The sequence below is a fragment of the Coregonus lavaretus genome, assembly GCF_964263955.1.
Source record: "Coregonus lavaretus genome assembly, chromosome: 6".
NCBI lineage: Eukaryota > Metazoa > Chordata > Actinopteri > Salmoniformes > Salmonidae > Coregonus > Coregonus lavaretus.
Genome location: NC_139993.1, coordinates 10,155,011 through 10,299,189, shown reverse-complemented (window position 1 = coordinate 10,299,189; position 144,179 = coordinate 10,155,011). Strand labels below are relative to the sequence as shown.

At 43.3% G+C, this 144,179-nt stretch overlaps 1 protein-coding gene across 6 annotated transcripts; it reads left to right on the top strand.

The window, feature by feature from the left end:
- Positions 1 to 29,421: 29,421 nt before the first annotated feature.
- LOC311131157 (signal-induced proliferation-associated 1-like protein 2) lies at positions 29,422 to 138,797 on the top strand. 6 transcript variants are annotated; one of them, XM_084163995.1, is made up of 23 exons: positions 29,422 to 29,585; positions 68,570 to 70,300; positions 72,812 to 72,939; positions 74,723 to 74,911; positions 87,737 to 87,911; positions 90,357 to 90,460; positions 97,780 to 97,937; positions 100,472 to 101,051; positions 102,131 to 102,405; positions 105,827 to 106,042; positions 111,189 to 111,338; positions 113,314 to 113,411; positions 113,984 to 114,081; positions 118,802 to 119,187; positions 123,065 to 123,289; positions 124,633 to 124,686; positions 125,774 to 125,894; positions 126,762 to 126,996; positions 129,226 to 129,357; positions 134,025 to 134,087; positions 136,086 to 136,203; positions 136,714 to 136,795; positions 137,385 to 138,797. In XM_084163995.1, the coding sequence occupies exons 2-23, from the start codon at positions 68,836 to 68,838 to the stop codon at positions 137,532 to 137,534; spliced, it is 5,202 nt and encodes a 1,733-aa protein (XP_084020121.1). In that variant the 5' UTR covers positions 29,422 to 29,585; positions 68,570 to 68,835; the 3' UTR covers positions 137,535 to 138,797. The 6 variants fall into 6 exon arrangements, with proteins under 6 accessions (XP_084020121.1, XP_084020120.1, XP_084020123.1 ...); XM_084163994.1 differs by having other exon boundaries at positions 136,083 to 136,203; XM_084163997.1 differs by lacking the exon at positions 124,633 to 124,686.
- Positions 138,798 to 144,179: the final 5,382 nt, after the last annotated feature.

Here is a 144,179-nt window from a genome sequence, read left to right as displayed (position 1 = left end):
GTTAAGCAGGAACCTGGAATACAATTAACATAAAAAAGAACACTCACAAATACAATTTAAATAAGGGGCAACGTTCAAATGTTCAAGTGAGGATGTGTCCGCATCACTCAACCCTATTTGTTTATTGAAGACTGTGCATATTTCCCTCCTGAAACCACAGTCTGAGAACCAGGTTGCTTACCTGTAGCCTATTTTTCAGTGGTGGAAAAAGTATTCATACTTGAGTAAAAGTAAATAGCTTAATGGAAAATGATACAAGTAAAAGTGAAAGTCACCCAGTAAAATACTACTTGAGTAAAAGTCTTAAAGTATTTGGTTTTAAATATCAAAAGTAAATGTAATTGCTAAAATATACTTAAGTATCAAAAGTAAAAGTAAAAAAATAAATAATTTCAAATTCCTTATATTAAGCAAACCAGACGGAACAATTTACGGATAGCCAGGGACACACTCCAACACTTACAAACGAAGCATTTGTGTTTAGTGAGTCTGCCAGATCAGAGGCAGTAGAGATTACCAGGGATGTTCTCTTGATAAGTGTATGAATTGGACCATTTTCCTGTCCTGTTAAGCATTCAAAATATAATGAGTACTTTTGGGTGTCAGGGAAAATGTATGGAGTAAAAAGTACATTATTTTCTTTAGGAATGTAGTGAAGTAAAAGTAAAAGTTACACCCCAAAAATACTTTTCATTTTTACTTAAGTACTTTGCACCATTGCTATTTTTCCCTCCATAAAATCGCTTACAAATGGTAGTGCTGAATAAAGTCATCAATGGAGGTCACCAATAACTGAATTAGCGAGCCGTTGCTACAGTATAATGATACAAAATGGGCAGCCCTTTTGACCCAACACACACACGTTGACTCTAAACTTTCCAACATGTTGATAAACATTACTTAATTTTTCACGCACAAGTCCAACAGTTTACGTTTGTGGGGGGGGTGGGGATGTTGGGGGGGGGGGGGTATGGGATGGGCCGCGGGAATTATTTGCTAGGATAATAATTGCTTGTCAATGAATTAAATGTAATACAATGGCAATCCTGGTTATATGTTAGAATCCTATGCGTGAACTGCCGACATTATTACGCATATTAATTGATAATGATGGAAAATAGGATATGCATAATAAAAATAAAAAATAGTTATATAGATATATATATATAGAGGTGAAAGCATTGGAAATGCTTTTGGCGGTTAACCTGCTTCTGTTTTGTGGGTGGCACTGTGTGCTGTTTTCGATGGATGGGTCCTGGCCTCTCGGGGCCTTAGGGATACGGAGGGACGTGGGGGGGATGCTGATCACTGGGATGACGGCTCAACTTGGGATGGGGAGGGGCTTTAGCGGGGGAATTAGTGGAGAACAATTGAAGGGTTACTCCATAGCAATGCAAATATCACGGTACAGCTATATGGACACTCAATCATTACGCTATTTTTTATTGGTAAATTTACAAACATATATAATGATAAATAGACTTGAAACTTGTATCTCATTATGGTGTATGGTGAAATAAGTATAGCCAGTTATAATTGTAATGGCTTAGCTGATAATAACAAAAGAAGAACAATATTTACATGGCTCAAAGAGAAGGAATATAATATCTATTGTATACAGGAAACTCATTCAACAATTCGAGATGAAGTAGCGTGGAAAAAAGAATGGGGGGGGGGGGAATATACTTCTCCCATGGGCAAAGAAATTCAAAAGGGGTGATGATATTAATTAATAGTAATTTCGATCCGAATGTGCAAATTGTCCAAATAGATACGCAAGGTAGATGGATTATTTTAAATATGGCTCATTAACCTTTACGGACCAAATAATGATGATCCACAATTCTTTGACAATATATATAATAAATTATCAAGCCTGCAAGCAACTCAAGACAATATTATTATGGTGGGGGATTATAATACTGTTTTAAATAGCTCAATGGACCGAAAAGGAAATCACACCACAAACAATCACCCACATGCTCTTAAGGAAATTGTGAATGTCATGGATACATTAGAACTAGTAGATATATGGAGGCTTAAATATGCTGATCTAGTGAGATATACATGGCGGAGACTGAATCAAGCTAGTCGTCTTGACTTCCTTCTTATCTCATTCTCGTTGGCACCAAAAGTAAAAAAAGTGTTGATAGGGGACAGAATGCGGTCGGACCATCATATAATAGGCATATACATTACTCTGACTGAATTTCCACGTGGGCGAGGATATTGGAAATTTAATCAAAGCCTATTAGATGATAATTTATTTATAATTAGAACAAAGGAATTATAACGGACTTTTTCCAACATAACATAGGTACAGCGAATCCCCTTATTGTATGGGACACCTTTAAATGTGCCTTTAGAGGCCATGCAATTCAGTACTCATCTCGAAAACAAAAGCAATTTAGGTCAAAAGAGTTTATACTAAGAAAGGAAATAGAAAGTCTAACAGAACAGATGGCAATAAAAACTGTAACATAGAGGCTCAGAATAAATTAGAGGAAAAACAAAAATAAATGGAAAAACTTATTCAAGAAAGATCAAGTGTAATATATTATAAAAATAAAGCAAACTGGATGGAATATGGGGAAAAATGCACAAAATTCTTTTTTAATCTTCAACATAGGAATGCTACCAAAAAGAACTTAATGAAACTGGTTACAATTGACGGAGTCACCCATAATTCACCTAATGATATTTTGAAGGAAGAAACAAAGTATTTTAAGCATATGTTTTCTTTTCAGTCGCCTCCATCTCCTCTAACTGAAGCTAATTGTAGAGATTTTTTTTCTATTGATAATGTCAAATTAACAGCCACACAGAAAGACTCATGTGAAGGTGAAATTACAGAGGAGGAACTTCTGGATGCAATTAAAGACTTTAAGTCCGGGAAAACTCCAGGGTTGGATGGCATACCAATCGAGGTATACCAAACCTTTTTTGATATACTAAGAGGACCGTTATTAGCATGTTTTAACCACTCCTATGCAAATGGTAGATTATCTGACACTCAAGAAGAAGGTCTGATCTCATTATTACTGAAACAGGATACAAGTGGAAAATATAAAGATCCAGTCCATTTACAAAATTGGAGGCCCCTTACACTTCAGTGTTGTGATGCAAAAATCCTAGCAAAATGTATAGCGCATAGAATTAAAAAGGTATTGTCGGATATTATTAATTCTAATCAGACAGGTTTTTTACATGGAAGATACATTGGAGATAATATAAGGCAAGTATTGGAAACAATAGAACACTATGGAAAATATGGGAAACCAGGCCTGCTATTCATAGCAGACTTCGAAAAGGCATTTGATAAAGTTCGACTGGAATTTATATATAAATGCCTGGAGCATTTCAATTTTGGAGAATCTCTTATAAAATGGGTCAAAATCATGTATAGTAACCCTAGGTGTAAAATAGTAAATAATGGCTATTTCTCAGAAAGTTTCAAACTGTCAAGAGGAGTGAAACAAGGTTGTCCACTATCGGCATATCTATTTATTGTGGCCATCGAGATGTTAGCTATTAAAATCAGATCCAATAATAATATCAGAGGATTAGAAATACAGGGCTTAAAAACAAAGGTGTCATTGTACGCAGATGATTCATGTTTTCTTTTAGATCCACAACTAGAATCCCTCCACAGCCTCATAGAGGATCTAGATACATTTTCTAACCTCTCTGGATTAAAACCAAATTATGACAAATGTACTATATTACGTATTGGATCACTAAAAAATACAATTTTTACATTACCATGTAGTTTACCAATAAAATGGTCTGATGGTGATGTGGATATACTCGGAATACATATCCCAAAGGAAATAAATGATCTCACTTCAATAAATTTTAATAGAAAGTTAGCAAAAATAGATAAGATCTTACTACCATGGAAAGGAAAATACCTGTCAATTTGTGGAAAAATCACCCTGATTAACTCTTTAGTATTATCCCAGTTTACCTATTTGCTTATGGTCTTGCCTACGCCTAGCAAACAGTTTTTTAAATTATATGAGAAAAAAATATTCAATTTTATTTGGAACGGCAAGCCAGACAAAATTAAAAGAGCATATTTATATAATGAATATGAATTCGGAGGACAGAAATTATTAAATATTAAAGCATTAGACCTATCACTAAAATCTTCAGTCATCCAAAAGTTATACTTAAATCCGAACTGGTTCTCAAGCAAATTAGTAAGATTGTCTCACCCACTGTTCAAGAAAGGCCTTTTTCCCTTTATTCAGATTACAACCTCTCACTTTCAGTTATTTGAAAAGGAAATAATCTCCCAAATGTCACTATTTCTAAAACAAGCCATAGAAAGTTGGTTGCAATTTCAATTTAATCCTCCAGAAACGACAGAACAAATAATGCAACAAATATTGTGGTTAAATTCAAATATACTAATTGACAAAAAACCTTAATTTTTTGACAGAATGTTTAAAAAAGGTATAATCTTCGTAAATGATATCATCGGTAGGAATGGTGGAGTTATGTCGCACATGCAGCTAACAAAAACATATGGAAATGTCTGCTCTACCCAAAATTACAACCAAATAATTGCAGCCTTACCGCAAAAGTGGAAGAGGATAGTTGAAGGGGGAGAAAGTAAGGAACTTGTCTGTCGGCCTTGCATTAAAGAACATAATTGGTTAAGGAAAACTGTGATAAATAAAAAAGTATATCAGTTTCACTTAAGGACCAAAGGATTGACAGCCGTCCCATATAGATTGCAAAATAGTTGGGAAGAGATCTTTGACGTACCGATCCCATGGCATAGTGTTTATGAACTGACACGCAAAACGACACCGGATTCAAAAATTAGAATCTTTCAATTTAAATTATTATATAAAATTCTTGCTACCAATAGAATGTTATTTATATGGGGGATACAATCTTCCCAGCTCTGCAGATTTTGCTGTGAAGAGATAGAATCATTAGATCATTTGTTTTGGTTCTGTCCATTTGTAGCTTGTTTTTGGACACAGGTCCAGGAATGGCTAAAGGATTGCAATATTTACCTGGAACTAACCTTGCAGATAGCATTACTGGGTGATCTGAAAAGTCATAGTCAATCAATCAATAATATAATAATACTTTTAGCAAAAATGTTTATTTTTAATTCACAATCTGTAGAAGCAATGAGAATAGAAAGGTTCAGAACTTTTGTAAAACATCACAGTACGGTTGAAATATATATGGCAAATAGAAATCCTATATGGATGGTGTTAAGAGATAGATGGGAGGTATTGAATAGAGTTGAAGGGTGGGACTAATAACAAATAACAACAAATAATAACAAAGATAGCTAATAATGTAAGCATACTGTGTCCATAATAAGTATATAGGTTGTATGTTGGGAGCTTTTGGGAAAGAGCACAGTTCATGGACATCATGAAAATGATCGGAGAGGTTGAGAGTAGAAGAAGTTCAGGAGCAAAGAAATAAATAAATATATATATATATATATATATATATATATATATATATATATACAGTGGGGAAAAAAAGTATTTAGTCAGCCACCAATTGTGCAAGTTCTCCCACTTAAAAAGGAGAGAGAGGCCTGTAATTTTCATCATAGGTTCATGTCAACTATGACAGACAAAATGAGAAAAAAAAATCCAGAAAATCACATTGTAGGATTTTTTATGAATTTATTTGCAAATTATGGTCTAAAATAAGTATTTGGTCAATAACAAAAGTTTCTCAATACTTTGTTATATACCTTTTGTTGGCAATGACACAGGTCAAACGTTTACTGTAAGTCTTCACAAGGTTTTCACACACTGTTGCTGGTATTTTGGCCCATTCCTCCATGCAGATCTCCTCTAGAGCAGTGATGTTTTGGGGCTGTCGCTGGGCAACACGGACTTTCAACTCCCTCCAAAGATTTTCTATGGGGTTGAGATCTGGAGACTGGCTAGGCCACTCCAGGACCTTGAAATGCTTCTTACGAAGCCACTCCTTCGTTGCCTGGGCGGTGTGTTTGGGATCATTGTCATGCTGAAAGACCCAGCCACGTTTCATCTTCAATGCCCTTGCTGATGGAAGGAGGTTTTCACTCAAAATCTCACGATACATGGCCCCATTAATTCTTTCCTTTACACGGATCAGTCGTCCTGGTCCCTTGGCAGAAAAACAGCCCCAAAGCATGATGTTTCCACCCCCATTCTTCACAGTAGGTATGGTGTTCTTTGGATGCAACTCAGCATTCTTTGTCCTCCAAACACGACGAGTTGAGTTTTTACCAAAAAGTTATATTTTGGTTTCATCTGACCATATGACATTCTCCCAATCCTCTTCTGGATCATCCAAATGCACTCTAGCAAACTTCAGACGGGCCTGGACATGTACTGGCTTAAGCAGGGGGACACGTCTGGCACTGCAGGATTTGAGTCCCTGGCGGCATAGTGTGTTACTGATTGTAGGCTTTGTTACTTTGGTCCCAGCTCTCTGCAGGTCATTCACTAGGTCCCCCCGTGTGGTTCTGGGATTTTTGCTCACCGTTCTTGTGATCATTTTGACCCCACTGGGTGAGATCTTGCGTGGAGCCCCAGATCGAGGGAGATTATCAGTGGTCTTGTATGTCTTCCATTTCCTAATAATTGCTCCCACAGTTGATTTCTTCAAACCAAGCTGCTTACCTATTGCAGATTCAGTCTTCCCAGCCTGGTGCAGGTCTACAATTTTGTTTCTGGTGTCCTTTGACAGCTCTTTGGTCTTGGCCATAGTGGAGTTTGGAGTGTGACTGTTTGAGGTTGTGGACATGTGTCTTTTATACTGATAACAAGTTCAAACAGGTGCCATTAATACAGGTAACGAGTGGAGGACAGAGGAGCCTCTTAAAGAAGAAGTTACAGGTCTGTGAGAGCCAGAAATCTTGCTTGTTTGTAGATGACCAAATACTTATTTTCCACCATAATTTGCAAATAAATAAATAAAAAATCCTACAATGTGATTTTCTGGAAAAAAAATGCTCAATTTGTCTGTCATAGTTGACGTGTAGCAATGATGAAAATTACAGGCCTCTCTCATCTTTTTAAGTGGGAGAACTTGCACAATTGGTGGCTGACTAAATACTTTTTTCCCCCACTGTATATATATATATATATATATATATATATATATATATATATATAGATATAGAATTATTGTAAAATTAACTCTGTCCATAAGGTGTAGATAGTAAGTATAGACCGGAAGTAGAGGCCTGGGCGTTGTTGTTCACTAATTTACTCCAAGTAGGGAAAGGATGGTGGGGTTGAAAAGTAATAAAGGGGAATATATATATAAAAAATAAAAATAAACATGGGGGATTGGAAGTGATGCAGACAATTACATTGATAGAAGATACAATCTATCTGCAATATTAAGCTGATCCATCCCCCCCCAAAAAAAAAATATAAAAAAAAAATAACATTTTACGTCAGGATGAACTCATGGAAAATGTATTCAAGATGAAAGGGTTTGATGTTTACAATTGGATGAATGGAAAACATACTTGGTGAATAAGATTATGTATTGTTTTTCTATTAACACTCCTGTTGCGTAACTAACAAGACATTCTGGCATTAGAACCAATGCCCTAATGGCAACTGAAGCCGACATTGAAATTATTCTTGCCATAGTCTGAGTTTCACTCATAACAAATGCGGTCCAGATAATTGCCATGGAATCAATTCGGGGGAATTCATTCCTGACATTCTCTTTGTATTATCCAATGCTCCAGCTTTTAGCATGACACGGATTTCGCAAGCCCCTGTGTCTCAGTAAAAGTGTTCTGTGTCGGAGTTGGAGCGACAAGTGTATGCCAAAAGCATATATAGATGAATATAGGGAAAGACATTTTGGGGGAGATTATACTATATGATAAACCTGCTCCTAATTTCTTCAGCAGATGTGTGCAGAGTGCCTCATAAGTATGGTATGGCCTAGTGACCAGGGACACAGACGGATGTAGCTTATAAAGCTTATTGAACAGAAGTATACTGGTCAGTTACCATGTTAGTCATTCGACTGTGGGTTAACTGCACTTGTGTATTTAAAGTTACATTTTGGAAGTTTAATTACAAATGTTCCGATTTTGGATTTAAATTGTATGGCTTACAGAGGCAGTAACACATGTCTTAACCCATTGAACCATAAAATCCAAAGTTTTAGGGTATCAAACTTTTGAAATATAAACAAATGACCCACATTCCAAGCATCTGTGTGGAGAGGTGTGCCCATTTCTGTCCAGTGAGTATCAGTATCACAAACTTTGTATTTTAGTTGTAAGGGCGGCAATGGGCTCTCTTCTGTCAAAACCAGAAATAGGTTTCCTTAACGGTCGCCAGAAAGCACGTTCGAATTAAAGACAACCGACAAGACACGACATACACAAAGTGTTCCTTTTTGATTCCGAGATTTCCGACTCCTCCCAGCTGTTCCCTCGCTGTTTAATAGTTTCTTTAAAAAACAAAAGCACTTTCCTGAAACCATGACCTCACCCCTTCAGAGGGGGGTGACATCATTACTTTGTACCCCTGCCAGCCCCAGTCACTCACTCCAAGGACAAAGCCCTCTGTCTGTTCAGATTGTCATGGTTGTCATGGTTGCATAACATTTTGTTAGCTAGTTCAGCATATCTGGTGGATCCAAACAGTGTTGTTCATCCTGGTATTTCTGAGTCATGTGACACATCTCCAAGCAGAAGCGCTCTAGACATGTTGAGGAGTGCTCAAACTTGTGGGTATGACTCGAAAACCCTAAAGAATATACAGTCAAACTGATTAAGAGGCATCCGCAGCTGCTACAAATGATCCACTTTGGACATATTGTCTCTAATGCATGACAATAGGTGCTAAGCCGTGGTTAAGTGGTATCACTCCCATCGCTATGTACTACGGCCCTGGAGACCAGAGTTCAAGCCTCGTGTCCACCCTTCTGACCTCTCCCCCACATCTATCTTCCCCTTGGTTTCCAATCTGCCTACACCTGAAGTCGGAAGTTTACATACACTTAGGTTTGAGTAATTAAAACTCGTTTTTCAACCACTCCACAAATTTCTTGTTAACAAACTATAGTTTTGGCAAGTCGGTTAGGACATCTACTTTGTGCATGACACAAGTAATTTTTCCAACAATTGTTTACAGACAGATTATTTCACTAATAATTGTCACGATCGTCTGAAGAAGCGGACCAATACGCAGCGCGTGGAGTGAACATGATGACTTTATTTAATAAAGCAACCACGAAAAACAACAAATGACGATAGTGAAGTCCTCTGTAACACTGACAGAAACATGGAACAAAAACCCACAAACCAAGGAGAAACCACACAGTTTAAATATGGCTCCCAATCAGAGATAACGAGCCGACAGCTGACACTCGTTACCGCCGATTGGGAGTCATATGACTAATCAAGAACAATACCCAAACATAGAAATGAACAACTAGAATACCCAACATAGAAATACACCCAAACAATGAAAATGAACAACCCTGGCTCAAATAATCAAAGTCCATGGAGCCAGAGTATCACAGTACCCCCCCCTAAAGGTGCGCACTCCGGGCGCACCAGCATACAGTCTAGGGGAGGGTCTGGGTGGGCGTCTGTCCATGGTGGCGGCTCTGGCCCAGGTCGTGGTCCCCACCCCACCTTAGTCACTATCCGCTTCCGTAGCCCCCTCCACCTGACCACCCCCCAATTAAACCCCACTGGATTAAGGGGCGGCACCGGACTAAGGGGCAGCACCGGACTAAGGGGCAGCACCGGACTAAGGGACAGTACCTGACTAAGGGGCAGCACCGGACTGAATGGCGGATCCTGGCTGGCTGGCTCTGGCGGATCCTGGCTGGACGGCTCTGGCGGATCCTGGCTGGACGGCTCTGGCGGATCCTGGCTGGACGGCTCTGGCGGATCCTGGCTGGACGGCTCTGGCGGATCCTGGCTGGCGGAAGGCTCTGGCTGATCCTGTCTGGCGGAAGGCTCTGGCTGATCCTGTCTGGCGGAAGGCTCTGGCTGATCCTGTCTGGCGGAAGGCTCTGGCTGATCCTGTCTGGCGGAAGGCTCTGGCTGATCCTGTCTGGCGGAAGGCTCTGGCTGATCCTGTCTGGCGGAAGGCTCTGGCTGCTCCTGTCTGGCGGAAGGCTCCGGCTGCTCCTGTCTGGCGGAGAGCTCTAGCGGCTCCGGTCTGGCGGACGGCTCTGAAGGCTCATGGCAGACGGGCGGCTTTGCAGGCTCAGTACAGACGGGCAGTTCCTGCGGCGCTTGGCAGACGGACAGTTCAGACGGCGTTGGGCAGACGGGCAGTTCAGACGGCGTTGGGCAGACGGACAGTTCAGGCCCCGTTGGGCAGACGGCAGACTCTGGCCGTCTGAGGCGCATCGTAGGCCTGGTGCGTGGTGCCGGAACAGGAGGTACCTGGCTGAGGACACGCATCTCAGGGCTAGTGCGGGGAGAAGCAACAGGGCATGCTGGACCCTGGGGACGCACCGTAGGCCTGATGCGTGGTGCCGGAACTGGAGGTACCGGGCTGAGGACACGCATCTCAGGGCTAGTGCGGGAAGCAGCAACAGGGCATGCTTGGCCCTGGGGACGCACCGTAGGCCTGATGCGTGGTGCCGGAACTGGAGGTACCGGGCTGAGGACACGCATCTCAGGGCTAGTGCGGGGAGAAGCAACAGGGCATGCTGGACCCTGGGAACGCACATAAGGGCTAGTGCGGAGAGCCGGAACAGGGCATGCTGGACCCTGGGGACTCACATTAAGCCTAGTGCGGAGAGCAGCAACAGGACGCACAGGACTCGGGAGACACACAGGAGGCTTGGGGCGTGGTGTAGGCACTGGTGGGAAAGGGCTGGCGACGCGCACCGTATCCCTGGTGCGAGTGGCCGGAACAGGCCGGGCTGGGCTGGCGAAGCGCACCGTATCCCTGGTGCGAGTGGCCGGAACAGGCCGGGCTGGGCTGGCGAAGCGCACCGTATCCCTGGTGAGAGTGGCCGGAACAGGCCGGGCTGGGCTGGCGAAGCGCACCGTATCCCTGGTGCGAGTGGCCGGAACAGGCCGGGCCGGGCTGGCGAAGCGCACCGTATCCTTGGTGCGAGGGGTCGTAACAGGCCGGACCGTACTGGAGGCACACACCACTGGCTCTACCCCGGGAACTGGAACGGGCCGGACCGGACTGGTAATACACCCCAGTACCACTCGCCGTGCCCCTACATCTCCTTTCCCTACTTTGGCCAGTGACCCCCGTAACCTGGTTGCCTCTTGAATTCGCCCCTTCTCTGCCTCCGTCAGCCCTGTGGCAGCCTCCTGCTGCCCAGCCGCCCAAGCCATGTGCCCCCCCCAAAAAACTTTTTGGGGTTGCCTCTCGTCCTTCCGACGATGGCCCTGCTGACGCCGTTGCTCCTCTCGCCGTCGCCTCTCCACCGTCTCGCTCCATGGACGGCGATCCATCCCATCCAGGATCTCCTCCCATGTCCAGGAAGCCTTTGGAGCTGGGTCCTGTTGCCGCTTGACACGCTGCTTGGTCCTTTGATGGTGGGTTTTTCTGTCACGATCGTCTGAAGAAGCGGACCAATACGCAGCGCGTGGAGTGAACATGATGACTTTATTTAATAAAGCAACCACGAAAAACAACAAATGACGATAGTGAAGTCCTCTGTAACACTGACAGAAACATGGAACAAAAACCCACAAACCAAGGAGAAACCACACAGTTTAAATATGGCTCCCAATCAGAGATAACGAGCCGACAGCTGACACTCGTTACCGCCGATTGGGAGTCATATGACTAATCAAGAACAATACCCAAACATAGAAATGAACAACTAGAATACCCAACATAGAAATACACCCAAACAATGAAAATGAACAACCCTGGCTCAAATAATCAAAGTCCATGGAGCCAGAGTATCACAATAATTGTCACGGTTTCGGCCGAGGCTGCCTCTCTTCCTTGTTCGGGCAGGCTTCGGCGTTCGTTGTCTCCGGAATACTAGCTGCCACCGTTGTATGTTTCTATGTTCGTTTGCTTTTGTCTGTTTGTTGTGACACCTGTTCTCGTTTAGTGTAATTAGTGTCCTATAAGTTTCTCGTTGTGTTTGTCTAGTGTTGTGTGTGATTGATTTATTTCTGTCGTGTGTTGTGCTTGTATATTGCTTATTCGTTCGGTTGAGCTTTACTCCACTGTGTTGGAGCGTTTACGCACATGTTTAGTGCGCCTTTTGTTTTGTCGCCTTCGTGCGTAGTTTCGCCGTCGGGCAAGTTTGTTCGATTTTCCTTGTTGGGAATTGCACTAAAGTCTTTTGGACCAAACTTCGGTGTCCTGCGCTTGATTCCACCACTACACCCACCTACAGCATTCTGACAATAATTCACTGTATCACAATTTCAGTGGGTCAGAAGTTTACATACACTAACTTGACTGTGCCTTTAAACAGCTTAGAAAATTAGAAAATTCCAGAAAATTATGTCATGGCTATAGAGGCTTCTGATAGGCTAATTGACATAATTTGAGTCAATTGTAGGTGTACCTGTGGATGTATTTCAAGGCCCACCTTCAAACTCAGTGCCTCTTTGCTTGACATCATGGGAAAATCAAAAGAAATCAGCCAAGACCTCAGAAAACAACTGTAGACCTCCACAAGTCTGGTTCATCCATGGGAGCAATTTCCAAACGCCTGAAGGTACCACGTTCATCTGTACAACAATAGTAAGCAAGTATAAACACCATGGGACCACACAGCCGTCATACCGCTCAGGAAGGAGACGCGTTCCGTCTCCTAGAGATGAACGTACTTTGATGCGAAAAGTGCAAATCAATCCCTGAACAACAGCAAAGGACCTTGTGAAGATGCTGGAGGAAACAGGTACAAAAGTATCTATATCCACAGTGAAACGAGTCCTATATCGACATAACCTAAAAGGCCGCTCAGCAAGGAAGAAGCCACTGCTCCAAAACTGCCATAAAAAAACCAGACTACAGTTTGCAACTGCACATGGGGACAAAGATCATACTTTTTGGAGAAATGTCCTCTGGTCTGATGAAACAAAAATATAACTGTTTGGTCATAATGACCATCGTTATGTTTGGAGGAAAAAGGGGTGTGTCTTGCAAGCCGAAGAACACCATCACAACCGTGAAGCACGGGAGTGGCATCATCATGATGTGGGGGTGCTTTGCTGCAGGAGGGACTGGTGCACTTCACAAAACAGATGGCATCATGAGGAAGGAAAATGATGTGGATATATTGAAGCAACATCTCAAGACATCAGTCAGGAAGTTAAAGCTTGGTCGCAAATGGGTCTTCCAAATGGACAATGACCCCAAGCATACTTCCAAAGTTGTGGCAAAATGGCTTAAGGACAACAAAGTCAAGGTGTTGGAGTGGCCATCACAAAGCCCTGACCTCAATCCTATAGAATATTTGTGGAAAGAACTGAAAAAGCGTGTGCGAGCAAGTAGGCCTACAAACCTGACTCAGTTACACCAGCTCTGTCAGGAGGAATGGGCCAAAATTCACCCAATTTATTGTGGGAAGCTTGTGGAAGGCTACCCGAAACGTTTGACCCAAGTTAAACAATTTAAAGGCAATGCTACCAAATACTAATCCCACTGGGGATGTGATGAAATAAATAAATAAAACATTCACATTCTTAAAATAAGGTGGTGATCCTAACTGACCTAAGACAGGGAATTTTTACTAGGATTAAATGTCAGGAATTGTGAACAACTGAGTTTAAATGTATTTGGCTAAGGTGTATGTAAACTTCCTACTTCAACTGTACATAAAAAGCACTAAAATACAATATGTGTTTATATTAACACTCCACACCACAATGCTTTTCTCTCATCTTGTTTGTGGTACTGGAAATAAAAGCCTCAGGAAACACAGTTTCCCTAGTATATCACCAGGGTGTATACACCAGTGTTTGCTGTGGAGAATAAGCATAATATCGTTCATTGTAAAAGACTACTCCCGGACACACGATTACCTCTGCATGTTTATTGTTGTCAACATTTTGGACGGTGACAATTTTGAGTGAGGTCTCTAACCGAAACCACAACCACAACAACAGCAACAACAACGTGCAGAGGTAATCAAATGTGCAGGAATAGTATTTTACAGTGATTTATCATGATTATGGCCCATTTACTCACATTAACCGTTCTATTTCATTACCAATTAACCTAGCACTGAGAGTGTCAACTGGCCTTCCGGATGAGGTAGGGTAGGGTCACTATCATTGATAGAACCAGGGTTACAAGAAGTAACACACAATGTTTTGCCATGCAGGAGCGAGTGGCCAGATTTGCCCACCACCCCTGCCATAGACTCCTGTGATGAACCTGACCCACTGAGTCAAACCAGAGATACGGAACATGAGGCCCAGAGGATCATGGGAAAGGATATCAAAGAGGAACAGAACCGTCTCAAAGGGTTCGAGGTCAGCAGATCCATTTTTCAAATATCTCTGATATTCTCGTAAAAAATTTAAAGTTGTTAAAGGGAAAGTTCACACAAATTACACAATTAAGATAGTTCACCCAAATTACAACATTACATGTAGGTTTCCTTACCTTTTAAGCAGTCGATTAAAAACAAATATGTCATTTTGTAATTTGGGGTGTAATTTGGGTGAACTATTATGAAAAGGGTAACTCATCAGTATAGGTGGTACTTGATACCTCTGTAAAATAGTATTTTCACTCTAATTATATGACCTACTAATGACCTGTGTAATTTCCTTTTGTTTTTAGAACATGAAAGACTGTGGGGTCCCCAGGAAGCTGACTGTTAGTCAAGTTGAAGAACAGCCTTCCAAAAGCTATGCCCGAGTCTCCTGTCACACCACCAGCCAGCTGGATGACTTGACTGGAAGACGGCGCATGGAGAGGCAAAGGTATAGACTTTCATCAACTTCTTGTTTTCTGAAACCAGATGAAATTGTTGATGACACTTCAAGCAGAACATTAAGTTAAACATATGTGCTTGCTTTGCAGAAAGGACCAGACAACCTATTTGAACACTTGTTCTCCATGTTGCCAATCAGAACTTGGTGTTCAGTTGCAAAGTTCTACCACATCTGCTGATAAGGTAGCTATGGATTGATTTCTGGTGTTTCTTGTGGTCTGCTACTATAGTACTAATCCTTTAGTGTAAATATCCAATGACAATGTCCGCGAGAGGAAAAGGGTGTTGATTTTAATGGGGTTTACAACTTTGATACGGTGTAAACATCGAGAGTGAACCCCCAGTGTACTGTAGTTTTCCTTGATCTGCAATTGATTAAATTTGGGCCTGGATGCATCCCACTGGGTTAACCAAACATCACTTCCTCCTCTTGTTTTCTCTCTTCCTCTCCCTGTTTCCTCACTTCCTCTTCCTTTCCTGTTTCTTGATGGTTGAAGACTCTGTCATGGCTGAAAGACAACCTTGCTATGGCAACCGCCAGCCACCACACAGCCAGTCTGAGTGGTCCAGAGGTGACTAAAAACCTGCCAGCTGATATGCACCAGGATAATGTTGTTTCAAACACCATCTGCTTAGACCTGTCCAAGACGGTAAGTCTGGTAGCTTTTCTTTGCATAATATGCAGTCCTTGCAATAGTACTTATCGGATTCAGAAAGTTTTACATTGGGCAATGTATACTGAACAAAAATATAAACGCAACATGTAAAGTGTTGGACCAATGTTTCATGAGCTGAAATAAAAGATCCCAGAAATGTTCCATATGCACATAAAGCTTATTTCTCGCAGATTTTGTTTATATCCTTGTTAGTGAGCATTTCTCCTTTGCCAAGATAATCCATCCACCTGACAGGTGTGGCATATCAAGAAGCTGATTAAACAACATGATCATTACACAGGTGCACCTTGTGCTGGGGACAATAAAAGGCCACTCTAAAATGTACAGTTTTGCCACACAACACAATGCCACAGATGTTTCAAGTTTTGAGGGAGCGTGCAATTGGCATGCTGACTGCAGGAATGACCACCAGAGCTGTTGCCAGAGAAAGTAATGTTCATTTCTCTACTATAAGCCGCCTCCAACGTCGTTTTAGAGAATTTGGCAGTACGTCCAATCGGCCTCACAACCGCAGACCATGTGTAACCACGCCAGCCCAGGACATCCACATCTGTCTTCTTCACCTGCGGGGTCGTCTGAGACCAGCCATCCGGACAACTGATGAAACTGTGGGTTTGCACAACCGAAGATATTTCTGTACAAACTGTCAGAAACCGTCTCAGGGAAGCTCATCTGTGTGCTCGTCATCCTCACCAGGGTCTTAATTTGACTGAAGTTTGTCATAACCGACTTCAGTGGGCAAATGCTCACCTTCGATGGCCACTGGCACATTGGAGAAGTGTGCTCTTCACGGATGAATCAACTGTACCGGGCAGATGGCAAACAGCGTGTATGGCGTTGTTCGGGTGAGTGGTTTGCTGATGTCAACGTTGTGAACAGAGTGCCCTATGGTGGCGGTGGGGTATGCTGTTATGCATTGTATGCATTATGCACATTGTTAACATCAGCAAACCGCTCACCCGCAGGCATAAGCTACGGATAACCAACACAGTTGCATGAATGCCATGACGAAATCCTGAGGCCCATTGTCGTGCCGTTCATCCGCCGCCATCACCTCATGTTTTAGCATGATAAAGCACGGCCCCATGTCACAAGGATCTGTACACAATTCCTGGAAGCTGAAAATGTCCCAGTTCTTCCATGGCCTGCATACTCACAAGACATGTCACCCATTGAGCATGTTTGGGATGCTCTGGATTGACGTACACGACAGATTGTTCCAGTTCCCACCAAAATATCCAGCAACTTCGCATAGGCATTGAAGACGAGTGGGACAACATTCCACAGGCCATGATCAACAGCCTGATCAACTATGCGAAGATGTGTTGCACTGTATGAGGCAAATGGTGGTCACACCAGATACTGACTGGTTTTCCGATCCACGCCCCTGGCTTTTTTTGAAGGTATCTGTGACCAACAGATGCATATCTGTATTCCCAGTTATGTGAAATCCATAGTTTAGGGCCTAATTTATTTATTTGAATTGAATGACTTCCTTATATGAACTGTAACTCAGTAAAATCTTTGAGATTGTTGCATGTTGCATTAAAATGTTTGTTCAGTATATGTATGATGGGGTTTACAGAGGCTATCAGAGTTGGGGTCATTAATTCTGGCAAAGGGTTTAAAGGGTTTAAATTGATCTGATAAATCAAGGACGCCACTTTCATTATCAGGATTATCCAATTCTCTAATAGAATTGCCAATTCAGAAATGAATTAATGTGACTGTTAGTGGCGCAGTGGTCTAAGGCACTGCATCGCAGTGCTAGCTGTGCCACTAGAGATCCTGGTTCGAATCCAGGCTCTGTCGTAGCCGGAGACCCATGGGGCGGCGCACAATTGGCCCAGCGTCGTCCAGGGTAGGGGAGGGAATGGCCGGCAGGGGATGTAGCTCAGTTGGTAGAGCATGGCGTTTGCAACGCCAGGGTTGTGGGTTCGATAAAATAATGTATGTGCTAACTGTAAGTCGCTCTGGATAAGAGCGTCTGCTAAATGACTAAAATGTAAATGTTAAAATGGAATAGATTTTATTTTATCCTACAAAATGACATAATAGACTAGAGCAAACATTCATGTTCCATGCTTTGGGACAGGAAAAGCCAGTGTCAACCCAAGGCCAGCACCAAGGAGGTGTGAAGATGGAGGACCTCCTTGGCCAAGTGGAGACGTTATGGGACGTTCTGAGGAGAAGACACCATAGAAGAATGACTGATGCAAACTGCTCTGAGATGCTCAACTTGGAGGTATTGATTATTGGTGTCTATATACTGGTCTGGGCCTGTATTCATAGTGTCTCAGAGTAGGAGTGCTGATGTAGGATCAGTTATGTATTTTAGATCATAATGAATACAATTATATGGATAGAGGGACCTGATCCTAGATCAGCACTCCTATTCTGAGACGCTCTTTGGTCCCCAGAGGGCAATTTATGCAGCATTGAAGACAAATCCATGCTATCCTTTGTAGAGGGATGACAATCATGAGACGGACAAGGATTGGCTCGAAGGACGCCTGTCGGAATACAGGGCAACCACGGAAAATGTGGAATTCTGGAGCGCCCCAGATGTCAAGGATCTCTCTGAGACCTTGGAGGAAAACGACAGAGGAATGCTGACAGAGCTGATGAGGTGTCTTGACCAGGATGAAAATGTTTATCATTGTGAGGTAGAGGAACAGGTAAGGTTTCCGCTTTATCAGTACACGTGGTTTTCCAATACCACTTTATTCATGTCCTTCTTTCAACTCTGTGTCCTCAAACCTCCGTAAAAGGAAGGTGGGGTGTGTTTTTTTTCTAGATACATACACTCCCACTAAAACTCCCATTAGACCTCAACAAGACATGTCACTGGCCGTGCAGGCAAAGCTAACCACAAAGCAAACCACACTCGAATTCTATCATCAGATAATTTATTAGATTAATACAACCACAATCTACCAAAATACTGAGTAATTTATTTGAGTATCATGGCAGACCCTTACTGGACAAATGGATGACCAGGGGTGCATGGACGACCCTATGGAGGAATTGGTGGGGGTCCAGGAGGACTTCAGTGAAGCAGTGGAGAAAAGAGGACATTCCTTCTATCAAAGTCAAGACACCCAAGAACTTATGAGTCAGGTAGGAGATGTCTGAACAGTTTTTTATTTGGATATGGTCCTCTGTAGCTCAGTTGGTAGACCATGGTGCTTGCAACGCCAGGATAGTGGATTTGATTCTCGGTACCACCAGTAAGTAAAATATATGCACGCATGACTGTGTCGCTTTGGTTAAAAGCGTCTGCTAAATGCCATGTATTATTTTCTATTGATTTTAACATCAAAAACACCACAAATTAGCACACTAAAGAGGATGGCTGAAGTAGTGTAACCAGTCAATGCTAGTAAAATCAGGCTATGTTTCTGTTACTATTGTTCAGTTTGCGAAACTCTACAAGCACAAACATACATTTTTTACCACCCTTACCCTCCCCTCTCCTCTACTAGCACTCAACACTGACGCTGCGCATTAACCAGCTCCTGTCCAGGTGTGCAGAGTTCAGCATGGACATTCTGGACACTGAGACAGACATGGCTGTCAGATGTGAGCCCTATAGTTCTGAACACGAGGGACTACAGGAGCAACAGGATGAGCTAGAGGTATATACAGTGGGGAGAACAAGTATTTGATACACTGCCGATTTTGCAGGTTTTCCTACTTACAAAGCATGTAGAGGTCTGTAATTTTTATCATAGGTACACTTCAACTGTGAGAGACGGAATCTAAAACGAAAATCCAGAAAATCACATTGTATGATTTTTAAGTAATTAATTTGCATTTTATTGCATGACATAAGTATTTGATACATCAGAAAAGCAGAACTTAATATTTGGTGCAGAAACCTTTGTTTGCAATTACAGAGATCATACGCAAAATCGGCAGTGTATCAAATACTTGTTCTCCCCACTGTATATAGTGTTGTATATATAGTCCACTGTCTTCAGATATATTATGTATGCTTCTGTTTGCTTTATCTCTCTATAGCATTGTACACTGCTCAAAAAAATTAAGGGAACACTTAAACAACACAATGTAACTCCAAGTCAATCACACTTCTGTGAAATCAAACTGTCCACTTAGGAAGCAACACTGATTGACAATACATTTCACATGCTGTTGTGCAAATGGAATAGACAACAGGTGGAAATTATAGGCAATTAGCAAGACACCCCCAATAAAGGACTGGTTTTGCAGGTGGTGACCACAGACCACTTCTCAGTTCCTATGCTTCCTGGCTGATGTTTTGGTCACTTTTGAATGCTGGCGGTGCTTTCACTCTAGTGGTAGCATGAGACGGAGTCTACAACCCACACAAGTGGCTCAGGTAGTGCAGCTCTTCCAGGATGGCACATCAATGCGAGCTGTGGCAAGAAGGTTTGCTGTGTCTGTCAGCGTAGTGTCCAGAGCATGGAGGCGCTACCAGGAGACAGGCCAGTACATCAGGAGACGTGGAGGAGGCCGTAGGAGGGCAACAACCCAGCAGCAGGACTGCTACCTCCGCCTTTGTGCAAGGAGGAGCAGGAGGAGCACTGCCAGAGCCCTGCAAAATGACCTCCAGCATGCCACAAATGTGCATGTGTCTGCTCAAACGGTCAGAAACAGACTCCATGAGGGTGGTATGAGGGCCCGACATCCACAGGTGGGGGTTGTGCTTACAGCCCAACACCGTGCAGGACGTTTGGCATTTGCCAGAGAACACCAAGATTGGCAAATTCGCCACTGGCGCCCTGTGCTCTTCACAGATGAAAGCAGGTACACTGAGCACGTGACAGACGTGACAGAGTCTGGAGACGCCGTGGAGAACCATCTGCTGCCTGCAACATCCTCCAGCATGACCGGTTTGGCGGTGGGTCAGTCATGGTGTGGGGTGGCATTTCTTTGGGGGGCCTCCATGTGCTCGCCAGAGGTAGCCTGACTGCCATTAGGTACCGAGATGAGATCCTCAGACCCCTTGTGAGACCATATGCTGGTGCGGTTGGCCCTGGGTTCCTCCTAATGGAAGACAATGCTAGACCTCATGTGGCTGGAGTGTGTCAGCAGTTCCTGCAAGAGGAAGGCATTGATGCTATGGACTGGCCCGCCCGTTCCCCAGACCTGAATCCAATTGAGCGCATCTGGGACATCATGTCTCGCTCCATCCACCAACGCCACGTTGCACCACAGACTGTCCAGGAGTTGGCGGATGCTTTAGTCCAGGTCTGGGAGGAGATCCCTCAGGAGACCATCCACCACCTCATCAGGAGCATGCCCAGGCGTTGTAGGGAGGTCATACAGGCACGTGGAGGCCACACACACTACTGAGCCTCATTTTGACTTGTTTTAAGGACATTACATCAAAGTTGGATCAGCCTGTAGTGTGGTTTTCCACTTTAATTTTGAGGGTGACTCCAAATCCAGACCTCCATGGGTTGATACATTTGATTTCCATTGATAATTTTTGTGTGATTTTGCTGTCAGCACATTCAACTATGTAAAGAAAAAAGTATTTAATAAGATTATTTCATTCATTCAGATCTAGGATGTGTTATTTTAGTGTTCCCTTTATTTTTTTGAGCAGTGTATTAATCCTTTTTCTAGAATTGTCAGATCTCATCTCAGATATATAGACATTATTATTAAAGGGATAGTTATCTCAAACTATCCAGCAGATAGCTGTCAATAGTGTAAGGTGCTTAGCTATCCAGTCATGATGAGTTCAATCATACTAGCCATGGTAGCCCTCTGTAGAATGAAAGACCAGAAAAAATATAGATTTTGTTTTCATAGCAAACCCTATGTCCAATATATATCATAAGATTATGACAGGCGTTATTAGTTCAGAACTCACTAAATTTGATTGGTTTTGAGCCTCTGTCAGGCTTAAACTCAGATGCAAACATATTCATGCCACTTGAAAAAGTGTAATTGTTCCACATATAAAACATACAGTATGATCTTCTTTCAGATGGACTATCAGGTCATAAAAGAGGAAGTGGAGGAGATGGAGGGACTGGCTTCGCGACTACAGGTCCTCCTACCTGAGAAGGCAGGGGCTTTGGGGGAGGATGCCCATGCGACCCAACAAGCTTGGGAGGAGTTTGGCTGGAGCATGACGGAGAACCAATGCCGCCTCCAACAATTTCGGCAACTGCAAGACTTTCTTAGGGCCTACCTGGCCATGATGTGAGTGATTACACATGATGTCAAATATTGTTCTTGGTACAACTGGTTCTTGGTGCAATTGGTAATTGGTACAACTGGAAGGTTGTGCCTGTTTTGTCCTGAGTAATGTACTGTATTACAGTTGCATGTATATTTTTGTGCTCATGAATGCTTATTAGGTTTATTGTAATAACCAATGTACCTACTGAGCTCTCTCTCTCCCCCCTCCCTCTCTCTCTCTCACTCTCTCTCTCTCTCTCTCTTTCTTTCTCTCTCACTCTCTCTCCGATGTCTCCCCTACAGCTCATGGACAGAGGACACGCGGACTTGCATTTTCTCAGAGGCTTCAGCCCAGCAGTGGTTATTGGCAGAATCGAGTGTTCCATCGGAGCTAGATCTGAGGATAGAGCAGAAGTTTGACGAGTTTGACAAGCTCGCTGCTGCTGGGCAGAAGCTTATCAAGGAGCGACATCACTTGGCAGATATTGTGAGTTATTTTACAACAGGGGTCACAAACATATTTTGCCCTGGGGACTACAGCCTTTGAAAAGACTGTGTTTAATTAAATTATTTATACTTTCACGTGTTTTAAAAATGGAACTAGTCTAGTTGGACAAACCCCAATGACCCAACCATTAGAAGAGACTGAAAATATCTGGCAACTGTTTCTACAGATAAAGGAGAGGACTGAGGAACTTCAAAGCATGCTGGGATGGATCCTGGTGTACTGGAGAGCACAGAAAGACCAGCTGGGTCAGGAGAAGTCAAGGGATTCAAGAACAAGTGATGCTCCTCAGGCAGACGCAACCAGATTTTCACAAGGTCAACCCCAGGTAGGATAACCCCCTAAAAAAAATAGAATAATAATAAATACATTTTTAAAAGGATATCCCTGCTTTCACGCCAATACGATTGATTCGTTATAACAAATTGTTTAAGAACAACACCACTGTTCTCTATTATAATTAGACACATTTAAAGCACTGAACTACATTTTTGTGGTGAAGCTACTGTAATGATGTGTATAGAAGACCAAGTGCTCTCTGACGATATTCTACCTGCCCAAATATTGGCAAAATTGGCTCCTAAGGATCAAGGCTTATTGCAAAAAAACGAAAAACAATGCAAAAATACTAGAAATAGGAGTTATTGAACAAAATCTTTGGTTTCCTTTGCAGAATCTCTGCTCTCTGGCAGAACACAACAAGTCCTCGGAAAGCCTGTCCACAAAGCACAGGCTGATGGTGGCGAGCAGGTTTGAAGGACCACAAAAATCCCAACCGGGGATAGGTCACCATGGAGAAAACTTTGCCAAGCCGGTAAACGTCACACCACATGTCCCCTTGGCTGTGGCAGTCAACTCGCCCAGCATTATCCTTGAAGAGCCCTGTGCTACTGTCACCCCACTGGGCAGCAGCATCAACCTCATCCTCAGTTTTGACCAACAGCCACCAGGGGGCAGTCTGCAGCAGCGGCCAGTAGAGCCAAGGGAGGCAGTTGAACCTGTGCATAGGGTGAGTACAGATCACCACATATTAATATCTACATACCACAAGACAACATCAACCAAATTAAAGGGAGGACGCAAATTCGACAGTCAGATTTGAATTCTGTTGCTGTTGATGTCTGTAAGCAGGAAGTTGACCCAACGTGTATGATGATGTCATACTGCCAAGTCTACCTATAAGGCACAAATACACTACATGACCAAATGTATGTGGACACCCCTTCAAATTAGTGTATACAATCGAGCACACAGCCATGCGATCTCCATAGACAAACATTGGCAGTAGAATGACCCGTACTGAAGAACTCAGTGACTTTCAATGTGGCACCGTCATAGGATGCCACCTTTCCAACAAGTCAGTTCATAAAATGTCTGCTCTGCTAGAGCTGCCCCGGTCAACTGTAAGTGGAAACGTCTAAGAGCAACAACGTCTCAGCTGCGAAGTGGTAGGCCACACAAGCTAAAGCGCGTGCTGAAGCGCGTATCGCATAAAAATCGTCTGTCCTCGATTGCAACACTCACTACCGAGTTCCAAACTGCCTCTGGAAGCAACATCAGAACAAGAACTGTTAGCCGAGCAGCCGCACACAAGCCTAAGATCACCATGTGCATGTCAGTGTAAAGCTCGCCACCATTGGACTCTGGAACAGTGGAAATGCATTCTCTGGAGGGATGAATCACGTTTCACCATCAGGTAGTCTGACAAACTAATCTGGGTTTGGCAGATGCCAGGAGAACGCTACCTGCCCAAATGCATAGTGCCAACTGTAAAGTTTGGTGGAGGAGGAATGATGGTCTGGGGCTGTTTATCATTGTTCGGGCTAGACGCCCGAGTGAAGGGAAATCTTAACGCTACAGCATACAATGACATTCTACACGATTCTGTGCTTCCAACTTTGTGGCAACAGTTTGGGGAAGGCCCTTTCCAGTTTTAGCATGACAATGTCCCCGTGCACAAAGTCCATACAGAAATGGTTTGTCGAGATCGGTGTGGAAGAACTTGACTGGCCTGCACAGAGCCCTGAACTCAACCTCATCGAACACCTTAGGGATGAATTGGAACGCCGACTGCGAGCTAGGCCTAATCGCCCAACGTCAGTGCCCGCCCTCACTAATGCTCTTGTGGCTGAATGGAAGCAAGTCCCTGCAGAATTGTTCCAACATCTAGTGGGAAGCCTTCCCAGAAGAGTGGAGGCTGTTATAGCAGCAAAAGGGGGACCAACTCCATATTAATGCCCATGCTTTTGGAAGGAGAAGTTTGACGAGCAGGTGTCCACATACTTTTGGCCATCAAGGCTGAAAAACCCATCCCCAGAGCTAATAACACAAAACATCTAGTAGAACCTCAAGACATTCATGCACATTTCTATTGTGTTTATCTTAAAAAGGTTTAGATTGGGACTGGGATAGGGAGAGCTGATCCTAATGGCTTAGAGCAGCTATTAGTAAAGGAATGTGCTGTAAGATTTCTGTAAGGTCCCACATGCCAGAAGTGGTGTTTCATCAACTTGGCTCACACTCAGTGGATTAGTCATGGTCAAGCCATTGCCACTGCAGCTGGGTATGAGACCACCTCATACCCATGTGATTTTGATAAGGTTTGCAGAATGTGTGATCCCATTTTGAAGGCTTGCAGCTGAAGTGATGTCTTAAAATAACGTAGTATTTTCCTACAGAATCAACTGCATATTTCATAAAGTTTGCACGAGTATCAGAAATTGGTTCTTCGTAAATGTATCCAAGATGTCTTTGATCATGGTTGCATAAGCATTTAACTTCAATGATCATGAAAGTCACATTTTGCTGAGTTTTGTATTTGATTTCTAATTCTCTTCATCTTTTCCAGGTGAGCACCTATCTGCAAGTCACAGACGGAAGTCCTGTTTTTGAAGACGTGGCATCGCCTCATATCACAGACATGAGCCACGTGTCAACCACCTTTTCCACAAGCTCAACCAACGCTGCTTTCATACCCCAAGTCAGCACTGTCTTGCTCCCCACCTTACCCAGAACCAGTTCCACCTCTACCTTAAAGCTGAAGGGACCGATAAAGAGGAGGAAGAATATGACACACAGGCACACTGTGACTGGCATTGTCGGAATGCCCAAGCCGGAGGGGGTTCCTACCGTGCCCACCGGTGCCACACGCAGAGCCTACACCTGGCCACTGGAGGATAAGAAGGAATGCCATGCCACACAAGGGAGTCCAGTTAATACAGAACTCCAACTGTATATCAAAAATAATTCTGTGGTGAGTGTCATGGATGGCAACTCTTCAGGCACGTCAAGCGTTCCTACCGTTCCTACCATGCAGGGGCATTTCTTGCATGGACTCAATGAGATGACCATTGGGCAACACAAGAGCCACTATGGCGTTATCCCTCTCGGGTCGATGTTGAGTTTTGACCTGCCCAAGGATTGGGGGCAAATCTCACAGATAAGTGCAAAAGACCTCACAACAGAGAAAGTGCCTTTTGAAGCCAATGGGGACCATGCCAGTCCACCTTTGAATCTGTACAGACCATCAGGCTCAAACGCACTCGGTCAGACTCTTGCATCGTCCAAAGTAATTGGACAGACTTTCGCCCTCAGTCCAGAGAAGGAAAGGCATCTTGAAACTGATGGGGAACATGACAGTCTGAATGGTTCACCTTCGAATCTGTGTAGACCGTCAGGCTCAAATACACTCAGTCTAACTCAGAAAGTGATTGGGCAGAATTTCACCCTCAGTCCAGAGGAGGAAAGTATCTGCGAAACAGGGGACTTTGCTGGTCAAAATGGTTCACCTTTGAATCTATACAAATTGGTAGACTCAAATAGACTCAGTCAGATTCACAAAGTGATTGGACATACTTTCGCCCTCAGTCCGAAAGAGGAAAGGAGCTGCGAAACAGCTAGGCAGGACTCACAGAAGGTCAGTTCAGAGTCTGTTTCTCTTTTGGTTCAGTGTATCTCGCTACCTGAGAAAGACGACGTCTATTATGACCTAAGAAGCGCCACAAGGAGTCCTGCTCTTGCTGCAGGACATGATAACATTTTCTCCAGCACTGTTGGCATCCACGATGAGGATAAGGTCGAGATTTCCATTCCAGTGGCCATTTTGGACTCTAACAAGCAACGCACTGAACCAAACTGCAGCAGCTCGATGATGTATGACCACACCCGCACTGAACTGTCACAGAACCACAAGCACAACTGTTTAAGTGTTCACACCAAGATTCAAGACCTCAATAACCACATATACTTCCCTTCTGCAAAGAGGCAATTCGCTTTCCAAAGTGAACTTCGAGCCGTAGAGATCAAGGGCTTGTCTACTGTGTCTGAAGACTCCACATGGATGGGTGTGCGCAGGTCTGGACGAGTCATTGTGTGCTCTGAGGACAACTGTTGCGTTTGCTCCGACAGCCCTGCACCAATGATGGTATTGGGAAAAGAAACTTCACCCAAACGAGAACCAGATCATATTCATCCTGATCATTGGCAGTTTGAGGAGGAGGAAGAGGAACTGGAGGATATTTGGAATAGCACAGACCAGGAAAGAGCGCCTTGAATTACTGTGGTCCAAAAATATGAGGTACGTAGATCAACTAAAGTGTCCATCTTATATTTGTATATATCTGCACTCAAAACACCCACACGGACACACACACACACACACACACACAATGCATCTGCAAAAGTGTAATATACATACATTCCTGCATCAATATTTCTACACACCAACCAACTGTGATTTCTGAGGTGGCCCTTTTCCACATATGCAAGTTTGAGGTGTGAGTTGGGTATATACAATGGCTTATGAATCAATAGCACCATCTGATGGATACTCAAAGAAGCAACAAAAATGAAATTGACAAGCATTTGCACCCAGAAATATTAGGGATTGGGTAGGTCTGATGCATGCATTGATCAGCTAAAAGCATGCAGTTGAACAGTTCTGTTATGAAATAACAAATCAGTTTCTCTTGATGAGTTTCATGATCACTAATTCTCATGAAATATGCATACATTTGTACATCACAAAACCATTTTGACCATATGCTGATAGTCAATTGGTTTCATTTTGATGATCAAGAATTCTCATGAAATACACACACACACACACACACACACACACACACACACACACACACACACTGCAAAGTGTAGCCTAAGTAAATGAGTAAAAGTTATTTAGATTTCAGACTTTTAGATTTCTATTCTAAATCAAGTTCTACATGGACACCGCATTAGGAAAAGCTTGAAGTGTATGTCTGTTTAACACAGAGAACACCTTTGATACAGCCTGAACATTCTGAGTGAACCATTGTGTGAAATAGATTGAACTGGTTTTGCCTTGAACAACTCAATTTTAATCTTCAACGTATTCTCATGATGTTCCTTCTCCTCCCACCAGGTGGTGCCCATGCCACACTGCAGCACAGACCAGTGACCAACCAGCCAGAGATTAAAGTGGCCCTAAACATAAAGAGTAGGAGTGCTGATCTAGGATCAGTTTGCCTTTTAGATCATAATGAATACGATTATATGGACTGATCCTAGATCAGCACTCCTGCTCTGAGATGCTTTGTGGGATACGGACACAGATCTAGGATCAGCTTATTCTCCCCCTTTTCCAACCTTGACTCCAAATTTACTTTTACTTCACACGTCCTCAGTGACATTAGAGGACTATCGTGTGCAAGCAGTCTGCAAGAATCTCACTACAGGAGACTGAAAACATCTATACAAGACCAAAGGAGTCATGAATGTATTGTGATGCCACATTTTACATAAGGATTCATGTCTTCTTCTTTTTGTTCTGTGTAATGCTTTGATGGGAATATATCTTCAATAAGGGGAATTAGCTAGAATTCCCCATATGAAACTCTTACCTGTGATTTTGACTAGGTATACTCATCCCTTTTAATTTTTTAATTTCATTTTACCCTTATTTTACCAGGTAAGTTGACTGAGAGCACATTCTCATTTACAGCAACGACCTGGGGAATAGTTACAGGGGAGAGGAGGGGGGATGAATGAGCCAATTGGAAGCTGTGGATGATTAGGTGGCAATGATGGTATGAGGGCCAGATTGGGAATTTAGTCAGGACAACACTACTCTCACGATAAGTGCCATGGGATCTTTAGTGACCACAGAGAGTCAGGAAACCCGTTTAACGTCCCATCCCAAAGACTGATTTGCACTCAATTATTGATGGAGGGCCGAAGAACTACAGTCTTCTCTGTGACTTTTTCATTGGTTACTGGCTGTTACCATGACTTGACTGTCTGATACAACATAAAACAATATAACATTACTGTATGAAGCAGACACATGATGTAGGGTCACAAATAGTGCAATACACTGAACTGAATGGACTTACCCCATTGAATACCATACAAGATTATCTAAATGTATTTGTGTTGTCTCTTTAATGCCACTTGGTGTCTTATTTCTTTCAACTGTGTATGAATTGCATGCAGGGCACATAAAGAAAGAACTGCCATTGCTACCTATTTTCATCTGCTGTACAGTAGACTATCATTTATCATTTTCATCACTTACTTAAAGAAAAAATAAATAAAGCAAAGATAATTTGCAGTCTCTGTTCATTTTGAATTGAAGTGGTTTGTCAGTTCATTAGTTGTAATAGAGAAGACCTCTTTTAGGTTATCATGAAGAAGTTCAACCTCTCATACTCTTTCAATGAATTTGAAGGCTTAACATCCTAGTCTTAACATCCTAGTCTTAACATCCTAGTCTTAGATGGCAAGGCTTCAGATATATTGAAGTACAATTCGTGGCTCTGCAAACTTTCAGTTGGGGCCAGTAATGGACCATTTAAGTGCATTCATTTAGATAGGCTACTCTATGTAGACACAATGTGGGCCATTACGCAATTAATTGTCGATGGATAGATCATGTGTCACTACTATTATTTATGCTCATGTTTTCATTACTGTATGCTCATTCTTCCTGCATTATTTGTGTCTATGTTTCAGTAATTGCAAGTGATGATTGACATCTCAGAGAACAAACGAGCAATAACGTCACGGTAGTTCAGCCTATCCCTAAACAAATTACCGCATGGGAGAGGCGGGACTTCTACCGATGCTGCCAGAGCAACTCAACAGAAAGTAGTTGGATCAGACAGACACGGCTAGGCCTATTGATGCAGTTCATGAATTGTAGGGACGGGGCTTTGTCTAGTTGCAATTGCAAAAAGTCACTGATAAACACAGTTTATTCTTCAACTAGGATGTTAAGCCTTCAAATTAATCGTTTTGGATAAAATGGGATTGGCGTTATCTAGATCTTGCCGGAGGTAAGAGATTTTTCATTGAGAGGTGTTGCTTTTTTGTTGTTGAAGTAATTCGATTAAAGTATACAAATTTATAAGAATTACACGTTGGCATGAGTTGATTTGAAAGCTGTTCAAATTGTATCATAACCGAATGCAACTTTAAAATTCGGCCTGACCATCTAAATCTGGTGTCGAATGGTAAAAACAACAGCGAGATCTGAAAAGGTTCTGCGATTCTATTGTGCTGCGAGTTCGCTCTCAACAGCGGGCTCTCTAGCCTAAGTTACGTTGTAACTTTTAATTAGAAACAAAAGCACCGTTAATAAATTGTAAACTGGACTGATATTTTGTAGCCAGAATTGATTCGATACGGCTTCGTGGTTATTCTTTGAATAACAGGGATCGCGCAACTTCAACTTCTTCACTTTGAGTCAAATTGTGATTGTTTGCAAAACTCAATGCACGTTCTGTTGAATCTCAAAGGAAAGAAGTAAAAACAACAGTGGTGCCTGGAGAAGTGGGTATACAAAAATGTTGTCAAAATTATGAAAACAATTTTTGTGAAAAATTATATGAAAACCGTGACATGCACTCTAAATGACCTAAAATGATAAATCACATATTGGTCTTTCACTCTGGACAACCCAAGCTGTAGTCTACTGTGCATGTAGTCTCCCGAGTGGCGCAGTGGTCTAAGGCTGGTTCGAATCCAGGCTCTGTCGTAGCCGGCCGCGACCGGGAGACCCATGGGGCGGCGCACAATTGGCCCAGCGTCATCAAGGGTAGGGGAGAGAATGGCCGGGAGGGATGTAGCTCAGTTGGTAGAGCATGGTGTTTGCAACGCCAGGGTTGTGGGTTCGATTCCCACGAGGGGGCCAGTATGAAAAAAATAATAATGTATGCACTCACTAATTGTAAGTCGCTCTGGATAAGAGCGTCTGCTAAATGACAAAAATGTAAATGTAAATGTAGGCTTAAGGCGTTCGCATACTTCCCATTTGGAACAGTTCATGCATATATTATGACGATATTTTGTGACGTTTTGGTCTTAGGCAAGTTTTTTTTCTCCAGCTGTTCGTGCGCACACATTTTTTCTCTCGAGGCAAACCGAAGTCGGTAGCCGAAGATAACGCCCCTTCGTTGGTGATTGGTCAACAGTAGGGATTCTTCATTGAAGGGTTTGTCATTCAAGGAGAGACAAATCGTTTTCATGCACATTTTTTGACTGCACCAAACATCTTAGTTAGATGTAAAATTGCCCCACTATGATCTCCTCGACAAAAAAGTCAAGATTAATTACAGTTTTCTTGAGTTATTTTAGATTAATTCAGACTATTTTGAGGAAGTAAATCTGGCTACGGCGTCTCAAGATGGACAAACAGTACTATTGCAGCTTTTTTCAAAAAAATGTTTAAGGTCTTATAAGGGAGTATGCAAGCACGCTCGTTTGGTTCGCCTAGCCGAAGCATGCAGAAGGCTTAAAGGCGTCTGCATGCTTCCCATCCAAAATATTCGGAACAGTTCGTGCAAGGGTTGGTCTTCGGCAAGGGTTTCTTAGGTTTTTGGTGCACACACAAAAATCTAGATGCATGCTGAATTTCGGTAGCCGAAGTCTACGCCCCTTTGTTGGTCAACAGTAGGGATTCTTAAATGAAGTGTTGGTTGTCATTCAATGATAGACGACTCATTTTCATGCACAATTTTTCACTTGAGAAATACTGGGGCTAAGATCTCCTCAGCAAAAAAGGTCAAAATGGATGACAGATTTCTTGAGTTATGTAATTAATTCTGACTATTTGTGGAAGTGTATGGCTACTGGCTATGTCGCCTCAAGATGGACAAACGGTACTATTGCCGCTTTATTCTCGTTTTTCAAGCGAAGGTCTTTTTAAGGGAGTATGCGAGCGCACTCGTTCGGCTATGTGCCAGCCGAACTGAAGCATACGGAAGCCTTAATAGTTAGCCCTTGATCATGACTCTCAGTTCCATTACATTACACAAGTCATTGTACAATGGCATCTTCTGTACAGGGGAGTTTTTTTAAGAGCTCCAACCCTCTTTCTGAATATTAACACGCATTGCTTGTGGTACGGTTTTGGAAGCATAACGACCTTATCTTTCATATCAGCGAGAAACGTAAAATTGATACACACCTTTTTATAGGGTTAGGGTTAGTGTTCCCATACGGCCATATCTCCATGTTACAGCATGTTTACGGAAGACAGAGGGACCACTGTGCTATTTAGCTATCTAGCATGCTCCGAACACCTGTGTATAACGGAAGACCGCCAGAAACATCACAGAAAAATCCTGCAACGGTGATAAAGCTGATTAAAACAGAGCGTATTTTGCATTTGTGAAATTATTTTGTTGGGATATGAAAGAAAAGCTGTTTATGTTTCTAGAACCGCATTGCAATTGAGAATCAATTCATGTTTAGATGGAGCATTTGGCTGTTTTGGCTGCCAGAGCCATTCTACCTCTGAAAATAACATAAGGTCATTTGACCTTTAGGAGTAATGGTAACGTTAGGATCCTTAAGAGTACCTCTTGGGCTAGATAATAGTAGGCCTACTATTGAAACAGATAAATGAGTCTGTGAACTGAGTCAAAATTTCACAGGTGTTCACATTTTTCAGGTTTTTGCTGTCACACTTTTTGAAATAGAAGATCAAATTTTGTTGTTTTTCTAAGTTCACAACAATGCGTAAACCACATCAGTAGACCACTTTTGAGATCTGGGAAAAATCTAAGACATTTTTATTTTTGAGTGTAGTTACCCTTTAATTCAAGGTCTCAGGCACCTAGCACTGTGGTTAGTGGTGTTTCTGTAGCACATGAGATGGAGTTTGCAACACAAATGGCCACTGGATTGATAATAATAATCATGATATCATTCTGCCAGGTAGGCATAGGCTACTTTGTAGCTAGTTAACATTTAATTGAGAAGGTTTTTGTTAGTTAATATTTAATTAAGAAGGTTTTTGGGAAAGTATTTCCATCTATCGGATGACGGTTAGGCCTATTGTTAGCACTCCTATATTTTTCCTGTTCCTTAATTATTTGAAACCTGGACATTTTATTTCATATTATGAGGCATTTCTTACCTTGCTTCAAAGTAGCCTATAGCTAAAATTCCATCTTAGAAATGTGGAGGCTATTTATTTTATAAAGCCTTCCTCATTTGCGTTCTCCTGTTCTATTGGTTTTCTTTCCACTTTCTTTCATTGTCTAGCAGCTAAAGGCATTATCCTAATCATATTAGCAACCCATGGTGGTTGTTTCATCTTTAGATCCCTCTCTACATTTGTAATGGATATTTCAATCTCTGTTCATGAAATCGCTCGCATGTGCGGTGCACATTTTAGAATGGTGTTTTCCCACAAATTGCATTTTGGAACATTCACATCATTCTAGGCCTACCGCCGTGTGCACATAACTGTGTAGAAAATGTGAAGAATAAATAGTTTATCAACATTTTAAGCTAAACATTCTGATCTGTTCCATTAGCCTTATACGGCGAATACCTACACTACTTTGATATGCATCCTGGGGATTAAGAAGTGAGTATATGCAATGACCACTGAAAAATACATGGGTATACGCCGTATACATGCGTATACCCTCCACTACACCACTGCGTATGCCTTCTCAAATTGGCAAAGTTTGCTCTGCAAGACATTTTGTATAGTTTCTAATGAAACTATCCTAAGTATGTAGGCTGTTGCTAAAAATATTATTTTGATAGCATAATAATGATATCATCACTATGCTATCAAATAAGTCTCATATACATCAAGCATACATGAGGACAATTTGTAAACTACATTACATTGACATTTTAGTCATTTAGCAGACGCTCTTATCCAGAGCGACTTACAGGAGCAATTAGGGTTAAGTGCCTTGCTCAAGGGCACATTTACGTCATTTAGCAGACGCTCTTATCCAGAGCGACTTACAAATTGGTGCATTCACCCTATAGCCAGTGGGATAACCACTTTCCCCCAAAAGAAATTACATTTTTTTTTTGGGGGGGGGGGGGGGGGGGGGGTAGAAGGATTACTTTATCCTATCCCAGGTATTCCTTAAAGAGGTGGGGTTTCAAATGTCTCCGGAAGGTGGTGAGTGACTCCGCTGTCCTGGCGTCGTGAGGGAGCTTGTTCCACCATTGGGGTGCCAGAGCAGCGAACAGTTTTGACTGGGCTGAGCGGGAACTATGCTTCCGCAGAGGAAGGGGAGCCAGCAGGCCAGAGGTGGATGAACGCAATGCCCTCGTTTGGGTGTAGGGACTGATCAGAGCCTGAAGGTACGGAGGTGCCGTTCCCCTCACTGCTCCATAGGCAAGCACCATGATCTTGTAACGGATGCGAGCTTCAACTGGAAGCCAGTGGAGTGTGCGGAGGAGGGGGGTGACGTGAGAGAACTTGGGAAGGTTGAACACCAGACGGGCTGCGGCATTCTGGATGAGTTGTAGGGGTTTAATGGCGCAGGGAGCCCAGCCAACAGCGATTTGCAGTAATCCAGACGGGAGATGACAAGTGCCTGGATTAGGACCTGTGCCGCTTCCTGTGTAAGGCAGGGTCGTACTCTCCGAATGTTGTAGAGCATGAACCTGCAGGATCGGGTCACCGCCTTGATGTTAGCGGAGAACGACAGGGTGTTGTCCAGGGTCACGCCAAGGCTCTTCGCACTCTGGGAGGAGGACACAACGGAGTTGTCAACCGTGATGGCGAGATCATGGAACGGGCAGTCCTTCCCCGGGAGGAAGAGCAGCTCCGTCTTGCCAGGGTTCAGCTTGAGGTGGTGATCCGTCATCCATACTGATATGTCTGCCAGACATGCAGAGATGCGATTCGCCACCTGGTTATCAGAAGGGGGAAAGGAGAAGATTAGTTGTGTATCGTCAGCGTAGCAATGATAGGAGAGGCCATGTGAGGATATGACAGAGCCAAGTGACTTGGTGTATAGGGAGAAAAGGAGAGGGCCTAGAACTGAGCCCTGGGGGACACCAGTGGTGAGAGCACGTGGTGCGGAGACAGCTTCTCGCCACGCCACTTGGTAGGAGTGACCGGTCAGGTAGGACGCAATCCAGGAGTGAGCCGCGCCGGAGATGCCCAGCTCGGAGAGGGTGGAGAGGAGGATCTGATGGTTCACAGTATCAAAGGCAGCAGACAGGTCTAGAAGGACAAGAGCAGAGGAGAGAGAGTTAGCTTTAGCAGTGCGGAGAGCCTCCGTGACACAGAGAAGAGCAGTCTCAGTTGAATGACCAGTCCTGAAACCTGACTGGTTTGGATCAAGAAGGTCATTCTGAGAGAGATAGCAAGAGAGTTGGCTAAAGATGGCACGCTCAATAGTTTTGGAAAGAAAAGAAAGAAGGGATACTGGTCTGTAGTTGTTGACATCAGTGGGATCGAGTGTTGGTTTTTTGAGAAGGGGTGCAACTCTCGCTCTCTTGAAGACGGAAGGGACATAGCCAGCGGTCAAGGATGAGTTGATCAGCGAGGTGAGGTAGGGGAGAAGGTCACCGGAGATGGTCTGGAGAAGAGAGGAGGGGATGGGGTCAAGCGGGCAGGTTGTTGGGCGGCCTGCAGTCACTAGTCGCAAGATTTTATCTGGAGAGAGAGGGGAGAAAGAAGTCAAAGCATAGGGTAGGGCAGTGTGAGCAGGACCAGCAGTGTCATTAGACTTAACAAACGAGGATCGGATGTCGTCAACCTTCTTTTCAACTATTCTAGTTGGTACATGTGTAAGGGTTTGGGTTATATTGAAATCAAGTCTGTTTCTTCTACCTAGTGTGGCAGTGCTAACCTTGACAGTCCAGCTGTTGTCTTCATCAGCCTAGTTGGCTGCCTTGCTAATCCTTGGTTATTTTTGCAATACAAAGCGGTACTTTGGATTTCAGACTTTTAGAGAAACGCCTGCAAAGTACATCTGCTTATAGCTCCCTGGTGTTTGAGATGTCAAACAAAATGATGACTTGTGAAGTGGTTTATCGGCCATGACAAAACTAATCTGACAGAAATGCTCAACTTTGGCAAAAAAATTGAGTAGTTTTCTCCAGGATAGACCTTGGTAGATCAAGAGGCAGCCAAGAATACAGTAGCCTAGATTATCATTCAAACCAAATTTAGAATACTAAATTATCTCCTTATGCTTGGTCAAGTAGAGATCCCCTTGTGCTTTGGGGACTTTAATATTTAGGGGAAACCTATGAGGATCCTTAAAAAATGGCTATGGGAACAAGGGAAGTGCTGTGGTCCTTTGGCTCCCAAAATCCTTCCACTCATGAACATGCCTAAAATGCTCAAAACTGGCAACCAATTCTAGCCTGCATACCCTCCTCATATGGCTAAAATCAATAGCATTTGTATTGCCAAGCGCCTGAGAGGACAAGCTTAAGGGTGATTTGTTTGGCCAGATTAGCTCCTTTTATCTGAATTTGCAAAAGTGCCTGTCAGCACTCAAGCCCACTCAATGGGGATCCAAGTTTCTTTACTGGAGGCAGCTAATTAAAAGGCATAGCTTTTGTTTCCACTCAGTTTTCTAATCCTGTTCCTGGAATGCTGGACAGCTGAGACGAGCCAAGCCCGTCTATAGATGCAGTCCACACTCCAGAGCAGTGTATTCAGTGTATTTTCTGTCTGCCTTAAGGTCCCCCTGAGCAGGCCAGGGAAAGTCCTCCCTCTGCAAGGTGTTCACTGTAGATGAAAGTAATCCACAAATCCCTATCTGCGTTCCCTTTTTCCTCCTCCCCACACTTGATGTTTGAAAACCCAGAGTACTTCTTACTGTATTGCATAGTGCTTTGGAGTGTAATGTTAGCTGAATCTGTCGTTTGCAGGTCAGAGTTCTCTACTAATCTCCATATTCCCCACCTCCTTGTACGCTGCTTCTTTGGTTCCCCCGTGGAGGTTAAATAATTGGAGTGTGGTGTCATTGCCAGTATCCTACATGGCAGGGAAGATCATGTGCATAGTTTGCATGTTCATAGATAATGGAGTGAGAGAGAATCAATCCTGATGTGTTTCGTATTCCCCCAAGGAAGGACAGAGCCTAAGTGCCGTACTGCTGTAGACTAAACAAGTTCTCCTCTTGTCCTTCATTTGACCTTTTTCTTACCCTGCCCAGTACTCTACTGCACATATTTCAATTCCTAACCGGGTGTCTGCAACTTTGTGCCTCATACTTTTCTTTCTCTATACCAAATCCTGTGTGGTGCAGAACAGGAAAATGGCCACCGGCAATAGGAGACTCTGCACACCGAATCATCCATACGTGTAACCTGAGCACAGGCCAGCTTGTAGACCTATTTCAATGTGCGTGACTAGAAAGGCTGCATGATAGTGTTACAGACAAGGGGTTTTAGGACTGGGGTAACCACATGTTTAAAAGGGCCTTCATCAGCTCTCTTATGACCCGGTATCTGGTAACAAGGGAATGCATAGACGCAGACTGGGATTAGCTAGCCAGGGCCATCTGTGCGAAGGACAGCGGTAGCCAAGCCTTTTCTTGGTGTCCCTGCATGCAGTCCGGAAGTCTGCTGTAACCCCCATTGATGTCCTTATGCATCTGGGCCATCCTGGGGTCTTTAATGATTTGATTTCACCATGAAGCTGGAGGGAGGAGCTGCCTCCACAGTCACCTCCCTTCATTCCCAATTCTCCATACCACAAGAGAAAGGAGACTGTGGCCAGGCAGGCGCCACACCGCCGTAAACCCCACAGAGAGTTAGGTTGCAGGTTGATGAAGAAACGACTCCTTCCCCATGATAGCAGCAGAGAGCCCTAAAGAGGCGATGCCAGATCGGGGAAAGGCCTCTCACTTCCGCTCTACTGATCGTGGTGACATTCAAATGTGAATCACCTGGTCTTAGCACCCTGCTTTTCCAGCCAGCCAGCCCAGCTAGCCAGTCACGGGGGCCATAGCCCTTGCAGGGTGAAACATGGGATTAACAGGTTTACCAGTGCATACGGCTTTATTCACTCTACTCGTTTGTGTGTTTAATCTATTATTAGCTGTAAGTACTATACGGCGACTGTGGGCCTACGCCGTGTCTGGGCTGGCGCCATAAACTGGTCAGATGATTGACTTAGGTCACGGACCATGGTCAAGGTTTAAGGTCACTGAAGTGGATTGACTTAATTTAAGTGGAAGGAGTTAAACCAATTAAATATTTAAATACTGAAGCAACTTTTTGATGAACTTTCTAGATGGCACAACTCTACTTTTAGAGTTTCTAAGAATGCAAAATAATTTCTGGTGTGTAATATGTCAGCATTTCTTCATAGCTATGGCTCTGTGGGTACTTGGAAAAAGAACAATGACTTGAATCAACACTACTGCTATTCTCATATACTCCTGATAACATTTGGCCTACTCTTGTGTTGTAGCCCCATTTCCACTCTCTCTAACAGTTTGGAACCTCTATGCTATCATCTGAAATTCTCTAGCCAGCACCACAGACTCCTAAGGGAGTGGATCAAGCTGCTGGCAAGGCCTTTCCCAAACATGCAGCCATCTGCCTCGACACCTGACACCATAGCCCACACTGCGATCCAATTTGACTTCTCTTCAGAGACACGTTTGTTCCTATTAAAGACTGTTTAAAAACTGACGACCAAGCATTATCACAACCAATGGAATAGATAGCCCATCTCCATTCAAAGGAATCGTCCTCCTTCCTTTTCTGGGTGAAAACAATCTGTTGACAACATGTTTAATATTTGAAAATGACTGTGGACTGCTGTGAATGTGGACCACTCAAGTGTGCCTGAATGCTTGTGTGCTTTGGCTGAGGCAGCGTTGAATCGACCTCCCGTTGCAGTACGTACTGGATGTGTTGCAAATTAATGTGACAAATGGATGCTGTGTGCATTTTTGCTGACAAGTATAATTGAGGACTTTGGGCCTTTGTAAATGTATTAGTTTCATTGGTTTGTGCAAAGGATGTTTTTGACTGATGTGCTGAGAGTTAATTTTGTAAAATTTTAATTTGGCTGAATTTATGATTTATTGAATCTGAGGTAGTAGTAATAATAGGCCATGGCTGATACAGTTACTAAGTGTACACGCTTTGTTTCCCGAGTGCTCAGTGAAGGTAATTTTAAGATCTTAGACGTTTTGAACTTTACATCAAACTACTAACAAAGACAAGTGCAACGTTGCTCAAATCTGTGTTTAAATTAGACAGCCGCCTTTAATTTCCTCAAGGTATGACAGCAAACGCCTCTAGGTGAAAATGTGAAGAATTTCACCTCTTAATAAACCTAGTTGACAGGCACTTCCTCGGTCGGTTTCCACCTGAGGAACCACAAAACATCTAATCGAGCTTGATGGGTCTATGAAAAGAAAGAGCAGCCTTACGCTGTTGTAGAAACACCTACCAAAAGGTTGGTAAAGCAACACCAGATGTTGTCATGGAGGTGTATGCTGTAGAAAATCAATCAAAAGACAGACTGCGGTTTATTTACAGTGTTTTGACAAACTATTGAGTAGCGATGAGCTACAAGGCGGTAGTGTGGGTGTCCACAGAGATGAGCGTCTGGGGCTTGTCTTAACTGGTCAAAGCAAAAAAGGTTATCATATTTGGTCACCTTCTCGTTTAAGTTATCTATTGGATCTTGACAGCTGTGCTGACAAGTTTCTTGTGTTTTTCATCTTTAACACTTTAGTAATGCATTTGAGGATTGAGCAAGGCTTTTTTCGAATGACAGTTTCAGTGACAATGGTTCTGCAATTATTAGTGAATGACAAGCAACTTTGTTGTATTAATGCATATATTAGCCCTTGGGGTACATTACTCTCCATTTCTGTGCTTTGCGTCATATTTGTTTGCTCAATTTACTAATCATAGTTTATTAGTGTAGCTCAGTTGGTAGAGCATGGCGCTTGCAATGCCAGGGTTGTGGGTTCGATTCCCACGGGGGACCAGTATGAAAATGTATGCACACACTAACTGTAAGTCGCTCTGGATAAGAGCGTCTGCTAAATGACTAAAATGTAAATGTAAATTACAGAGCTATCAACTCCAAATGGGAATCCCACAGTTTGTGTTATTTCAGCGACGACATGGGAATCAGTTTAGAATTTCCATTTTTCATTGCCAGAGGAGACAATAAATTTCGAGCCATTTGTCTTAGAATTAATGAGGATGTAGACTAAATAAATAAACAAAATGTCCTCGGCGTTGACAATAGAGTACAAATTATGTTGTTTGTGGCCTACAATTCCCTCCATATAACACTGATGTGATTTCCCATGACATTTCTATTTTTCTTTGTGGGTTCGTTTGTGTGGGTGGATGATGAGCCGTATATGCTTGATTCATTTATGTAATCCTACTTAACCTTTTTCTTGTGCTGTAAAGGAGGATATGTTTGCTCTGACTGCTTTCATAAGAAATCTGTCATGTTCAAGTATAGTTATTCTTCGTAATTTACAGTGGATGGTGATAAATATTAGTGCAAGAATGTCCTTTTTCTGGAATACACTATCAGAATGACACTGGGTGGGTTATGGTATTGTTACACCCATTTGTAGACAGCACCCAATTGCAATCGTGGGGTGATTTTGGGGGTCAATGCACCAAAGTGGATGTGGCTGACCCACGTCTGTCAATCACAGTTTTAACTCAATCAGAAGGCTGCGATAAAGCCTTTTCTGTTTGTTTGGCTCACAGAGAGATGTTCTCACTTAATCCCTAAAGGTTGCTGACGTCAAACTATGATAGGTCACTCGCGTAACCCTTGTATAACTCCGGAATCCACAGATTCTCTGAGGATTTGCATGTCAAAAGTAAAAGTCCTGTAAATGACCAATCACTGCACTGAAGTTCTCCCCTTAGTGTCGCTAAGGTGAAGGGGCACATTTACTAAGTATTTTATAAGTGCTTGCACCTGTATGGCTGTCTACCAGATGTCTTCCAAATAAAATATTTGTAAAAGATTAAGATAATTAATTATTTTTTTCTTATAAATAAGTGTAATTTGGCCTAATGACCTTTCATGACAAAAACATTTTAAAGGGCAAGGGCTAAAATAAAGAACACCATGAAAAAATAGTCAAATTGTTCTATCTTTCAGATAAAAACTAAGCCCACCTTACCAGTTATTTTCATATAAAGTCAGGAAAGCAAAGTTTGCCATGTCATTGACCCAGAAGTCAAGCTACGGTTAACTGCAGCCCCTCTGAGGCGAGACAACCTGGGGGAATGTGTTGTGTTTTCTCCGGCCCAGAGCAGAAGGGGGGTACTGACCTCGCTGGCCCCAGTCTCGAACGAGAGATAAAAAGATTACCGGCCTTCCCTCCCTGCATTCCTTCCCCTCATTGAGGCGAAAGTGTCATCTCAATAGGAAGCCCTCAGGGATCTGCTTTGACATTCCTGGATCACTTGACTCTTCTATCTCCACTGATGTCGTTTATGAATTGGGATGGGAAGTCATCTTATCAAGTGCTGACGAGCAGAGCTGGCTGAGGGAAATGATGGGTGTGCTGATATTGGCAGGAAGTTGTTTCTCGCTGTTAGTTTTAAAGGACGTGTACACGCAAACACAAATTCATTTTTTGTAGACACGTCAAAAGGTAGAAAAAGATGAACGCATATTGGTGGTTCAGCTATTATAGGAACCAAGAAGGACTTAGTTGGTTGGAGGATGGTGCTTGGTACACCAAGGGTGTGGGTTTGATTCCCTTTTAGGCCACATGTACTGGAGGCCTAAGTGGCTTTGGATGCTAAACAAGCATATTGCCCTAATGGTTTTGATTACTGTCACCATGGTGGCTTGCATGTTAGAGGAATGTTCTGAATCAGATAATTTTGTCTTATTCAGGCTATTAGACTAATGCATGACTACAAATTAGGGCTGGGCGATGTATCAAAATAATGTTTTAGTGCAATGTTCCAAATGCCTGTATCGCAAGAATAAAAGGTTTACGTTTTCTGTTGTGCAACAAAGCTTATTTAGAGAAAACGTTAAAGAAATTGAGATGTATAGTGCCTTCAGAAAGTATTCAGACCCCTTGACTTTTTCCACATTTTGTTACGTTATAGCCTTATTCTAAAATGGATTCAAAAAAACTCCCCAGGTACAGATGTGCCAAGCTTGTAGCGTTATACCCAAGAAGACTCGATGCTGTAATCGCTGCCAATGGTGCTTCAAAAAAGTACTGAGTAAAGGGTCTGAAAACTTATGTAAATGTGATATTTCCGTTTTTTGATTTGTATAAATTAGCAAATATTCCTCAACCTGTTTTTGCTTTATCATTATGGGGTATTGTGTGTAGATGAGGGGGAAAAAACAATTTAATCAATTTTTGAATAAGACTTTAACATAACAAAATGTGGAAAGAGTCGAGGTGTCTGAATACTTTCCGAAGGCACTGTATATTGTGAATCGCCCATAAGTTTGGAAAAAATCTAAATATGATTTTTAGGCAATATCGCCCAGCCGTACTACCAACTAGCTAGTCGTAAGACCTCATGAAAGATGTTCCGTTATGTAGTCGTTTACCAAAAGTGTGACCTACTCCTATTGGCTTTGGATTTGTATCCAGTACTATTTTTGTTGTCGTGCTTTTTTTAATTACAGTTTCCCTATAGGTTTTAAAATCTGTTATGTTGTTTTGCTTACACCATCTGTGTGTTTTGGTTATTTTTCTGATCCACGTCTTTCAAATCTCCAAATGTATTTCCCTGCCGCCACACTAAACTGTTTACTCACCGTTTGCTGCTCCCAAAAGGGATTGTGTAAGAAGCTTTAGGGATACAATAACAAAGATTTTAGATACTGACTGGTTGAAATGTTATTCCGTAACTAAGTCATCTAAATCTTCTTCACTTTTGGGAGCAGCTTTTCTGCTACCTTTTGGATGTGTTTGTAGAGTGTCCTCAGCACGGTAGGCCTCACCAGACACAGGTGGAAGAGCTGTATGCTTCACACAGAGAAGCTAAATCTTTTAAAAGTGCTACTCAGTCTTATTCACCAAGAGATTTGATTTCACATAGGCTTGTCTATGGATTCAATTAATAATTCATGGAATACGTATTACCTCATTGTAACAGCTTCACATACGAAAAAACTGTTTTTTTCTCTTGTTGCTGGCACTGCACTCAATTCCCCCACACGCATCCAGCCAGATAACAGTGACCCCAAGTTGACCCTGCTAACCAGGAAGCCCATCGATATCCCATTTCGGCTATCCACTCGAAGCCATTTCGGAAACTGTGGAAATGATATAGTGAACATGCTAACCGTGCTCATCGCCCTAGCGTCGAACCGCTGATGAACTGATTTACCTGCGCTGTCTTTCGTGTGGGGAGTCCTCCGTTCGATTGAAGACTACCCCATCCGTTCCAAGGTTAGTTGGAGTTATGGTCACTAATCAAGAGTGGCGACGTGGACCCCGAGAGCAGTTTCAACAGCCTTAATTAGTTGTAACGGCAGATAATGCGTAGTGACCGAAGTCCCAGGATAACATGCCCATTTTAATAATATAATATAAATAATATGCCATTTAGCAGACGCTTTTATCCAAAGCGACTTGCAGTCGTGCGTGCATACATTTTTGTGTATGGGTGGTCCCGGGGATCGAACCCACTACCTTAGCGTTACAAGCGCCGTGCTCTACCAGCTGAGCTACAGAGGACCACCACCATTTTTGCGTAATTTGCTATAATAATCACTCCCAATAGTACAGCTTTATGGATTTAGGTTGATTTTGTCTTCATACGTGGTTATTCAACTGTCATTTCTGGCCAACAAGGCCATGAACACTCTCAAAGGCCATAGGTCAAATTGCAGAAAGATCCGCTGTGGCGCTGTTCAAATTCTCTCCATAATGGACAGAAATGCTCTTCTGATATCATTCATGGGGCTAGGGTTTTCGTGTGTGTTAAGGCTATCTATGGGGCTAGTCCATTCACGTGTGATATAGACATCTAGCATAAATGCATGAAAATCTTGTATGAAAATCTTGGCTCTAGTCTACATGGTCCATGTGTTGTTGGATGACTGGGTCATAATGTGAGAGTTTGTCGTAATTGGAAAATCGTGTGTTGGGTGGGTGTTAGGGTATATGTTTGTGTTACTAGACTAGACTGTTGTGTTTTGGTGTCTGTTTTATATATGGTGGCAGTTGCTCAGGTGTGTGGGTGGGTGTGTGTGTGGGAGCAGGGATTTGTAGGGCTGACTAATCCTCCCTGATTCAGCACTCATTGAGCACTTTCAGAGTAGCGCAAACGGCTCCAAAACACACAGGCATTTCAACTAGTAATGTAACATCAGAAAAATATTTTCTTCTTATAGTCGTTACTGCCTTGAACTATTCTGTTGTATATAACAAGTCAGAATTTCCCAAAAGCCTCGTGCTTTTTTTCCCCGCCTTCTTTCCTAACCCAGGATACACATTTTATTACTGCCTGCCTCCTTTAAAAAGGCAAGTCTTGCAGACTTCATGAGATCATTAGCTCTGACAGACTCGAGAGGTCAAAGGTGACCACTCTTCAGAGACTCTAGACACACTGCTCCAGGAGACATGTTCGCTGAAGGAAGCCTCGATGCAGGCAGGTCCCATGCCCGCCCTCGAATGCTTTTCCCTGAGTAGAGGGGTATAGAGAGGGGGTGGGGTGGGGTGTGGGGGGATGGAGGAGCACAGCTGGGAAAGAGGGGGGGGTTAGTTCAATCTGTCTTGGTTGAGGCTTCCCAGACCTGCCTCCCCCTAGAAGCTACTGATGTGACTGCCTCAGGGTTGGGGAACGGCTCTGATGTACCCAATGGGGCATTAAACATGCATTCTCTTTCTTTCTTTCACTCACTCACTCTCTCCACTCTTCCTCTCAGTCATTGTCTTATTTCTGCTCTCTGTCTCTCTTGAGGCTTTTAGTCTGGTCTCTCAGCCTCACTCTCTTTCAATCTTTTATTTTTTCAGTGGCTGTCTGCTGCTTGTCTTCTCTCACACTAATGATTTCTCTCTCTCTGTTTTCAGATGCTCAGTTCTCTCTCTCTCTCTCTCTCTCTCTCTCTCTCTCTCTCAATCTCTTTCAATCTGACATCTACTCTTCCTTTGCAGGGCCTCACTTTTCCCTTTGTTTGATCTAGACTTCTCTATACTCATGGCTGTTTGTCAAATTGCTCTATGGTCAATGGCAGTGTTTAACACTAGCATCGGCTATACAGCTGATTAGTCATTTTCAGCCGGGTACTTTTTCCACTTTTTCCACTTTTCAGTCGGTAGTCAGAAAAAAGCCTGCCGAGCCCCTTCTATGGAGCGAGATAGCTGCCAAAAGGTTGAACGTACATATTGTTAGGCTCGTAAGAAAAGCCATGCGTGACACATGAAACGTAAACGTTAAATTAGATCTGTAAACGTACAACACAGAAGAGCCTTGTCTAGAATAACCGACTGAGCTGCACGATAGAAAGTACATATGGTTTAGGCTAGGCCTATTCTGCTATCTAAAAATGCCATGCTGTTGTGTGTTATTTAATGGCCATATAATTGCATCATTTATTTTTGTAGTTGGGTGGGGCTACTGTGGTGATCATGTTAACTAATGAATCACACTTTTTCCAGTATTTGGGAGCACGTACTGAAGGCCTTATATTAGGCATTTGACTGTTGTATTAGTGAATTCCACTCTGTTTATAGGCTTGTACAGCCATTTGCATTGCACAACCCCATCAAGCATAGGCTATATCCATATCAATAAATGAGACAAAACAATATATTGATTATGTCTTGGCTATAACCTGTCCTACACAAATGGCCGAAGAGTATTTTTTTTTTTTTGTAATATATATTTTTTAACCCCCTTTACTCCCCAATTTTGTCATATCCAATTGGTAATTAGTCTTGTCCATCGCTGCAACTCCTGTACGGACTCGTGAGAGGCGAAGGTCGAGAGCCGTGCGTCCTCCGAAACACAACCCCGCCAAGCCGCACTGCTTCTTGACACAATGCACGCTTAACCCGGAAGCCAGCCGCACCAATGTGTTGGAGGAAATACCGTACACCTGGCGACTGTGTCGGCGTGCATGCGCCCGGCCCGCCACAGGAGTCGCTAAAGCGCGATGGGACAAGGACATCCCGGCCGGCCAAACCCTCCCCTAACCCGGACGACGCTGGCCGGCTGCGACACAGCCCGGTATCGAACCAGGATCTGTAGTAACGCAGCTTGCACTGTGATGCAGTGCCTTAGACCGCTGCACCACTCAGGAGAATAGCCAAAGAGTCTTGACCATTTGGGACCATCTATAGCCTATTCTTACTGCCAGATCTGTTTTCCCCATCAGCCACTGCACATGCTTCTTCAACTATTTTGTTTAAAATGTATTTCGTGGCTATATTTAAAGGCCTGTGAGCTAGGGTCTCTTCTTAAGGGAGCCCTATAATAAAAACAGTTATAAAACACTAATAGGGTTCTACAATTATTCCGCAAGACACCAGTACCCAAAATGATTGCCTTAATTGCAATGCCTAAATTGCAATGCCTACATGTTGAAGGTTATTTTTTTTTTTTGGGGGGGGGGGGATAGGCCTAAATTAAGCATTTAATTATTAATGTGATAGGCTAAAGGACTTTGGAGAATTTAGATAATTTTGAGTACACACAAGGATTTCAGTAAATAAATGGATAAGACTGTTCTATTCTCTTTGATTTCGTTCCTATTGCAACACAGACAAATGACTATGGATGACATACTGACTGACTGAACTGAACGAAGGATGAATTAAATGTTCAAATATGTTGGAATGACAAGTTGCACACTTTATTTGGCTAGTAGGCAAATAGGCCTACATTAGGGTATAATGACTATGGCTGCATGCCTCCAGAAGGGCATCTTTTGAGGCTGCGTGGTGCTTTTCCGAAGGCGCATGATGCTGTGGCGCTGCATGGAGATCACAAGCTCTTCAACTGGGTAGCAGTGTCACGATGGAGGGAATAACCTATATGGAGACTGCTTAAGACCACTGCAATAGAGTTATTGTAAAGTGTTGGGAATAAGCTTATGCCAGACTTGGCCTACGTTTAACTTCTCCCTTGTTAATTTCAAAGTATGTTCATGACCCGATTCATATAAATCATGTCAAATTAAAATTCATATTAACTCCTTCTACAGAATATGTTTTGTCAAGATTGTGGGTGATGAATATATATATTTTTTAAATTGACTCAAGTGATAATTCATAATTCACCAAACATCTATTATTATTATTCATTGGTGGAAAACATCTACTACAGTCCCATTTAAAGTGAGATGAGAAAATGATGGATAATTGAGCTATGATGTGATCCATTGTAGTCTGATTTGAATATTATAAGGCAAAATATTGTGGTTGCGCAACATTGCAACTTTCACGCATGGTTTAGTTTCATACATTTCTAACCAATAGTATTAATTATTGAAAATAGACACAACATGAAACTATGGCTGATAGTACATTTGTTGAAAGCAACACTGAAGCATGCATGAGAGCACCAGCTGTTCTGGATGACTATGTGATCACGCTCTCCATAGCCAATGTGAGTAAGACTTTTAAGCAGGTCAACATTCACAAGGCCGCAGGGCCAGACGGATTACCAGGACGTGTACTCCGAGCATGTGCTGACCAACTGGCAAGTGTCTTCACTGACATTTTCAACATGTCCCTGACGGAGTCTGTAATACCAACATGTTTCAAGCAGACCACCATAGTCCCCGTGCCCAAGGACACTAAGATAACCTGCCTAAACGACTACCGACCCGTAGCACTGACGTCTGTAGCCATGAAGTGCTTTGAAAGGCTGGTCATGGTTCACATCAACACCATTATCCCAGAAACCCTAGACCCACTCCAATTTGCATACCGCTCCAACAGATCCACAGATGATGCAATCTCTATTGCACTCCACACTGCCCTTTCCCACCTGGACGAGAGGAACACCTACGTGAGAATGCTATTCATTGACTACAGCTCAGCATTCAACACCATAGTGCCCTCAAAGCTCATCACTAAGCTATGGATCCTGGGACTAAACACCTCCCTCTGCAACTGGATCCTGGACTTCCTGACGGGCTGCCCCCAGGTGGTAAAGGTAGGTAACAACACATCTGCCACACTGATCCTCAACACGGGGGCCCCTCAGGGGTGCGTGCTCAGTCCCCTCCTGTACTCCCTGTTCACCCATGACTGCATGGCCAGGCATGACTCCAACACCATCATTAAGTTTGCCGACGACACAACAGTGGTAGGCCTGATCACCGACAACGATGAGACAGCCTATAGGGAGGAGGTCAGAGACCTGGCCGTGTGGTGCCAGGATAACAACCTCTCCCTCAACGTGACCAAGACAAAGGAGATGATTGTGGACTACAGGGAAAAAAAAGAGGACTGAGCACGCCCCCATTCTCATCGACGGGGCTGTAGTGGAACAGGTTGAGAGCTTCAAGTTCCTTGGTGTCCACATCACCAACGAACTATCATGGTCCAAACACACCAAGACAGTCGTGAAGAGGGCACGACAAAGCCTATTCCCCCTCAGGAGACTGAAAAGATTCGGCATGGGTCCTCAGATCCTCAAAAAATTATACAGCTGCACCATCGAGAGCATACTGACTGGTTGCATCACCGCCTGGTATGGCAACTGCTTGGCCTCCGACCGCAAGGCACTACAGAGGGTAGTGCGTACGGCCCGGTACATCACTGGGGCCAAGCTTCCTGCCATCCAGGACCTCTATACCAGGCGGTGTCAGAGGAAGGCCCTCAAAATTGTCAAAGACTCCAGCCACCCTAGTCATAGACTGTTCTCTCTGCTACCGCACGGCAAGCGGTACTGGAGTGCCAAGTCTAGGTCCAAAAGACTTCTCAACAGCTTCTACCCCCAAGCCATAAGACTCCTGAACAGCTAATCATGGCTACCCGGACTATTTGCACTGCCCCCCCACCCCCATCTTTTTACGCTGCTGCTACTCTGTTAATTATTTATGCATAGTCACTTTAACTCTACCCACATGTACATATTACTTCAACTACCTCAACTAGCCGGTGCCCCCGCACATTGACTCTGCACCGGTACCCCCCTGTATATATAGCCTCCCTACTGTTATTTTATTTTACTTCTGCTCTTTTTTTCTCAACACTTTTTTGTTGTTGTTTTATTTTACTTTTTATTTAAAATAAATGCACTGTTGGTTAAGGGCTGTAAGTAAGCATTTCACTGTAATGTCTGCACCTGTTGTATTCGGTGCATGTGGCCAATAAAATGTGATTTATTTTACAGAAAGTGATGAACCTTCAATAGTGAACAAAGTAGCAATATACTGGCTACTGTTGATAGTCTGCAAAAAGAAAGCTACAAAAAGACACCTAGCATTTGTCTTGGCTAGCCTACTGTAGCCACGTCTATCTCTTTTGAAACGTTTGTCTTAAAGGGGCATCTTCTCAAAATTACACACTTTAGAAAGAAATGAATGCAATTAATACAATGTAATTCTAAAGAATAAAGTAACAACTTGTATTGCTAAATTATATTACACAGCTTTTTAATACATATCAAAATAGCAATGTAGCCTATTCATTCCTGAAAATCGAGAGAAAACAAGCCAACCTATAGGCCCTGCATGACCCCAATGCATTTAAGAACTACACCATATCCGGGCCAGTAGAAATTCTGTCGGGGCCAGTAGATTTTTGGCCAACTGGCCCAACTGGTTCAGGTGAGAGAAAAAGTTAACGTTGGCCCCTGGCGTGTTTCATATGCAGCTACGGAGTGGTGGTGCATAAGCTATGTACTGTGCTTTGATTGACGAAAAGCAGGCTTGACTAGTTCATGAAAGGTGTTGAACTGACTGAGTAAAGTCGATCTCTTATATCCTTGCTATTCATAAATCATACAACGTAGTTATATCTCCATGGTATCGCATCTGGAAACGTGAACTAAAGATCTTGTTTGTATTTTCGATATGAAGTCCATCAGGACTTGTCAGACAGTGACGTTAAAGTGAGTGACTTGCCAGTAGCCTACCGAATCGGTAAGAGAGCTATTCATTTGGCTCCCTAAGTTGCATACGGGTAGGCTTTTTGGCGATTTATCTGCAGAAAAGTTATGAAAACATTCTATGAAGATGGTGAATCCTGCTCACTGCAGGAACAATAGGTAGGCTAGTGGAGAGCGCCTCACTCTGGTCCAAAATATGATAAAATAAACAGATTTAGTTGTTTTAAAAGCTCAAGATGCTTACAGTGCTGTGAAAAAGTATTTGCCCCCTTTCTGATATTCTCTATTTGCATATTTTTTATACTGAATGTTATCAGATCTTCAACCAAAACATAATATTAAATAAAGGGAAGCTGAGTTTACAAATAACCCAAAAATGATGGATACTTTATTTTATTATCAAAGTTATGCAACACCCAATTCCTCTGTGTGAAAAAGTAATTGCCCCCTTACACTCAATAACTGGTTGTGCCACCTTTAGCTGCATTGACTGCAGTTGTTGATCAGTCTCTCACATCGCTGTGTTGGAATTTTGGCCCACTCTTGCATGCAGAACTACTTTAACTTAGCGACATTTGTGGGTTTTCAAGCATGAACTGCTCGATTCAAGTCCTGCCACAACATCTCAATTGAGATTAGGTCCGGACTTTCACTTGGCCATTCCAAAACTTCAAATTTGTTGCTTTTTAACCATTTTCATGTATACTTGATTGTGTGTTTTGGATCATTGTCTTGCTGCATGACCCAGCTGCACTTATGCTTCAGCTCACAGACAGATGGCCTGACATTCTCCTGTAGAATTCTCTGATACAGAGCAGAATTCATGGTTCCTTTTATTAAGGCAAGTCATCCAGGCCCTGAGGCAGCAAAACATCCCCAAACCATCACATTACCACCACCATGCTTGACCGTTGGTAGGTGGTTCTTACTGGGGAATGCAGTTTGGTTTTCGTGATCCATCTAGTCCAAAAAGCTGACTCAAGTTTGTCAAAAAGCACCTGGATGGTCATCAGCCCGACCTGAGGAAATGTTTCTTAAAAGGAAACTTGATGCCTATGGAAGTCTGCAGACTCTTACAGTGTTCTTTAAAGGCCAAGTGCAGTCAAAATACTTGTTTTCCTGTGTTTTATATCATATTGTACAACAGCTGATGAAACTAACACGGTAAAAGTGTGAAAACATTTGATTAGTGTTATTTCCTGACAGTTGCTGGTTGAAAATGCAATCTAGAATTTGAATGTACCAGAGGCCACCAAAATAGAGCTTGTTCTGAAAAAAAAAAAAAAAATCAGCTGTAAATGAACACCACCATGTACAGATGTGCTCTTCTGCAATCAGTCTGGAACAGGAAAACAAACATACTGTAAGAGGGAGTCCTGAAAATCCAGTCAGTGACTCACACACATCCTGTCTCAGTCCACACCCTGTCTCAGGGCAGCTGGTAGCCTAGCGGTTAGAGCGTTGGGCCAGTAACCGCAAGGTTGCTAGTTCGAATCCCTGAGCGGACTAGATGAAAAATCTGTTGATCTGCCCTTGAGCAAGGCACTTCAGCCTAATTGCTCCAGGGTCGCCGTCGGTAATGGCTGAACCCTGGCTGTGACCCCACTCTCCGGGGGAGTGCTATATGCAAAAAATACGTTTCCATTTTCGCACCACACACTTGTACAGGTTACTCTTGTACATGTGGGAAACAGGACAAAACCCATATCTCTAATATTCAACCTGTAAAAACAAAGACTAAGAAAAGCCTAGTCAGGCAGCTCAGATATCCTAGTCCCATATCTGTTTTTGCTGCCTTGCCAACTCCTATGGCCATGACAACCACCACAGGATTTGTCTACAGCCTACGATACAGCACAGACAAACATGCGAACAGGCTAGAGCTTGGAGGCCAACCAACTACTTTGGGTCTAGCCTTAAAGAAAGCTTCAGTCCTTCAGAGGCCGACTGTACTCTCTCAGAAAGACCTAAATGTCAAACAGCCATGTCTAATATGCTGCCGTAACGACCACAAGAGTACCCCCGGTCTGTCTGTCATTAGCATCAAGCTTCCCATCCACTTCAGAGCTGCTATAGTGCAGGTGTTCTGGCTCCACGGAGGGGGAGACGGTAATTAAAGCTAGCGATGGCTAAATTGCTTACGACGTTAGCGTTGCATGCAAGCAGGCTTGCTCGCATGCTGTGCCACCCCCGTGCATGTTTGAGATGGGGTTTAGGATGGGAGTTTTAAGAGTCCGTGAAGACAAATTAAGCGTTTATTTGTATTTTCACCGTACAGTAGAGGATATTTGCATGATCAAGCAAGCCTGGTTGATGAAACCTACAGTCGACTTTGTAAAAGTTAGACTGCTCTTTTTCTTCTTTCCCTCGATGAGGAATGGACATACCATACCCCTCCACTAGCATACAAAGGAATGGAAATAACTTGCTCTACATTGAACTTCAGCTCGGCAGCCATATTTACGAGACCTTAGACCTTATGTTTTGCTCCAGAGAAAGCCTTTCATTCACCTAGTTACAAAGTTTATGATCATTTGTGTGTCAGTTAGTGCATTTTTTGACCATGCCTGTATACACACACACACACACTTTCTCTTGGAATACAGGCATGACAGTCTTCCTGCTTTTAGGCTCTTACCAGTCCGTCAAAGATGACGGTGTGAATACAGCATGATAAATCTTGAGGCACCATCTCTTCATCTTTTTCTTCCAGCTTATCTCCTTTACACAGGGGCCTCCGAAACAATTTTTCAGCCCCCTCCCCCCCTTCATCTCCCCTCCAACACACTCACACAAATGCAACACGCCCTTTTTTACTCAAGTGGACCACAAAATCGTAGCGTATTGACTTTGGCACAGCAGGCTGCAGAACAGTTGGCACGTCACTTCTTTAACATGGGAGTGTCAGGTGGTAGGAACATCTGCTGGCTATCCCCCCTGCCAAACCCCTTCCCCCATCCCCCCAACACTCCCAACCTTGGTTTCCCACACACACGCCCAACCACCAGATGTGTTGAAGCAATGCCACACTTTATGCAGGCTTGAAAGAGCCTTAAATTACAGTTTATCCCCCTCTAAAATGTTTTCCCAACTGAGAGCCACATTCTGTCAATCAAATTCCTCTCCAATGATACGGTGCACGCCTTCCCAGCCGAACTGTTGCTGTCACTGAAGAAAATAGTCCAATCGGTTGGTTGTTGCCTAGAGACGGGGAAGAAGAGAGGCATAAACATACTCACTGTGACCATACAATCTCCATCTCTCTGTTTTATCTCTACCTCATATACTTCCACTCTTCCCCATTCCATTATTGCCTAATCATTTTGTTACCCTTCCCTATTTCCTGCACTATTTCACTTCAAACCCATGTGAATTATTGCATGTGAGAGTATTTGAATGACCCTGCTATCACAAACTTATTTTTGAATGGATTAAATTGTATTTTTTCCTCATCAATCCACACACAATACCCCATAGTGACAAAGCAAAAACAGGTTTTTAGAAATGTTTGCAAATTTATATTTAAAAATAATAATAATTACAGCCTCGAGTCTTCTTGGGTATGACGCTACAAGCTTGGCACACCTGTATTTGGCAAGTTTCTCCCATTCTTCTCTGCTGATCCTCTCAAGCTCTGTCAGGTTGGATGGGGCTGCACAGCTATTTTCAGGTCTCTCCAGAGATGTTCAATCGGGTTCAAGTCCAGGCTCAGGCTGGGCCAATCAAGGACATTCAGAGACTTGTCCCGAAGCCACTCCTGCGTTGTCTTGGCTGTGTGCATAGGGTCGTTGTCCTGTTGGAAGGTGAACCTTCACCCCAGTCTGAGGTCCTGAGCGCTCTGGAGCAGGTTTTCATCAAGGATCTCACTGTACTTTCCTCCATTTATCTTTCCCTCGATCCCGACTAGTCTCCCAGTCCCTGCCGCTGAAAAACATCCCCACAGCATGACGCTGCCACCACCATTCTTCACCGTAGGGATGGTATTGGCCAGGTGATGAGCGGTGCCTGGTTTCCTCCAGATGTGATGCTTGGCATTCAGGCCAAAGAGTTCAATCTGTTTCATCAGACCAGAGAATTTTGTTTCTCATGGTCTGATAGTCTTTAGGTGCCTTTTGGCAAACTCCAAGCGGGCTGTCATGTGCCTTTTACTGAGGATGGGCTTCCGTCTGGCCACTCTACCATAAAGGCCTGATTGGTGGAGTGCTGCAGAGATGGTTGTCTTTCTGGAATGTTCTCCCATTGCCACAGAGGAACTCTGGAGCTCTGTCAGAGTGACCATCGGATTCTTGGTCATCTCCCTGACCAAGGCCCTTCTCCCCCGATTGCTCAGTTTGGCCGGGCGGCCAGCTCTAGGAAGTGTCTTGGTTGTTCAAAACTTCTTCCATTTAAGAATGATGGAGGCCACTGTGTTCTTGGGGACCTTCAATGCTGCAGACTTTTTTTTAACCCTTGACACAATCCTGTCTCGGAGCTCTACGGACAATTCCTTTGACCTCATGGCTTTGTTTTTGCTCTGGCATACACTGTCAACTGTGGGACCTTATATAAACAGGTGTGTGCATTTCCAAATTATGTCCAATCAATTGTATTTACCACAGGTGGACTCCAATCAGAGCCCTGACATCAACTCCATCGAACACCTTTGCGGTGAATTAGAACGCAGACTGCGAGCCAGGTTCTAATCACTCAACATCAGTGCCCGACCTCACTAAAGCTCTTGTGGCTGAATGGAAGCAAGTCCCCGCAGCAATGTTCCAACATCTAGTGGAGGCTGTTATAGCAGCAAAGGGGGGACCAACTCCATATTAATGCACTTGATTTTGGAATGAGATGTTCGACGAGCAGGTGTCCACATACTTTTGGTCATGTAGTGTATGTTGATAAACAGTCAGGGGTCACCAGGTTCATCCAGGTCTTGTTAGTCTCTGGTTGTTGTGGCTGCAGAGTGAATGTGTCCAAATATGTATTGGGATCTGTTTGGTGTTAGGAGATGAAAAGGGTTGACCTAAAGACTGTCTTTCTCCTGTTCTCTCTCTCCTTCCATGTCTGTCTGTCGGTCTCCATTTGTGTCACTCCCCCTCTTATTATTCCCCTAATTGCTTTCTCTCCCTCTGTTGATCTTTTTCTCTTCAACTCTTATTCCTTTCCTTCTCTTTTCTCTGCCTCTGTCCATTTTGGCCTCACTCTTTCTTATTTCTCTCTCTTGTTCTCTCTCAACCCACAGACAACACGTAATTGACAGCTGTCTGATTTTGGGAGGCAGTGATTTACAGCACTCCACCAGACTGAAACGCTAGCAGCACCCCCTCACACACACACACACACACACACAGTCCATTTACACACACACACTCCTCTCTCACCCACAGAGAGCTATTTTAAAAATACAGACGTGTCTGTTGGAAAGTTTTCAATGGGGTGTGGAGAGCAACCGCCGGTGATCCGTGTTTGTGTTAAATGTGCATTAGTATAATGGCAAGCACAGATTTTACGACCAAGGAGAGTGGTTGAGAGTTAGACCCCTGAATACGTTTTGACGAGACAAGCCTTCTAAAAGTTTTCACGAATCTGCTGTTGCGTGATTGAGCAAAAGACTGACAAAGTAATCCTAATATTGTGTCACTGTGACTGGCTTTCAGACTTTTTCCGGAGGCTTTAACCATTAACATTGCGTGACATTTTGTGTGGCATTTGATGCACTCTGGAATGAGTAACATTAACGCTAGGGGAGGGAGGAGGGGGGGGTGTAGTCTGTATTGTGTGCACACGCTTGTACCATTTTTTTATGTGCCTAATAATAAGGACGGAATTTAAACTGTAAACATTGATTACCTTTTATTGTGGCATGAACACAACCAGTCATGATATTTTCATCTGATTGTCAAACAAATCAATGAATAAAGTAGGCTACCTGTGCATGTTCGTCCACTCTAAAATAATTCCAGTATACAAACTGCATGTATACTCGCACCATTTGATGAATGGAAATCTGTTACAAAACACCAAAAAGTGTGCCTAATGACATTCAGTGATTGCCATTGATTAGGCCTACATTAATTGATGCGTCTTGCTGACAAATTGAGCTTTGTTGTTGCCTGAAAAGTCTAAAATGGGGCTGAAACTGTCCTGGGTCAACTTACTAAACTAGGCTACAATGTGTATTACCATGAACTTCAAATAGGCCTACCGGTAGCCAGTGTGTAGTGGTAAATAAAAAATTGTGCTTAATGTAGTTAATGCTTGGAGTCTTTACAGATTGTGTGACATAAAACACTAACTTTCTTTCCTTACATTAATGACATTTATGACAGTGTTATTTGTCATTATTAAGCATTTAACAATTGAACTTAAACCTGTACGAATCATTGATCTTGGAGATCTCGGAAAATGTCCTGTATGTGTAACTATGCCTACGTAACATTTCATTATGTTTCACCATGAAAACAGTTCTCATGTGTACACAAATCCCAAATAACGTAGGCCTATGCCATTGCAAAATTGAATGCTTCTAACCGAAAGAGTTAACTATAGGCCTACTGTCATTAACGTATACTTGTTGGATGGATTGGATGCGCATTGGTGTCCAGCTGTAGGCTAGTTTGTCTAGTGAAATTGTCGACCATCAGCTGATCCAGGAAAGGAAACAAATATTTATAGAAAATAATAAAGCTAAATTACTGGTCTACTACTTTTGGGCACAGAGAACACCAGTAACCGCGTGCACTTGAAAAACAAAGCAATGAGCGCTCTAAACAGCTGACTGACAACAGCAAACAATGATAAATCAACAGATAAATCTAATGCATTGGAATAAAGGCAGTCTTTTTTTTTTAAGGACGCATGGCAAACAAATGGCGAAAATGAGTCCAAAGGAAAATCTATGCGTAAAGGAGCTCAGCTGTGGCTGAAATTCAGCACTACTGAATGGACAGCGCCACCACATAGAAATAAACCACATAGAAATAAATGGTTTAAACCATGACAGAGAGTTGGGGGTACTTGTTTCATTGGAGCTTTTATTTTCATATTTACCACTGTAAAACATACCACTACATTTTAAACAAGTGTGAGAATGGTTAAATTAGCATTATTTAGAGCCCACCCTAGAGTGGAAACAAACTGAAAAAGACATATATTTTTGCCTGTTTAGGTTGCACCAGACAGACGTTTTCAGGGTTTGAGTCTGAGCACGCAGAATCAAGCCCTCGGCATCAAACCCTGTATTGTAAGATGCTTATACAGTTAAGACCAGTGTAAAACAGATTAAGAAGGGTTACTTATTGACTTAGAGACCGATCGCTCTAGTCTGTCTAAATAGAGGCGCTGGTGGCCGTGTACTTGAGGATTAAGCGGAAGCATCATGCTCTTGTTGAAGATGTTTCTCTTAGACTTTGGTTGATCCCAGATGATCTCTTGTTAGACTTGGTAATGCTCCCAAAACACGCTCCCAAATGAAAGGGAGTGGGGAGGTGAATTGAGTGCAGATGCACACATGCAGACACACATGCATGTACACGCACACACGTATACCCATTCACACAGGTCCAAATCACGACCTCCGCTTGTCTACGTTGTACATTTTGATCTCTATGGAAAATCCCTCTCCCTCCATACCTTTGTCCTATTCTTTCGCTGCAATCCACAGGAAGTCAAAAATATGCAGCCCCAGCATATGGCCCATAGAAGGTCCTATTTGAGGCTCTGAAAGCACCAGATCCTTTGCGTCTTTCTTTTTAAACCTCAGGAACTTAAAGGGAAGCCGTTCTTTTATTTTGTCCCCCCAGAATAAATTGAAAGGCCCTTCAATCCTGCTGTTCCCCCTCTAAAGACTCTTTCAGTCCCTCAGAAATTGGGGGGTTGCGACGTGGACCGGGGTTATTGTGGGTCGACACAATCAGGTTGTATCTGCCGTCCTGATAAGCTGAATGTCACGGTGTCCCTTTTCTCTATACACATGCTAATGCCTCCCAATCAGTTGGGCAGTTGGAGACGTTGTCAAAAGGAAAAGGAGGATAGAGGATTATCAGTTGGGGTGAAGCTGCACGAGCTGCAATCAGTCATTCACTCTATTTTCTTTTTTCTTCCTCTTGTCAGTCTTTCTCTCTCCCGTACTGTATGTTCACTATGGAAAAAACAGACAAGCAGCTGCCCTAATTGCGGGTCAAATCCTTACCAGTGGAGGTAATAAAAAGAGCCTATGGAATTATTCTTAATGTGAATGAATCATGAAAAAGGCTACCATATATTAATTGCATTTGACATGGTGTACGCACTCACTAACTAAGTCGCTCTGGATAAGTGCGTCTGCTAAATGACTAAAATGTAAAAAAAAAAAATTGTCACTACCTTCGTCACAAAAGTTAAAATTTTTAAAGATTGCAGTGTTGATAGAATAATATAAACCTCCAGTAATGAAGGTAAATAATAGAGCAGCAAATTTAAATTCCATGTGTTTGGGTAGGATGGCAGCTGTGTTGTCTACTTGTCTACTATCAGTGTCTCAGGTTGTTTGCATGTCTCCAAAAAATGTACCCCCATGCGAAGTGTGTGTTTGCGTGTGTTGGACGGTTAAGTGCATATCGTCCCCCTACCCGTGCAATCTCATCACTCTCCACCCCCCACCCTTCTTCTAGCCTTTGCGAGGTGTGAGTCTTCCAAGTACTGTGTGTGTTTTTGGGCTCATTTCCATATTGAGTGTCAAAGAAATCATGTTCAGAACAAATGTACATTCTTCAGAAATGTCAACGTTCTGGTTTTCCTATCCATCCCTCTTATCTGTAATAACTCATCTGTCGGGAACTGACTTGCTTCCAAGTAACTTGCATCCAGCTGCCATTTTCCAGTGACAAGACAAACCTTGTACTCTTGTGAAAATTCCTCTTGAATCAGTAGAACTACTAAATCAGTCCCTCTTCTACTGTAGTTACACAGTTGCCAAGTCTTGCTTGTCTTGCCAACTGGGAAGATGTTTTCCCCCGCCTCACTCCATTGTGTGTGTCGTTTGATCGTTTGATTGGCTGTCAGTTGAGAGAGAGGATGCAGCAGGACAGCCTACATGTGTGGTTATGGAAATGAGGTGATTCCTTTGCCAAAGGAACCTTGGGGACTGGAGTTGTGGGGTTGAGAGTTTCGGGGAGGGGGAGGATGTGAGCATTTGTTCAGGGAGGACACATCCCTCTCACAGTAGGGTGTGAGGGGAGTCTCGCTAGCTCTCTGTTCAGTGCTCCCTCTCTCCAGTCACCAGATGGTCGATATTTGGGGGTGGATGGATGTAGTTCTACTTTTTTATTTATTTATTTCACCTTTATTTAACCAGGTAAGCCAGTTGAGAACAGGTTCTCATTTACAACTGCGACCTGGCCAAGACAAAGCAAAGTAGTGCAACAAAAACAACACAGAGTTACATATGGGGTAAAAAAAAAACATAAAGTCAGAAATACAACAGAAAATATATATACAGTGTGTGCAAATGTAGCAAGTTATGGAGGTAAGGCAATAAATAGGCTATAGTGCAGAATAATTACAATAGTATTAACACTGGAATGCTAGATGTGCAAGAGATTATGTGCAAATAGAGATACTGGGGTGCAAAAGAGCAAATTAAATAACAATATAGGGATGAGGTAGTTGGGTGGGCTAATTTCAGATGGGCTGTGTACAGGTGCAGTGATCGGTAAGGTGCTCTGACAACTGATGCTTAAAGTTATTGAGGGAGATAAGAGTCTCCAGCTTCAGAGATTTTTGCAATTCGTTCCAGTCATTGGCAGCAGAGAACTGGAAGGAATGGCGGCCAAAGGAGGTGTTGGCTTTGGGAATGACCAGTGAGATATACCTGCTGGAGCGCAGACTACGGGTGGGTGCTGCTATGGTGACCAATGAGCTAAGATAAGGCGGGGATTTGCCTAGCAGTGATTTATAGATGGCCTGGAGCCAGTGGGTTTGACGACGAACATGTAGTGAGGACCAGCCAACAAGAGCGTACAGGTCACAGTGGTGGGTAGTGTATGGGGCTTTGGAGACAAAACGGATGGCACTGTGATAGACTACATCCAATTTGCTGAGTAGAGTGTTGGAGGCTATTTTATAAATGACATCGCCGAAGTCAAGGATCGGTAGGATAGTCAGTTTTACGAGGGCATGTTTGGCAGCATGAGTGAAGGAGGCTTTGTTGCGAAATAGGAAGCCGATTCTAGATTTAACTTTGGATTGGAGATTCTTTATGTGAGTCTGGAAGTTGAGTTTACAGTCTAACCAGACACCTAGATATTTGTAGTTGTCCACATACTCTAGGTCAGACCCGTCGAGAGTGGTGATTCTAGTCGGGTGGGCGGGTGCTAGCAGCGTTCGATTGAAAAGCATGCATTTAGTTTTACTAGTGTTTAAGAGCAGTTGAAGGCTACTGAAGGATTGTTGTATGGCATTGAAGCTCGTTTGGAGGTTTGTTAACACAGTGTCCAATGAAGGGCCAGATGTATACAAAATGGTGTCGTCTGCGTAGAGGTGGATCTGAGAGTCACCAGCAGCAAGAGCGACATCATTGATATACACGGAGAAAAGTGTCGGCCCAAGAATTGAACCCTGTGGCACCCCCATAGAGACTGCCATAGGTCCAGACAACAGGCCCTCCGATTTGACACACTGAACTCTATCTGAGAAGTAGTTGGTGAACCAGGCGAGGCAGTCATTTGAGAAACCAAGGCTATTTAGTCTGCCAATAAGAATGCGGTGGTTGACAGAGTCGAAAGCCTTGGCCAGGTCGATGAAGACGGCTGCACAGTACTGTCTATTATCAATCGCGGTTATAATATCGTTTAGGACCTTGAGCGTGGCTGAAGTGCACCCGTGACCAGCTCGGAAACCGGATTGCATAGCGGAGAAGGTACGGTGGTATTCGAAATGGTCGATGATCTGTTTATTAACTTGGCTTTCGAATACTTTCGAAAGGCAGGGCAGGATGGATATAGGTCTGTAGCAGTTTGGATCTAGAGTGTCACCCCCTTTGAAGAGGGGGATGACCGCGGCAGCTTTCCAATCTCTGGGGATCTCAGACGTTATGAAAGAGAGGTTGAACAGACTAGTAATAGGGGTTGCGACAATTTCGGCGGCTAGTTTTAGGAAGAAAGGGTCCAGATTGTCTAGCCCAGCTGATTTGTAGGGGTCCAGATTTTGCAGCGCTTTCAAAACATCAGCTGTCTGAATTTGTGTGAAGGAGAAGCGGGGGGGGCATGGGCAAGTTGCAGCAGAGGGTGCAGAGTTGGTGGCCGGGTTAGTGGTAGCCAGATGGAAAGCATGGCCAGCTGTAGCAAAATGCTTGTTGAAATTCTCGATTATTGTAGATTTATCGGTGGTGATAGTGTTTCCTAGCCTCAGTGCAGTGGGCAGCTGGGAGGAAGTGCTCTTATTCTTATTCTACTTATTATTAGTGTTATTGTTCGACAACTAGGCCTAGCTATAGCCCGATATAGGATGACTGACTTGACTTCATTCAAGCGAAGCAGAGCGACTGGAGTACAACCAAGCTACTGCTGTTTTTTTTTCTTCTCCTGTTTCATCTTACATTTACATTTACATTTTAGTCATTTAGCAGACGCTCTTATCCAGAGCGACTTACAGTTAGTGAATACATATTTTTTAATACTGGCCACCCGTGGGAATCGAACCCACAACCCTGGCGTTGCAAACGCCATGCTCTATCAACTGAGCTACATCCCTGCCGGCCATTCCCTCCCCTACCCTGGACGACGCTGGGCCAATTGTGCGCCGCCCATTAGTCTCCCGGTCGCGGCCGGCTGCGACAGAGCCTGGATTCGAACCAGGATCTCTAGTGGCACAGTTAGCACTGCGATGCAGTGCCTTAGACCACTGCGCCACTCATGGGAGACTTCAGTTGCCGCCTCTCTTTCCCCCATTTTTCGTTAGCATTCTAGCATGAATGATTCCTCCTCACTCCCAGCCAATGGGGCTAATTTTATGTCAGCAGACAATGCAACAGGCGGCTGTCCTCAAATAGCACTCTGGGAAAATCCCGGCAGTAAATAGGCTTGCAAAAAACAGCCTGTCCGTCTTCTCTTTCGCTCTCCCCCTCTGTCTCTGCTACCATTTTCATTGGAGATGGCACTGCCCTTTTAGTATAAAATCAATCACCAAGGCAGTGTGCGTGCATGTGGCTTGTTCTTATATATTATGTGCACACCCTCCTATGTACCCAGAGGCAAAGTGTCTGCAACAAGTGGCAAGAGCCCAAAACCAGCTGTGTTATGAGTGGCAACCCAACTGATGTCATCAACCAAGGGCTGACCCCCATTTCTTTTGTGTTTCTTGTTATGCAGCAAATGGTTAGCACCACACAGAAACATTTGGCCACAGGCCTGTGTATGCTGTAAAGTTCATATTTGTGTAGCAGCTGAACTGTTTGGTAAAAAGAGGCCCTACTACTGTTTTCCTCGCTTTTGTTTTTAAGACCAGTGGGAAGATGCAGTGACACGGTAAACAGTCTCATCTCGAGTACCTGTCCTTTCCAAACAATGCCTGAGTAACCGGAGAGCCTTCAATCTGTATCTCCAGGCTCACCTGTTGTTGTCTATTTACTCAGTCTCATTCCAGACCATGTCCCCTTCACAAACAGGGCTGTTTCCTCCCAACCTGGTTCTGAGAGACCGCCGTATATGCTGGTCTTGTCTTCAAGCTCATCTTTTAAAAATTAAACTCTCAAAGGGTTGATGCTGCCTTTTCAGGTGATTTCGTAGGTTTTTCCAACAAATTGCAAAAACCGAAGACATTTCATGAAGAGTGTAGTTTAATGCGAAGACCAGCTTACATAGTGGCCCTCCAGGACCGAGTTTGGGTTCAGTGTTTAGTGTTTAGTGTGCTGAAGTTTGAAAAAGACACAGGAAATGCATGATTGAGCCTTTATAGATAGACACAGCAACAGTCTGCAGATAAAAGGTTTTGGGTCTTGGCCATCCCATCCTTGAGCTATATTTAGGAGACTCGTTCCAAGTTGTTTGGTAACGATACAGTCACATATCCCCGTCAGCACCTTAGCCTCTAAGAGAGTGGCATGGTTGCATGCTGCAAGGCATATGGTAGGTATTACTTTAAAAGTTAGAAATTAAAATAACTGAGCGTTAACACACTTAATTGCCCCCAAATTCTAAGGCTTCCTGTTAAGGGAAAGAAGGAGAAGAATGTGGGAGTGTTTCCCAGCATGAGAAGTCCAGATGGGGGAGTTGAACAAAATGTCAGACCCCCTAAAAGAAACAAACAAAAGTCAACCCTGTCCTAGTCCAGCATTTCCATCTCAGCTGGAGCTCCTTGCGTGGGCTCTAAGCGATCGAGCCTGAAGCGCCATGTTGCTAATCAAACAACAGCCCAACATACAGTTCCCATAAATCCCATAACTTGTTTAAAGATGTCATCAGTGCTTTATCTATGCAAACAAACCCCCTTATCTTTGTTCCATGTGGCAGCTTGCCTAGAGCTCAGCTGTGAAGGGTTGTGTTGGCCAGGGGTTAGTTCGCAGGGTGAAAAGGGCTTCTAGTGCGCTCTGGCCTTGATTTATTTGAACAGCTGATCCAAGTCAACTGGGCCAGTCAGCAGAGCCAGAGCATGGACATCCCACTTTCAATAAAACTCGATGAGAGCTTTATTGGCAGCCCCTCACGTTGACCACTTGGTTTGCCAAAAACTGCTGGAGACTGCTGACAGGCTGATTGAAAGTAATGATACAGTACTTTATACTCCAACATTCATACCTATACCATATACATTAGGATATGGAAGAGAAGCCAATAAACGTACAACCTGAAATTACACCATTTCAACCAGCTTTCCTCAGTTTTGCCCACTGGGAGTAGTGATATGAAAAGGGGTTTTTCAGATTGTTTTATTCTTAGGAAGATATTTTACTTGAAAAAGTACTTACTTGAATATACTGTCAGCTATCCCGTTCTTACTCCTCACCTCACTCATCCCAGACTATATGGGCCTCATTCAGTAACAGCTTGCCATTAAAAAGCTACTACATGTACAAACATTATTTTTAAAACTAAAAGCATCCATGTGCAGGGAGTCTACCTTTTGTATATCTCCAGAACCCAAAACCATTAGTTTGTGTGATTCTTTTTGGCTATTGGGGTAAAGGTATATTTACTCTATGCTACTGTGATATGTAAGTAGCCCGTGGCCCAACCTAATCTTAATCTCAAGTAGCCCAGGGTGGGTCCTGAGGGGTATGCTGCAAAGAAGGATCAATGACTTAGCCAGCTAACTTTGATAAATAACCAGAAATAACTTGATTTTCTGGTTAATTAAGAAATCTAAACTTTTGTGTTTTTGTTTGTTGAGTCGATTAGACCATGCCCATTTTCAAGTTATTTCAAAATATTTAGGCAAGTTAGCTGGCTAACTAATTGATCCTGCTTTGTAGTATACCACTCTGGTCTGTTTTTATATAGTAAACAGAAAGACCAGCAGAAGAGGAACAATAACAAAACCAATGTTAATGTCCAGATGCACTATCCTCCCCACAACCTACCCATATGGGGTCCGTCTTTCATTTAGCCCCTGCAGAGCCATCCCAGTGTTTGCGTTCACTTCCTTGATGTTCTGCATTTCCTCTCTTTTTATTTATTTATGGCCTTGCTCCATACCTTCATTTGGCCCACCTACTACTACCACTGCCCCTCTTCACTAGCTACAGCCCCACAACTAAAGTCTTCTCGACGGACGGCCAACCTCTCCAACCCCCCAACCAGCCTGCCTTCTTGAGGGAGTAGTCATCTTAAAGTAAACACATACTGATTTGGCTCTGCTTCGGGAATCAAAATCAAACATACGCATGCATGTCGCGGTGGAGTGCATGTCGGAGGACCGCACTGGAATGTGTATGTGAACTGATCCCCGTCTGTACCCCCCTCACCCCATCCTACCTGCCTCCACTTGGAATAAATCCTTGTAGAAACTCCCCCTGGAACTGAAGGCATTAAAGCCTACGACTGGGAGTATCTCGTAGTTCTTCCAGTTGCCTAGAATGCCTGGGCGCTTAGGCTAGTGCACCTAACAAGGCAAAGCAGACAAGCAGTGGAAAGATGGATGGGAACCCCGCTAGCTTAGCTCTGTCTTATTGATGTGTGAGGGTATGCGAGTGCAAGGGTGGGTTGCCAGTTAACGGGAGGCACCCATGTACGGTGTTGGAAGCTCGAAGCCCTTGTTTTCTTGCCCCCTGTTTTGGATACAGGCCCAGTCAGCCGCTGGAGACACGTGAGCGCATTGATTCGAAGGCTTCAAGGCATATTGCTATTGCGGTCAATCCCTCTGTGTGAATCTGAATCTCTATTTATAGTCTCCACTCCCCACAAAAAATACATTCAGTATGTTTTACTTTAAAAATTATTAAATAATGGTAAAGGAAAAGCTCACATTGTTTCACTCATTGAACCATTTTTGTCCAGCCCTTTTAAATTAAACAGCCAATCAAATAGCTTCTATATTTATTCTGGGTGGGTTATCTTTATTTACCATGAGGGCTGAATTCATAGAGAGGAGTGGAGTGATACATGAATAATAGGCTACACAGGCTGGTAGGTGTAGACTGCAGTATAGATGACATTTTTTGGTTGGAACATTTCTCTTTCTAAATTGGAACTCATTCTAATGGTTGACATCAAAAAAGTGGAAATGTAAAAGTAGAACAAAGGAATGATGGCGTTGTCTGTCTGTCTCTGGGGATTTTGGAACTGGACAGCGTAAGCTTCCACTGCTCACTGACCTCCTTTCTCTGTCATTGTTTTTGCCCACCTCATCATACCTCAAAGTGGAGGTCCGTCTGTCTGCTTTTCCTAATCTGCACCCAATGGTCCCAAAGGACATCGCCACTTGCGCCAGTGAGCTCGTTCCCTTGGTTAATGAAGTCGGATGATAAAGAGACTGCATGAGCATTTCCAAAATGTCACTGAAGAACTGTAGTACTACAAATAATAGCTTCATCGCATAGGAATATAGCTCAAGTACAATGTCCAGATCACATATAAATCTATAGTTCAGTGTAACAGTATGTGAAATTGATTTGAGCCACGCAGACTGACATAACAAGGACAAACCTCTGCTGCCAGCAATGAGTTAGGCCTGGCTCATTTCTAGATGCCACACACCATTAATCTCAAACTCTCCCAAATCACAGAATCCAATATCCAGTACTGACATCCATTCTATAGATTTCAACTAAAACAACACTACCCTGCCTCCCAGCCAAATGTTGCTCCCAGACCATGTCACTACGTTAACATTTGCGCTTTTCCCTCATTGATTACCGTTATGTTTGGGTGAGCGACCAGCTCTGTGTGCCCCGCTGGTTCGTGGAACCAACTGTAGCACACATCGGTTCTGTCATTAACCAGCAGTGGCGAGACTGTAGCCTACATTCAGGCTGACGTTTGATGGACGGTGTCATCTGTTCATTTGTGACCACATTTGTCTGTTTAGTTTTTTTCTTTCCCCCTTTTTAGATGGTCTTATTTTAAAGCCTTCAAGGGACTGATTGATGCTTTAACACAATGTTTGTGCAACTCTTGATAATTGCTAATGTGTTTGTATTGCAATTGTGTCGGTCTCTACATAACAACATAATGCTTAATTTAGTGCTGTATGTACGTTTTAAAAATGTATTTTTAATTTGAGACATATTACAATCAAGCGTCCGATGCAGTGCACCATCATACTTTAGCTTGTCCTAACATCCAGCATCAGTCAGACCCTACTGCAGCATCAGTCAGACCCTACTGCAGCATCAGTCAGACCCTACTGCAGCATCAGTCAGACCCTACTGCAGCATCAGTCATACCCTACTGCAGCATCAGTCAGACCCTACTCCAGCATCAGTCAGACCCTACTGCAGCATCAGTCAGACCCTACTGCAGCATCAGTCAGACCCTACTGCAGCATCAGTCAGACCCTACTGCAGCATCAGTCAGACCCTACTGCAGCATCAGTCAGACCCTACTGCAGCAACAGTCAGACCCTACTGCAGCATCAGTCAGACCCTACTGCAGCATCAGTCAGACCCTACTGCAGCATCAGTCAGACCCTACTGCAGCATCAGTCAGACCCTACTGCAGCATCAGTCAGACCCTACTGCAGCATCAGTCAGACCCTACTGCAGCATCAGTCAGACCCTACTGCAGCATCAGTCAGACCCTACTCCAGCATCAGTCAGACCCTACTCCAGCATCAGTCAGACCCTACTGCAGCATCAGTCAGACCCTACTGCAGCATCAGTCAGACACTACTGCAGCATCAGTCAGACCCTACTGCAGCATCAGTCAGACCCTACTCCAGCATCAGTCAGACCCTACTCCAGCATCAGTCAGACCCTACTCCAGCATCAGTCAGACCCTACTGCAGCATCAGTCAGACCCTACTGCAGCATCAGTCAGACCCTACTGCAGCATCAGTCAGACCCTACTGCAGCATCCGTCAGACCCTTGATGGCCAATAGGAAGTATACATACTCATATGTAAAGCAGTATGAAATTGTAGTTCTAAACCGTATCCACATGATTCGGCTTTGTAGATCCGATAACTGACTCAAGCCTTAGAACCAAAGTTGTCCTCTTTTGCCGAGGCAGGAGTACTGAAGCGGAAAAAAGGATGTGTCACAAGCTGTTTTCATCTCACGCTTTCATGATCTGTTTGCTCTCAAGCGGTCGGACATCAAGGCCATGCATTTAATGAGGGCTCTTTTCTCATATTCCATCTCTTCCTCATTTTATTTGGGTGTTTTTAATAATGGAGTAGGGCATCATTGGGGGCGGATGGCATCGGTTGCTCCGTCTTGGGCCTCCTCAGTGTGCCGTGTCCAATCATAGCATGGCTGCCTCTGTAGTAATTGCAAATAACCTTTACACCTTGATGTTATGAATTCGAAATGCTTGTTTTAAACAGCGTCTGTTTTCTGTCTGGTCAAAGTATTGGGGTCTATCTAAAGATCGTGCGCTGCTTTTGAGCAGGGACTATGTAGGGAATAGGGTGCCATTTGGGCCGTATTCAGTATTTTCCAACATGATATTAATATACCCCCGGTGTTAAATCTGTTGATGTTTACTATAGGAAATGGTGAATTAAGGATATTAAAAGTAGGTATGGATATACATTTCTCCTTGTATCCTATTTTGAAAGAAATCCTCGGAATAATGTAACTACCTTGACATAACCCCGTCCCCCGTCTCCCAAATAAGGGCAATTCCACAGTAAAGTTGTCACATATTTCTAATTCGTATCACTTTCAAATACATACAGTACTTATCAGGAAGGTTGAAATGTTGGTCACATGTTCACACGGTTAATCACATTCCAAGATGACTAACCAAATACTGGTTATGTTGGCAGTTTTATGCTGTTTTCCAATATCCTGCCCTCCTCAATTTAGAAATGTAAATGACTCCAAAGTCCAGAGGCAGTGTGATAAATAGTTGACTTTGAGAGTGGTAGGATGATTCATATTACATTATTACTGCTCTTAAGACCTAGAAGGCATTCATTGTGAGTTTAAGAAGAAAAGTGTTCACTCAATGCATGCCATGTTTATTTTTTTATTTTTTGCATAGGCTATGTGTCATGTTACATGAATACAGATCAGATAACTGAGATAAATCTTTCTAATTCAACAAGGTTGTGGGACATTTACAGGCATGTAGCTTGCAGCACCTAGAGCCATTAAATAATTAATTTTGAATTATTGCAAATGAGCCTTTGAACTTGAAAAGGCCTTTTAATCTTTCAGCCACAGCATTCCCAATGTGTTAAATGCTGCCGACAACCCCGTCAAAGCAATACAGGTGTCTTTTGTTCTTATATTGGTACATGGACATTGTTTGAAGGCCTTTAGTCTCGATTGATTAAACCGAAATAGCTATGACGATTTGATTTTCATTATGTTTAGGCACAAATTGAAGGTGAAATGCAATTTTAGATCTGTTTTTATTTTGATGTTATAATTTAATGAAATAACCATGTTGTTATGTCTCACTTTAAGATCTGAATCCACAAAGGATCACCATGTGGCCGTCATTGGCTTGATGTGTACCAGGAAAGGATCTTCACCTTCTATGCTGCACTGTCCTTCAGAGACCCAAGCAGATCTGTCAATCTAATCCCTTTCTATGGATTATGGACCTGGCGAAGTGAAACCCCAGATTTGGGTCTTTGTCTAATACTGCCTGATAGCAGTTTCCAGAACAAATGGCTTGTATTGGAAAGCAGTCATGAAATTTGGCACTATTAGGTGCCTGTACACAGGATATGAATGCGCCTTGCCTCTGGACTGAGGACATAGCGAATCTTAGTGGAGTAGCTGGCGAACCAAAGGGCTCCAATTATTTGATGCAGTCGGACAACCCATTCAGCAAGAAACTCCAAGCGTTAAAGGGGCCCATGGGACCTCCAAACGCCAACGTGCAGGGAACGCCAGCCATGCCCAAGATGGGCGTCCGCGCGAGGGTGTCGGACTGGCCCCAGCGAATGGACGGCTGGGAGTCACAGCCGCCCCGCTATGACAGCCTGGTGCCGACCTTCCAGAATGGTCCGTCAAAACTTACCACAGAGGCCATCCTCCAAAAGAGCCAGGAGTTGCTCAGTACCGAGTTCCCAGAGACCAGGTATCCGCTGTGCGACCTCCTGAGCCACTCCCCCATGAAGGGCTTCCCCGGGATCAAGAGGAGCAACAGCGAGGTCACCATTAGCGACATCTGCGCCGAGGACTTGGATCACACCATCATCAACCCCAACACTGGGGCCACCTTGCGCCGTGAGTATGGGAGCACGTCCTCTCTCGACAAGCAGGGTCTTTCCGGCGCCAGCGAAGGCTTTGTGGGCAACCTGAGAGGCTACCATGTGGAGGACTGCTCTGACCAACCCAGTGCGCCGGCTCCACAGAGTTTCCCGGAGCTGCTGCGTCTCAACACCACCCTGTCGCCCAGCCTACAGACGGCTGCCCAGATCGCGCGAGGTGACATTGTCTGCATCCCAGGCTACGACTACGTGGACAGCTCCCTGCTCTACAGCCGTGAGCGGGAGAGGTCCTTCATCCAACGCATGAAGGCGGAGAAGGCCGATACCTCCATCTTCCGGAGGCTGCGGAACGTGAAGAGTGAGGGCGAGTGCCTGGACCAGGAGGACGGAGGGCGCTTCGGAAGGCCCCTGAGCTTCCAGAAGTGCTTCGCCCACTATGACGTGCAGAGTGTCCTCTTCAACATCAGCGAGGCGGTGGCCAACCGTGCCGACCTGGGTCGAAGGAAGAACACTACCACAGGGGCGTCGGCCGCCTCTCAGTGCCAGGCCCCGGCTTCTGGGTTGGGAGACAGTGCGACGCCCATGCCCTTCTGTGAGTCGCCCGTAGACAGCTGCGAGGACCTGGGCCACAAGGCCAGCATAGACACAGATGAGGGTGATGGGAAGAGCAATACCCTGGTACTCAGCTGCCCGTACTTCCGTAACGAGACCGGTGGCGAGGGCGAGAGGAAGGTGGCCCTGAGCAAAGCCAGCAGCGCCAGCTATGGGAGCGGAGACTATGCTCCTAACTATGGGGGTGGAGGACAAGGCTACTCTGTGGAATCATCGCTCAGCACCCGGTGCACCAACACAGGAGTGTCGGTGCTCGAGGTGCCAAGGGAGAGCCAGGCCTTCCACAGGGACATGTACAAGCGCTACATAATCGAACACATCGACCAGGGGGCCTACTACTACCACAAGTACTTTTACAATAAAGGTAAGAGAGGCATTGACTACCTACCTAATACTAAATTGTTTCCTTATTATAAAGTACTCTAGCAACTTAAAGAGAGCGCCGGTTTTTCATGTTCATTTGCCATGTGCTTTGTTGTGTTTACAAATGCACAATGTTAGCAAACGCCATAGAATCTGGTCATGTGTAGCTAAATGTGAGCATTGCTGAAAATCTATGATCTGCTCATTGAATGAGGAAATAATTTACATAAGTATTCAGACCCTTTACTCAGTACTTTGTTGAAGCACTTTTTGGCAGCGATTACATCATCGAGTCCTTGGTACACCTGTATTTGGGGAGTTACTCCCATTTCTTCCCTGCAGATCATCTCAAGCTCTCTCAGGTTGGATGGGGAGCGTTGCTGCACAGCTTTTTTCAGGTCTCTCCAGAGATGTTCGATCGGGTTCAAGTCCGGGCTCTGGCTGGGCCACTCAAGGACATTCAGAGACTTGTCTCGAAGCCACTCCTGCATTGTCTTGGCTGTGTGTTTAGGGTCGTTGTTCTGTTTGAAGGTGAACCTTCGCCCCAGTCTGAGGTCTTGAGTGCTCTGGAACAGGTTTTCATCAAGGATCTCTCTGTACTTTACTCCGTTCATCTTTCCCTCGATCCTGTCTAGTCTCACATTCCCTGCCGCTGATAAACATCCCCACAGAATGATGCTGCCTCCACCATACTTAACCGTAGGGATGGTTCCAGGTTTCCTCCAGATGTGATGCTTGGCATTCAGGCCAAAGAGTTCAATCTTGGTTTCATCAGAACAGAGAATCTTGTTTCTCATGGTCTGAGAGTCCTTTAGGTGCCTTTTGGTAAACTCCAAGCGGGCTGTCATGTGCCTTTTACTAAGGAGTGGCTTCCATCTGGCCACTCTCCCATAAAGGCCTGATTTGGTGGAGTTCTGCAGAGATGGTTGTCCTTCTGGAAGGTTCTCCCGTCTCCACAGAGCAACTCTGGAGCTCTGTCAAAGTGACCAGCGGGTTCTAGGTCACCTCCCTGACCAAGGCCCTTCTCCCCCGATTGCTCAGTTTGGCCAGGTGGCCAGCTTTAGGAAGAGTCTTGGTGGTACCAAACTTCTTCCATTTAAGAATGATGGAGGCCACTGTGTTCTTGGGGACCTTCAATGCTGCAGAAATGCTTTGGTACCCTTCCCCAGATCTGTGTCTTGACACAATCCTGTCTCGGAGCTCTATGGACATTTTCTTTCGACCTCATGGCTTGGTTTTTGCTCTGACATGCACTGTCAACTGTGGGACCTTATATAGACAGGTGTGTGCCTTTCCAAATCATGTCCAATCAGTAGAATTTACCACAGGTGGACTCCAAGTTGTAGAAACATCTCAAGGATGATCAATGTAAACAGGATGCACCGTAGCTCAATTTCGTGTCTCATAGCAAAGGCGCTGAATACTCATGTAAATAAGGTATTTCTGTTTGGAATTTTTAATGAATTTGCAAACATTTCTAAAAACCTGTTTTCGCTTCGTTATTATGGTGTATTTTGTTTAGATTGCTAAGGATTTTTTTTCCAAATCAATTTTAGAATAAGGCAGTAACAAAATGTGGAAAAGGTCAAGTGTCTGAATATTTTCTGAAGGCACTGTGTATATATAGTGTACTTTAAGATGACTAAAACTAAATCGCAACTGTGTAGAAATGTTAATGGACCTACATTTATAAAATTTCTTGACTGTGTCCAGTTCGGTAATGATCATACAAATTAAATCTAGACAGTCAGGGAGTATCGAAAATTTCAGGAAAACTTTTTTGCGCTTTTTTGACATGAAGAAATAAAACACATTTTCAGTGCGGCCTGCCAGACCGCATTGAAGTCCGAATGAGGCCCCCGGGGAAAAATTCATTTGACACCCCTGGTCTAGGGAGTGATGAAAAACAGTCGCCCTACCTCTCACCTTTTAATACTTTCTGCTTTTCACTTATGTTTGTTATGCGTTTCATCCTAGGGATGAATTTAATTAAACACGTATTGCAGTTAATGGAACTACAAAGACTATGGTTTTTCTGCAGGTTTTGGGCTGTGCTGGTTTCAGTCAGTGCAGGGTTTTATTGAAGTGAGCTTGTAGTTACATGTCTTTTGCAACCCTACAAGGTCATATGCCTACATGTCAATTAATCAGTAAAGGGACCATTACTACATGAAAATGTATCCGTCTACTCATTGATTAATTGATACATTAGGTCTAGGGTCTCTTTATGGGTTAGCAATGTCAGTGGGTCCATCTATTTGGTGAATTTGATGTATTTTTCTGGATTTGCTAATGTTATAATCTATGATGTGTAGGCCCTATTCATGGAGTTTAAGGAATGCAAAGGAATGTCCAATCATGTCTGTTTTTACCTTTGACCTGTAAGCCAGAGTGCCTAAACCACATTTTAATTTTCATGTGAATTGAATGGAAAATAAAGATTTCGTATGTTATCATAATCCAAACCACAGCTAACGTTTGTGTTGTACCGTCATTTACCATTTACCCTCAGATCACCAGAACTACTTTGGCACGGATGAAAACTTGGGCCCCGTGGCGGTCAGTATCCGCCGGGAAAAGCTGGATGAGGGAAAGGAGGGAGCACAGTACAACTACCGGGTCACCTTCCGGACCAGCGAGGTAAATAATCGAAAAGGGTATATGTCGCTTAAGGCTGAGGGTGTCCTAAAATGTATGCTGTACACAGGTTCTTACTGTGTACTCTCACGTTGCTTACCATTCAGCAGGCAAAATGAATTCTGAAGTGGTAGAATATTGTCATACCTTCATACATAATCAATAATCAATTAATTATATCACAACAAATGGTGTGAAATAGAAAATACCTCTAGATTGAATTCAAACTAAACCAAGTACTTCCACAGAACCAGAACCCCCCCCCATTTAAAATTCAACTCTGTAGATAATCGTAACATAACCAAAAGGTACATCTGTGATGATACACAGTGGACTAGATAAGCAGACATTTTGTATTAGCATACCAAGGGGACATTAAACAACTTTTAATCCGGCAAGTTAATGGAAGTTAAGCTCTTAAAGGGAAAGTTTGATCCCACGGTATGTTAGTTCTCCCATGAGATACTGTAAGTGGGGAGTTCGTGGTTGCACTTCTTATGACACGCTAATGCTAATCTATTTAGTTTTACTAAAAGCTAATTCCCTATGCAACTTAAACTTCTCTCTCCCAGTTCACTGGGTTAACTGCGTGCAGCATAAATTGAAGCTCTTTGGGGAGGCACTCTCTTTTCTTCACTAGTATCCTAGTTTACTATTCCATATATCACCCACGTTTCTTATATAATACAGTAATTTGTCTTTTACATTTTCTTCTTGATGTAGTTGACTTTATATTATTCATAATTTGTATGCATTTTCCATTACAAAAACAGAATACTTCTTTAATAACAACATCATAGCTACATTACTTAAGACAGCCCAACACTTCGATGATTCCCACTCACTGAATGTGTTAAAAACATTATTTTGGATCATGTTGCTCTTGAAAAATGGGTGCAGAAAAGATTCTGACATCCGCACAAAATTTGGGAACCCTTTATTACAACTTTCACGAATGAGCCTTTATAAATGCTTACACTTTATTAATAACTTTCAATGTTGTAATTAAATGCTTATGAATTGTAATGATTGTAATGCCTATAAGTGCTTAATTCTTAAGTCTACGCCGTTCGTGGGCTTCTAAGCTGACATATGGAATTGTTTTAAGAAGGTCATTTACTACTCCAGCCCATAGAAACGCATTGAATTACGCATTCATAAATGGCAAAAAATACACTCTTTTTTTATAATAAGGAATAAGGTTTTGAAGTGTCTGGCCTTTATCTAGTTTTATTTACTCAATTGGCACAAAACTACCTCCATACTTCCATTAATTTGTATGGGTTACATTTAGACGAGTCCAGTGACACGTGTGAGGGTTGTAGAGCCAAATGGAGAACACCATCATGTTTGTTAGTCTCCCCTTTCTACAGTGGGGTCATATTAGTTTGTAGGCCAAACGGTTTGGACACTACAGACAAACGTTGGTACGTCAGCGTTATTGACTTCAGACAAGTCCAGAGACAAACTGTTCGGATGCTACAGACGTTTTCGTGAGAAGACCGATTTTCGGGATGTCTCCTGGTCTGACAAACAGCGCTGTAGCTCTGCCACTTTCCACCTCAGATGTGGAAAGGTGACATAGACGATGGATTGTGATGGGGATGCACCGGTGCATCAATAGACTAAACTTTGCAAATAATGAAATAGTTAATTATAATTTATACTTATTTATAATTTTCAACTTTATTCATGAAAGTTGTTATAAATTGTTACTCAAAATTCAACTCAACTGTCAAGGCTAGACACCGAGCTAACCTCCAGCCTCTCTCTCTGTCCTCCCCAGCTCACCACTCTCCGAGGGGCCATCCTGGAGGATGCCGTGCCCTCCACTGCCAAGCATGGCATGGCGAGGGGCCTACCGCTGAAGGAGGTGCTGGAGTATGTGGTCCCAGAGCTGAACATCCAGTGTCTCAGGCTGGCCACCAGCTCACCCAAGGTCCCTGAGCAGCTCCTCAAGCTGGACCAACAGGGGGTGAGTGATCATAGACATACAGTCGCTAGTGAAAGTTTCCACACCCCTTGCTGTCTTCACATTTTGCTGGCTTATAATTGAATCTAAAAGGTAATAAACCTACTCCACATTTTCAAAATTAAAATATTTATTTTCACCGGTTGTGTGTGTGTGTGTGTGTATATATGTATATATATATATATATATATATATATATATATATATATATATATATATATATATATATATATATATATATATATATATACACATATATATATATATATATATATATATATATATATATATATATATATATATATATATATATACATATATATATATACATACATACATACATACAGTGGGGAGAACAAGTATTTGATACACTGCCGATTTTGCAGGTTTTCCTAATTACAAAGCATGTAGAGGTCTGTCATTTTTATCATATGTACACTTCAACTGTGAGAGACGGAATCTAAAACAAAAATCCAGAAAATCACATTGTATGATTTTTAAGTAATTCATTTGCATTTTATTGCATGCCATAAGTATTTGATACATCAGAAAAGCAGAACTTAATATTTGGTAGAGAAACCTTTGTTTGCAATTATAGAGATCATACGTTTCCTGTAGGTCTTGACCAGGTTTGCACACACTGCAGCAGGGATTTTGGCCCACTCCTCCATACAGACCTTCTCCAGATCCTTCAGGTTTCGGGGCTGTCGCTGGGCAATACAGACTTTCAGCTCCCTCCAAAGATTTTCTATTGTGTTCAGGTCTGGAGACTGGCTAGGCCACTCCAGGACCTTGAGATGCTTCTTACGGAGCCACTCCTTAGTTGCCCTGGCTGTGTGTTTCGGGTCGTTGTCATGCTGGAAGAACCAGCCACGACCCATCTTCAATGCTCTTACTGAGGGAAGGAGGTTGTTGGCCAAGATCTCGCGATACATGGCCCCATCCATCCTCCCCTCAATACGGTGCAGTCGTCCTGTCCCCTTTGCAGAAAAGCATCCCCAAAGAATGATGTTTCCACCTCCATGCTTCACGGTTGGGATGGTGTTCTTGGGGTTGTACTCATCCTTCTTCTTCCCCCAAACACGGCGAGTGGAGTTTAGACCAAAAAGCTCTATTTTTGTCTCATCAGACCACATGACCTTCTCCCATTCCTCCTCTGGATCATCCAGATGGTCATTGGCAAACTTCAGACGGGCCTGGACATGCGCTGGCTTGAGCAGGGGGACCTTGCGTGCGCTGCAGGATTTTAATCCATGACGGCGTAGTGTGTTACTAATGGTTTTCTTTGAGACTGTGGTCCCAGCTCTCTTCAGGTCATTGACCAGGTCCTGCCATGTAGTTCTGGGCTGATCCCTCACCTTCCTCATGATCATTGATGCCCCACAAGGTGAGATCTTGCATGGAGCCCCAGACCGAGGGTGATTGACCGTCATCTTGAACTTCTTCCATTTTCTAATAATTGCACCAACAGTTGTTGCCTTCTCACCAAGCTGCTTGCCTATTGTCCTGTAGCCCATCCCAGCCTTGTGCAGGTCTACAATTTTATCCCTGATGTCCTTACACAGCTATCTGGTCTTGGCCATTGTGGAGAGGTTGGAGTCTGTTTGATTGAGTGTGTGGACAGGTGTCTTTTATAAAGGTAATGAGTTCAAAACAGGTGCAGTTAATACAGGTAATGAGTGGAGAACAGGAGGGCTTCTTAAAGAAAAACGAACAGGTCTGTGAGAGCCGGAATACTTACTGGTTGGTAGGTGATCAAATACTTATGTCATGCAATAAAATGCAAATTAATTACTTAAAAATCATACAATGTGATTTTCTGGATTTTTGTTTTAGATTCTGTCTCTCACAGTAGAAATGTACCTATGATAAATATTACAGAACTCTACATGCTTTGTAAGTAGGAAAACCTGCAAAATCGGCAGTGTATCAAATACTTGTTCTCCCCACTGTATATATATATACACACGTGTGGGTGTGTGTATATATATATATATATATATATACATACACATACACATACATACAGTGAGGGAAAAAAGTATTTGATCCCCTGCTGATTTTGTACGTTTGCCCACTGACTAAGAAATGATCAGTCTATAATTTTAATGGTAGTTTTATTTGAACAGTGAGAGACAGAATAACAACCAAAAAATCCAGAAAAACGCATGTCAAAAATGTTATAAATTGATTTGCATTTTAATGAGGGAAATAAGTATTTGACCCCCTCTCAATCAGAAAGATTTCTGGCTCCCAGGTGTCTTTTATACAGGTAACGAGCTGAGATTAGGAGCACACTCTTAAAGGGAGTGCTCCTAATCTCAGCTTGTTACCTGTATAAAAGACACCTGTCCACAGAAGCAATCAATCAATCAGATTCCAAACTCTCCACCATGGCCAAGACCAAAGAACTCTCCAATGATGTCAGGGACAAGATTGTAGACCTACACAAGGCTGGAATGGGCTACAAGACCATCGCCAAGCAGCTTTGTGAGAAGGTGACAACAGTTGGTGCGATTATTCGCAAATGGAAGAAACACAAAATAACTGTCAATCTCCCTCGGCCTGGGGCTACATGCAAGATCTCAACTCGTGGAGTTGCAATGATCATGAGAACGGTGAGGAATCAGCCCAGAACTACACGGGAGGATCTTGTCAATGATCTCAAGACAGCTGGGACCATAGTCACCAAGAAAACTATTGGTAACACACTACGCCGTGAAGGACTGAAATCCTGCAGTGCCTGCAAGGTCCCCCTGCTCAAGGTCCCCCTGCTGAAGTTTGCCAATGAACATCTGAATGATTCAGAGGAGAACTGGGTGAAAGTGTTGTGGTCAGATGAGACCAAAATCGAGCTCTTTGGCATCAACTCAACTCGCCGTGTTTGGAGGAGGAGGAATGCTGCCTATGACCCCAAGAACACCATCCCCACCGTCAAACATGGAGGTGGAAACATTTTGCTTAGGGGGTGTTTTTCTGCTAAGGTGACAGGACAACTTCACCGCATCAAAGGGACGATGGACGGGGCCATGTACCGTCAAATAATAATAATATAATAATAATATAATAATATGCCATTTATCAGACGCTTTTATCCGAAGCGACTTACAGTCATGCGTGCATACATTTTTACTTATGGGTGGTCGCGGGGATCAAACCCACTACCCTGGCGTTACAAGCGCCGTGCTCTACCAATTGAGCTACAGAGGACCACCAAATCTTGGGTGAGAACCTCCTTCCCTCAGCCAGGGCATTGAAAATGGGTCATGGATGGGTATTCCAGCATGACAATGACCCAAAACACATGGCCAAGGCAACAAAGGAGTGGCTCAAGAAGAAGCACATTAAGGTCCTGGAGTGGCCTAGCCAGTCTCCAGACCTTAATCCCATAGAAAATCTGTGGAGGGAGCTGAAGGTTCGAGTTGCCAACCGTCAGGCTTGAAACCTTAATGACTTGGAGAAGATCTGCAAAGAGGAGTGGGACAAAATCCCTCCTGAGATGTGTGCAAACCTGGTGGCCAACTACAAGAAACATCTGACCTCTGTGATTGCCAACAAGGGGTTTGCCACCAAGTACTAAGTCATGTTTTGCAGAGGGGTCAAATACTTATTTCCCTCATTAAAATGCAAATCAATTTATAACATTTTTGACATTTATTTTTCTTGATTTTTTTGTTGTTATTCTGTCTCTCACTGTTCAAATAAACCTACCATTACATTTATAGACTGATCATGTCTTTGTCAGTGGGCAAACGTACAAAATCAGCAGGGGATCAAATACTTTTTTCCCTCACTGTATATATACTGCTCAAAAAAATAAAGGGAACACTTAAACAACACAATGTAACTCCAAGTCAATCACACTTCTGTGAAATCAAACTGTCCACTTAGGAAGCAACACTGATTGACAATAAATTTCACATGCTGTTTTGCAAATGGAATAGACAACAGGTGGAAATTATAGGCAATTAGCAAGACACCCCCAATAAAGGACTGGTTTTGCAGGTGGTAACCACAGACCACTTCTCAGTTCCTATGCTTCCTGGCTGATGTTTTGGTCACTTTTGAATGCTGGCGGTGCTTTCACTCTGGTGGTAGCATGAGACGGAGTCTACAACCCACACAAGTGGCTCAGGTAGTGCAGCTCATCCAGGATGGCACATCAATGCGAGCTGTGGCAAGAAGGTTTGCTGTGTCTGTCAGCGTAGTGTCCAGAGCATGGAGGCGCTACCAGGAGACAGGCCAGTACATCAGGAGACGTGGAGGAGGCCATAGGAGGGCAACAACCCAGCAGCAGGACTGCTACCTCCGCCTTTGTGCAAGGAGGAGCAGGAGGAGCGCTGCCAGAGCCCTGCAAAATGACCTCCAGCAGGCCACAAATGTGCATGTGTCTGCTCAAATGGTCAGAAACAGACTCCATGAGGGTGGTATGAGGGCCCGACGTCCACAGGTGGGGGTTGTGCTTACAGTCCAACACTGTGCAGGACGTTTGGCATTTGCCAGAGAACACCAAGATTGGCAAATTCGCCACTGGCGCCCTGTGCTCTTCACAGATGAAAGCAGGTTCACATTGAGCACGTGACAGACGTGACAGAGTCTGGAGACACCGTGGAGAACGTTCTGCTGCCTGCAACATCCTCCAGTATGACCGGTTTGGCGGTGGGTCAGTCATGGTGTGGGGTGGCATTTCTTTGGGGGGGCCGCACAGCCCTCCATGTGCTCGCCAGAGGTAGCCTGACTGCCATTGGGTACCGAGATGAGATACCCCTTGTGAGACCATATGCTGGTGCGGTTGGCCCTGGGTTCCTCCTAATGCAAGACAATGCTAGACCTCATGTGGCTGGAATGTGTCAGCAGTTCCTGCAAGAGGAAGGCATTGATGCTATGGACAGCCCGTTCCCCAGACCTGAATCCAATTGAGCACATCTGGGACATCATGTCTCGCTCCATCCACCAACGCCACATTGCACCACAGACTGTCCAGGAGTTGGCGGATGCTTTAGTCCAGGTCTGGGAGGAGATCCCTCAGGAGACCATCCGCCACCTCATCAGGAGCATGCCCAGGCGTTGTAGGGAGGTCATACAGGCACGTGGAGGCCACACACACTACTGAGCCTCATTTTGACTTGTTGTAAGGACATTACATCAAAGTTGGATCAGCCTGTAGTGTGGTTTTCCACTTTAATTTTGAGGGTGACTCCAAATCCAGACCTCCATGGGTTGATACATTTGATTTCCATTGATAATTTTTGTGTGATTTTGTTGTCAGCACATTCAACTATGTAAAGAAAAAAGTATTTAATAAGATTATTTCATTCATTCAGATCTAGGATGTGTTATTTTAGTGTTGCCTTTATTTTTTGGAGCAATGTGTGTGTGTATATATATATATATATATATATGTGTGTATATATATATATATGTGTGCAATGTGTGTGTGTATATATATATATATGTATATATATATATACACACACACACACACACACACACACACACACACACACACACACACACACAGACAGACAGAGTACCAGTCAAAAGTTTGGACATACCTACTCGTTCAAGGGTTTTTCTTTATTTTTACTATTTTCTACATTGTGGAATAATAATGAAGACATCAAAACTATGAAATAACACATATGGAGACATATCTGAGATTCTTCAAAGTAGCCACCCTTCGCCTTGATGACAGCTTTGCACACTCTTGGCATTCTCTCAACCAGTTTCATGAGGATTGCTTTTCCAACAGTCGTGAAGGAGTTCCCACATATGCTGTGCACTTGTTGGCTGTTTTTCGTTCACTCTCTGATCCAACTCATCCCAAACCATCTCAATTGGGTTGAGGTCGGTTGATTGTGGAGGCCAGGTCATCTGATGCAGCACTCCATCACTCTCCTTCTTGGTCAAATAGTCCTTACACAGCCTGGAGGTATGTTTTGGGTCATTGTCCTGTTGAAAACAAAAACAAATGATAGTCCCTGTAAGCACAAACCAGATGGGATGGCGTATCGCTGCAGAATGCTGTGGTAGCCATGCTGGTTACGTGTGCCTTGAATTCTAAATAAATCGTACATTGTCACCAGCAAAGCCCCCCCACACCATCACACCTCCTCCTCCATGCTTCATGGTGGGAACCACACATGCGGAGATCATCCATTCACCTTCTCTGCGTCTCACAAAGACACCGCGGTTGGAACCAAAAATCTCAGATTTAGACTCATCAGACCAAAGGACAGATTTCCACCGGTCTAATGTCCATTGCTCATGTTTCTTGGCCCAAGCAGGTCTCTTCGTCTTATTGGTGTCCTTTAGTAGTGTTTTTTTGTAGCAATTTGACCATGAATGCCTGATTCACGCAGTCTCCTCTGAACATTTGATGTTGAGATGTGTCTGTTACTTGAACTCTGTGAAGCATTTATTTGGGCTGCAATCTGAGGTGAAGTTAACTCTAATGAACTTATACTTAACTCTGGGTCTTCCTTTCCTGTGGTGGCCCTCATGAGAGCCAGTTTCATCATAGCGCTTGATGGTTTTTGCGACCGCACTTGAAGAAACTTTAAAAGTTCTTCAAATTTTCCAGATTGATTGACCTTGATGTCTTACAGTAATGATGGACTGTCGTTTCTCTTTGCTTATTGGAGCTGTTCTTACCATATTATGTACTTGATCTTTTACCAAATAGGCATATCTTCTGTATACCACCCCTACCTTGTCACAACACAACTGATTGGCTCAAACGCATTAAGAAGGAAATAAATTCCACAAATTAACGTTTAACAAGGCACACCTGTTAATTGAAATGCATTTCAGGTGACTACCTCATGAAGCTGGTTGAGAGAATGCCAAGAGTGTGCAAAGCTGTCAAGGAAAAGGGTGGCTACTTTGAATAACCTCAAATATAAAATATATTTTGATTTTGTTTTACACTTTTTTTGGTTACTACATGATTCCATATGTGTTATTTCATAGTTTTTATGTCATATATATATATATATATATATATATATATATATATATATATATATATATATATATATATATATATATATACACACAGTGGGGAGAACAAGTATTTGATACACTGCCGATTTTGCAGGTTTTCCTACTTACAAAGCATGTAGAGTTCTGTAATATTTATCATAGGTACACTTCTACTGTGAGAGACAGAATCTAAAACAAAAATCCAGAAAATCACATTGTATGATTTTTAAGTAATTAATTTGCATTTTATTGCATGACATAAGTATTTGATCACCTACCAACCAGTAAGTATTCCGGCTCTCACAGACCTGTTCGTTTTTCTTTAAGAAGCCCTCCTGTTCTCCACTCATTACCTGTATTAACTGCACCTGTTTTGAACTCATTACCTTTATAAAAGACACCTGTCCACACACTCAATCAAACAGACTCCAACCTCTCCACAATGGCCAAGACCAGAGAGATGTGTAAGGACATCAGGGATAAAATTGTAGACCTGCACAAGGCTGGGATGGGCTACAGGACAATAGGCAAGCAGCTTGGTGAGAAGGCAACAACTGTTGGCGCAATTATTCGAAAATGGAAGAAGTTCAAGATGTGACGGTCAATCACTCTCGTGCTGGGGCTCCATGCAAGATCTCACCTCGTGGGGCATCAATGATCATGAGGAAGTTGAGGGATCAGCCCAGAACTACACGGCAGGACCTGGTCAATGACCCGAAGAGAGCTGGGACCACAGTCTCAAAGAAAACCATTAGTAACACACTACGCCGTCATGGATTAACATCCTGCAGTGCACGCAAGGTCCCCCTGCTCAAGCCAGCGCATGTCCAGGCCCGTCTGAAGTTTGCCAATGACCATCTGGATGATCCAGAGGAGGAATGGGAGAAGGTCATGTGGTCTGATGAGACAAAAATGGAGCTTTTGGGTCTAAACTCCACTCGCCGTGTTTGGAGGAAGAAGAAGGATGAGTACAACCCCAAGAACACCATCCCAACCGTGAAGCATAGAGGTGGAAACATCATTCTTTGGGGATGCTTTTCTGCAAAGGGGACAGGACGACTGCACCGTATTGAGGGGAGGATGGATGGGGCCATGTATCGCGAGATCTTGGCCAACAACCTCCTTCCCTCAGTAAGAGCATTGAAGATGGGTTGTGGCTGGGTCTTCCAGCATGACAACGACCCGAAACACACAGCCAGGGCAACTAAGGAGTGGCTCCGTAAGAAGCATCTCAAGGTCCATGAGTGGCCTAGCCAGTCTCCAGACCTGAACCCAATAGAAAATCTTTGGAGGGAGCTGAAAGTCCGTATTGCCCAGCGACAGCCCCGAAACCTGAAGGATATGGAGAAGGTCTGTATGGAGGAGTGGGCCAAAATCCCCCTTGAAGTGTGTGCAATCCTGTTCAAGACCTACACGAAACATATGATCTCTGTAATTGCAAACAAAGGTTTCTGTACCAAATATTAAGTTCTGCTTTTCTGATGTATCAAGTACTTATGTCATGCAATAAAATGCAAATTAATTACTTAAAAATCATACAATGTGATTTTCTGGATTTTTGTTTTAGATTCTGTCTCTCACAGTTGAAGTGTACCTATGATAAATATTACAGACCTCTACATGCTTTGTAAGTAGGAAAACCTGCAAAATCGGCAGTGTATCAAATACTTGTTCTCCCCACTGTGTGTGTGTGTATATATATATATATATATATATATATATATATATATATATATATATATATATATACACACACACACACACACACACACACACACACACACACACACACACACACACACACACACAGACAGAGAGTTAATACACTTACATTTACATTTAATACTTGGTGAAAGCACCTTTTGCAGCCATTGCAGCTGTGAATCATTTTGAATTAGATTCTACCAACTTTGCACAACTCTTAGGTCAACATTTATCCATTGTTTTTGTCAAAATAGTAAATTTGGTTGGGAGTCATTGATGGGCAGCAATACTCAAACCTTTCTGGTTTTTGGCATTGAAAATGGTGTAATTAACCCACTGAAAAATAACATTTCTACCCCAGGGTTAGGTTTGCAGAAGAACAAACTCCCTTTTCTTGGCATCACCTTTCTGCTGACCTCAGGGCAGTTAAATTGATTTAATGGATGTAGTTAAGCTCGCTTAAAGTTAATGGAAGTACTGATGGAGCTTCATAATAAAGCCACAGGTCAATGCAAAAGGTTCTAGCCTGCTTTACATGGCAACATTGCTATTGTAGAGCATGGCGCTTGCAATGCCAAGATAATGGGTTCTATTCCCTGGACCAACAATACCCCCCAGAAAATGTTGCATGCATCACTGTAATTCGGTTTGGATTAAAGCATCTGCTAAATGTTATATATTATTATACACCCCCCGGGAAACTGTTTAGCGGGGAAAAACCCAGGAGTTTGCAGCGTTGCAGTTTTTGACACAAACCTGTGCGCCTTGCACCTACTACCATGCCCCATTCAAAGTCACTTAATTATTTTGTCTTGGCCATTAACCCTCTGAATGGCACGCATACACAGTCCATGTCTCCAAGGCGTAAAAATCATTTTTTAACCTGTCCTCCTCCCCATCATCTACACTGATTTGAAGTGGATTTAACAGGTGACATCAATAAGTGATCAGAGCTTATAAATGTGAACGAAGTGTTGACAGTGTTGAATAACAACTTAAAGTGCACACCGTCAACAGCGCGAAACAATACAAAAAAATAGGATCGCAAGGCTTTATCTTGTTGTTGGGTTATTACAGAAATGTTTGGTGATCGACTAGGAATGCCTTGGTACTCCTGAGTGGCGCAGTGGTCTAAGGCACTGCATCGCAGTGCTAACTGTGCCACTAGAGATCCTGGTTCGAATCCAGGCTCTGTCGCCGCCGGCCGCGACCGGGAGACTCATGGGCGGCGCACAATTGGCCCAGCGTCGTCCAGGGTAGGGGAGGGAATGGCCGGCAGGGATGTAGCTCAGTTGATAGAGCATGGCGTTTGCAACGCCAGGGTTGTGGGTTCGATTCCCACGGGGGGCCAGTATAAAAAAATATATATGTAAGTCGCTCTGGATAAGAGCGTCTGCTAAATGACTAAAATGTAAAATGTAAATGTAAATGAGATTGACCAGTCAATCGCGATTGACCGGTTGGTGACCACTGGTCTAAAAGAAACAAATAGTTTCTTAGCAAAGAGCAATTTCTCAAGCAATAATTTTGCTAGGACTGTCTGGGAGTGGTCTGAGTGAGGAGGGGTAAACTAAAAATTTGATGTTATTGGCACAGAGGTTTGGAAATACTTTTTTGGTCTATTAACTAATTTACCGCCTGGTGATGTAACCAGGCAGGCCAAAACTCTATCCCACAAAAACCTCCAGACATTTCTGGCGGTCTTTTCACATAGCTCTTACACTAAAAGGGCATTATCATTGTCACAATTTCACAGTATTATTCCAACCTCCATAGTCTGGAAATATATATAAAACACAGGATTTTGACTGCATTGGGCCTTTTAATGTGACTCGTAAATGACTAAGGTATTTGTACTGCAATTGAGTGCACAATATGACACATCCTACTACAATCACGTATGTTATACGTCACTGTTGTCACAAGTAAGTATTTCCGCTTACAACAAGGGATTACACTGCAGATTTTGATTGCTTTACTGTATTCAGCAAAAACCCAGATTTGTAGTTTGCTGTTTTCGAGTCCTTATCATCAATCAAGCCCTTATGGATTTAGCATACTGCCTTTCGGGCTATGTCTGGCACAGCGAGAAATCAGGAAATGGTACAAATACGCAACTCACCACTCAGTCAGAGACTTTAATGAAATGTATTTTCTCCATTTGACTGCCATGCAAAGAAATCAAATTGCCACCGTCTGAGGGGCTTTTCCCATTCTAGTAATTATATTTCTATGTGTCCATGTCTCCGATATCTAGTATCAATATCGTGGAATATTCACTCAACTCTGGACAGGGGAAAAACAATAAGCGGTATTGCCGTGTAACTGGATTTCTGGGTAACCCGAGACGTACATCGATCCCTAAAGCATGTAACAGCAGGGGGAGAAATGGCATCGGGGTGCAATAACGGAGTATTGATAAGATCAAGTTTCATACAAGCCTCTTTCATTTGGGGAGCATGACGGGTGGTTTGTAAATCTATTGGAGAGCAAAGCTGGCGAGAGATGAGGAGGGGGAATCTTGACCTCAAGGAATGTCTAGGGGTCACATCTCTTACTCCTCAATTCGATTAAGTTAAATTCCATGTTCCTTAATTCAATTAAGTTTAATTACATTACATTTCATTGATGTGATATTCATAATATCATAATGAGCTTTCACCGGTTATATCTACTGCAAGTAGGACTGGAATGCTATTATTCCCCCCATGGGTCTCCCGAGTGGCGCAGTGGTCTAAGGCACTGCATTGCAGTGCTAGCTGTGCCACTAGAGATCCTGGTTCGAATCCAGGCTCTGTCGTAGCCGGCCGCGACCGGGAGACCCATGGGGCGGCGCACAATTGGCCCAGCGTCGTCCAGGGTAGGGGAGGGAATGGCCGGCAGGGATGTAGCTCAGTTGATTGAGCATGGCTTTTGCAACGCCAGGGTTGTGGGTTAGATTCCCACGGGGGGCCAGTATGAAAAATAAAGAAAAATAATGTATGCACTGGATAAGAGCGTCTGACTAAAATGTAAATGTAATTGTTTTAGCTACTCGGTAAGCAACCGTGGAGCTACGTAGTGAAGACAACCATCAATGGCAGTCTAACTTCGCTTTACCAGCAGTACTTCCCCCATCCCCCTCAAGTGTAAATCATTTACTAATCCAAAACAATATGGCCTTGCCTCCCACTGAATTTTTGCAGTGTTGCCACGACAACTGCCGTGGCGGCACCACGAGGCAAGCCCCTTTATTTCCTGTGTTAGGAGAGTTGGAAAGAGACCAGCCAAGCAAATTGAGACTTTTCTCGATTTAATAAATTTTTCTTTGACCGCTCGTCTCATGTTGCCTAGCTGTCAGCAGTGGGCTCCCCCACTGTCTTGTTATGAGGACCTTCTTTGAGGTTCGCAAGGGTCTGCTGATCCTGGTCTCGCGCGCACACACACACAACCTCCCCAATCCTCCCCCACACACAAAAAAACCTTTACATCCTATAGCATTTCTAAGATTAATAAATTATTCAGGACCAACCGTTAGGTGTTGTCTGAGGGCCACTCACACTGTAATTACTTCCTCTTTTGTGTGTCCACTCCTCTGTTCAGATTGATAGCACAGTTAGCGCTAGCTATCTCAGCACCAGGTGTCAGGTAATAGGTATTGATAGCAGGAGATCAAATGCACTGAGCTGGTAAAACGCTTGGTTTATCCCTCCCTCCCTGAGTGCTTACAGGGGCGTTTCAGTCTAATTTTACACCGTATACCAGTGCCGGCAACCGTCTCTGACTCTACAGAGCATTTCAATCGAGTGTAGATCAGGAGGAATGCGTTGTTGAATACTGTATGTCACATCTCAGTGTTGCGCTGAAATAATGTCTTATGAAAAATTGCACCTGCTATAATTTGGTAATGAGCCCAAACATTTTGAGAAATGTTTCACAAGTGTTATGCCAGTTCTTATATGATCTGAATTGAGATAAAAAAAATACTTATTTATTATCGTATAATAAACAGACATTAGGTAGACATAGGCAGGTCATAACCCCAGGTTATAACCCACCTCTCTATTACAAGGTTCTTCCACCCATTAGCATGGCATAAACAGATATTGGGCAGACATTGGCATGTCATAACCCCATTTCTATTGTTCTTTGTGGTTCCAGTTGAGCTTCCAGCACAAGGTGGGCATTATGTACTGCCAGGCGGGCCAGAGCACCGAAGAGGAGATGTACAACAATGAGAGTGCTAGCCCTGCTCTGGAGGAGTTCATGGAGCTGCTAGGCCAGAGAGTCAGGCTGAAGGGCTTCACCAAGTACCGGGCCCAGCTGGACAACAAAAGTAAGAGTCCACGACTCAACACACACATAATTTGTTTATATATTTTATTATCATTTTATTTATCATATGCTTGATAAATGTGCAGTAAGTTATGTAGATCAGGGCCCAGCTGGACACATACAGTACATCACCTTGTACAGTCCAACTGAAAAGAATAATAATGCAGTTTTGAATGATTTATCTTTTGATAGGAGCAAACTTGGAAGTTAGTCCTTTACTGTGTTAGAAAACATTTGGTAGATTGCACATAACCATTTTTAAAAAAGTCAATTTCTCTCTGTGCACTGAAAAATGCTTCAAAATGCGTTACATGGCCAGGTTTTCTTTGAACGGTGCAAACGTAATAAGATTGAAAAAAGAAATGATACACATAAGTGCCTTAGAGTTTTTTGGTAATGCAGCAAAGGACTACCTTCCAAGTGTGTTCCTATCAGTCAATACCTGTTTCCAAAGAGAACTGTTCCGCCAAACCCACGCAGCTCCTACCCTTTGTTTCTCTTTCGCTTTGAAAGTCTGAAGTATGTGAAACAAGTCATAATTGAATATGAAAACCGAGCCACTGTATATGGAGAAATGCCCAAGGTCTATGGAGGTACTGTATGAGTTTGGCCAACTTCAGATCTGTTGTTGCCTTCTGCTTAATGCTGGCAACACCTGAGTTATGGGACTGATTCCCACATGGGCCATATATCCATACATATATACAGACAGGCAACAATTTCAAAGATTTTACTGATTACAGTTCATATTAAGAAATCAGTCAATTGAAATAAATTCATTAGTCCCTAATCTATGGATTTCACATGACTGGTCAGGGTTGCAGCCATGGGCGGGCATAGGCCCACCCACTGGGCAGCCATGCCCAGCCAGACGATCCCGCAGGTGAAGAAGCCGGATATGGACGTCCTGGCCTGGCGTGGTTTCCCGTGGTCTGCGGTTGTGAGGCCTGTTGAACGTACTGCCAAATTCTCTAAAACGACGTTGGAGGCAGTTTATGGTAGTGAAATGAACATTCAATTATCTGGCAACAGCTCTGGTGGACATTCCTGCAGTCATTTTAGAGTGACCTTTTATTGTCCCCAGCATAAGCTGCACCTGTGTAATTATCATGCTGTTTAATCAGCTTCTTGATATGCCACACCTGTCAGGTGGATGGATTATTTTGGCAAAGGAGAAATGCTCACTAACAGGGATATAAACACATTTGTGCACAACATTTGAGAGAAATAAGCATTTTGTGCGTTTGGAATATTTCTGGGATTTGTTCAATATTTTCAATATTTCTGGGATTCATGTAAAGTGTTGGTCCCATGTTTCATATTGCATTTACATTTTTGTTCAGTGTAAATTAATATAGATATATAGAGATCTATATTTATTTCTGCTGAAGTACAGGAATTTAGAAATACCCAGAAACATAGGGCAGTTCAGGCAAATGCAAGATGGGCTGGTCGCATGCACTCCATGCACTTCTCAGTTAAATTCCCCACTCTGCTTGGTGGAGAGGCAGTCTTTAGTTATTATGCCCCCAGCCTCTGGAATAGCCTACCAGAGAACCTGAGGGGGGCCGAAACTGTGGACATATTTAAGAGATCTTAAAACTAATCTTTTTAGCTTTGCTTTTCCTTAGGGTGCTTTTTAGTCATTCAGTTTTTGTCACTCTTTAGTTTTTATTCTTATGTTTGTTGTGTAGTAAATATTTCAGCTTTTATTTTCCTTGTTTTTTATTAGTTTTTTCCTGTGAAGCACATTGCGTTGCATTCCTGAAATGAGCTGTATAAATAAAGCTTGATTTGACTTGGTGTCTGTGAATATACCCGGGTGGGTCTTTCTATCTAGACCATAGCAACACTCTCTATAAATGAATTGTCATGTGTACCCTGTTGGTTCTATTTGCTTTGCAGTGTCTTGTGTAAAGCTCTTGGGAAAAGCATTCAGCATTCACTGTTTTTTGATTAATGGACTATTCTGGAGGTCTGAAATTCAGTTACAGGAATATAGATTTTAGGGCATCTTAAAGCTGTGTCTGTCTGTCAATCCTGGTTCCTGGAAAGAGAACGTGACATTTTGAAATACCATGAAACAGACTGGCGATAGGGCAAATGCAAGATTGGCTGGTCTGTCTTAAGCCCAGTGGGCCTGTGTACATTTGTACTTAAAAAAATAAAAAATAAATACTATTTGCGCAGTATTATCGTTATTTGACTCATAATGGGGCCTCAAGGAAACAAATGGACCGGTATTGTAGAAATGCCAATTTCTGGTCCCAGTCCGTCCCTGGCAATACCACAGGATTATTAGTGTAGTGTGCAATGATCTTATTGCAGATCATGTAATTTGGTATTGTTTTTCAGAGACTACAGTATTACATTATTTTCAATTCTATTGTTTAGAATGTCTCTGTCTGAGCTGCTCTGACCTAAATTCTTTGTTTGGGTGTTACAGCGGATTCCACTGGAACACATTCTCTTTACACTACTTACAAAGACTTTGAGCTGATGTTCCACGTGTCCACACTGCTCCCCTACACCCCCAACAACAGACAACAGGTGAGTGGACACACATACTGGAAGTCTATGGGTATCTGCTAGCATGCTAATAGATACCCGTAGACTTCCAGTCATTGCGCTAATGCTACCTCTAACGTCCTTCATACTGGACACAGATGCATAACATTTTTATTCAGAAGTTCATCTGACTTGGGAAAGTAGATAAAGGGCCTCATTGCCAAAATCCCAAAGTATCCCTTTAAAGCAGCACTAGTCAATCTGTGTCCACCCACAGTGGGCCCCCAACATTTGTGTAAGTATACTGAGAGACTGGTCTTGGCAAATGTCACTGAGGTATCTTAATATTGTTGTAACTGCCCTTAAAGCCAAAATGGACAGATTCAGGAGTGCTGCTTCAAATGAGCTATTTAACACTTTTTGATAATTAACACAAAGATCTAGTAGGCCAGATTTTCAAAACATTAAGGGCTGAATCAAAAGTTGATGTGCACATAACCCTCTTGAGTCAATTTCCGCGGTCCCGCTGAAATATAATTGGCATAATAAAACAATCCCCATCAAAATCTGTCTGTTTAAGATAGTTGTATATTTATTTTTTGCATGGGGCTGTCTCAATCCACCGCATCCGCCAATGGTGGCCTTCCGCATGTGTGGTGGAAGGTGGCTGAGCTACAGCAGTGTTTGTCAGACCATGAGACATCCCGAAAATCGGTCTTCTCACGAAACTTCTGTAGCGTCCGAACGGTTTGGCCTAAAAAAACGAATATGACCCTCTACAGAAAGATTAGATTTATGAATACATACATGTCGGTTGTTTTACTCCACAAGACTCACCTGAAGGCAACCTGGTACCAGTTTAAAAAATGAATGGAAGTATACAGTTGAAGTCGGAAGTCATTAAAACTTGTTTTTCAACCACTCCACAAATTTCTTGTTAACAAACTATAGTTTTGGCAAGTCGGTTAGGACATCTACTTTGTGCATGACACAAGTAATTTTTCCAACAATTGTTTACAGACAGATTATTTCACTTATAATTCACTATATCACAATTCCAGTGGGTCAGAAGTTTACATACAGTGGGGGGAAAAAGTATTTAGTCAGCCACCAATTGTGCAAGTTCTCCCACTTAAAAAGATGAGAGAGGCCTGTAATTTTCATCATAGGTACACGTCAACTATGACAGACAAAATGAGAAAAAAAATTCCAGAAAATCACATTGTAGGAGTTATAATGAATTTATTTGCAAATTATGGTGGAAAATAAGTATTTGGTCAATAACAAAAGTTTCTCAATACTTTGTTATATACCCTTTGTTGGCAATGACACAGGTCAAACGTTTTCTGTAAGTCTTCACAAGGTTTTCACACACTGTTGCTGGTATTTTGGCCCATTCCTCCATGCAGATCTCCTCTAGAGCAGTGATGTTTTGGGGCTGTCGCTGGGCAACACAGACTTTCAACTCCCTCCAAAGATTTTCTATGGGGTAGAGATCTGGAGACTGGCTAGGCCACTCCAGGACCTTGAAATGCTTCTTACGAAGCCACTCCTTCGTTGCCCGGGCGGTGTGTTTGGGATCATTGTCATGCTGAAAGACCCAGCCACGTTTCATCTTCAATGCCCTTGCTGATGGAAGGAGGTTTTCACTCAAAATCTCACGATACATGGCCCCATTCATTCTTTCCTTTACACGGATCAGTCGTCCTGGTCCCTTTGCAGAAAAACAGCCCCAAAGCATGATGTTTCCACCCCCATGCTTCACATTAGGTATGGTGTTCTTTGGATGCAACTCAGCATTCTTTGTCCTCCAAACACGACGAGTTGAGTTTTTACCAAAAAGTTCTATTTTGGTTTCATCTGACCATATGACATTCTCCCAATACTCTTCTGGATCATCAAAATGCACTCTAGCAAACTTCAGACGGGCCTGGACATGTACTGGCTTAAGCAGGGGGACACGTCTGGCACTGCAGGATTTGAGTCCCTGGCGGCGTAGTGTGTTACTGATGGTAGGCTTTGTTACTTTGGTCCCAGCTCTCTGCAGGTCATTCACTAGGTCCCACCGTGTGGTTCTGGGATTTTTGCTCACCGTTCTTGTGATCATTTTGACCCCACGGGGTGAGATCTTGCGTGGAGCCCCAGATCGAGGGAGATTATCAGTGGTCTTGTATGTCTTCCATTTCCTAATAATTGCTCCCACAGTTGATTTCTTCAAACCAAGCTGCTTACCTATTGCAGATTCAGTCTTCCCAGCCTGGTGCAGGTCTACAATTTTGTTTCTGGTGTCCTTTGACAGCTCTTTGGTCTTGGCCATAGTGGAGTTTGGAGTGTGACTGTTTGAGGTTGTGGACAGGTGTCTTTTATACTGATAAGTTCAAACAGGTGCCATTAATACAGGTAACGAGTGGAGGACAGAGGAGCCTCTTAAAGAAGAAGTTACAGGTCTGTGAGAGCCAGAAATCTTGCTTATTTGTAGGTGACCAAATACTTATTTTCCACCATAATTTGCAAATAAATTCATTAAAAATCCTGCAATGTGATTTTCTGGAATTCTTTTTCTCAATTTGTCTGTCATAGTTGACGTGTACCTATGATGATAAATTACAGGCCTCTCTCATCTTTTTAAGTGGGAGAACTTGCACAATTGGTGGCTGACTAAATACTTTTTTCCCCCACTGTACACTAAGTTGACTGTGCCTTTAAACAACTTGGAAAATTCAAGAAAATGATGTCATGGCTTTAGAAGCTTCTGTTAGGCTAACATCATTTGAGTCGATTGGAGGTGTACCTGTGGATGTATTTCAAGGCCTACCTTCAAACTCAGTGCCTCTGCTTGACATCATGGGAAACTCAAAAGAAATCAGCCAAGACCTCAGAAAATAAATTGTAGACCTCCACAAGTCTGGTTCATCATTGGGAGCAATTTCCAAATGCCTGAAGGTACCACGTTCATCTGTACAAATTATAGTACGCAAGTATAAACACCATGGGACCACGCAGCCGTCATACCACTCAGGAAGGAGACGCGTTCTATCTCCTAGAGATTAATGTACTTTGGTGCGAAAAGTGCAAATCAATCCCAGAACAACAGCAATTGACTTTGTGAAGATGCTGGAGGAAACAGGTACAAAAGTATCTATATCCACAGTAAAACGAGTCCTATATCGACATAACCTGAAAGGCCGCTCAGCAAGGAAGAAGCCACTGCTCCAAAACCGCCATAAAAAAGCCAGACTACGGTTTGCAACTGCACATGGGGACAAAGATTGTACCTTTTGGAGAAATGTCCTCTGGTCTGATGAAACAAAAATAGAACTGTTTGGCCATAATGACCATCGTTATGTTTAGAGGAGAAAGGGGGAGAACACCATCTCAACCGTGAAGCACGGGAGTGGCAGCATCATGCTGTGGGGGTGCTTTGCTGCAGGAGGGACTGGGGCACTTCACAAAATAGATGGCATCATGAGGAAGGAAAATTATGTGGATATATTGAAGCAACATCTCAAGACATCAGTCAGGAAGTTAAAGCTTGGTCGCAAATGGGTCTTCCAAATGGACAATGACCCCAAGCATACTTCCAAAGTTGTGGCAAAATGGCTTAAGGACAACAAAGTCAAGGTATTGGAGTGGCCATCACAAAGCCCTGACCTCAATCCTATAGAATATATGTGGGCAGAACTGAAAAACCGTGTGCTAGCAAGGAGGCCTACAAACCTGACTCAGTTACACCAGCTCTGTCAGGAGAAATGGGACAAAATTCACCCAAATTATTGTGGGAAGCTTGTGGAAGGCTACCCGAAACGTTTGACCCAAGTTAAACAATTGAAAGGCAATGCTACCAAAATCCTAATTGAGTGTATGTTAACTTCTGACCCACTTGGAATGTGATGAAAGAAAGAAAAGCTGAAATAAATCATTCTCTCTACTATTATTCTGACATTTCACATTCTTAAAATAAAGTGGTGATCCTAACTAAGACAGGGAATTTTTACTAGGATTAAATGTCAGGAATTGTGGAAAAACTGAGTTTAAATGTATTTGGCTAAGGTGTATGTAAACTTCCGACTTCAACTGTATATGGAAGTAGTTTAGTAGCAACATGTTTTTGGTGAAATACAGTGGGGCAAATAAGTATTTAGTCAGCCACCAATTGTGCAAGTTCTCCCACTTAAAAAGATGAGAGAGGCCTGTAATTTTCATCATAGGTACATGTCAACTATGACAGACAAATTGAGGGAAAAAAATCCAGAAAATCCCATTGTAGGATTTTTAATGAATTTATTTGCAAATTATGGTGGAAAATAAGTATTTGGTCACCTACAAACAAGCAAGATTTCTGGCTCTCACAGACCTGTAACATCTTCTTTCAGAGGCTCCTCTGTCCTCCACTCGTTACCTGTATTAATGGCACCTATTTGAACTTGTTATCAGATAAAATACACCTGTCCACAACCTCAAACAGTCACACTCCAAACTTCACAATGGCCAAGACCAAAGAGCTGTCAAAGGACACCAAAAACAAAATTGTAGACCTGCACCAGGCTGGGAAGACTGAATCTGCAATAGGTAAGCAGCTTGGTTTGAAGAAATCAACTGTGGGAGCAATTATTAGGAAATGGAAGACATACAAGACCACTGATAATCTCCCTCGATCTGGGGCTCCACGAAAGATCTCACCCCGTGGGGTCAAAATGATCACAAGAAGGGTGAGCAAAAATCCCAGAACCACATGGGGGGACCTAGTGAATGACCTGCAGAGAGCTGGGACCAAAGTAACAAAGCCAACCATCAGTAACACACTACGCCGCCAGGGACTCAAATCCTGCAGTGCGAGACGTGTCCCCCTGCTTAAGCCAGTACATGTCCAGGCCCGTCTGAAGTCCATTTGGATGATCCAGAAGAGGATTGGGAGAATGTCATATGGTCAGATGAAACCAAAATATAACTTTTTGGTAAAAACTCAACTCGTCATGTTTGGAGGACAAAGAATGCTGAGTTGCATCCAAAGAACACCATACCTACTGTGAAGCATGGGGTTGGAAACATCATGCTTTGGGGCTGTTTTTCTGCAAAGGGACCAGGACGACTGATCCGTGTAAAGGAAAGAATGAATGGGGCCATGTATCGTGAGATTTTGAGTGAAACCCTCCTTCCATCAGCAAGGGCATTGAAGATGAAACGTGGCTGGGTCTTTCAGCATGACAATGATCCCAAACACACCGCCCGGGCAACGAAGGAGTGGCTTCGTAAGAAGCATTTCAAGGTCCTGGAGTGGCCTAGCCAGTCTCCAGATCTCAACCACATAGAAAATCTTTGGAGGGAGTTGAAAGTATGTGTTGCCCAGCGACAGCCCCAAAACATCACTGCTCTAGAGGAGATCTGCATGGAGGAATGGGCCAAAATACCAGCGCAACAGTGTGTGAAAACCTTGTGAAGACTTACAGAAAACGTTTGACCTGTGTCATTGCCAACAAAGGGTATATAACAAAGTATTGAGAAACTTTTGTTATTGACCAAATACTTATTTTCCACCATCATATGCCAATAAATTCATTAAAAATCCTACAATGTGATTTTCTGGATTTTTTTTTCTCATTTTGTCTGTCATAGTTGACGTGTACCTATGATGAAAATTACAGGCCTCTCTCATCTTTTTAAGTGGGAGAACTTGCACAATTGGTGGCTGACTAAATACTTTTTTTCCCCACTGTATGTGTAAGAAAAATTATTCAATCGTTTCCTGATCTTATATCTCTCAGAACTTCAAAACAATCTTTATAATATCTCATTTTTTTACTATCTGTTTTTCCATGTATGAATCTGTTATTCAATGCGTTTCTATTGGCTAAATGCAATAAGCCCAAATTCAATGTTTCATCAAAAATGTTTTCATATTTTTTTGGGATACATAAAGGGGTTCTAAAATTCAAAATCAAATAGCTAAATGATCCTTGCTATGACCATCTTAAAACAATTCCATATGTTAGCTTAGTAACCCCCCCCCCCCCCCAGAAACTCAAGTCAAGTGAACATTTTTTATGCTGCTCTGTAAACTCTCACATTTTTTCTCTAACTAACTGCAACCCTTTTTCTATCATTATAGTTATTATTATTAACATTACTTATAGTTTCTACCCATTTACTACAACAGGTAGCTTGCCATCTTGATCCTTTAGTCACAATCTGCTTTCCAATATTAGAAATTGCCACTCATCATTTCGGAGTCGCGCATAATTTCCCCAGTCAGTCCCTTGTTAATTGGAAATGCTATTGCTGGAGATGTTGCCACAACAACAATTTTGCATGCACTCCTCAATTAAATTTCCCACTCTGTTTGGTGTCTGTGAATATGCCTGGGTGGGTCTTTCATCTAGACCATAGCAATACGCCCTATAAATGAATTATCATGTGCACCATGTTAAATCTATTTGCTTTGCAGTTGTATCTTACGTAAAGCTCTTGGGAACAGAATTCATATCACTGTTTTTTGATTAATGGACTATTCTGGAGGTCTGAAATTCAGTTACAGCAATAAAGATTTTAGGCCATTTTAAAGCTGTGACCATCTGTCAATCCTGATTCCTGGACATAAGCTCCTCTGTAGCTCAGCTGGTAGAGCACGGCGCTTGTAACGCCAAGGTAGTGGGTTCGATCCCCGGGACCACCCATACACAAAAATGTATGCACGCACGACTGTAATTCGCTTTGGATAAAAGCGTCTGCTAAATGGCATATTATTATTATTATTATTATTATAAGCCGCAAACTGCCTAGCGTTCATAGAAAGCCACCTATACAGGAACGAGGGCCAGTATCGTTTCCGAGCTCTAGGGAAATAGAACGGGCCAAGTGTCTTGAGCATCGCATGTGTCTTGGGCCTTGATTATCAGGATTTGCTGGATTAGCAGTAAGCCCCCCAAGGTCTGCAGAGGCTCTGCCACTACTTGAGCCCCTTGATCCAGCCTATTCCACCCCTCATCCTGTTTATTTACCACCAACACCAAGGGACTAAAGAGACTATGGTCTCCTGGTGAGGAGGCTATTGCCCTGTTAAAAACCCCTGGTCCCTAGCCACTGACCCCTTTTAGCACTTCTGTCAATTGGCAAGGATATGAGAGGTATAAGCAATATGACAGTACTGTAGCTCCCACTTGCCCTCTGATAGACTCCAAATAAACATGTTTTACGCTCCTCCATATCCTTTCCTTGACCACTTAACAGCTTGACTCATGATAGATTAAGAATGGGATAGATTTCCACCATGTAGGTCTTCATCAGCCTTTTGAGACCATTGAGACATTTACTTTTCTGAATTCTAATGTGCTTTTTCTTTTCCGTTTCCTTTTCTTGCCATTTAGCTACTGAGGAAAAGACACATTGGAAATGACATCGTCACCGTCATCTTCCAGGAACCTGGTGCTCTTCCCTTCACTCCGAAAAACATTCGCTCGCACTTCCAGCACGTGTTCATCATCGTCAAAGTCCAAAACCCTTGCACAGAAAATGTTTGCTACAGGTGAGCAAAGCGGACCGCCGAAACTTCTAAAAGACTTGGTGTGAGAGATGTGTAGAGCTAGTTTAAATGAACTTGCATTGATTCAAGCATTCATGTACCTAAGGGCCCAATTTCAATACAGCTGGAATCCGATCATTGAGAAGTAAGTTTATTAATGATTGTTGAATCAAGTGTCAACTCCCTCCATCGCTAACGTTCAGTCCCTGGACAATAAATTAGATGAGTTTAGGGCGAGGATCTCCTTCCAGAAAGACATCAGGGACTGTAACATACTCTTTTTTTTTTTCTTTTTTTTTTAACGGAATCATCGCTCTCTGCGGATATATTGTCCACGTCCATTCAGCCAGCAGGGTTCTCTCTGTCCATCGCGCAGACAGGAAGAAAAAACTCTCAGGGAAAAAGAAAGGCGGAGGGGTTTGTTTCATGATTAACATTGTGGTTCTCCCAATCTGGAAAACCTCACCATCAAATGCAGTCCGCATTACCTCCCGAGATAATATTTTTCGGTCATCGTCACTGCCGTGTATATTCCCCCCCCAAGCCGACACTGCGACGGCTCTCAAGGAACTACACTTTTCTATGTGCAAAGTGGAAACCGCTTATCCTGAGGCCGCATTTATTGTAGCTGGGGACTTTAATGAAGGAAATCTGAGGAAAACACTACCGAAATTCTATCAACACATCTCCTGTGCTACATGCGCAACACGGACCGTGGATCATTGCTACTCTCCCTTTTGGGGCGGGCTACAAAGCCCTCCCCCGCCCTCCCTTCGGCAAATCGATCACACCTTTCTTCTGTTCCTCCCCACCTTTATAGGCAGAAACTTGGACAGGAAGTTCCCGTGGTAAGGACTGCTCAATGTTGGTCTGATCAGTCGAAATCTATGCTTCAAGATTGTTTTGATCACGTGGACCTGGAAATATTCCGGGTCACCTCTGAGAATAGTATTGACGTATACACTGACTCGATGACTAGGTTCATCAGGAAGTGCATAGAGGATATTGTTCCCACTGTGACGATTTAGAACTCATCCAAACCAAAAACCGTGGATAGATTGCAGCATTCACGCTTTAGCGCAAACCACCACATTTAACTCCTCAGTAAAAGGCACATGACAGCCCGCTTGGAGTTTGCCAAAAGGCACCTAAATACTCTCAGACCATGAGAAACAAGATTTTCTGGTCTGATGAAACCAAGATTGAACTCTTTGGCCTGAATGCCAAGCGTCACATCTGGAGGAAACCTGGCACCATCCCTATGGTAAAGTATGGTGGTGGCAGCGTCATGCTGTGGGGATGTTTTTCAGTGGCAGGGACTGGGTGACTAGTCAGGATCGAGGGAAAGATGAACGGAGCAAAGTACAGAGAGATCCTTGTTGAAAACTTGCTCCAGAGCACTCAGGACATTAGACTGGGGTGAAGGTTCACCTTCCAACAGGACAATGACCTCTGAATTTCCTTGAGTGACCCAGCAAGAGCCCGGACTTGAACCCGGTCGAACATCTCTGGAGAGACCTGAAAATAGCTGGGCAGCTACGTTCCCCATCCAACCTGACAGAGCATGAGAGGATCTGCAGAGAAGAATGGGAGAAACTCCCCATATATATATATATATATATATATATATATATATATATATATATATATATATATATATATATATATTTTTTTTTTTTAAATATATATATATCTATGCTTTTGCTTTGTCATTATGGGGTATTGTGTGTAGATTGAGGGGGAAAAAACTATTTAATCAATTTTAGAATAAGGCTGCTACGTAACAAAATGTGGAAAAAGTCAGGGGTCTGAATACTTTCCGAATGCACTGTATGTATATATATATATATATATATGTATGTTCAAGTCTCTTGTCTGGATTATTTGTGTATTGTTTTTGTTGCTAGCTATTACTGCACTGTTGGAGCTAGAAACACAAGCATTTCGCTGCACCTGTGATAACATCTGCAAATCTGTGTACACGACCAATAAACTTTGATTTGGATATGCTGCTGTACAATTCAAAGAAACTTCTGAAAATCCACTACAATGATTTCCGGCCCTTACTGTTAGAGGACCTGAGTCTTGAATCAGAATTCTGATCATACAGTAACACCAGTTGCTTGTCTCTACCTACACCACTGTGATAGTTGAAACAACCTCTATTTGTTTAAACTGAAACCACACCTCTATTTATAATAGTTGATTATTAAAAAGCTTGTGTAGTCAGTGTTCAATTATATTCACGCGATGGAACAGAACTTTAGCTATCTAATATGACGTACAGTTGATCGTGAAACCACTTGTTCTGCTCTTGTAATTGCCCCCATCTGTAACAGCAAGTGCTCTTTGGATTAGCAGAACAACAGTTTGAAACCTTTCCATTTCCAGAGAGGGGTCGTAATGGCTGTAATTCAAAATCCCCCAACAGATCTCTCTCAAATGTATTGTCATGACCTATTTGTGTTACTTATAAAAGATGATGATGCAAAATGACAGAGGGATTAAAATGGCTGTTTTTCTTCATTTGTTTTTAGTGTGGCGGTCACCAGATCCAAAGATGTGCCTGCCTTCGGTCCTCCTATCCCCCAGGGGGTGCTCTTCCCAAAGTCGGCCATGTTCCGGGACTTCCTCCTGGCCAAGATGTTGAACGGCGAGAATGCGGTGCATAAGTCGGACAAGTTCCGCGCCATGGCTATGCGCACGCGCCAAGAGTACCTGAAGGATTTGGCCGAGAACTTTGTAAGCGCCACCCCCGTGGACTCTTCGGCGGCCAAGTTCAGCTTCATCTCGTTGGGTGTCAAGAAGAAGGAGCGCAGCCGACCCCGGCGGAACGCCCACCTCCAGAGCTACGGTGCGGTCACTTGGGCTGTGGTGGCACGGGACTTTGGCCAGTCGGCGGACATTGGCTGCCTGCTGGCCGTCTCCAATGAGTTTGTGGTGCTGATCGAAGAGGCATCCAAGGAGGTGGTGTTCAACTGCTACTGCCGCGACGTCCTCGGTTGGAGCGCAACATCTGGGAGCGTCCGGCTTTTCTACGAGCGTGGTGAGTGCGTGGTGTTCTCCACGCAGGAAGGATGCTGGGACGACGTCCGGGAGATCATGCAGAGGTTGGAGGTAAGAGAGTTGTGTGGGGGACTAAAACACCACATAATTCAGTGGTGGTTTCCTGTACACAGATTAAGCCTAATCCTGGACTAAAAAGCATTTTCAACTAAGATTTTCCATTGAGAATGATTATTTTGTCAAGGAAACCATGCCTCAGGGGTCGCCAATCAGACCTACGAGAAACATATCTGATTCAACCTCCAAGTATTTACAGAAGACTTAAGTTTAGTTGATCACTTGAATTGGGTTTGTTACTGCTTGGCTGTACCCACACTGGCCCAGAGAGAAAATTGGCCACCGCTGCCTGAGACATAAGTATCATAAAACACTTGCATGAAAACCTTGTACCTCAGTATTAGGCTGCGTTTAGACAGGCATCCCAATTCTGATCTTTTTTCACTAATTGGTATTTTTGACCAATCAGATCAGCTCTGTAAAAGATCTGATGTGAAAATATATTTTTAAGCTAAGTAGTTTACTGTGGGTAAACACTGCAGTGAGGTGATTACTCAAGTCCTGGGAGCCGGCCCAAGTCACAGCAGTTTAGTCAGCAGGTCAGCAGATGTGCCCCATTATACCTCCACCATACCTCAGCCTCACAACAATATGTTTGTTGTTAAAAGTTACTGTTCTTGAATCACTGATGGTAATAAAGGCCTGCTGGGGCATGTACTTTCATCCTGCTTTTTATGCCAGGAATTGATTGAGTCGTTTGGTTGATAATTGTATTATTTAGGGGGAGACGAGAGGTTTTATAGGATCGGGTGTCCCTCAGCGCTCTATCCCCGGCCATTTTAAATTTCAGTAATGGAGCCCTTAGTCTTTTCAACCAACTTTAAAATGGAAAGGGATAATGACTTAAGTTCTCATCGGCTTCGGCGCTATTTTGTATGTGTGTGGATCGTGTCAAACCACAAAGTTGCTAATTACTGCCCCTTCTTGAAGTGAACTGGGGTAAAGGTTGACCTACAGGTTGACCTAACGCTCATAACTTATCAAAACAGTTGCCAACATGGATAAACCCTAATAAAGCCGTTGTAGTAGATCAGAGTAGGCTGGAATTGACTCTCTTGGACATGTCACCCTAGATTGTCACCCGGGGCTGCGAGACAGTGGAGATGACCCTCCGGCGGAACGGTCTGGGCCAGCTGGGATTCCACGTCAACTTCGAGGGCGTGGTGGCGGACGTGGAGCCCTTCGGCTTCGCCTGGCAGGTGGGTCTCCGTCCGGGTAGCCGGCTGATGGAGATCTGCAAGGTGGCCGTGGCCACACTGTCCCACGAGCAGATGATCGACCTGCTGCGCACGTCCAACACGGTCAGTGTGGTCATCGTCCAGCCCCATGAGGACGGCACACCCAGGAGGTAGGTTAAACACCACTTCCTTCTTCTTTGCACTTAACTTAAACTAAGCTTAATAGCGCTTACAAAAACATCTGTCCCAAGCGTTTTTATTCTTATACTGAGGCCCACCCACTTGGGAGCCAGGCCCACCCACTGGGGAGCCAAGCCCAGACAATCAGAATGAGTTTTTCCCCACAAAAGGGCTTTATTACAGACAGAAATACTCCTCAGTTTCATCAGCTGTCCGTGTGGCTGGTCTCAGACGATCCAGCAGGTGAAGAAGCAGGATGTGGAGATCCTGGGCTGGCGTGGTTACACTTGGTCTGCGGTTATGAGGCCGGTTGGGCGTTATGCCAAATTCTCTAAAACGACGTTGGAGGCGGCTTATGGTAGAGAAATTAACATTAAATTCTCTAGCAACAGCTCTGGTGGACATTTCTGCAGTCAGCATGCAAATTGCACGCTCCCTCAAAACTTGAGACATCTGTGGCATTGTGTTGTGTGGCAAAACTGCACATTTTAGAGTGGCCTTTGATTGTCCCCAGCACAAAGTGCACCTGTGTAATCAGCTTCTTGATATTCAGGTGGATGGATTGTCTTGGCAAAGGAGTAATGCTCACTAACAGGGATGTAAAGAAATGTGTGCACAAAACTTGAGAAATAAGCTTTTTGTGCATATGGAATATTTCTGGGATCTTTTATTTCAGCTCCTGAAACATGGGACCAGCACTTTACATGTTGTGTTTATTTTTGTTCATTATATAATCAATTCATTCTTAATAGGTACAATCTGTAACTTAATTTTTCTCAAAAGGGCAGGGTTTTGGTCTTGGTGAATATGTCCCTTTATTTTTAGCTTTGCTTCTTGGTGTTTGTAGTATCTTAAGTTGCCACTGACAAAATTAAAGTTACAAATTGCTACTTTAAACACTCTGTTAGTATCAGTTTTTCATCAATTTCCCACGATTTCGACCACTATAACCTGTGGAGTTTTACATCAGTAATTCTCCTTTGCCAAGATAATCCATCCACCGGACAGGTGTGGCATATCAAGAAGCTGATTAAACAGCATGATAATTACACAAGTGCACCTTGTGCTGTGGACAATAAAAGGGCAATCAAAAATATGCAGTTTTGTCACAACACAATGTCACAGATGTCAGAAGTTTTGAGGGAGCATGGAATTGGCATGCTGACTGCAGGAATGCCCACCAGAGCTGTTGCCAGATAATGTAATGTTCATTTCTCTACCATAAGCCACCTCCAATGTCGTTTTAGAGAATTTGACAGTACGTCCAACCGGCCTCACATCCGCAAGCCATGTGTAACCACGCCAGCCTACGACCTCCACATCCGGCTTCTTCATCTACGGGATCGTCTGAGACCAGCCACCCGGACAGCTGATAAAACTGTGGGTTTGCACAACCGAAACAGTTTCAGGGAAGCTCATCGGCGTGCTCGTCGTCCTCACCAGTGTCTTGACCTGACTGCAGTGCAGCATCGTAACCGACTTCAGTGGGTAAATGCTCACCTTCGATGGCCACTGGCTTACTGGAGAAGTGTGCTCTTCACAGATGAATCCCAGTTTCAACTGTACTGGGCAGATGGCGTGTATTGCGTCTTGTGGGCAAGTGGTTTGCTTATGTCAACGCTGTGAACAGAGTGCCCCATGGTGGCGGTGGGGTTATGGTATGGGCAGGCATAAGCTACAGACAACGAACACAATTGCATTTTATCAATGGCAATTTGAATGCACAGAGATACCTTGATGAGATCCTGAGGCCCATTGTTGTGCCATTCATCTGCCACCATCACCATATTTCAGCATGATAATGCACTGCCCCAAGGATCTGTACACAATTCCTGGATGCTGAAAATGTCCCAGTTCTTCCATGGCCTGCATACTCACCAGACATGTCACCTATTGAGCATGTTTGGGATGCTCTGGATCAACATGTACGACAGCGTGTTCCAGTTCCAGCCAATATCCAGCAACTTCGCACAGCCATTGAAAAGGAGTGGGACAACGTTCCACAGGCCACAATCAACAGCCTGATCAACTCGATGTGAAGGAGATGTCGCACTGCATGAGGCAAATGGTGGTCACCAGATACTGACTGGTTTTCTGATCCACGCTCCTACCTTTTCTTAAGGTATCTTTGACCAACAGATGCATATCTGTATTCCCAGCCATGTGAAATCCATAGATTAGGGCCTAATGAATTGATTTCAATTGACTGATTTCCTTATATGAACTGTAACTCAGTAAAATCGTTGAAATTGTTGCATGTTGCGTTTCTAATTTTGTTAAGTGTATATAGCGCGTTACTTTAGGCCAGAGCCCTATGGGCCCTGGTCAAAAGTTGTGCATTTTAAAAGGAAATGGGTGCGATTTGAGACTTAGACTAGGCCAACATGTATGAATCAAGACGGGGCATTCGCTCTTTGCCATTTTTTGGAACATCCCACGGCAGTCCGTTGGGTTGGTTGGTGAACTGTTAGATTGTGAACTTGAGACTTGCCAAATCATGTTTTAACAGGAATCAAGCAGAGTGAAGGACAAAACATTATCAATAGTTTGTACTATATGTGCTTAAGGAACATTTCTGGGATATTTTATTTCAGCTCATGAAACATGGGATCAACACTTTACATGTTGCATTTATATTTTTGTTCAGTATAGGAAATAGGGTGCCTTTTGGGACCCAGCCTATATCTCCCAGCTAGTTCAAAGCTAATTATCTCTGTAGTCATGACCTAATGGGCTTGTTAAATGTATCAATATTGTCTATTAATGTTATGTATAATGTCATGTTTTCTGTGGACTCCTTGAAGAGTAGCTGCTGCTTTCAAAACAGCTAATGGGGATCCTAATAAAATACCAGTGTTATTGATGTCAATCGGCCACAGGCTTAGTCAATACAGCTCATATCCATCAGCAAATATTTTACATATTTAACTGTAGCAAAGTAGCAGTTATTTGGGATGAAGTTGGGCACAAGTTGGCACTGACTGGTCCCAAATGCAATGGGAAGTTGGTCATCTCTTTCGCACCCAGAATATTGGGTTAATACTATATTCTGATGGTTAAATCAAGCAAGAAAGAGGTGGAACGGGGCTGTACCACTTTGGAAACGGACGTATCAAGTAGTGAGGTTTGAGGAAAAATGTCACAGGAAGTGAAAAATCTCAAAATATCAAACACTCAAAATGCAGTCCATCTGCCAAATCTCAATTTAACTCTCCCATTGACTTACAGTATAGCCTATTTGGCAAGTTTGAGGATTGTCACACTTTTTACATTAGATGCACTTAATAACACGATAATAACACTTACTCATGCTCTTACAGTATAATGTAAGTACATTAACTTCTACTTACCATTTAAGATTGTTTTGTAAGACGCTCCATTGCTGATGTGTCTTTTGATTTGTTCGATCAGGAGCTGCTCTGAGATGTACCGCATCCCCGTGGTGGAGTACAAGACCACCACGGCTGCTGGCTGGCACCGCGTCTCGGCCGCCCCGGGTGGCGGCCTGCCCCTGTCCCGGGCCTCCCCCACACAGGGCCCCAGCCCCGGGCAGCAGATGTTCCACTACGCCCAGGGGGCCATCTCCCGCAGCACCTCCTTCGACAAGAAGCAACAGGACGGGACCAGGTACACCTCAGCACCCACCTCCATCTTCTTTGGCTCAATTGACTCATAGTTCCTAGTTCAAAGCCTCTACATCAGAGGTACTCAAATATGAGCCTGGAGCGCCAAAGTGCTGCCGGTTTTCTTTTCTAACAGAGTTAACGGATTGTCACTGGTTGGTTAGAGATTCCACTCACCAGCACTGTCTTAATCAGTCTCTACATAGAGCGAATAATTTACATCAGCAGTACTTCTTGTCTGGAGGCCAGATGTGGGTATCCCTGCCTTTGACGCTCAAAATCATGCTCCAAGTGTGTGACCAAAAGAAACTTGCAGTATATTACATCAAGCATGCTTCCTTGCTTGGCATAAAGAATCACTCAGATTCAGAACATCTTTTCAGATACATATACAGATTTGCAGGCCAATCATGTCTGACTCATCCCAAGGACCTGTACTAATAATTGAATAGGACCCATAGCCGACTTGTTTCCTTTAGGGCCACTGATTTGAATGGACAGGATAAGGTGAAAAGCAATTTGAACCCCACAAAAGTAGTATTTCCTGTGTTAGCTTCCATTTTAACGCTACACATTCTCAAGCCCAGAGTTTCTTCATTTAATTTATTTGTAATTTACATGCATTCTTTTTGTTAGTGAAATTGTATAATTTTCCCGACAGGACACAATGGCACCTCTATCCTTAGTATCACTCACACCGCACAACATTAGCATAGGCCGTGAATAATGAGGTCAAGGTTTTTGTAATGTGATTAGCATAAAATTATCAAGTGGCAAGGACATGACTGGGAAACTGAGACTAGGATCTGACAGGAAGAAAAACAAGATGGCGGAAGGGGCATGTTCATTAGGGAAAGCATCTGAGTGTTTTAAAATGATTTGCAATGGAAAACAAGAATGAGCTTTTGTTATTTGACAAGTCTAGGTAAACCGTCCCTGTTTGTCTGTTTTCTACCGTTGATGCCGTTTGTATGTTTCTACTGTTGATGAACTCGACCCAGCTCTTCTTCCCACTCTAACATACTGAGCTACTATACTTAAAGCAGTGTTTCTCACAGACCTTGGTTCAGATGGTATTTGCACACACAGTGTGTCCCAGGACTAGAGAAAACAACTGAATCAATAAGGAATGTCGATGAGAAGCACTCTTTGGCATTGTGATATAATGCTAACAGAAAAACGAACAGAAAAGAGACTATAGAAGGTTTTTCCTAGTCGTTTTGTTGTTGCCATTATGTTGGGTCATTTTTTACACCTGGCATATCTATGGAGTGATTTTAGTGGCAACATTAATTTTTATCAGAATTGAATCATTGAATTTGTATTATGACATGTTTCATTTTGTTTGCACTAATATCGCTCCACAAGCATATACTTTTTTTGACCCGGTATTTAGAGTGGCTGTTTCTCACTCTGTGTCTATAAGGAATGACCTCCATGTTGTGCCCCTGTTATTTAACACACGCTTTCGAACACATACGCACACAAACACACAGTGACAGCAAGGCTACCTCAGCACTGGTCTTTCGGGTGGTGTTGCATTACATTTCAGCTATGCAAGGGTGCATCAGGTTGAACGTGTATGTGTCCATGCCATTGCGTGTGTGTGCGCATGTCCTTTTATAACTGTGTGACAACTGTATGTGTGCATGTATACATGGGAGTAGTGCATTTGTGTGGGATCAGTTTGACCTTTTGTAGAAAGAAAAGCCTTTTTCCTTATAGTCATTGGTCTCACAGGAATGATTACGGCATGGATTGGCCTCTTGAGTGAAAACTCTATTTTCAGATTGGACTGTCCTTGTATATGTCTGCATGAAAGACTTTACAAGTCTACACTGAGTGTACAAAATATTGTGAACACCTGCTCTTTCCATGACATGGACTGACCAGGTGAATCCAGGTGAAAGCGATGATCCCTTATTGATGTCACTTGTTTAATCCACTTCAATCAGTGTAGATGAAGGGGAGGAGACATGTTAAAGAAGGATTTCTAAGCCTTGAGACAATCCACAACATGGATTGCATATGTGTGCCATTCAGAGGGTGAATGGGCAAGACAAAATATTTAAGTGCCTTTGAATGGGGTATGGTAGTAGGTGCCAGGCGCACCAGTTTGTGTCAAGAACTGCAACGCTGCTGGGATTTTCACGCTCAACAGTTTCCCGTGTGTATCAAGAATGGTCCACCACCCAAAGGACATCCAGTCAACTTGACACAACTGTGGGAAGCACTGGAGTCGTCATGGGCGAGCATCCCTGTGGAACACTTTCGACACCTTGTAGTGTCCATGCCCCGACGAAATGAGGCTCTTCTGGTGGGGGGGTGCAACTCAATATTAGGAACGTGTTGTTCACGTTTTTTACAATCAGTGTATGTTATAGACCTGTTTGCAACCTTTTAAATTGTTCTTATCAGACATGTCTCTCTCTCTTGGTGACATGGGCATTTCATATGGAGTGCACTTCACACAGAAGAGGTTATTGTTCATTGCTGGGTAACTGTATACTTTTAAAGCAAAATAGGTGGATTAGTTGGCTACAAACTCTTCTGGTGGCAGTCTGGGAACCAAATGGTTGTTATGACATTTCTCTCATTGAACTTAGATGACATGAGTTAAGATGTCAACCCCGCTTTGGCACTAAATGGTGAATTTATTTCACCTTTATTTTATCAGGGAGTCATACTGAAACCAAGGTCTCTTTTACAGATGAGAGCCTGAATTACAGAAAATACCAACATCAAAATATAAATACAAAATGCAAGCAGAAAGAAAGAAAAACACTGTCATAAAAAACAAAACACATTCATCAGTAATAAGGTCCTTAATCAACTTTCTGAATTGCCCAAGATGCACCAAAACATAACATTTTAAGAACATTTTGAAGATTTTTCCACAAAAAGCTGATTTACCTAACTTGGTAGAGACCAAAGGAATTTCCAGTGTTCGCCATCCCTGAGACCGGGTATGGTAACTCATATGTCTAAAGTTTAGTAAAGATGTTCGGTACAGTGGGACTTTTTGTAAAAGGACTTTATAAATGAAAACACAGCAGTATATCAACCTACGTAAAATCAGAGGGCCAACCAACTTTCTGGTAGAGAATGCAGTGATGAGTACTAAAATTGTCGCCCGTAATAAAGTGCAGTGCGCTACGATTAACGCCATCTTTAATTAACCTAAAGTCCAAACCCACTAGTCATTGTGCTTTATTATTTGGGTTTTAGTTAGTGCTTTGAGCTTCACTTAGGGGGAAAAGCTTTTAGAACAAAGTTCGAATTTTCATTGTCACCGAAATTATCTTGAGAAAGATAATGAGAATGACCACGTATTTCCAAGACACCAGCCTTCTCAGTCTACCTTTCGGACCAGACCAGGTAATATACTGTAGTAACATACTGGTTCTTATACGCACTGTGGAGCGTACCAGGAGTTACCACACCATTACCAGCAGGAAATATAAAAACGGGTTTCTGGGTTATGATTCATTTAACATTACATTTCCCGCACACTTTTACCATACCATATTTGTCATATGTGACACTGTCTTGGTTCTACTAAAAAAAACATAAGTGATATACTCTGAGGTAGTACAATGGAACCATTAAGGTGACATGTTTTCCTAAGGGAAACAGACATGGAGACACTGTGTGGGGGTTGTTCGAATTCCAACACTTTGGCTTCCCATCCTATTCTTAACGTGTCCCTTGGCGCTTCGGCAGCTAATTAAGAGGGAGTGGGACTCAATTTGCATCTGCCAACGCCTTGCGAAGCAGGACTGCTCCGAAGCTGCTGAATATGCAGAGTTTTATTCCGCCCCATCTGGAAAGACCCCTCCTCCCTTACTCCCTCTCCTATATACCCTCTATTATGCAAGCTTCCTGTCGTGGAAATGTATGTATACTGAGGGAGACTTGGACAATTATTCAAACAATCAATCTTTATTTGACATCGATTAATTATTGCAATAATGAAGCTGGTCGACCGCACACTCTGAAGCGTGTGTGCCGAGAGCTTGACCTTACAGAGGAATCCTGGTTCTTATATAGCTGACACTAAAATGCTTAGTCATGGCTGGTTCCACCTCTCCCATGCATATCAGGTGGCATCATAAGCCACCTTGGGTTCATCCTATGGTTTTCTGCACCAGGTGTTGTTTTAACCCCCCAGGCCGGATTATTTTCCCAAATGCAAGAATGATTAGAAACAATGAGGGGTTTAGCTCAAGCTATCTCTAGTGACCATACGCCCAGACTAGCTGCAGGGAGCTGGAGTAGAAACCATCCCTTTTACACAAACACAGCATTAGCAGAACAGAAATGTCTTACTCTTTGTTAAGTATATAATTGTTAACTATTAATATCAAACAAATCAGGTAAATACGTAATTTTTCTCTCACATTCCCCATTGCACATTGACGATCTCATCTCAGCTTTTCCATATGATCCATGATTCTGTGTTTTTCGAGGGCTCAGCGTTCCTCTCGGGCTGGCGGGAGAGTTGGGTTTCACGAGTTGGAGGCTCGAGCATCTCCCACTCCATGGAGGCTTGGAACAGTCCGTTCAGGCTAAGAATAGCGCCTTGCCTAATTGTTACTTACAGTATGTTCCGCAAGTATTTCCCCAAGCACGCTTCATAAATTGGTGGGATTCTAGAAGTCCAGTTACTATTTATGGTCACAGTACAGTGGATGACCCCTGTTCCACTATTTGTATTGTCCATATCGAATAAAACGTTGTCTACACTGTTTAATTTGACCTTTGGCTTCACAGTGGCATAACAGACATGGTGAGACACAAAACTAACAAACATCAGGAGCACAATCATACATCCGGACTAGGTGTTGAGTTGTATTGACATGCCTGCATTGTCATGACTGCTCTTTTATTTTGTTTGACAACTCTGAGAATAATAGGAGTGATAACATGGTCGTTTAGCAGATGTCTTTAACCAAAGTGACACACCCAGTGGCCAATATAGTTTTGTCTGCTAGGTACAGTCAGTGTTTTCTTAGACCTAATGTATGTGGCCCTTTTGAGAATCAAACTAACAACTAACCCTTTCCATTCAACTGAGCCATTGGAGCTGTAGCCTACAGGTGGGGAACTTTGGTGGTCGAGGCCTCTAAACGTTCCTTTGTTGGTTTCAGGGTACTGCAGGAATATGAGATATCTCCTACGGCCTCCTGTAGCAGTCGGGAAGCAGGACAACTCTACTGCAGCTCCCCCAGCAACCAGTCCACCTCCAGCGACCCCGGACCATGCGGCACCTGGTCCCAGAAGGCAGGATACATTAACGGGTAAGTGCAGTAGGGCACCGTAGCATACAGTTTATGACAGCTATGGTATATATTTTAGGACAACTACGGTGTGCGTTTTAGGACACTCTCAACCTCATGCCTCACCCCTGGAGAGTGCATCAGGTTGGAGAGTTACGTACACAGCAGACTGGGTTTAAATACAATTATATTCAAATACTGTATCTGCGCTTGATTGAGCTTGTCCTGGGCAATGGTGCCAATGGAATAGTACCAAAAGTGCAAACCCTGCCCACCTATCTGTTTAAAGGGATAGTTCAGTCCAAAATCAAAGTTTTGTTAGATGTTTCCGTATTTGGTGGCATCTTGTGTGTACTGGTTACCGATAGGCCTACAGCTATGAGAGCATTAAGATAAATCTACAGACCCCAAGCCCAAATGAATGGGAGAAATGGCCATCATCTATCTAATAAGATGCATTTAGGTGCTTTTCTTTGCTCCGAGATTAGATCAACTTTATTATCCCAACAGGGGGAAATTCATTTGGCAGTGTGCTTAAAAAGACAAAGTACATAATACATAGAGACGCAGAATAATGCACAATTCAAATTAATATGAAAAGTGCAACAGGCTACATATTTACATCGAAAGTGCAATACATATTTACACTCCTATCAACCCTCTTAAACCAGACTATCCCTTCCTGTGCATAGATGGCACATAGTCTATAGAGAAAGAGGACCATAATAATAATACTATGGTCATTTAGCATTTTGATCCAAAGCGATTTTCATAACTGTTCGGCATTGACAGTGACCCATACTGTATATGAATCAATCACATTTATTTTAAAAGCCCTTTTTACCTCAGCATTTCCAGATACCAGCCTAAAACCCCAAAGAGCAAGCAATGCAGAAGCATCAGTGCAGTGTTTATATTCAGTACATCAGCCCATACTGTATATTCAGCATAGTGTATATATTCAATACAGTGACCCATATATTCAGTATATGTAATGGGACCAGTCGTGTGTTATATGATAGGCCGTCTCCTCTATCTAGGACAGAACAATGCCATTACCACCCCCCATCCTGGTTCTTCCAGAGACGCCATACCTTGACCTTCTGCAGTCCAGACAAGTCTATAGTCGCCAGGCCAGAGGCCCCAGCTGGACCCTGGCTCTCAGGTTGCAAGGCATTCCTTCAATATCCCAACAGCATCCGTTGTGGAAATGTGTCTGGGCAGCCGCAGCTTAACGTATACTGTTACACACCAAGGGAAAGGTTTGAAATAGCTCAGTTCGACTAGCCAAGTGGTGAGAAACAGTGAAACAATGGCCAGTGGTGCGAAAAGCAGGAAGTGGGCCGGATAAGTGTTACAATGCACTTTTAAAGGTTCCGATGCAAAGCAATGGCAAAGCGTTGAGGATGCTGTGGGAGAATACTATAATTTGAACACATTTTCTCAATTGTAATGTTTGGGAGCCATGATATGCTGGTTAGCATTCTATTTTCTCTTTGAGGTGTGAGTTTTGGACAACGATTCTCATTTGACATAATTATTGCATTGAAAGTTGATACAGTTGTGATTAGGTAGGGCAGGGGTAGGCAACCCTATTCTTGGAGTGCCGCAGGTACTGCAGCATTTTGCTCCAACTAGGTACCACACCTGACCAACTGAGGTAATTGATCAGTTAAATGATTGCCTAAATTCAAAACACCTGGTCTTCCAGGTCAGTTAAATCAAAAACATGAAGTGCCTGCGGCGCTCCAGGACCAGGGTTGCCAACCACTGAGGTAGGGTCTGGCAGCTTTACATTGGATCATGCAGGTGCGGGTCAGTAAAAAAAATACTGGGAGTCTGTTCGGGTAAAAAAAAAAAAAATGGCTGACCTGACTGTCTTCATGGTTAGAATGTTCAACAAAGACGTCATATCTTGCCTCCCCCTTTTTCAGATTTAAACCAGTTTGCTGGTACCTCTAGCTTTATGACGTATCCTTCTTTCATGCACCTGTAGATGCCAGTCCCCTGCACTGCTCCTGGACCAGCCGAGCGACAAGGAGGGAGAGGGCCGGAGAGAGAGGGAGCCCAAGCTGGAGAGGACCAGATCTGCAGGTATGGGTTACTCTTCTTCATCACCAGCATCATCATCGTCACCATCATAAGCATCATCATGTTTCACCAATATAATTATCAGCATCATCATCAACTGTGCTATGAAAGAGACTCGCCAGTCAGTAGAAATGCACTTAGCAGAAAGGTCAGCTGGAGACAGACAAAACAGAAAGCAATATTAACTGTCATTCTTACAGATTCAAGATTGGCATTCACACTAAGTGTTACCAAACGTGTCATGATTATGTGATGTCAACAAATGACAAATGTGCTTTCATAGCCTATACCATAGATTAGAATGACCAAAGAACTGCCATTCCAATAAATGTTTTTGGCATTTCAGGAACTGCATTGAAAAAATGCCAGTAATGGCAACTAGGGTCATATTCATTAGTTCACACTGTATCAAAAGGTTTTGCAATGGGAAATGAAAACAAGCGTTTCTTATTGGACAAATTCCTGAATTTATGGTGAATTGACCTGACATCAGCTCTGGTGGACCACAAGTATTTTAATGAGAAAATTATATCTCAAAGAAAACAATCACGAATTGTCTTCTTCCTCTTTTACAGAGGCCAAGTGGCACCATCCCTCCACAAAGATTCTGAACGTGAGGGAGAGAAGCCAGCCGAGACAAGGAGCAAAGGACTCCCCCAATAAATACCAACATGTGAGTACTCATACTTGGAAAGAGTTATTTTAATGTTTAATGAGGGTTGCCAGGTTGACTTTGATTTTACACTGTAATGCTTTTTTCTTGTCATGTTGGATTTGGGTTAGTTTGTTGCATCTATGTCATCTCATGCAATAGCCTACATTTGAGCGTCAATGGAAAACATTTCTTGTAACACTGTTTCAGGACAAAACCAGTTAGTTCTTAGACACTTTAAATAAAAAAAGTAATAAATTAATCATTTGTTTCATTGGTTTCATATGAAAGCATTAGTGTCATCCAATGACAGAACATCATGGCTATTTGATGAACGTATCCCGTAGGAGTATGTCTCGTCAATCAGAGAGAGAAAAAGCTTTGGTAGACCTACCTATGCGCTCCCAGAGCACCTTATCCTCTACTAGCAACATTCATGGTCTTAGGTTTGGACCGCATCACAACACCCTTGACAGATGGGCCATGATACTGTATGTATAGTCATCTGATCTTTAGGGAGCTGGGTGTCACACCCAGCAGTAGAGAACGGCTCGGTTACCCATACAGCCCCAAGCCTACACGGTACGATGGTGTGTAGCGCTATGCCTGCAGAGAACGAGGCCCCCCTCCTCTCGTCAGGTTGACTAGAACTGTCCTTGACGGATCAGCCTGGAAAAGGTTACCCTTGTCGGTGATGACGTTTTTGCTAACAACAAACTATCGCTTCGGATTTATTCTCCTGTACTATCCCCCACCCACCCCACCTAATCTGAAATAAATTAAAATGTGTATTGAAAGTAATGGAGACGCATGGTGAATATCGATATTTATGTGCATTATTTATTTGCATTATCTGTGCATTAATATTTCTATAAATGAGGAAGCATCCCAACAATTGTTCCTGGAAAAATATTGCAATGTTTGAAGCTTGAGGGGATGCTGCTTCTATTGCTAATAAACAGAAAGTGGGGGAGAATGTATTTGTCTCCCTATGCAGAGCGCATTAAAGTTTCATATGCCCTCCTAACTCATATGGAATGGCTTGGTTTATGGAATTTTCAGTTAATTGCAGCTTCAGGAATTATTTATTTGACTACGGTGTAGTTGAAATGGGACCCAGGTTGGCTATGAATATAGCTCTCTCTTAATAGGAGTAGGAAGCTCAATGGCTGTAAATCAAAACGTGAATGGTTTAAAGTCCAAAATGCATATCATCCAGCAACAAGAAAAGTATGTTTTAACTGAAATGCAGTTTTGTTACACTAAAGGCCTGCGAAGTGGCATGTTGATCATTTTCCCACACACCTTATTGTTGGATTAGGGTCATTTACTGCTGTAAATGCATTGTAACAATTAAGAATTACAATAGAACAATATGAACAATGTAAAGTGTACCAAACATTTCCAGGATCCCAATTCCATCATTCTCAAGATTAAGCGGTTAATAGGGAAAGAAAAGGGGGATACCTAGTCAGTTGTACAACTGAATGCATTCAACTGAAATGTGTCTTCCGCATTTAACCCAACCCCTCTGAATCTGAGAGGTGCGGGGGGCTGCCTTAATCGTCATCCACGTCCATACATTCCGAAACGGTGAATAAACCCACAATGTGTTTTTCCACTTTTATCTGAGATTTGATTGAATTGTGGCGTAAGGATACATAGCTTATGTATAGACAAGTTTTTGAGCCGTTTCCGCTCTACTTCCTGAACTCCTCCCGTCGATGCAATCCACTTCCGTTCTGCCGGGCTGGGTTTGTTTTGCTAGCTAGCTCCGTTGTGCCGACAAAGCACTGATATCGCAGTGACAAAGAGGATATAAAAATTACAATTACAACATGAAGAAAAGTGGTTCGGGAACGACGTGTGCGGTAGTTGGTTGCAAAAACTTGAGAAAGCACCTGAACGAGTGGTTAGATAGAGAGTGCTACGACCACAAACCAGCTACGAAGAGGCAATGTCCATGCGCTCCATTGTTTACATTTTTTCGCAAGCCTGATACCGACTCGGAATCAAGGACCTGGCTGAAGGCATTGAATCTAAAGAAACCACCCCTCAACGTTTTTGTTTGTTCCTATCACTTTGTTGACCAAAAACCTACCAAGGATAATCCTTTCCCAGAGTTGTGGTTGGGATACAATCGCCCTCCCCAGCCAAAGAGGCGTCAACTCACCCAGCGGACCACTGCCTCCCCCCAGATAAAGAAACGCAGACTTGAATCTGAGGGTAAGTTCAGCAACTTTAGCTATGAAGCTGACAATACTGTTAATTATGAAGAAGTTGTCATACATTAACATTGCTACCGGTATTTTGCTAAGGCAGTTGATTGTTTTGGAGATGGGACAAACAATGCCCACGATAGCTACATCATTAATTGTGTGTGTGTGTGTGTGTGTGTGTGTGTGTGCCTGCCTGTGTGTGCCTTAGTCTACATCATAAATACAATGCAAGGTGGCAGGCTGTTGTGATGATGATTGTGCGTGTGAGTGCAATGTTGTAGTACACATTTTTCCATTGTGATGTTTGTAGTGAGAGGACTCTGCCTGCATTAATTTTGCTCCATCCATGTTTTCTCTTCCCCTTTTTAGATGCTCCAGAAACCTGTCAGCCTGTCTGTGAGGCCGAGCCTGCTACACCAAAATTTTGAGATGCCCAGACCCAATGGGAGGATCCGTCACATATTGATCACATTTACTGTTCAACAACAAAGTCTGTTAAAGTAGACAAGGCCACACAGTGCGAGGCAGAAATGGGTCCTACTGTGACCAGCACCACGGTCATTGATGATGCTAGGTCCCGGCTGTATACAGGAGTGCTTATGGTTCAATTCTTCACCCTGGTGACGGTGTTGTTGCCTTTCAGTAAGCCATCAATTACCCTTCCTGTTGTTGACCAAATACTTATGACGTTGATGAAACTAAAACTAAACCTAATATTAGGAGATATTGCTCACCGCTTCAATGTGTCTACATCCATGGCAAGCATTGTGATTAGTCACTGGATTGACGTGATGGGTGAACAGTTCAAAGTCCTGATCCCCTGGCTTCCAAGAGAGACCATTCGTGCCACCATGCCCTTGTCGTTTCAGAGGAACTACCCTCGAACCACCTGCATCATTGACTGTGCCGAAAGTGCCATGCAGAGAGCCACAAACCACGACTCAAGGAGTGACACTTTCAGCCAGTATAAATCACGCAACACTGTGAAATATCTCGTCGCTGTGGCCCCTAATGGGCTAATCATGTTTATATCTGATGCCTATGCTGGCAGAAGCAGCGATAAGTTTATCACCATGGACAGTGGGTTCCTAGACTATCTGAGGGCTGGTGATGAGGTCATGGCGGACCGTGGGTTCACCATTCGAGACTTGCTTGATGAGAGAAGGGTCAGTTTGAACATCCCTGCTTTCACCTACAGGCGCAATCAGTTGACCAATGAGGAGACGACACGCACCAGGCGAGTAGCCAATGTCCGCATACATGTGGAAAGAGCAATCCAGAGACTGAAGGTGTTTAAGATTTTATCCCAGAATGTTCCCATCAGCATGGCACCGAAACTGGACAACATCTTAACCATCTGTGCTGGCCTAGTTAACCTGAAGAGTCCACTGATCAGTGAGGTTTAGAATCTTGCCCTGTGTCCCTGTCCACCAACACCCAGCCATGTTGTTCATTAAATACAGATAAACACAACAAATACTGCGTGCATTGTATTTTTTAATATTATATATGAATATTTTCATAGTGATGTAATTGTGTGGGCTGCTTTTGTATTTTACTTTGTAATACCTGTTAAGATTAAACACGCAATCTTTCTTGTTGAAGCCATTTGTTTAGTTTCCTCAAAACAATTAATTAATCCAGTGTTATTTATGTACAGTATGAGCTTACTATGAATTATGAACTGTGTTAAAATAAATTGTAGCACTCTAAGAAATTACATTGAAATTACATCAAACTTTATTTTCACTCAAACAGTAGGCACAGCATAAAGAGATCATGTAAACAATGGACATCTGTTGGCTCCTGTGGGCATGACCTAAATAAGGCAGTTTATTTTGGTTTTAAAATGCTGAGATATTTACTGCAGAACTGTAACCTTCCCTCAACAAAATCATCAACAATTTTCAGGAGCATGTGGGCAAAGTAGAATGTGCGCAGCCTTATGATATGCCCCTGGTCGTAGGGTACTTCGATTTCTAGGTGCTCAGTTTTGTTCCAGATCACCAACTTGGAGTGCTGAAGCCCTGTGCAGTGCATCCCAATTTGTACCTGCATGTAGTAGCCTTTTGGACCATTGCAGGCAATATGGTAATCTACCCTATCTCCGTTTGCCACAGTTGTGATTTCGCAGTTCTTTGTTGCCAAAAATTCTGCAAGTGACTTGTTTCCCAAGTAACCGTGTTCCCAAGCTAGCGTCGACATCGCTGTGTTTACACCGGCAGACGTTGTGCAAACAACTTCCAGCGGAAATGAAATGCATTTGTGTAGAGTTATGGCGCCACTCGGGATACAGCGCGTAAACTTGTGTATACTAGCTGCCGAATCCTTGTTTCCTCAATTCCTCTCAAAGCTCATTGGAGGTCGGAGGTCGGGTTCTTGGATCCTTTACACCAATGCGCTTTGAGAGGAACTGAGGAAACAAGGATGGAGGAAGCAAGGATTTGACCACAAATTTACAGACACAAATGAATGCCAATAACCATTAACTAGTGTTGTTTGATCTCCATCTCTTCTCCCAGTCTGGCTCCAGCCACTCCAGCAGCAACACGCTCTCCAGCAACGCCTCCAGCGGCAGCAGCGACGACAAGGACCCCATGGATCCCGATGCCCTGGGCCTCATCTACATCAAGGGCGCGTCCACCGACAGCGGCATCGACACGGTGCCTTGCATGCCCCCGCTGCCTCCCCCTCTACCTGGCTGCAGCGGAGGTGGCGTACCGGGGGTCTCAGCCGGCCGGCCTGTCCCCCAGGATGCCCGAGGGGAGCAGTGGGTGCTGGAGTACCCCGGGACGGGGGCGCCGGAAGGAGGGTTGACGTCACAAGGCTACAGCACTCAGGCCACTTCGGCTGGGCACGTAACAGACGGGAGCCTGGGCGACCTGAGCGAGATTTCCTCCATGTCCAGGTAAGGTGTAGCTCCAAGATAAAGTTCCCTAAGTACAGATCTAGGATCAGCTTCCCCTCCCCCAATCCATTAGTGGGGAAACCGCAGAACTCACCAATGATCAGCGTCGAGGGGCAACTTCACCCTATACCAAGAGGCTGACTGGATCCCTCTTGTCTGACCAATGACCAGTGCTTCAATTGTGACCACGGCTCACCGATACAGAGTACCAGCATCTGAAATGTTCTTCTGCTTGATTATCGGCACCTCTTGTAAAATATTCACTCTAAAATGAACCCTGGTACTGTAAAATTGAAATCAGTACTGGTACCTTTTTCATTCCAATTCAGCCACTAACAATGACACATCGTCAGGCTAAGTAATGTGAGGTCAAACTGCCCCTGTTTTCAATGTCTGTCATTATTGGATGTGAGTTATTTTTGCTCTAGGCATGTACACATTACACATTGGCATGATGAGTAAGCAGGGACCGCCTAGGACAAAAAAACGGCCCTGGACTTTGACTCAGACTGGCCCACCACAACCAGCCCGCGGATACTCCACCGCCCCCACCGACACACATACGTACACACACCACCACCTAGCTGCATCACAGCTATTGTACACTAATGCAGTACTATTTTCAGAGTGCTACAGAACACACATACACACGCACTGTACACTGTTATAAGAGTTCTACAGAACACATCCTGAATTGTCATGTTTGAACAACATCATCTGAAGCCTAGAATAAAACGGAGAATGTATAATAGCTAAAATACTCACTGAGACATAGAACACTGGCTGGCTGTTTTTCAGGGATGGCTGGCTGGCTGCTTCACTCTGTCAAAGTAGTATACAGACAGCCTAGTGAACCAAGAAAAATACACCCAAAATTTGTGCGTAAAGATGATGGTAAGTAAGCAAGTTATAGAAGAATATGGCCTGGCTACATTATTGGAGGAGCAGGTTTCACAGCAGCTCACTTTTCTCTAACTTAGCACAAAAATTATGTTGTAATTCATAGTTGTTTTTGCTACAGATTATAAATATAGCAACATACTGGAAACAATAGCTTTATAGTCAGAATGAATCATCATAAAATGAATTCATAAAAGGCGGCTGTGCTGTGTCAAGGACTGACTTTACAACCATTTCACTACACCCTCAATAACATCTGCTTAATATGTGTGTGCGACCAATACAATTTGATTTGATTTGACTAATGTCAATAGTAGGGGTTCAAACAAACATGAACCTGTTGAATGTAATGTAAAAATGTAGAATTCCACCGAAATATACATTCCCCAAAGTAATTATTTTTCGTGAGTGCCATAAACTATAACTAGTAATGCTGCGTACTCCCAAGAAAGATAAAAATCGCACCTTTCTGGTCAAAATAGTTCAAAATTGCTGCCGTGTACTCACTTTTAAAGTTCAAGTACATAGGAAAAATATGATTAAAATATGAAATATCATATGTTGTAGTTCCTATTCAACAAAGTTGAAGAATAGGGCTTGAAATGACTATGTCTGGCATGTACATCAATCAACAAACTGTCTGGCTGGCATCATGTTACTGGTATAGTTAGCCTAGTTAGTTTGCCCAATATTGATGTTGTGTTATCCATGTCTCCCTCCCTGCCCTGGATATCCATTGCCTACCGCTTCGGCTGCACTGACTTTTGCTTGTGCTCACAATCGTCGGCTATGCTGTCGCTGTCCTCATCTTCTGCTAGAACTCTTTGACCCGGGGCTGTGGCATCCTCCTCGGCATGGGCTACATGCACGTTGACGTTAGCATTGGCACTAGCACTAGCAGCAGCACTACCGAATAAGTCTGTTAATTTCCTACATTTGGCTGCATCTGACTCAAGGGACTTTTTTGTCCCTTAACTTTCCAGCCCCACCTTTGTGTTTTTTTTAGTGTGGTGGTGTTACTTTTCCATGTTGATTTGGGAGTTTTCCTACACAGACTCTTGATAGCTAGCTCAACTTCTCGTGAACGGGAGCACCTGCTCCCGCTAGTTTTTCTCCACACTCTACTTGGTTCACTATCACTACGACTCTCTGGTTCATTCGCATACTGTCTGGGCTGTGTTCAGTGAAAGGAAATGTTTGGAACGTTGCAGATAGAAATGTAATAAATAGAGCTGACACGATTCTCTAATGTAGTGTTAGCCATTTCGGTGCTCAAGATGGCCAGTCCGCTACTGTGAGTAAGGCTAAATAGGTCATTGTTGCAAGGCTGTGCCTGCACAATTGATTTTGTTATTCATTCACATAGACACCGGGCACATCAGCAACGATAATGACGCAGCTAAAGGAGCCAGCTAACCTACTTAGCCAGCGACTAAGCAAAAACCACCATGTCGTCATCATCACAGAATCTCCTCACCAGATTTCCAATCCATTATTCTCGCACTTCCTCTCTAAGCTTGTGCACAGTAGCCTGGTGTCAAGGTTAACTTTCCAACATTTCATTTCCTTCATTTTTGGGTCAGACTGAACGAAACAGAGTATACAGTTTCCTGCCCTCCATTTTGGGGTCAGACGGTATGAGCCCAACTCTGCAGTTTCCTGCTGGGCTAGGCTGAGAAGTGACACCAGTTCCCCCATTTTGGGGTCAGATACGACCAAATATAGTCTTCATTTTCATGCTGTGCCAGGCTGAGTCAAACTGCAGTTTCCTGCCGGGCCAGACTAAAAGTAACCTCGTCCTCCGGCTATTGCACACAGCCTATATAAGCCTGGGCTATCAACCACTCTAAGTTGGCCTTAGTGGGAGTGGCCATAGAATTCTATTGGAGTGCTCTACTGAGTAAAGTATTTGTCATTTAATTTTAGCGAATCACACGACTTCGAGGCGTGCCTCTGTGCTTGTGATGTGCTAGCATACAGGGAGGGTTACGTGGAAAGTGTTCTGGGAGATGATTGGCTTTTAGATTAAGCCAATGCCTATGCGCCGGGAGTTTCCCCAGGCTCTCTGTATTGGCTAACAAAGGCCAAGTTTGACGTGTTGGTCCACCAGACTCTTTGTGCATTTGGGTCGAAAGTGTCTGGGAACAAGATTAGGCTAAAAGGTGACGACCGATCTGCCATGTTGTGACAGGCTCACTGTGGCCATGGCATGATCCTGCCTCCCCCCGCAGTGTGCACAATGCAGCATTTAATGAGGTGTGACACATTTGCCCTTCGCTGCCAGCGGCACCAATGCAGTTTCATCATGCCCCGATTCGTATCACTATGTTGTCCACATAGGCAGGGTTGGCATGAATTCTGCTGTAGTAGGCTAGTAGAGTCATAGGAGTTGGGATCAAAACCTGCTCTGAGAATCACACCGAGCCCATCGTGAGGAGAACCACTGATATGGGTGGCAGGGTCTGGGTCAATTCAGGAGGGGAATTATCCCTCCTGATAATCCCCTGACATGACTGATATAAAATGGACTGACCCCAACCCTGGTACCTATACAGGTAGTAGCTGTTTTCATCATTGTTGGACCCCTCAGTGAGCAGGTTTTTGTTGTTGCCTTCATTTGGTCGTGTTTAATTTGACCTGTTTATTGACTATGATGTGGATATCTTAAGATGAATACACGTACTGTAAGTCACTTTGCATAAAAGCGTCTTCTAAATGCCAAAAATGTAAATGTATGTCATACTGTATCAGGTTTTCTCACTTGAGTGAAAGATACTTTAAATAAATGTACCTTACTTAGTAGATTTGAAGGACTGTAAGCAGGTCTCTACTAATGATGTGGATTTTCTGTGAATATGGCGAGTTTGGAATGAAAGTAATCTTACACATTTGTCCTCTTGTACTGGATTTTGGTAGCCACTCATCTTTGACGTAATTGGCCAACCGTGATCACATGCTTCTGTCTCGGTTTTCCTAGTGGCTCACGGCACTCTGGCAGCCCCTCGGAACGTGTTCCTAAGACCTCCACCTCAGTCGACTCCTCCAAAGTCTACACCGTCGTCTCCGGCGGCACGGCGACAGGGGCGGGGCTTAATTGTCCCGTCCACGCCCGCCAATCGCCAGGTGAAGAGTATCTGATTGGCTGGAAGAAAGCTGAGGATGGCTCTCCAAAGGAGGATCCGGGCAGGCCAAAAGACTATGGGTGAGTAAAGAAGCAGTATTTTGTGGGGTTGTATTCTTAATTGGACTCCTGCGTTGTCTTGGCTCTGTGCTTAGGGTCGTTGTCCTGTTGGAAGGTGAACCTTAGCCCCAGTCTGAGGTCCTGAGTGCTCTGGAGCAGGTTTTCATCAAGGATCTCTCTGTACTTTGCTCTGTTCATCTTTCCCTCGATCCTGACTAGTCTCCCAGTCCCTGCCACTGAAAAACATCCCCACAGCATGATGCTGCCACCACCATGCTTCACTGTAGGGATGGTGCCAGGTTTCCTCCAGACGTGACACTTGGCATTCAGGCCAAAGAGTTCAATCTCGGTTTCATCAGACCAGAGAATCTTGTTTCTCATGGTCTGAGAGTGCCTTTTGCCAAACCCCAAGCAGCTGTCATGTGCCTTTTACTGAGGAGTGGCATCCGTCTGGCCACTCTACCATAAAGGCTTAATTGGTGGAGCGCTGCAGAGATGGTTGTCCTTCTGGAAGGTTCTCCCATTGTCACAGAGAAACTCTGGATCTCTGTCAGAGTGACCGTCGGGTTCTTGGTCACTTCCCTGACCAAGGCCCTTCTCCCCCGATTGCTCAATTTGGCCGGGCAGACCGCTCTAGAGAGAGTCTTGGTGATTCCAAACTTCTTCCATTTCAAGAATGATGGAGGCCATTGTGTTCTTGGGGAACTTTTTTTGTACCCTTCCCCAGATCTGTGCCTCGACACAATCCTGTCTCGGAGCTCTATGGACAATTCCTTCGTCCTCATGGCTTGGTTTTTGCTCTGACATCCACTGTCAACTGTGGGACCTTTTATATAGACAGGTGTGTGCCTTTCCAAATCATGTCCAATCAATTTAATTTACCACAGGTGAACTCCAATCATGCTGTAGAAACATCTCACAGATGATAAATGGAAGCAGGATGCACCTGAGCTCAATTTCGAGTCTCATAGCAAAGGGTCTGAATACTTATGTAAACAAGGTATTTCTGTTTTTAGTTGTAATAAATTTGCAAACATTTCTAAAAACCTATTTTCACTTCGTCGTTTTGTGGTATTATGTGTAGATTGAGGGAAACAATTAATTTAATCAATTTTAGAATAAGGCTGTAACGTAACAAAATGTGGAATAAGGGAAGGGGTCTGAATACTTTCCGAATGCACTGTAGATACTAAGGTATTGATAAGGCCAATGTTATGTGAGGTGTGACCATATTTTCTTCCTAAGTAGCATAGCAATTTTGACAGCTATATGCTTGCATATCAGCCATGTACATCTTTTGTTTACATCTCAATGTACTTTACCATTATTTCCCTCCTTTTTTCACTTTGGGTTTTCTACATCAGTGGAGTGGAAGGCGTATTGTCTTACCTACTAAAGACTCTTACACTGAGATCCAGGTACAGTAGCTTTACGGAACCCTGTTTGGTTCAATAAACCTGTATGTACACTTTATTTTACAGTCCGCTATTTACATAGTATTTACTAAGAAATGTCATTGTAAAACTGAAACCTGTTTCTTTTATATTAAAACCACCATTTGATTGTATGGAAGTCATTTTAAGTTAAGTGCATCATTTCTTAGTAAATATCGGACAGAGTCCGGTTGAAATGGGGTGGTAAAATAAATTGTTACCCACTTTGTCACTCACATGGTGTCTGTATACAATGCAACCTGTGCCTCCTGTGACACCTCAACCCCACTCTGTGTGTTTGCCTGGAAACGGCTACTCCCCAAACTAGATGCCCTCCAGTTGAGGAACAGTGATTAAGTTTGGCTCCGAACAGCATATTGTAAAAGATTACGCCCCCTGTTTGGTGTGTGTGTGTGTGTGTTGATATTCGACTTTCAATAACCCTGTACTGTAGTTATGGTAGTATCCTTCTTTCTTATTTTGTCCTTCCCAAAGAGCTGTGTAATGTGCTGCCTGGTCTTACTTCTGATAGTTTTGTTTCCATAATCTTACTGTGGTTTGGTCTTACTTTTCTTCAGGAATGGCCTTACTCTCCCACACCTCCCCTCCTCTATCTCACCTTTATTGGCCAATCCCAAATGACCCCCTATTCCACATGTAGTGCACTGACCAGGAAGGGGTGTTATTTTAGACACCTTCTTTGTTCACGAGAGACTGCCTTCCACCTACCCTTGTATGTTACCTTTCACAAGAAACTGCAATGAAACCGATGAGCTTGTCTCTAATTCAACTCTCCTCCCTTTGTTTTTGCCCCCCATCTACATCCTCTCCCTGCCTGTTTCTCATCCCTCTCTCTCTTTCTTCCCTTCTTTCTCCACCTCACTTTCTCTCTTCCCTCACTTTCTCTCTACATTCTCTACCTTACCAATGTTTCTCAATGTTTCTTCATTTATCCCTTTCTCTCTCTCAACCCTATTTCACTCTCTCTCTTCACTCTCTTTTCTGTTTCCCCTCTTCGTCTCCCCCCCCCCCCCCCTTCCCATTTCATCCCCTGTCCTCCCCTGGGGAGCAGGCTGCGGGCCATGCTGGGTGCAGATGGCCAGCTCCAGAAGGTCCAGCCCAGCCTGACCAGAGAGGCCTTCCTAAAGATGATGCTGCCCGACAGTCCCCCCGGGGAAGGGGGACGTGGCAAGGTGAGCCACTGCTCCCGCTAGTTTTTCTCCACACTCTACTCGGTTCACTATCACTACGACTCTCTGGTTCATTCGCATACTGTCTGGGCTGTGTTCAGTGAAAGGAAATGTTTGGAACGTTGCAGATAGAAATGTAATAAATAGAGCTGACACGATTCTCTAATGTAGTGTTCCCCTTTTCCTCCTCTGACAACGAGTGTCTTGCTTTAATTTCCCTCCCTCCTTCAGTCGGCTCCTTCCTCCGCTTGACATAATCCATTCAGATTGGTTGTGATATTAAAAATCAAGGCTGGCACCGTTTTCAAATTAACTTAAATGAAAACCAAGGGGGGTTATAAGGCGCCAGACTCGCGCTAACCTTTTCCTAGTGCAGCTTCCCTCCGCCTGTCGAAAGGTTCATTTAGACGTCTCCCGTTCAATGCCACCTGCCATGGCGACTAGCGTCAGGAAAACCCCCACCACTTGATGTAAAGGCTCTTGGGTAATTAGAAGAAGACAATGTGGCCAGGAAACAAGTGTGGAGGTGGAATGGGAAGGGGTTGATAGAAATTGATTTTATCTGGGAGCTAGCAAGCTGCTCTTCAGACCTCTTTGTTCACTGATCACAAAACAGGACAGAAAGAAAATGGCATTGATACCAACTACTATGCACAGGGAAGCTATCATCAGATAATTGAGGGGAAATGATTTACTCTAATTTTTGGCACTGTGGCAGACCAACGTTACTGTTTTGCCAATTTTGTGATAGATTCAAGCAGTTTAGCACATAACAGTTGGCGCTTGAATCACCCCTTCCATGGTGCAGCCCTCCGAGATGTAAAATGTCTCCCTTTTTCCCTCCCTCATTTTCTCCATCCCTTCCCGCAGAGTCTGACTGGTCCTGACGGCCTGCCCATGTCCCCACGGAGGTCCCTGTACCGGACCCTGTCGGACGAGAGCCTGTGCAGCAGCCACAGGAAGTCCCTGGTCTGCTCCCAGAGTTCTCTCCTGGACCAGGCCCTGCCCAACGATATCCTTTTCAGCACCGCCTCTGGGCCCTACCACAGCACCCTGGCACCTCGCATGAACCTCGGCCACAGCCATGGGGCGCCTCTACACAAGAGTGAGTGTCTGCCCGTTTAGGGTTTAGATTTTCGGATGTTTAGGGTAGCTGACTAGCTAGTCGGTCTTGTCGGTTGTGAGCATAGAATTTAATAGAACAGATAGATAATAGATACTTTAATGTATCTCTATGGTTGAGAGGGAATACGGATGGCCAGCCTTTCTCTTGGAGAGCTACCGGATGTATACGCTTTTGTTCCAGTCCTGCTCTAACCCACCTGATTCACCTAATACTGTTTTTTCAAGGCCCTTTTTACCTTAAAATCAAAACATGTCCAAACTGTATAGTCAGTGTTAAAGTACCAAAGTCTGCTTTGTATTAGTGAAACCTTGGAGTTCAATTAGGAATGGAACACGTGTTACGAAATCAGTCGTCCATTAATGTATCTACCAAAGATGGAATGCTCCTGAGGTGTAGTAACAAGTCAAATGGTGCTGAGTGGACAGCTGCATGCATCTACTCCTGAAAAGCCCACTCTGTGATATTTACAGTCACTTTTATATTTCTCCAGCCCCATTCCTCAGCTTTATTTTACATTTACATTTTAGTCTTTTAGCAGACGCTCTTATCCAGAGCGACTTACAGTTAGTGAGTGCATACATTTTTTTTATATATATATATTTTTTTCATACTGGCCCCCCGTGGGAATCGAACCCATGACTCTGGCGTTGCAAGCGCTATGCTCTACCAACTGAGCTACACAGGGCTTTATAGTAAACAAAGTGGCGGGGCAGCCATTTTGATTTTTAAATTAAGGAGTGGGCCATAGGAATAAAAAATATCTAACTGTGAGCTCATTGTGGTCAATTAAATGCAAACGCCCTTGCCAGTCTGAAGCTGAACTTTACGAGACCTATCGTAAAAGCTACAGCATATGCCTTTTTCAATTTCCCATCTGTCTTGTATTAGGTGAGAATTCGTAGGTGTTAAATTGATGCAAACCTATTTTAAAAAGCTGTCTGTTTTTAAGAAACACAGCAAGATATTGGATCTTTTCCACTGGGAAAAACATCAGAGTATGTGCTATGCATCCCAGTATATGGTAATTGAGTATGCAAGATATTAACACTTTCACTGTCGGTCCTCCTTGCGTTTTTTGTTGAAACATTCTAACCACTGGTTGTATTTCACAATGACACAAAGGGGCTGCCCCCCCCACCCCCCCCCACCCCACCCCCCCCCCCCCCCCTCAATTTACATAACATTGTAATAGGTGTCTCCAGCGATCACATGTCAAAACGTGAGAATTCCAGAATGGACAACTGAGGCGAATGTTCCCCCCCAAAAAATCACCCCTCAAAGGGTTAGGCCAGCCAGCAATCACAAATCCACTGCTTTCAGATCATTATTGCAAGCCGTGGAGGTGTGTGTGTGGATATGTGATTGCTGTGTCTTATTCAGATCACCTTTAACTCTGCAGGGGGGGGCGGGGGGGGGGGGGGGGGGGCGTCTGGGATCAGAAGCCAGAATGAAGGATCATGAACCTCCAGCTGTGCAAATGACTGAAAGCCTGTGTGTGTGTGTTTTTATGCACATATTTGTGTGCCTAGGTTTGTGTGTGTCTGTCCGCCAAAGCTGACCTCTGTGGGCATCCCCTAGATGCAGGTTAATTGTCTGTCTGGTGGGGGGAAGCTCCCCCTTCCTCTCCGTCCTCTAATCAGCTTTCAACAGCAGACTGTGACATTGGGTTAAAAAAAAATAATAACTGTGTTCTTGGCAGTTTTCCAAGCAGGACTGCAATTTGAGTATGTACTCGTTTTGCATTTTTTTCACATTTTGTGTGTGGGGGGGGTTGTCTCGCACAGTCAATTTGGTGCAAATTGAACAGGCTGAATGGTATTTGCTTCAAGGGGAATTGCAGATGCCTCTTAAAAATGTATGTTAAGGTGATACAAGTTGTATGGATACCTCTGTGAGATGTTTGTCTTACGCTTTGGTGGAAAGTGCCCATCTTTCATTTTTTTATTTTGTGTTTTTACTGACTTTGAAACCTAAAACCCTGAAATTACTTTCTAAATCTGCAAGCAGTCTGGGCTTAACATAGGAGCAGGTGTTCCAAGTGGAGAATGGATGAGCACTGATGTCTCATTATCGGGAGGGAGAGTGAGAGCGGGAAGGAGGAGGAAAGAAAGGAGGGAGGGAAGAGGGAGGGAGCACCAACTGTTCCCTTCACCCAAATCGGTGAGCCTGTCGGTCACTTATCTAAACCAAAATGTCTCATCTCTACAGATGAGCTGTGGTTCTCTGACAGCTCCCTGGCCGACCGCTGCAAAATGGCCGACGGCAGCCTGATGCCCCTCCCGGAAGCAGTGTCTGGCCTGGACTGGTCCCATCTTGTTGATGCCGCAAGGGCTTTTGAAGGTAAGGACAACATCTAGATTCATCATACTCCCGCATGGCATTAAACAAAATGGAGTGCTTATTCACTGTTTGATCTTTTGATGCTCCCTAAAGCTTAGATGCGTTTGAACAATGTCAAAAGGAAAAGGTTATCTGTTGTAACTCAACATTCAAGGAACATCCTTTTGACTGACTTTCTTAAAGCACTTAAAAGCTGGACCAACAAAGGTTATGGGAATGTTATCCTCTAACCTACCAGAAACATTGTTCCCTAACCTACCAGAAATGTTCTGGGAATGCAGAAATGTTAGCTAGGTGTAAGTGGTACCTGATTAACATTTGCTGCTACCAAGGTCCCTGTCAGGTGTCATACTGTCAAAGGCTGTCAAGTCTTTTGTCCCCAGTTCTCATCAGGCTTTCAGAGCTTGAACTGTTACCCTTTTGTTCAGTGTCTAAATTGTACTCAATGTTTTTTTTCCCATTCTGGTCAATTTAGGTATCTAATTTGGTGTGAAATTCAAAATGCGAAAAGACCATTATAAAAGTTGTTTTTCTTTTCTCGTAATGTTCAGATGTGAATTCATTGTCTGTCGGCCAATTAAAGTCTGCCAAATTCATTTGCTGAAGCGACTGGACATTAATTAAGATTGACCCTCAATATCATCTTGACCCAGTTAAAATCTTCAGTCTCTCCCATTATCTGTGTCTGCCTTGAACTCAGTCTGTCTACCTCGAGGTGCTAATTAGCAGGAAGTGGAAGGAGAGAGAGCGTATTTTTGGTCTTGAGAATTGAAGCATTATCACAATGGAGCGCACAGCAAGGAACCATTTTGCCAAATGATTCAACGCCGCCTCGCGCCGTAATTGCACCCCTTGCTTGCACACTTTCTCTGGCAGTTATAGCTTCGCTACCTCTGGAGTGTTTTTCTGGTAACCTGGAATGATGTGGTGAGCAACAGGGTGATATACTCCCGATTTTTTTTTCTTTTCTTTTCTTTCTGCAAATGGCTTCTGCTTCCTTCGTGACCAACTGATGTTTATAGACTGGATAGGTTGGAACCGGTGACCACATTTCATTCACCCTGAGCAGCGAGGGGTGGGGCCGGGTACGCCATTGACTAGCATCGGGCTGCACAGCAGCCTTCGATTTGCATACATGTCAACAACAGAGAAAAGAGGGGGAACTAATTTGCTTGGAGAGTCGTGGGAGTGCTGACCCTGGCATTTATTAGCCCAGGCTTGCCGTGTCGTTTAGTTGACTTATTTTGTTTTGTGGTGCTCGCTGTGTGCTCTAAAGGCAGTGTTGCTAAGCACGCAGAAACACTAGCATGCTAGTCCTCATTAGAAATGCCTGGGGGGCAAAGGGCGGGGTGAGCATTAGTAGCGACTAGCGAGCATTATTTCTGTTTCCGTAGACCCACGCATACTAGAACAGGACAAATGGTTCACATTCACAGCCAAGAGTGCAGCAGAACAGACAACACAGACATTCCTCTCTCCTTGCGCGTCTCATTGTTCAGTTGTGATTCATATTTATCAATGATAACTTAACCTCAAGTTTTATCTTAGACCGTTAGTTTTTTCCATATTTCCAAAATGTCATGGGATGTTGTTTTAGTTGTTTCCATCTCAATATAGGCTAGTGCTTTTTCTAAAGGAAAAGTGAAGATCTCCCTCTTTTACTTTCTTCCTTGTCCTCCTTTGTATTCTTTGTTTTCCACTATGATAATCACTTCACCTGTGATTTACTTCAGTCAACGTTAAGTCAATGTTGAGACTGTCAATTAGAACAGAGAGGGATTGTTAAAAGGGAGAAAGAGAGAGATGTGTGAGATTATGGGTGAGATTTTCACAGCTTCAATCTCTCGCTTGGCTCTCAGAAGCAACTTCAGTGAGACACTTATCTTTACTGAGAACCCCTTTCATCTCTCTTCCCTCTCTCGCGCTCCCCCTTTTCTCACTCCTTAGCGAGAACAATCTTAGCAAGAACGGCTCCCATCTCTTTCCCCTTCTCCCTCCTTTCTGTCCTCAAATACCACATTCCAAACCCACGTCACCTCTCAACACTGTCCAACTATTGAGAAGATAGACGCATGTGGAGGTGGGGTGGGGGGGGGGTGCTGCTCTTTCGCTAGAAACTTAACCTACATTTCCTCACTAAGACCCCCAGCTTTCTAAAGGGATATGTGATGCCGGCTCGGACATCTGCTAGGCTGTTCTGACTTCTCACAATCCCCCCCTTTCTTGTTTTCTTCCCTATCCAGAATTGTCCTATGCTCTCTATCTGGAAGGTAACAATAGTGTGCTGTGCCGTGTCGGTTACTACGGAAGGGGACTGGCTTCTAGTGTTTCTCAACTCGGCAACCCATTGGACTGCACTTTATTGTTCTAGCCCAGTGCTAACGCACTTGATTCAACTAAACATGGGCTGTTTGAGTTGTTGAATCAAGTGTGTTAGTGTTGGGCTAGAACAAAAAGGTGCAGTCATGTGGGTCTTTACAGCTGGAGTTGAGAATCACTGGCTTACAGTGCCTTCGGAAAGTATTCAGACCCCTTGACATTTTGTTAGGTTACGGCGTTATTCTAAAATTTATTAAATAGTTATTTTTCCTCATCAATCTACACACAATACCCCATAATGACATAGCAAAAACAGGTTTTTGGACATTTTTGCTAATTTATTAAAAATAAAAAAAATAAAAAATCATATTTACATAAGTATTCAGACCCTTTACTCAGTATTTTGTTGACGCACCTTTGGCAGCAATTACACCCTAGAGTCTTCTTGGGTATGACGCTACAAGCTTGGCACACCTGTATTTGGGGAGTTTCTCCCATTCTTCTCTGCAGATCCTCTCAAGCTCTGTCAGGTTGGATGGGGAGCGTCGCTGCACAGCTATTTTCAGGTCTCTCCAGAGATATTCAATCGTTTTCAAGTCCGGGCTCTGGCTGGGCCCCTCAAGGACATTCAGAGACTTGTCCCGAAGCCACTCCTGCGTTGTCTTGGCTGTGTGCTTAGGGTCGTTGACCTGTTGGAAGGTGAATGTTCGCCTCAGTCTGAGGTCCTGAGTGCTCTGGAGCAGGTTTTCGTCAAGGATCTCTCTGTACTGTGCTCAGTTCATTTTTGCCTCAATCCGGACTAGTCTCCCAGTCCCTGCCGCTGAAAAACAATCCCACATTATGATGCTGCCACCACCTTACTTCACCGTAGGGATGGTGCCAGGGTTCCTCCAGACGTGACGCTTGGCATTCAGGCCAAAGAGTTCAATCTTTGTTTCATCAGACCAGACAATCTTGTTTCTCATGGTCTGAGAGTCTTTAGGTGCCTTTTGGCAAACAGCAAGTGGGCTGTCATGTGCCTTTTACTGAGGACTGGCTTCCGTCTCGCCACTCTACCATAAAGGCCTGATTGATGGAGTACTGCAGAGATGGTTGTCCTTCTGGAAGGTTCTCCCATCTCCACAGAGGAACTCTAGAGCTCTGTCAGTGTGACCATCGGGTTTTTGGTCACCTCCCTGACCAAGGCCTTTCTCCCCTGATTGCTCAGTTTGGCCGGGCGTCCAGCTCTAGGAAGAGTCTTGGTGGTTCCAAACTTCTTCCATTTAAGAATGATGGAGACCACTGTGTTCTTGGGGACCTTCAATGCTGCAGACATTTTTTGTTACCCTTCCCCAGATCTGTGCCTCGACACAATCCTGTCTCGGAGCTCTACGGACAATTCCTTCGACCTCATGGCTTGGTGTTTGCTATGACATGTGCTGTCAACTGTGGGACCTTATATAGACAGGTGTGTGCCTTTCCAAATCATGTCCAATCAATTTAATTACCACAGGTGGATTCCAATCAAGTTGTAGAAACATCTCAAGGATGATTAATGGAAACAGGATGCACCTGAGCTCAATTTCGAGTCTCATAGCAAAGAGTCTGAATACTTATGTAAATAAGGTATTTTTTTATTTATTTTTAACCTGTTTTCGCTGTGTCATTATGGGGTATGTGTGTAGATTGCTGAGGATTTCTATTTATTTAATCTATTTTAGAATAAGGCTGTAATGTAACAAAATGTGGAAAAAGTCAAGGGGTCTGAATACTTTCGGAAGTTAATGTATATTATACTGTGGGGCCTTAACTGTGTGAAATCCAGTTAGCTCTCATATTTAACCCACCACCTGCACGTGCGACCCTCTTCACCCACAGAGAGAGTGGATCCAGTTGTTATATACAGTGCCATGAAAAAGTATTTGCCCCCTTTCTGATTTTCTCTATTTTTGCATATTGTTGATACTGAATGTTATCAGATCTTCAACCTTTATCTATTAGGTTTTGGTTGAAGATCAGTATCAAAAATACGCAAAAGTAGCAAAAATTAGAAAGGGGGCAAATACTTTTTCAAAGCACCGTAGCGCCATAATTGTTGCTTTTAGAATAGACCATGGCAAAGGTTTAGGGATGGCAGCTAACTATAGCACTTTCACAGGATCCATTCTACTCTACATCATTCTCTCCACCTCCATGGTTGCAAGAATGGACTGCTTAAAAGGGCTGCGCCAGAATGTGCCTTTCCTTAGTACATTGCTTTTGGAGCATTTAAGAGCTACTGTAGCTTATTTGCACTGAAAGTGCACTATACACAGTGTGGGTAGCTGAACTGTATCTGAGGGATGTGCTGTCTCCTCTCGTGTTTTCAGGTCTGGAGCTCGACAAGGATGCCAATCGCCTGTGTGATAAAGACAGTCAGAAAGAATCACTAGGTGACCTTGACATTTTGCTCAACAAAGCACTGGGTTCTCTTTACTCTTTTTTGTCTTCTCCTCTTTATTGGAATTACTTTTACTACCACTCTAGTTAGTTACTGCCATTAGAGCTTCTTTCACCTTTACTGCCATTGGTGCTTTTGCTATTACTGCTATGGAACCTCTACAACTACTACCATTTTATTTAGTATGAAATCAAATTAGGGTTTCTACTAGCATTTCTGTTAATACTACCACAGCTACTACTACAACAGCTAATGCTTCTGTAACACTACAGTGGTTACTACTACCACCACCACTATTACTACCACCACCTTCTACTACTAGCTGCCTAGTGTTACCCTCAACCACTACTTCTATTGTGATGTTTTCTCCTGCTAACTTTTGTTCCAGCCTAGCACTAACACGCCTGATTTAAACTGCTCTTCTAATCTGGCATTTCCAAGCAGTTAGGGACTATCTTAGTCGAGATGTGTGTCATGGTATTTAAAGATGCACTATGCAAAAATCGCTCTGCCATTTCCTGGTTGCTAAAATTCTAATAGTTCGCCTAATTTCAGTTTGTGACAAAACAAGCAAGTGTAGTGTAGAGAATCATTGTACCATCTAAACCGCTGTGAAATCTATTTTCCATAACCAAAAATATTGTACACTGAACAAAAATATAAACGCAACATGTAAAGTGTTGGTCCCATGTTTCAAAAGCTGAAATAAAAGATCCCAGAAATTTTCCAGATGCACAAAATGTGTATTTCTGTCAAATTTGGTGCACAAATTTGGTTACAACCCTGTTAGTGAGCATTTCTCCTTTGCCAAGATAATCCATCCACCTGACAGGTGTGGCATATCAAGAAGCTGATTGAACAGCATGGTCGTTACACAGGTGCACCTTGTGCTGTGGTCAATAAAAAGCTACTCTAAAATGTGAATTTTTTGTCACACAACACAATGCCACAGATGTCTCAAGTTTTGAGGGAGTGTGCAATTGGCATGATGAGTTAAGGAATGTACACCAGAGCTGTTGCCAGAGAATAGAATGTGCATTTCGGTACCATAAGCCGCCTCCAACGTCGTTTTAGAGAATTTGGCAGTACCTCCAACCAGCCTCACAACCACAGACCACGTGTATGGCGTCGGGTGGACGAGCGGTTTGCTGATGTCAACGTTGTGAACAGAGAGCCCCATGGTGGCAGTGAGGTTATGGAATGGGCAGGCATAAGCTACAGACAACCAACACAATTGCATTTTATCAATGGCAATTTGAATGCACAGAGATACCGTGACGAGATCCTGAGGCCCATTGTCGTGCCATTCATCCGCCACCATCACCTCATGTTTCAGCATGATAATGCACGGCCCCATGTCGCAAGGATCTGTACACAATTCCTGGAAGCTGAAAATGTCCTAGTTCTTCCATGGCCTCCATACTCACCAGACATGTCACCCATTGAGCATGTTTGGGATGCTCTGGATCAATGTGTACGACAGCATGTTCCAGTTCCCGCCAATATCCAGCAACTTTGCACAGCCATTGAAAAGGAGTGGGACAACATTCCACAGGCCAAAATCAACAGCCTGATCAACTCTATGCGACGGAGATGTGTCGCACTGCATGAGGCGAATGGTGGTCACGGACTGGTTTTCTAATCCACGCCCCTAATTTTTTTTTAAAGGTATCTGTGACCAACAGATGCATATCTGTATTCCCAGTCATGTGAAATCCATCGATTAGGACCTAATAAAAAATTTTCTGTTGATTGATTTCCTTATATGAACTGTAACTGAGTCAAATCTTTGAAATTGTTGCATGTTGCGTATATATATTTTTGTTCAGTACATTTTCAGTTGTTTGAAGCTGGTGTACAAAACACAGTAAAAGTTGCAAAAAACAAAACTTAAGAATGGGAAGCATAGAAATAGTGCACATAGAACAGATCTACCGCCCAAAAGTTACATATTGCAGCTTTAATAGTATTGTGTGTGTTTCTTTAGCAGCAGACCAGGGTTCACTCTGCTCCATGTTGGACGTGGAGCAGGCCCAGCAGGCCATGGAGCTGTCCCATGAGCTGAGTCGGAGGGTGGCTGCGTCGGAGGCCGCCACCTTGGAGGCAGGGTAGGTGTACTGTGCCTTTGGGTGGGGCAGGCAGTTAAAGGAGCTTGACTTGGCAGAGAAGGGGATTTAGTTATTGAAGGTCTTACATATACGTATGTTGAACACTACTTACTGACTGAATGCCGAAACATTGTTCATCCTCCTCTAAAGGAATAACTTATATTATCAAAATATTATAATTAAAGGCCCAGTGCAGTCAAAAATGTGATTTTCCTCTCTCTCTGTGTGTGTGTATTTATTTATTTTTTCATACTGAGGTTGGCTTAATAATGTGAAATTGTGAAAATTATGATAATGCCCTTCTAGTGTAAGAGCAATTTGAAAGACTTCCTAAAATGTCAGCCTGTTTTGGTAGGATGGAGTTTTGGCCTGCCTGGTGACATCACCAGGTGGTAAATTAGTGTATAAAAGCATATACCATCAAAGACCGACATAACAAAGAGGTCAATTTCTATAGACTGGTCTATAGACTTGCAAAACTTAAAGAAGCCTGTCTCTATCTCTATATAGGGACGGCTCTCCTGCTCTGCTCACGGGCAAAGTCATCCAACTGGAAGAGATCCTCAGACAGCTTCAGTTCGACCTACAAAAGGTAAAGTCAACTCCCCGAAGCATATCGGTGACGTGTCCAGAGAACCACTTAGCATGTATAACAATAATAACATGGTCATTTAGCAGATGACTTTTATCCAAAGGGATGTGCAGCTAACACATTAATCAGTATACTACTATGATGTACTAGAATGGTCTGTACAGTTAGCTGCTGTTCTAAAATGTACGCTTCTCTGTTGGTGTATTTTGTAAATCATACAACCCCAGCAGGCAAAACCAGTTGTCATGTTCAGGTTGTATACTGATTGTAAAAGGACGTTTTGTCAGTCTTTTCAGCAACCAGAAAAATGTATTTATCTGACCAGATAAACAACCAGAAAATGATTGCTTTCCCATGATGTGTTGACATTGTCATATAATATACATCTTTACCTGGTTGTAACAGAGACCAGTTGGTTTTAATCTGGTTATATTATGTATTATCATTCAGAAAACCAATGTACAACCAGACAATTATGTCATAATGAAGCCAAATGTTGTCCACTGTGCCAAATGGTGATCATATGTATAGCCAATGCCGTCATGCCAGGTTGCGTAATAAGCGAAGTGTGTGTGTTCCCTCTCCACAGGAGCAAGAGGACAAGGCCATGTTGCAGGAGCAGGTCCAGCACTTGCGTCAGGACAACATGCGTCTGCACGAGGAGAGCCAAATGGCAGCCGCCCAGCTCAGGAGGTTCAGCGAATGGTTCCTACACTCGGTCGACAACAAGAAGCCCTGAGCAAAAAACACTGACACATACACACACACTGCAACATGGCCGTTAACTCCACATTACCTGAGCCAGTGGCATGTCAAGAGGGACGTAGTCTGAAGTGATTCAAAGTGAATAGCCATCGCATGAGAGCGAGAAGTTGCGAGTTAGCGTGCTAATGCTAGTTGCATTGTTTTGAAAGCAAAACAACATTAATTAGTGTAAATATCCAAGGGGCCGGGGGGAGGGTAAAGCGATACATTTATAGAAGGTTAAGATAAAGGGGAGGAAGGGAAGAATGTAGCAGACCTCATGTTTTTGGCTATTTGCGGAGAGGAAGGAACATGTGAATTAAAAACAAATGAATGTAACTTATGTGAAATCTATATTATTTTGCCGAAAAAGGCAAGCGTAAAACTTATGAGTTCCCTCAGTAAACAACAATTTTAAAATTACTAAACTTTACCTTGACATTAAATGCATTATAAAACAACCAGGAAATAATTAAGGTGTTACAAGGTTCTTGTATAAAAAAAGCTAATCTTTAGTAAGTTTTGTAAAGTACTCCACTGTTTTGAACAAAAAAATAGAAATTGTCCTAGCAATAAATATGGTGATAGTCACAAAACTGTTATTAATGGTTAGCACTGATTGTGGTGTTGTCGAGATTGCGGTTGTATTGGATTACTTGGACGTGTTTATTTTGCAGGAACAAAAACGTGCCTGACTTTAACCAGTGGTGTATGGATACTGTAGTCTTTTCTGTTGTTGTAGTCCCTCATCCTTTTCCAACCCCACGCCTTGTCCACTACTCTCACTAATGATGTCTACCATGATGTTATTACCCTTTTTTTTTGCCACAGAGAAATGTATTCTTATGCAGTTGACCCTGAACTTGTAGGTACACAAGGTACCACCAAGTGTACGAATTATGTATTTTCAATGCCAAAATGTGTTTGATGGTCTTTGTACAGTACTTCAGAGAAAGTGTCTTGTATTTAACACTCTTATTTAAATTTACCCTCCAAATTGTTTATTTTAATATTGAGTATTTTGTTCCTTTCTGCACTAAAAAAGATTAATGGCTCCTTATTGGCAATATCTGTATAGTTGGCAAGAGATAAGATATAAATACTATATACATATAAAGGGTTATTTCTGGGAAGTCCAACGTTTGGATGCTGCTAGAATACAGCCTGTTGTTTTGTATGCCTTTCTTTCTTTGTAAGATGTATTGTTAAAGACGGGACAAATGGTTTGCTTTTTTAATAAATGTAGGATGTTGAAAAAACTAAATGGACTCAAGTGTCATTTAATTCCAGTGACAACGTTTGAGTATTAAGGTATTTTTTTGTATAGTTGGGTGCTGTTTTGCGGACAGAAAATGTTATGTCTTAAACATACAGCCTATGGTATGTCCCTGATGAACTGGTTAGTTGACATTCTTGACAAAATAGTATAATCAGTGCCACACTGTTTGATAAGTGCCGTGCAGTCATTTGGAGTATTGAATTATGGGTAACACTTGTACAGGGATCACATATTAGGCACAATTGGGAATCTGCATAGTAGCATATGTGCCTTCCTTTTTTATTGGTCAGGCCATTATTCAAAACAGCTAAAGGATCTAGCAAAAGTGATGGCTGGATGGAAGCAGGTGTTCTGGAGTGTAGCACACTCGTGTCTTATTAGACCCAGATGGGCCTTCAGTGTCCACAAGAATCACCCATATGAACCTTTTGAATAATTCATGGACTAAAGTATTTGGCTCAGAGGTCTCTTGTACCAGAGTAGGCCTACCAGCTCTTATGGCAAGGTGGCACAAGTGAAATTTTGATCCAAGTGCAAATAGCTGGCAACCTTGCGTCTTGTACTTTAGAATTCACATGATATTAACCGCACTATATTTGTTTTTATTCCTCTTTGGTTAGACTTAACATATTGGAACATTTAGTTTGTTGAGAAATCAGAGCATAGTATTTTCCTAAAACCCTGCACAACCAAACTAGTCTCTTATGAAAACCCTGAATACAAGTTTAACTCTCATGTCCAATTAAGGCAACATACTCCCATTGTGTCCAACAGATGAGCCATTATTTATGGCAGATCGAGAACACTCCCATCCCTTAGGGACAATAGCCTGTGGTTTGGTGGGGATGTCTACAGTTGTCATCCCAGCCTGACTACAACAGTAGGCCTATGTCCCAGATGGCTCTCCTGCAGCCTCCAGCCACCCAATGTAGGTCCCATTACCTCACCTCTCTCCATATGGTTTGACCGCAGATGTAAAAAGTGGAGGAACTGAGAGCGCGACACCCACTCACACATGCAATTGGTAGCAGACACACACATGCACGTCATTGAGGTCCAGGAGGAGGAGCAAGGTTTGGTTGGAGATGGGGAAGGAGAGAGATTTTTTTTTTAATGAGTGCCTGAGAGAAAGGAGAGGAAAGATCAAACAGGAGAGGCATCCTACAAGGAGGGGAAGACAAATGGGCCAGTGAAATAGTTCAAAGTAAGGTTTTTTAAAGATGAATGGAAGAGAAAATGGGAGCGTTGGATGGATGGAGTGCTGGAAAGTGAATGTAGTGCTGAATAGTGAATGGAGTGCCATAGCGCAATCGTCGCCCCTTTTACTCTAGCTCATGTTTCACCTTCCATTTCAAAACCCCAGCGTTCTCCTCAGTGGAGCCAATCAGAGTATTTTCATTATTGATTGAGCACTTTGGTGGTTGCATGGGATATGTATGGAGCACCTGCCGCTAGTGCTTTTAGGATGAGAGCCCTGACTCGAGTGTGACACGAAATGAGAAGACGATGCGTCTCCTCCCTCCCAATGAACCTGTGTTTTGAACCAAGAGTTGACTTAATAGAACAACACTTTACAAAGATGCTTGCGAAGCACAAGGCACGCTAAATCCCGAACAGAAGTGTTCAACAGAAGGAGGAAAAAGAAAGCTGCGCAATGTTGCCAGTGCCGGAGTTTGTCGTGGAGGAGGATCTATAATTCATAGATTCGATGACCTGGTTTCCCGAAAAAATGCTGAGAGGAAGGGAAAGAAATATCAATGCATTGGTGTTTTTCACTGTGTTCTACACACACAATAGAAAACAGCGAGTAAGAGAAAGATCAGAGACCTATATGACTCGGGTTGAAGCTGCAAATTGTGTAATGTTTTCAGCGGTGGTGCCCCGAAGGTTTGGGCTTTCTAGGCCAGAGTGTATTCTCAGAAGTGAGCCTTAGGTGAAAATGAGAACATTTTACTAATAATGATCATGGGAATGCAATGGTAATTTTGAGTATATTGTTGTGTATGTGACCAACCGTGTATCGAAGCTTCATCTAAGCATCATTAGGCCTCCATCTTTGCTCTTCACTACACAGTCCTTTCAAATACTGTAAGTTGGAACATTGTTTCTCCCCCAAACTAATCAAGGGCTTGATGATAAGTTGAGTGGTTGGAACAATTAAAATGGGGTAAAACAGAATAAGTTAATTGTGCAACCTTTCGGGTACTCAAGGACCAGGATTGAGAAACGTACAGTGCATTCGGAAAGTATTCAGACCCCTTTACTTTTTCCACATTTTGTTACGTTACAGCCTTATTCTAAAATTGATTAAATTAAATGTTTTCCTCATCAATCTAAACACAATAAGTAAGTATTCAGATCCTTTGCTATGAGACTCGAAATTGAGCTCAGGTGCATCCCGTTTCCATTTATCATCCTTGAGATGTTTCTACAACTTAATTGGAGTCCACCTATGGTAAATTCAATTGATTGGATATGATTTGGAAAGGCACACACCTGTCTGTATAAGGTCCCACAGTTGACAGTGCATGTCAGAGCAAAAACCAAGCCATGAGGTTGAAGGAATTGTCCGTAGAGCTCCGAGACAGGATTGTGTCGAGGCACAGATCTGGGGAAGGGTACCAAAACATTTCTGCAGCATTGAAGGTCCCCAAGAACAGTGGCCTCCATCATTCTGAAATGGAAGAAGTTTGGAACCACCAAGACTCTTCCTAGAGCTGGCCGCTCGGCCAAACTGAGCAATCGAGGAAGAAGGGCCTTGGTCAGGGAGGTGACCAAGAACCCGATGGTCACTCTGACAGAGCTCCAGTGTTCCTCTGTGGAGATGGGAGAACCTTCCAGAAGGACAACCATCTCTGCAGCACTACACCAATCAGGCCTTTATGGTGAGTGGACAGACGGAAGCCACTCCTCAGTAAAAAGCACATGACAGCCCACTTGAAGTTTGCCAAAAGGCACCTAAAGACTCTCAGACCATGAAAAACAAGATTCTCTGGTCTGATGAAACCAAGATTGAACTCTTTGGCCTGAATGCCAAGCGTCACGTCTGGAGGAACCCTGGCACCATCCCTACAGTGAAGCAAGGTGGTGGCAGCATCATGCTGTGGGGATGTGCTTCAGCGGCAGGGACTGCAAGACTAGTCAGGATCGAGAGAAATATGAACGGAGCAAAGTACAGAGAGATCCTTGATGAAAACCTGCTCCAGAGCGCTCAGGACCTCAGACTGGGGCGAAGGTTCACCTTCCAACAGGACAACAACCCTAAGCACACTTTTATTTATTTTTTATTTATTTTTATTTTTTTTTTTTTTTTTTTTCACCTTTATTTAACCAGGTAAGCCAGTTGAGAACAAGTTCTCATTTACAACTGCGACCTGGCCAAGATAAAGCAAAGTAGTGCAATAAAAACAACAGAGTTACATATGGGGTAAAAAAAACATAAAGTCAGAAAATACAACAGAAAATATATATACAGTGTGTGCAAATGTAGCAAGTTATGGAGGTAAGGCAATAAATAGGCTATAGTGCAGAATAATTACAATAGTATTAACACTGGAATGCTAGATGTGCAAGAGATTATGTGCAAATAGAGATACTGGGGTGCAAAAGAGCAAAATAAATAATATAGGGATGAGGTAGTTGGGTGGGCTAATTTCGGATGGGCTGTGTACAGGTGCAGTGATCGGTAAGGTGCTCTGACAACTGATGCTTAAAGTTATTAAGGGAGATAAGAGTCTCCAGCTTCAGAGATTTTTGCAATTCGTTCCAGTCATTGGCAGCAGAGAACTGGAAGGAATGGCGGCCAAAGGAGGTGTTGGCTTTGGGAATGACCAGTGAGATATACCTGCTGGAGCGTAGACTACGGGTGGGTGCTGCTATGGTGACCAATGAGCTAAGATAAGGCGGGGATTTGCCTAGCAGTGATTTATAGATGGCCTGGAGCCAGTGGGTTTGACGACGAACATGTAGTGAGGACCAGCCAACAAGAGCGTACAGGTCACAGTGGTGGGTAGTGTATGGGGCTTTGGAGACAAAACGGATGGCACTGTGATAGACTACATCCAATTTGCTGAGTAGAGTGTTGGAGGCTATTTTGTAAATTACATCGCCGAAGTCAAGGATCGGTAGGATAGTCAGTTTTACGAGGGCATGTTTGGCAGCATGAGTGAAGGAGGCTTTATTGCGAAATAGGAAGCCGATTCTAGATTTAACTTTGGATTGGAGATTCTTTATGTGAGTCTGGAAGTTGAGTTTACAGTCTAACCAGACACCTAGGTATTTGTAGTTGTCCACATACTCTAGGTCAGACCCGTCGAGAGTGGTGATTCTAGTCGGGTGGGCGGGTGCCAGCAGCGTTCGATTGAAAAGCATGCATTTAGTTTTACTAGTGTTTAAGAGCAGTTGGAGGCTACTGAAGGATTGTTGTATGGCATTGAAGCTCGTTTGGAGGTTTGTTAACACAGTGTCCAATGAAGGGCCAGATGTATACAAAATGGTGTCGTCTGCGTAGAGGTGGATCAGAGAGTCACCAGCAGCAAGAGCGACATCATTGATATACACGGAGAAAAGTGTCGGCCCAAGAATTGAACCCTGTGGCACCCCCATAGAGACTGCCATAGGTCCAGACAACAGGCCCTCCGATTTGACACACTGAACTCTATCTGAGAAGTAGTTGGTGAACCAGGCGAGGCAGTCATTTGAGAAACCAAGGCTATTTAGTCTGCCAATAAGAATGCGGTGGTTGACAGAGTCGAAAGCCTTGGCCAGGTCGATGAAGACGGCTGCACAGTACTGTCTATTATCAATCGCGGTTATAATATCGTTTAGGACACAGCCAAGACCATGCAGGAGTGGCTTCGGGACAAGTCTCTGAATGTCCTTGAGTGGCCCAGCCAGAGCCCGGACTTGAACCCGATCTAACATTTCTGGAGAGACATGAAAATAGCTGTGTGGTGACGCTCCCCATCCAACCTGACAGAGCTTGAGAGGATCTAAAGAGAAGAATGGCAGAAACTCCCCAGATACAGATGTGCCAATCTTGTAGCGTCATACCCAAGAAGACTCGAGGGTGTAATCACTGCCAAAGGTGCTTCAACAAAGTACTGAGTAAAGGGTCTGAATACTTATGTAAATGTGATATTTCTGGGGGGGTTTTAAAATACATTTCTGTTTCTTTTTTTTAAATACATTTTTTTATAAATTTTTATACATTTGATTAGGGGGGAAAACTATTTAATCCATTTTAGAATAAGGCTGTAAAGTAACAAAATTTGGAAAATGTTACATTTGGCAATTCACCATACTATGGGAATGGTTATGTACCCTTTATACACCATTTATAGAGTATGACATACAGTGGGG

Coding starts and splice junctions, on each gene's coding strand:
- LOC311131157 (XM_084163994.1), top strand. CDS start 68,836: ATGAATGCGCCTTGCCTCTGGACTGAGGACATAGCGAATCTTAGTGGA. Junction 125,895..126,761: donor GGGAAGGGGGACGTGGCAAG/GTGAGCCACTGC, acceptor CCCTTCCCGCAG/AGTCTGACTGGTCCTGACGG. Junction 129,358..134,024: donor TGCCGCAAGGGCTTTTGAAG/GTAAGGACAACA, acceptor TCGTGTTTTCAG/GTCTGGAGCTCGACAAGGAT.